The 144,179-nt window shown below is 34.8% G+C and overlaps 3 protein-coding genes across 5 annotated transcripts; all 3 read right to left on the minus strand.

The window, feature by feature from the left end:
• Positions 1 to 10,275: 10,275 nt before the first annotated feature.
• On the minus strand, positions 10,276 to 18,221 carry KERA (keratocan). The gene is made up of 3 exons (XM_003906941.4): positions 17,508 to 18,221; positions 15,172 to 16,065; positions 10,276 to 11,302 (listed from the first exon to the last, which is right to left on the minus strand). Exons 2-3 carry the CDS (start codon positions 16,055 to 16,057, stop codon positions 11,130 to 11,132), a joined length of 1,059 nt encoding a protein of 352 aa, XP_003906990.1. The 5' UTR covers positions 16,058 to 16,065; positions 17,508 to 18,221; the 3' UTR covers positions 10,276 to 11,129.
• Positions 18,222 to 53,239: 35,018 nt separating this feature from the next.
• LUM (lumican) lies at positions 53,240 to 61,623 on the minus strand. Its single transcript, XM_003906942.3, has 3 exons — positions 61,195 to 61,623; positions 57,909 to 58,791; positions 53,240 to 54,016 (listed from the first exon to the last, which is right to left on the minus strand). Exons 2-3 carry the CDS (start codon positions 58,768 to 58,770, stop codon positions 53,862 to 53,864), a joined length of 1,017 nt encoding a protein of 338 aa, XP_003906991.1. The 5' UTR covers positions 58,771 to 58,791; positions 61,195 to 61,623; the 3' UTR covers positions 53,240 to 53,861.
• A 33,596-nt stretch (positions 61,624 to 95,219) lies between these two features.
• DCN (decorin) lies at positions 95,220 to 132,922 on the minus strand. Of its 3 annotated transcripts, XM_017946101.2 has the most exons (9): positions 132,452 to 132,859; positions 129,161 to 129,486; positions 128,132 to 128,375; positions 114,130 to 114,242; positions 108,184 to 108,397; positions 106,960 to 107,073; positions 102,744 to 102,837; positions 101,312 to 101,450; positions 95,220 to 95,944 (listed from the first exon to the last, which is right to left on the minus strand). In XM_017946101.2, exons 3-9 carry the CDS (start codon positions 128,340 to 128,342, stop codon positions 95,750 to 95,752), a joined length of 1,080 nt encoding a protein of 359 aa, XP_017801590.2. In that variant the 5' UTR covers positions 128,343 to 128,375; positions 129,161 to 129,486; positions 132,452 to 132,859; the 3' UTR covers positions 95,220 to 95,749. The 3 variants fall into 3 exon arrangements, with proteins under 3 accessions (XP_017801590.2, XP_021778443.1, XP_021778444.1); XM_021922751.1 differs by lacking the exon at positions 129,161 to 129,486 and having other exon boundaries at positions 132,452 to 132,922; XM_021922752.1 differs by lacking the exons at positions 129,161 to 129,486; positions 132,452 to 132,859 and adding an exon at positions 132,371 to 132,444.
• Positions 132,923 to 144,179: the final 11,257 nt, after the last annotated feature.

Consider the following 144,179-nt stretch of genomic DNA (forward strand, 5'->3'; position numbering starts at 1 on the left):
TTTGGACTTATTCCTTGGGGCCAAAATATTCTGTCAGATAACTTAGAAATCATTGAAAAATCTTGATCATTAGTGTTGTTGAAAATTTACACTGATCATTCTTTTAAAAGTTTGCTTAGATTGTGAGGGTAAAAAGCTTCAATTTTCATAAGCAATGGATTGGTTTTACTCACTTCATTAATTAGTTTTATTTCTATCAGAAATTATGTATGCCTATATTTAAAGTTTGACATATTTTGTAGGGTTGATAACTGAGGTTGAATCTAGAAGTGCCTGATGTGTATTCCTTTTTCTGGGATGTCTTGCCTTTAATCTTTTGAACAAAACAAAACAATTGTATCAATCTTAAAACTACAGTAACTTAATGTTGTCTGATTGTCCTGTAAGTACTAAAACTTCTAGCATGAATTCTTGTGTATAGTAGTGAGTAGTAATAATTGATCTGCCAAAATATGGGTAATACACACACGTAATCTATCTTTGTGTACCTTTGTTAGTTACTCAAAATGCTTACATTAGTAAGTAAAGGAAATGTAACATTTTCGAATGCTGTCTTAGTCCTTCTGAGCTGTTAAAACAATACTTGCGAGTGGGTAATTTATAAAGAACAGAAACTCATTTCTCGCAGTTCTGAAGGCTGGGAGTCCAAGATTAAGGTATCAGCCACTGAAGGCCTGGTCTTTCCACTTCCAAGATGGCTTCCTGTTGCGGCATTCTCCAGAGAGGGGAACGTTGTGTCCTCACATGTTGAAAGTCAGAAGAGCAAGAGATCAAACACTGCTCGATGTTCCTTTTATAAGGATATTAATACCAATCACAAAGGAGGAGCTCTCATGGCTTAATTGCCTCATAAAGGTCTTTAGAGTGGGTCCAGTTTGACTCTTGTGCTTACAAGCAGAGGAAATTTGAACATGCTGAGAACCCCCAAGGATGTGCACATACAGAAAAAAGACCCTATGAGACAGAAAGGAAAGACAACCATTTGCAATTCAAGGAGGGAGGACTCAGGAGAAATCAAACTTGATCCTAAATTTTCTAACCTCCAGAACTGTGAAAAAATACATTTCTATTATTTAAGTCACCATATCTGTGATATTTTGTTATGGCCACCCTAGAAAACTAATACACCTACCATATCAAAAAAATCTATGAATTCTAGTGTTCTGAGAAGAAAGAAGCACATTAAACAATATATTTGGAAAGTAGTTGTTTGGAGCTCCATAGATCTGAAGGAAAAATAGAAAGCAACTCAAAGTCGTTTCAATATTTAACTGAAAAAACAATCTCACAATTAGAGGAGAGAAGAATCTTATTACTATTAGGCATTAGAGAGTGAAAGTGTAGGGAAAGGAGGTGTGGAGGTGGTTGTTGGATTATCAGTGGGACGTTTGAGCAAAGTTTCTTATGTATACCAAGTGGAGCAATAAGACATTTCTAAAAGCATAAAAATAATATTCACTGAAAAGTACTTACCTCTCAGAAGTGAAATTAATATCTACCTCTACATATGCAAGTCCAAATGTAGTCAGAATTCATTTAGGTTTAGTTAGCTCAGTTAAGTGACCCATGGTAACATACATAATCCCTTTCCCTTCTCTCTGTTGCTCTCTTTTGATGCTTTACTCCATGCACCTTTACCTTTAACTCCCTACTTTTAACACTTTCGCAAACACTTCTTCCTTTTCCCAGGACTTATGAAGATATTTCAAGTGGGAGGTTTCGAACACCTGCATCGCATTAAGTCTTTAATCAAGGTAATAAAACACAGAGAAGATGCTGTCTAAACATATTTGCCTCATATTCCTCCTGGAATCCCACCGAAGTCATTGTGCAGAATTTTTATAAGGAATAAATCCATTACTGCAAAGAAAATTGAAGGGGAGGTCAACTGTGGATGACAGATTTCAACATCTCTTTGGATGATAATGGAAACAGGGTGGAAATGTGTTAATTGGTTAATTAGAGAGGACAAGGCTTCACTTTAATGTCTGCTAAGCGACAAGCACAGAAAAGGGATTCAATCTCCTATTGGAACCCAGGGAAAAAAGAACAATATTTAGATACTCATACTGTGACTGTCCTTTTTTTAATCTTTCACATTTTAGAATCAGTTTATAGGAAATACATTGCAAGCCTAGTTTATGCTTTAAGACAGTATACATTTGAACAACTTTGACCATGAAAAATAAAGGTATATCTGACAAAAAATGATGACAAAGTAGACAGGATGGTTAGAAAATTAACTCCTCTCACAAAGAGAACAATTGAGATGGCCTTGTAGAGTTGTTGCAACTGGAAATAGAAGTATAAGAGTTTTTTTCCTCCCAAAGTTTATTAACTAAGTTAAGAAATTCAAGTATTAACACAGCTATCAAAATATATGAAGAAGGGAGTATATAAGTATACGAGTGCTAAATGATCTTCCGTAACAGAATCAACACAGGCTGCTTAAAGCTGCCAAATCAAGAAAGACAAGAACATATTATTAGCAGTATGTAGATAACTTCACAAAAACAGTAAATACTAAAAACTGTTATTTCTAGGAAGTAAGACTGGGTTAGAAAAGATGGGGCAGTAAATTACTGTTCTCACTAGAAGCTTAGCTATTTGACTTTTACAAAGCTCATGCATCATTTAGAGACAAATTTAACCTTAAATTGGAAATGCTGTACTAATTTCATAGCATTAGGTTGTCAGAATTTATCAATTCCTGTCACTAAAAAGATATGCAAAATATGAATGAATTATTCATGGTAGACTGTTACGATGTAAGGACATATACTACAAAATTAACTGGCTTAATACCCCCTCTCCAACAAAAGTTAATTTCTCTCATGTGGTATGCGTTCTTGTATCAGTCAGCAGAGCAGGTCTGCCTTATGTAATCTCTCAGGCAGCCAGACGAATAGAATGGCAGACCTTCTGCCATCTGTCACCTGAAACGTGCAGACTTTCCCTCTCTCCACAGCAGTGGAAAGGAAAAGAGAGTTGCACCTGAGCAATGCAATTCTTTGACCCGGAAGTAATATCTGTCACTCCTAGTTACTGCACAGTGACCAGAAATATTCTTATGATTTCTTTGTTTTCTTTCAAGGAGATGGGAAAGTTTAATTCCACTTTGTGTCCTGAAAGAGAGAAAAATGGTCTGTGTAAACACTGGACAGCTTCATTAAAATAAGGAATTTTGCATTTAAAGATTTTAGGTAAGTACAGTATCATGATCAGTATTTTGAAACCTGTACAAACCACTAGTATATTATAAGGGAAAATAACTAATACATTATCAAGTCTTTTTCTCCCTCTCTGTATATTTTTTTGGCCAAACTTTTATTATAAAACCTTTCAGGCAACAAACTTGAAAGAATTTTGCAATGAATACCTATATACCAAGCACCTAGACTCTAATATTAGCATTTGACTATTCTAACTCTGTCACATATTGTTCCAGGTATATTGCCATCTAAAATCTCTTTGGTGCATCTTTGTTTAAGAAATTCAAATGATAATAATACCAATAACACTAATGATAATAATCTTGTTTATCAGCACGTAGTATATTTAGGTATCTTAACTACACTATTACTCTAAGAGGACTCTCAGACAAAGCATATTATTCTTTGCCTACTATAATTAAATAACCAATGTTGCAAGCGTTTAAGTAACTTGCTCAGTTCCTTTAGCAGGTAGAGAATTCAAACTCATTTGTATCTGAGTCAGCAGTCTCTATGCTCTTCCTAAGATACCTCACCATCCTTGCTTTTTGATACACTGGCGTACTAAGTAACTCAAAACATTTTGTCTTTTTCCTCCTAACTATATAAAGACCTTATATATGATCTTACTATGCAGAAGTAGCTTATCTTGTGTAGAAATCTTGTTTGTTCCATGTCTGTTTCCATTTCTCTGAAGGCAGAGTCTCTACCTTTGAGCCTGAATCATATGCTTGGTTTATACTCCCATTAACCAACAGCTTTGTTATGTCATTTTTAATGCAAGTGAGAGGCCAGAAAATTGAATATATGGCAGAACTCTCGCCCTATTGGAAACAAATCCTGGCACCATAATATACACAATGGATAGCTTTTCAGATGACTTTTGCAAAGCATAGTTCTGCTAGTCGTTTTACGGTTCTGATCTTTTTCCAGGACAACTTTAACCTGTCTTAAGAAACCGTTAAGAACTCGAGACAATGAATCTTTTACTACACTTGAATTTTGTTTGCTCAGCTGAATGTCACAAAGAAAGTAATATTTTTGAGAGGTATAAAAATAAATACAAATTTAAAGATAATAATTCTGTGATTTGCCAAATCATGTTATATTTGCTTCACAGTTTTTTCTACAGTGTGCTCATATATTATTTGCTTTTTTTCCCAGTATAGAAATATTCTTGGCAAAATGTCCTGAGATCTGTCACAGCTGCATAAAGAACATAAATTTCTTAGAGTTTTTGGTAAATATGACATTTCACTGTTTTTGCTAAGTCATAAATCATGTACATTATGTGCAGTGCTGCAGACGCTGTGCAAACTATCATTCAATGGGACAAATAATTTTTAAACAAGTGTTTTAATAATCAATTTCTATGTATTTATATGTATTATTCTATAATAATCCTTTAACTTTTTTTTCAGTTATAATGACATATTTTATCATTAGAATTAGTATAACACAGTGGTCAAAAGCAGGGCCTCTGAAGCCAGACTGCTTAGGTATGAAATCCAGTATCTGCCTTTCAGCAGCTATGTGACACTGAACAAGACGTTCAAACTATTTGTTTTCAATAGTTCAAAATTTTCATCATTTTGTTCTCTCTTCTTTCCTGGGTTCTAAAGTAAATCATGATCACTTGCAGCAGAGATTTCTACCAAATCTGAATTCCTTGATCTTTTGACTTGGTGACTTACTTCCTCTTAATTTTGGGAATTCCATCCCCTGACCACACCCAGAATCTTTTCATCTGTCAACATTGAGCCTCTTAAGATATCTTAAGCTGTAGGCTCCCAGGCTCAGGTTACTCTCTTTCTTCCAGCTTATATATGACCTAATGCCTCTCATACCTGTACTTCAACCTACTGAGCCTTCAGTATTTTTCTCCCAATTGTCTGTCCCTTCCTGATCTTATTATTTTTTTCACTATCCAACTTCAACTTCATAGTTCACTAACCCCATTCAATCACCCTCAACTTCACTTGACTGTTACCCATGCATTGCTTGAAAATTTAAAGCCTTTGACGTGGATGAGTTTACCATTTATTTTTCTCAGTTTTTTATTCATAAAATGGTCTGATCTGGTGGAGAAAGTGTGTGCAATTGTATGTATCAGAGTCTCTCCTAATAATAAAATTCCAACCTATCATTTATTGGGTATTTTCTATGTGTCAGATGAAAAAAAAGTTTTATATCTGTTCTCTCTTAATTCTCACAGTAACTGTGTAAGATAGATGATATTGTTCCTTATTTTACAGATGAGGATCCAATGCTTAGAAATTTTAAGACATTTATCAAAAATCGAAGAGTTAGTAACAGTACAGGGTGAATTTGAAACTTGATCTTTTCTCTCCATAGCACAAGTTCTTAACCACTGTACATGTAATTACCAATATATGTAGGTTGAAATGTACAGTTTTACAATGTGCTTTCTACTTTTTTTTTAACTTTCTCTTCTTCCCTTCTTTTGGATTCCATAAGTAACTTTTCACTCTTTTTTTCCCATTGTATTAGTTTGACAGTTATACATTTTCTACCTACATACTGTGGTTAACTTTGAACAAAAAATGCATCCATCCTTTATAACATATAACCTAACCATAACCAATAAACTTTACACTCCTCCTAGGCAATGCACCATTCTTAGAGCACTGTAAATTTTAAGTATCTTTATCTACCCATCAATCTATCAAATACCCATATTATGATAAGAAATATTAGTGCATGTATGTGTATATGTTTATGTGTTTGTGCATATATATACATATACACACATATATACACACATGCACACACACACAATCACAATAATGAATAACATTTAGTACTAACCATGTGTCAGGTGCTGTTCAAGGCATTGCATATTCCAATTCATTTTATATACACACACACACACATACACACACACACACACACATATATATATATAGAGAGAGAGAGATATTAATGTTATTAATGTCATGGCCCTTGGTTTCCAGATACAGAACTTCTAAAACTCTTGTAGATGGGAGCACTAGGCTAATCTTTTGTTCTAATATTTGGTTTTTGATCCCAGTTATTGACACAGCTCTCAAGACTCTGTAATTTTCTTTTGTCTTTCTTTTTTTTTTTTTTGTTTGAGATGGAGTCTCTCTCTGTCACCCATGCTGGAGTGCAGTGGCCCAACCTCGGCTCACTGCAAGCTCTGCCTCCCAGATACAGGCCATCCTCCTGCCTCAGCCTCCTGAGTAGCTGGGACTACAGCGCCTGCCACCGTGCCCAGCTAATTTTTTGTATTTTTAGTAGAGACGGGGTTTCACCATGTTAGCCAGGATGGTCTTGATCTCCTGACCTCGTGATCCCCCCTTCTCGGCCTCCCAAAGTGCTGGGATTGCAGGCATGAGCCACCGCACCCGGTCTGTAATTTTCTGAATGGTACGAACACCTGATACAGAGCTCCTAAATCCTTTGATATATCCTGGGTGATTGAAGCATCTTTTGTTCTAATGAGGCAACTCCTTGGTAGCCTCTGGATGGAGGCTAGTTGCCCAGGAAACAACTGGTTTGCAAGAGTTTAAACTTTCATCTGCCATGACCATTGGTGAGGAAAGAGAGGCTTAAGGTTGAGTTGACCACTAATGGCCAGTGATGCAATCAATTATGCCAACATAATGAAGACACCATAAAAACCCTTAAGCACGCAGTCCCAGAGCTTCCAGTTTGCTGAGCACCTGGAGGTGTCATGAGGCTCCATGCCCCTTTTTATATACTTATCCTATGCATCTCTCCCATCTGGCTATTCATCTGTATCCTTTGTAATATCTTTTATAATAAATCTATAAAAGTAAGTAAAGTGTTTCCCTTACTCTGTGAGCTACCCTAGCAAATTAATCAAACCTGATGAGGGGCTTGTGGAAACTCCAATTTATAGCTGGTTGGTCAGACGTGTAGGTGAAAATCTATTTGCCTTTGACATCTGAAGTTGGGAACTGGGGCAGTTTTGTGGGACTAAACCTTTAACCTGTGAGATCTGACACTGTCTCCAGGTAGGTAGTTCCGAAGTTGAATTGAATTATGGAACACCTAGTTTCTGTCTTCTAGAGAATTAGTTTTTGGTGGGTGGGGAGAAATTCCCTCACATTTTGGTGACCAGAGGTAAAGTGTTCTTTTGAGTGTGTGAGAGTAGGAGAAACACTTATTTCTTCCCACCTCTTACACACACACACACACACACACACACACATACACACACACACATTTTATGCTCAATTATTTTGATGATTTACTGAATTCTTTGACACCAGTCTTATCAAAGATGTCATCTGGAATTTTTTTCCACCATACCATTTGTCCTATCTAGGTTTTTCTTAAGGGTATTTGGAGAAGTTAAATAAAATAATTCTGTTGCAATACTTTTACCACCAAAAATCTATCTTAATTTTTTAAAATATCTTTTGCAAATAAATTGCTCAGTCTATCCTTGTATATTTCTTTTCTTCTATCTGTGCCCTTTTTGCTTGCTTATGAATTAAATTTATGATATTTACATGGAAAGATTATAGATAATATTTTGTTTTGTTTTGTTTTGTATTTTAAGTAGGTCCATTAAATGATGGATTGAACATTTATAAGAGCCATAATTTACAAAATGGCTCCAACTTAGCTCCTAGTTATTACTCCTGAGTTTTAAGAATGATAGTCACATTGTATGTAACATCAAGAAAGAGAACAGCATATCATTTGAAAGCTTCAGGGAAACTATAGTAGCTTTGTACATATGTCAAAAAAATTGTATGAAGAAAGTGATTCCATTACCCTTAACTTCACTTGTCAATACTCAGAATGATGTCTGTATTCTCCTAATCTGTTCCCTGTCCCTTACCAGTCTTACCTCATGGGAGTATTAATGTTTAAGTGCAACATTCTTCCAAATTATTGAATAGATTAACAAAATCTAGAAAATTGTATCTACATGTTTATATATTCATCCAGATCTCATTCAAGAACTTATATGACATCTTCTTCTGGATGAATCTAAATTCTTTCTAAATGTGTTTCTACTAGAAAGTACACTGCCATCTATTCTGTCATGCAAGCCAGAAACTTTAATACCCTCGTTCCTCTCACTTCCCTTTGTACAATCTGCCACCAAGTCTTGACAATTTTACCTCCTAATACTCTCACATTTGTCCACTTCTCTCTAATTCCACCAGAACCTTGTAATCCAAACTTCCTTTTTATATTTTTCTAGCTTGTACTCTAAGACTGAAATTCTAACCAATCTCTGAACATTTAGTTTCGGTTCCCTCCAAACTGTTCTACTCACAGTGCCAAGGAGAAACATACACATGCACACAACAATAATAATAAATAACACTTACTTAGTATTTACCATGGGTCAAGTGCTGTTCAAGGGACTTTACATCTTCCAACTCATTTAATCCTCACCATATGGTAGGTGCCATTACCTGTCTCCATTTTACGGATAAGGGAACACTGAAGCATACATAATTTATAGGTTCTGTCCAGGATATGAAGCCAGTAAGTGGCAAAGCTGGGATTTGAACTCAGCAACTTTAGCTTCAGTGTTAGTGTTCTTTACTACAGCATGATGTTACTCTACAATGAAAATAATCCCTTATGATTTAAAACTCTTCAGTGACTTTCAAATTGTTCTTAAGGACTAGAATCTTTAAATTCTGTGTGAAATATTCTTCCCTTCTACCTTGTGCTGCTAAATACTTTTAATCTTTTATATGTTTCCTTAATCATTATTTCTTTAGGGAATCGTTCTCTCACATCACTATTATTAATTCCTTTGTAGCATGCAGCTCTCTGTTAATAATATTTATCACATATGAAATTGTATATATTTTTTGTGATTTTCAGTTAATTTGTGTCTCACCGTAGAATAAACCATAAGCAGTATTATTTCATCTGTATGTAGTACAGTCATATATATGGTACTCAATAAATACTTAAGTTTAAAGAAGGAGGGAATGTAGTAAATTCTTAAGAGTTGAAAAGTTCTTGGAGAAATATTTCATGACAATGTTGCTTCCACATTAGGATTCTATTTTATACTCTTCCTCTTGAATTATCACTTATTCACTGTTTGAAGAATTCCAGAGATGGGTAACTCTACCTCAAGAAAAGTTAATTCCATTGCCGGGTGACTTGGAACAACTATTAGAAAATTATTTCTTAACTAGAGCCAAAATATGGCTTCTTATCAATTTTACTCCTATGTTCTACTCTTCATTTTGGGACTTCTTGGCATATGTTCTCGGCCCTTTTCAAATGGCATATTTGCAAATATTTAAAGTTATGTTCCCCTTTACGTATTTTTTTCTCAGTCTAATGATATCTGCTTACTTCTATTTTATGACATAATTTTTATAATTTTATTTTTGTGCTTTGAGGTCATTTAAAACATTTTTCTTTTTGTTAATGTCCATTGAATTGATTTATTACTTTCAGCCAGCATTTTAAAAACTATGTTCAAAGTTTGTTCATTGGTTCTCCTTCCTCACTCTCAAATAAGTTTTGGTGTAAAAATAAGTAATAAGTTTGGTATAAGTTTATAGCAAGGATTGGTTCTTCCTCACCCTCAAATAAGTTTGGTATAAAAACATAGTTGCATATTATATTATTTTCTTGGAAATTTACATTATAAAAGAGCATATTAAGTTTCTGAGAGGCTTTGAAGTAAACTATTGGACATCTTTAACCTAGTGTTTTACAAATATATATAATCATTTTTCTGTGGAAACATGCCAGATTTGTAGAATTTTTAAGAATATTGTTAGAAAAAGATATATAAAGGCATACATTTGTCTTTATATACAGATTGCTTATAGCATATGCTTGCAAAGTCAGAAGGCTAATGTAAAGAACATGGCACTTTGTTGCTTCATGAAATTCTGTCTTTTTTTTTTTTTTACTTCACAAAAATCGAAATATTATGTCAAGTGATTAGAATAACTTTTTTGTGTGTTTTCTGGAAGAAAAAGAAAATGAAGGTGGGAGTAAACATTTTTGCATATATTTATGCCAGAAAGTGAAAATAATTTTTTACTATAACACATTTTTATTAAAACATGTTCTTCAGTTAAGCTTGCTGTCTTTGAAATATTCTGTTTTGTTAGAAAGCACTCAATATTTTTATTTAGAAAATCCAAAAACCACAATGAAATATGAAGAACAATTTGCAATTTAAATGGATTTCAAATGTTAAAACACTAAGATTCCACAAGAAATGCATTTTAATAAACATAGAATTTAGAACTTATAAGAATACAGTGGACTATATCTAAAAATAACAGCTACAAGAAATGGTAATGAACTAGAAATGACTACTGTTTCATTATTTGATATTAAATAACAAGAATTATTTAGTGATTAAGTATTTTATTCATTCCATACCCATCCTCAAGCTAAATATCAAACTTGTGCTGCCGAAAGTTACTGAGCAATCTGCAATTATTTTATTATGATTACAATTAAGAAATATCTTATTTTCTCATTTTCTTCAGGTCATTCTCCTCCTGTTTGATTATTAATTTATACTGTAAATTATGGTATCTGCATAAGTAATTTTAAAGATACACAAATATGTCCTTTTTATTATATAAGAATATAATTGTGTTATTTAGTGTTAATAAGCTATGGAAGAGACCAAAATACAACTATCTTTGAGTTGATAAGCTATCTTAACTCTGTGTCTGTTTTATTAATTAAAAGAAAAGCAAATTAATGCAGACTGTGCTGCATGTAACTGGCAAAAGCATCTTTGAATAGAAAAAAATACACTGCACAAATGAAAATGGTGGCCGAGAGCAATGGGGAATATGACTGTGTCCTAAGCCTACTAATGGTAACCACATTTCATGTCAGAAACATTAGCTCATTAAACTAATTTTAGATTTGGTGAGAATGTGTTTAAATAATGACAGCCTGCAGAAGTCTGAAGCAGGTCATTAAAGCCATTGGGACTGGTGGTTTGATTTCATTTCCATCCAGACGGAGGTAGCGAAGATGAGGTCCGTAACTGAAGGAATCTCGTTCTGCAGGCAGTGTGGATGGGCTGGGACATATTACAGAGACATTCACACCTACAGAGACAAAGAGCATAGATGAATGAATTGGAACACAAGAGAAACTAACAGTGGGAAGACCAAAAAACTAATGCCATGGTCCTATGGAGGACTTAGTGGCCTAATACTGGAAAATGGTGGTTATACAAAACATTTGCATCAGTGAGAGATTGTGCCTATCTGCTTCATAAAAGTAACCCCAAACAAATATTCAGCAAACTTACAGTCATCTCAGTCCATGTTCTGCTACTTAGTACAGAGCACTAGTAAGGAAATACTGTTAAGATCTGTGATAGAAACAAAGGGGTATAAGACATCATTTGTTTTCTAAACTTGCAGGTAAGATAAAGCACATTTAGATTGCTGTAGGTAGGATTGAGGGCATCAGAGGTGGAGACAACAATTCAGATTTGGGACTGAAAGAATGGGTAAGTACAAAAGTGGATGGATGGATCCTGGATGGGTAAGTAGAAAATCAATCTAATATAAAAGAAAATGCTTGAAAATTACCTTAAAAGATGCAAAATAGTGTACATAACATGATTTTAAAAGTACAATTAACATAACGTTACATAAGCAATACAGAAAACAAACTTGAATCTTCATCTTCAAGTTTACTTAATTGGAAACAAAAATTTTGCCAAGAATTGAATTGACAAAGAACTCAAGCCAGAAAATATCCCAGCAGCCTTTTCACATGGTTAGGATGGGAGTAATTGTGCACCTGCCTTGGAACAAAGCCCTTGGCACCAATGACTAGGCTGAGAGTTAGGAACATCCAGGAGAGAAGGCCAGTTAAACTAGCAAAATTCAGGGAAGTCTGTAAAAGCTGATTTCAACCATGAATCCATATATTGCCTTTAAATTCCTTTTCAAAACCATTCCAAACAAGAGATCTTCCCTGATTAGACCCACTGAACTTGGGCAATGCCCCTCCTCTATGGTCTATTGTTTTATACAGACTCATATTGTAGTGAAAAATTTTATGTTTCCAGCAAGGTTGCTTTGCTTTGAATTTATGCCATTTTGTAAAATGAATTTAATAAAAATAATGACTCATTTGAATAGCAGTTTAGTTGTTAAAAAGTCAGGTTCTCTTTTTTTACATAAATTCACGTATCACCTGATCATCTCACAGGCTTTATCAGGCAATAGTATCATTCTCCCTACCTGGGCATTTGTGGAAATTCTGGTTCAGAGAAATAAGGAAATGTACACAATGTACTTCAGCAAATAAGTGGCAGAGCTGAGACCTGGCCTATTCTTTCTATTTCTACAATGGGTCTCTTGCCCAAGAGAATATGTCCCTTTCAATGTGCAATCCCCTTATCCTCATCAAGCTCATGTCCCATAATCAGTGTATGTCTGAACAAATGAATATAAAAAAGAAGTATTCTAAATTTAATTACATTTTCATAAATTACTCTGTTTCTCAGGGAACACCAGAAAAAAATGTAGTTGAGTAAATAACATTTTTACCTAATCTTAAATCCCTGAAAGTTTTCAGAAGAATAAATATTTCCATCATATTGCTTGAGACAAGTTCACTGTCTTGTAAATTTTGATGACTTTTCATAGAAGAGGTATGGTTTCTTGGAGAATACTTTGTTACAGCCAGAGTAGATTATGTGGCAAGAAGAAGCAAGTACTTAAACAGTTTTGACACAGTGTGATTTTATTATGTCAATAATTCCCTCCAGGAAAACTCTTACATTTATATTCTTAAATATTGAAATTAAAAAATTTGATATCTACATTAAAAAGTAAATAACTAGATTTCTCTTTGTTGCTGTTCTACTGATAGAATTTTCTTAAATTTTGCATTCCTGACACTGAAGGAAAGTATTGTTATTATACTGTATGAGTGAAAACAAAAAAACACTTTAGGCTCAAGTTTTGGCTATTGCATTTACCCTTTGTCCTTGGGCAAATATCCTCCCCTAGCTAATGTTCAGTTTCTCTTTCTTCAGAAATTCCTATTAATATCACACAAGTTTCTTGCAAGGATTAAATAGTAGTTCTCAAATCGTGAGCCAGCAACATGAATACTATTAATAACTGGGGACTAAACTGTTAGGCTCAATCTCTGACCTAGCAAATCAGAAATTCTGGGGGTGGGAAACAGCAGCCTGAGTTTACAAGATCTCCAGGTGATTCTGATGCACACTAAGATTTGAGAATGATAGAAATATATGATAAAACACTTTGATAAAACTCTAAAAGGTGGGTCTATACTATAGACATAACACTCTATAAACTAAAGTCTTATACTTCTCAACTGTGTTTTAAATGTTGCTACCTCACTCTTAAACACCCTAATTCACAAATTCTCAGGATGAAATGCCTAATTCGTAAGCAAGGGCTCTATGTGGAGTCACTTGAAGATTACTTCCCACATCAATTGTACGTGGGGCTTTTAAGGAACGTACCTGTAATATACCTGTAGAAGCACAGAACACTCGTCAGGAAAAATTATGTATTTAGGATAATATTGTTGTTTTTCTGATTCAGTTAAACAGATTTGTCTCTTAACATTTTTTTTCTGTTGCATCTTTTGTTTTTGACTACAGGATTAAACAATACATTTCATCACCATGGAAAAATAACCGCTGTGGTGGCAAGCTGCCATTTAATTCCTGGATTGTAGGCTCAAGTACACTGTTATTTAACTCCCCCCACCAAATAAAAAAAAAAAGTATTAAATAACTGAGCAGTACCCAGTGGAAAAATAGTCTGTTCCTATAAATTGTATGTTTATGTGATTATTTGCTTAAAAAGCTTTAGTGAGTAATACCCAGGCAGCACAACCTTTTGACAAATTATCTTTGTTATTCTCTTACAAACTATCCTGACTGAACCTCACTTTTGGAATGCATTTTCTTAGGTAGTCCTGGAGAAATCTCCCCAAAGTTATTTTTAAAGGGTCTACTCTGAAGTTGAAGATGCATAGATAAATGTCAGGCTATCGTACCCCTGTGGCTGGACCCGTTTTTACACCAAATCCAGCCTGGTCTCATGCATAATTGTGAAGAAGCCAAGTTTGTCTCTAATGTGTCCAACATCTGCTTTCTATAATCACTTCTTCTCTTGATGATGCCTCTGCCTCCAAAAACTTTGCATTCATCTGTCACTCTCTTATGAAAAATTCTTTCCAGGAAAGAAGAGAGTATTCTACCTGTCTAATGCCTCTAAGTCCTAAGGAGTTGCCAGCTACCAGGGAAATTTCTTTCCATTTTAATTAACAAAGCCTTAAACCATAGTAGTAGTTCTCAATGTGTAGTTCCCAGAATATCAACTGGAAGGCTGTTAGAGATGAAAATTCTCAAGTCTCACTCTACGTCTACTGAATCAGAAATCCTGGGGGTGGAGTCACCAGCCTTCACACACTTTTTCGAGACTCCCAATGTAATTAGAGGAGTTTAAGTAGAGATTCCAATTAGGAGAGTTTCAGGCATCAGCTGTCATATAGTGTTCAGGACAGAGATGCCTTCCTAATGCCTCTTAAGTCATATTTTCTTTATTACTAGTTGTGAGGTTGTTTGTGCCTGATATGGTTTCTTAAATAAACCTACCCAATGGGGCAGAAATATTGGAATCTCCTGGAGTAAAAGAAGATAGAGGCATTTGGTTTCTCTAATGGATAAGAGTCCTCTGTAGATGACTCAAGTCCACTTTTTAGTCTTCAGTTTGAAGATTTGGGCTTCTTGGTTCATTAAGACTCTCTGTGTATAGACAAAAATTTAATACTGAAAATTGAAAACACACTAAAAATCTAAAGGAACATTAGTGGAGGAGGGGGCAACACACTTGCTCTTTTTAATGAAGATAAAGATACATTTAATGACCATGAGCCCTTTAGTCAAAGACATACCCTGCAGGTTACTTACTTTTAATTTTGTTATGATCAAGGTGAAGGTGCTGCAGATGAGCACTGATTCGGGGAACCTTTGTGAGTTGATTGTGTGACAGTTGAAGATCTAGAATTGATGATACATCAAATCCTCTTGATGGGAGACCCTCATCTGATAATTTGTTGTGATTTAGTCTCAAAAAGGCCACTTTAGGAATCACATTAAAATAATTTTCTGGTATTCCTTCAATGGAATTGTTGTCTAAAAACAATTGCATTGTATTGGCTGGTAATCTTGGAGGCATATTCCTCAGGGCATTCTTGGCCATGTTTAGCTGCATGAGGTTCTTGAGTCCTTTAAAAGTGTCTCTTTGAAAGGCATTGTCCACTAATTTATTGTTCTGTAGGTCAAGAAGGGTCAGGTTCTCCAGATTGCTAAAAGTCCCTTGAGGAATTCTGGACACCTTATTTCTAGCTAATTGTAATTGTTCTAAACTTCTTGGCAATGGAGAAGGTACCTCCTCTAGCTCATTATCTTCCAGAAATAAGAAGAGCAACTTCTTCAGCTGGCTTAGGGCTCCTTTTTCAATTCCATAGTTGGTTATTTTGTTCTTGTTTAGATTTATCCATCTTAACTGGGTGGCATTCTCAAATGGCTTTTCAGGAATGGTTTCTATCAGGTTGTTTTGAAGATAAAGATACCAAATTCTTGAAGGAATAGCAGGAATTTCTTTGAGCCCTCTATTTTCACAATACAAAGCAGTAGGAAAACTGGGTGGGCAGAAACATTCCACGGGACACTCGAAGTCATGAATAGTCCAATCATCTGAATCGTGTACTTCATAGACCTGCCTCACACTTCTAGTCCACACAGTGTCTGTTATGAATAACACCCACAAGATGAAACAGATTGTGCCTGCCATTATAGCACCTACAGAAAAAGGAACAAAACCGTTAGATATTTGACGATCTTGACCCTTAGATAATTTTATACATCAAAATGATCAGGAAACATTGCTTCTTCAGGGAAGAGGTGAAAATACGTCAATATTTCATACACAGATCTTAATTAATATATATTAATTAGCAGGCACCATATGCAAAGCATTTTGCAAACATTGAGAATAATTCACCAACTTGTAGCTTTCTGGTTGTAACCCAATCACAATAAAAGCTGAGAAATGGAAAGAAAATTTTAGCAGCTCTAAGTGTTTTTCCATTTCAAGCTATTTAATTTAAAGAACTGAACTGAAACCAGTAGTTGAATACGAGAGTACAAAAAAGTGATCTTTTTAAAACTCAAACTGGGAATCCGTGTTGTTCCTGAGAGGAAGGCATATGCTTTTACTTTTACTCCTAAATGAGGAGAACATCTGGATGAGATTCCCTAGGCCTTTTGGCCCTTGAACCAAAGAAATGAAGAGATCAAAGAACATTTTAGCACTTTATGGTGAAGGAAGGTTCTAGGATCTGAATAAAAGTGTGATTAATCTGTTATTCTGTAGCTCAACTTCTTAGGTAAGTTTTTTGAGGGGGGGGAAGATGTCTGTAATTTTAAGCACACAATTAAGCTGTTCAGCCAAGCTACCAAATTATCAATTCTCTCTCTCTCTCCACTCACTCTCAGAGAATATATATATTCTGTCTCTACATATGTGTATATATGTATATATAGAGATAGAGTTTATTATATAGAGTTGAATACATTGTGATGTATAGCACAAGTACTTGAGTATTGTATTCAACTATGGCATTATTATGGTTGATAAGAAACAAAAACAACCAAAAAACGTATTTAGGATATGGGTAGAGAATTTCTTTATATTCACATTATCAGTGTGGATAATAGAAAGTAGGTTAGCATTTACTAATATTTGGTACGTTTAAAACACATAAACCCTCCCCACTGATCATCAAAGATTATTGGTACAAATAATTATTCTAACAGGAAATATACATATATAATATATTTTAACCATTTATTTATAGCATAAATATGTTACATATATATATTTATATATATATCAGTAACATTCTGACCAATGTACATTTATTGAACTGATTGATAATAGGACAAAATAAATTTTACTGATTCCTTAGGAAAAGATAAAGTCAACTTCATTTATGAAATGCTGATCATTCAATTTTGCCATTAAATTGCACAAAACAAGTGCAGAGCTGCTTCTGCAAGCTGTCAAATTTTCTAGGATTGCAGAACGCTGCTCTGGCCATGTTCCAACAAAGAAACATTATTTTTTTTTCTTTTTCAGAATAGGGTTTTGGTTTAGTTATTGAAGTTGTAACCCTGCATCTGTTGAATAAGTACTTTGCATGCTTAACTTTAAGAGTTTTTAAAAGTGCAAAATAGTTTACCTTGCCTTCCAGGAATACACCGTTGAGTCCTGTGTCTGAGTCTGAAGTTTGCTAAAAATCACTTAAGAGAAAAAAAAAATCTTTGACGAAAATAATTTGTTTTTACTTTAAGCTGTCAAGCCTGCTATGAGAAACAGTGAAACCTACTCGTACCATTCACCATGAACACCTTTGATCTATTGTTTCCACTTTGACAGGGCTTCAGAAGACTGCTTACCTCAGCCTTCTTGGATCTTCTTCTTCCTTTTCTATTGGTTACTGCTTGTACATGGTAATGGATTGACCCAGGCTCCACTGTCGTGTTTTTATGAATCCTCTGTAATATATATGCACTAGTATATCCAAATTTAACCCCTCCAACAACCACAGAATCCCAGTGCCTACACAAGCCTGCAAAGGAAATTCTTACTTTAATCCTAAGAATCCATAAAAAAAATTCTAGACAATTTTCATTCCTAATTCACAGTTCAGTTCATCAGCACATGTTGTTATGTACTGATATCCAGACCTTATTTACCAACAGGCAGCTGAAGGCAGTTTTAATTTCAAGTATAACAAAAAGATATTTTAAAAGATTTTAAAACATTTTCCCTAGATGATCATTTCTTAAAAATTGAATACAAATAATTAAAAGCCAATGTCTTCTGTTTATATGGACATATTTTATCTGTTTCTGATATAAAATAGATGCTGTAAAGTGTTTGATTAAGGGAAAAATAAATAAATATTTGTATTTGAAAAATTTAAACGTGGTATCTGGAAAGTGCTACCTGATTTTGTTGCTAATCTTGGTATTATGCTTTGTTTCAGAGAAATAATTTTTGTATCCCTAATTGTTAAAAGAAATAACAATTTATTCCAAGTACCTGCTAAGATGGGATAATTTTTTTATTCATTATAATATAACAGATATTTTGCATATAGTCCCTTATGAGACATTCTGTTACACTGCTACTTTTTTCTTTAACACATATCTAAACTAGTGTGTCCTCCACTTCTGATATTTGATGAAAAAAAAAATTATGCTTCTTGAGAAAAGATGCAAACAAAAAAATATCTCATTTAGGTGTTATTCTGTAGATTGATTGTTACACTTTTGTTTTTCAAAATCTGTCTGTATTTTAGCTTCAGTGAATGCTATATGACTCATTTAACAGCTCACATGAGTATTGTCAAAGAGCACGGTGAAGAGGAGTAAGCATTGGATTCAGAAGACCTTTTGTGAACCACCTCTTTCCTCTCTCCTAACCATACAAGGGTCAATTAGAGTTCAGTTTTGTCATCTATAAAACAGTAATGGATTGCTTCACAGGGTTAGGTCTAGTTTGTTATAAACGATTACAGAAATAATCACCTTACTTTGGAATTAGCCCTACACTCTCAACTGGAAAATGCCTTCATATTTAAGGGCTTTTGTAGATTAAGATCTTATTTTGACATGATTTCTTACTACTCCTATAGGTATGTAGGTGTACTCACATCACATTTTAAGAAGACAACCAAGTGTTATTTACTTTCTCATAACAATTGTCTCCTCTCTCTGTTGCATTTCTTCTCCCTCTCTTTTCTTTTCCTAAATCCTCGCGATTTAAACAACAGATGATCTTCAAATCTGCATAGCCCTCTTCCAGCTATTGTCTTACTGTTAATTTTTTTAGCCAAACTGATTTTAGTCATTTTATAATTTTCTTACACAAATGTTGCTACATGTTCATTGTGGGAAAATTAGAGTAATATACTGGCTGCCTCTAATCTGTTTCCTCTTCACCATTCCACTCATGATCTGCCAACCAAAATATGACTTCTAATACTGCTTCCCTAAAATGGTTCTGACAAAAAATCAGCAATGATCTTCACATTTACTAATCTGTTGAAGTCTTTTAGTGTTAAGCACACTTGGCCTTGGACCATACTGACCCATCCCCTTTTATTAAATGTTTGTCTTAGTTGTTCTGACATCACTCTTTCCTAGTTTTTCCTCCCATTTTCTGGTGACTTCTCTCTGTCTACATTCCAAAGCTCTAGTTCCTCTTTGTAACATTATTTAAGATTGTTTCTAGCATTTGGAAGCCTTTGAGATTCTGTCCTCTGCTTTACGCTTTTCTTGCTTTATACACATTTCCTGCATGATTTTATGGTTCCAACCATCTCCTCCATCATGATAACTCCTGAGTCTGTATCTGCAACCCAGCCACTAGAATAAGACCTGCTTTCCAATGTGTGTGCATATCTGCTTTCTAGATATCTCCTGTTGCATGTCTCAAGGGCATATATGTAAAATGAAATTCTCTGTCTCCTTTTACTTCTAACTGCTCTTGTCATTTTCTACTTTTGAGACTTCTGTCATATTCAGTCTCCCAAACCACAAATCTGGAAACCATTCTTAAGTCTTCTCTTTCATTCTGTGCACATATGATAACAATCACATTTTAAATACTTTGGGAGACATGATACAAATAAAAATGATCATCTACAATGCTTGCCGAGTTTGAACATCATTGTCTCCAGACTAAAAACATAGAATTGTTTCCACTGTCAGGATAATCACTATCTGTGTCTTGATTTTTTCTATAACATTCTAATCTACTTTTCTTTGATTATTGATTCCTGAAGAGTGGATACTTTAGCTCTTCTCCTGAACTGTTTAAGTTTAATAAATTTCAGAAGTTAGTAAGAATGTCTGAGTCATATGAACTGATATAAAAATTAATAAAAGACTCTGGCTAGTCCTATCTGATATTGCGAAAAGGTAGAAAGGAATCTTAAAGTTTAATAATGTGGCTATGGCACTATCTAGTGACAGTTTGATATTTTTAAAGTCTATGAGGCTTTGCACATGGCAAGTAGTCAACAAATGTTTACTGAAGGAATAAATAAGCAAATAAACATATAAGACACTTGCATCACTTTTATAGTCATGAGTTTTTGATCAGCATAATTGTGTAAGTAGGAACATAATGGAAAGCCTTAGATATTTGGGTTTTTTTAAAATGTGAGTTTGAATTTTCCTTTTGTAACTTAGTAGTTGCTTGGCCTTGCATAGGCCATTTCACTGTCATGAGCCTAAGTCTCCCCATGATATACTTGTCCTGAGAAGTGCTCGAGGTCATCTGAAGAGCAAATGAGATAATGAAGGTGAACATGTTGGATAAGTATAGACAACTTTCATAGTGAAAAAATTCAAAGCTCCCGGGATCTTACAAATCATTTCTTCAAACTCTTTCCTTTCACATATGAGGAAATGATGCTAGAAATTTATTTCAGAAGAGAATGTGCCTTGCAGAGATAAATCCTTCCAGAAATCGGAGAGGAAATAAAGCTGCTGTTCTTGTATTTTTTGTAACTTCCTTTCTTTCTTTCTTTTTTTTTTTTTTTTTAGCATTTTTTGTTTCAAATTTACTTATGTTGCTTCTACTTCTTCCTACTAAAAAGGAAGACACTTTGCTAAACTGTCTCTCACTAAGGAATTAAGCTTGTCACGTTCTTGAAGATTATTGACATTTAAAAGAGAAGATAATGCATGAGGGGATAAAAGACATGAAATTTCAAATTTGCTGGCACTTGTGTCTGACACATCTGTTTTTGGCGATGGTTGGATGGACTCCTTAGGTGCTCCTGGGAGCTTTGTTTCTTTAGAATTGATTGAACTTATGCTAAGAAAAATAATTTTCTCTTAATAATCAATTGCAGCTTTGTTTGACTAAACTTTGTTATATAATTTTTTAATATAAAAGGAATCCACTAAAATATATATCTAACACACTTATACACACATATATATAAAATCTTAAAAGGTCAAAGTAAGACATTTAAAATGCTGTAGTGATACATTTAAAAAGTCAAGACTACCATAATACTCATAATGAAGATAACAATTACCAACCCCATTGACTTTAGTGTAAGTCCAGCTCCCAAGAGGTCATTATTTTTTCCTTTATTCTGAAGTTTTTTTTAGTATTTGTTTAACATTCTGGCATATTATTTTTTAATTGATCAATGTAACCTTTTTAATTAAATTAACATTTAACACGCTTGCTCAGTCCCATATATGCATATCACAAAATTTTATTAAATATTTAGTGCATACTTTTTTATACAATATAAACATTGTCTACCAATAAAACATTGCAAAAGTACTATAGTTTCTTTATTGTAGCACATTCATTTGCTTTCTCTCTGTATATGTAACTGTACATAATACATTACATATACAAATATTTCATTCACATTTTCCAAAATCTCAAACAGAATTGTAAAATTACTTGAAAAATTTGTTTCCACTCAATGAACAGAGGCAAATGGCATGGTGGTTAAAGTCAGACCTGCTTGAGTTTGAATACATCTCTGCCATTTAGTAGCTGTGAGACCTTAGACAATTATATTTCTAATTTTTTTCTGCCTTAGTCTCCTCATCTTTAAATTAACAATAATAATAATAATGATACTAATATGTAACTCAGAAAGTTGTGGTGAAGATTAAATGAGTCAATATTTCGAAACGACTTAGAACATTTTACAAGTGTTGATGTTAAAAAACAGACATATTAGATTCATTTTTTTTTCCTGGGAGATAGCATTTCTCCTGGGATGTTCTAACTTCTTACTTCAATGTGATTTCCTTGCTGTTGCAAAGTAACCTAAGCTAATTTGATACATCACAGTCATTAGGTTCTTTATGTGACATTTCAGTTGCCTTATAGTTATCAAAGCCTATAAGAATCCTCTCTTACAACCTACGTGGAGGTGCTTTGATAAAAGTAAGTGCAACTCAATTGTATGTCATGTAATAGACATATACTTGCAGCAGGCATTAAAATAATTCATGTAGTAGGTCTTCATTATAAGGTTTCTTCCAATGTTAAGTAAGTTTCCCTAAGGTATAAATTAAAATTCACACAAAAATAAATCACACTGTTTCTCTTGAATTACTGCCTTTTAAAGTGAATGTATGGATATTACAAACCTCACTCTCTGGGTCTGTCGGGGACGGTTATGGTCTTGGGTTTCCCTTCACCCAGCTCCTGTGTTGGATTCCTTGTTGCTTCCACCATGTTGTGTTTTCTTGGTTAACTCCACAATATTGGCACATTCCATCCTCTAATCGCTTCACTTCCTGTTACCTAGGATATGTTTTTGCTTTCTTTTTTTTTTTTTTTTTTTTGATAATTCACGTTTTAAAATGTATTTATTCAGCCTACCCTCCTACTTGGTATTTTAACTAAACAGAATTTTAATTTAAAATAGTGTTCCTTCAAAAGTTTGACAACATTCAAAGAAGCGATTGTCTTGGAACTTTTGGAGTTGAGATTGAAAACGTTGATAAAATGATGACCTGAGTCTTCGGAATGTGACTCCTTTCCCTCTCTGAAAACCCTTAGGATTTTTTTTTTTTAATCTTCACTTTCTGTAATTTTATAATAGTGTGCTGTGAGAGGGTGTATTTTACTCACTAATGGGGTATTCAAAGAATTCTTCCAACCTGGAAGTTCATGTTCATATAGTCGATCAATATTTTTCTATTTTCTTTTTTCTAAGGCCTAAAGTAAACCTGGTTAGATTGTCTAATTCTAGTGAGTCTTTTCTAATTCCCTTCTCAAAATTGTTTATGATTTCTGACAGATTTCATCTTCTGATTTTTAAAATTTTCTATATCCTATATTGTACATTTACTCTTAGGATACATCATCTTGTTTTCTGATTTTTTTTTACTAAAGCATTCTCTTGTTTCATGTACTTACTATCTCTATTATCTCACTTAGGGTTTTAATTAAAGAGTTTTGGTGGCAGTGTGAGGTTTTTCATCTTCCTGCAATAATTTTGTTTTCTTTGACTTTTTTCTTGGTTTTACTTAACCTCTAGAGATCTTTTATATTAGAGTTTTTCCTCATATGTCTGTTAGTGCTTTGCTGAACATAGATTCATATTTAAAAAGAAAGTCCTTATTAAAATATCTGTGAGAATTGATAGCACCTATCAGCTTTACTCTAGAATGAGTAGGTATGGACTTTGCTATTTTATTGGGGCGAACCAGTCCCCAACTCAATATCTATATACCTTTTTTTTGTGACTATTCAATTTCTCTAGAAAAATGTTCTTCTCTTCCGCTACACACACACACACACACACACAATGTATATACATGCTTATATACATACATACACATGTATATTGTGCAATCGTACACACATATATGCATGTGGGGGTCTGCATATACTGAATATAAATTGACAAAGAAATGTCAATACTTTGCCTTTCAGTGCACTTTCTATCACTATGATTTTTTATTAATACTGATAATAAGAAATTTTTCTGTCATTATGAATAGATAGTAAATAACCTTCTGTTTACAGCTTAGTCTTTGTGTCTAAACCATCCTGAGGCTATGCTGATTCAAAAACTATTATTAAACTAGTTATAAACTCTGCCACTTCTAAGCTAGTTATATTTTGATTCAACTTGTATATTTACAACTCTCTTGTGCCTTTCAGCAGATATTACCACAGGAGGCTAGCAGCTTAGATGCCAATCAGTTTAAATCTCATCTCTAAAGCATCTCAGATGAGCTCTCTTACGGGACACAATGTCTTCAGAATGCTGAAAAACATATACTATTAGATTCATATCTCCAATAATGCTGAGGAGATTTCACTGAATCCCAGATGCATTCTTGTATATCCTTATCCTTGTTATGTTAACATCTTAACATCTTACAAAACTGCCCTTCCATCCAAAATCAGAGCTATATTTTTACAATCGGTTCCTGCATATTATATCTTATCAACTATCATCTGATGGTATTTATACTCTTTTAAGTAGTAGAGAAAGCCTCTATAAGGTCATAAGTGTGATTTATCAGAAAGGCAGCAGAACCATAGGACTAGAATCCATTTGGTTTCATTCCCATTTATATCATGTACTTGCTGCATCAGCACTGCTGGGCAATTCAGATCGGGCTAGATAGACCAGACAATACTGAGTTTATGGGCAGTTAACATCAAATTATTGTTCAGTCTCTCCTAAGGTCCAGTTTCTCAAAAGGATAATAATTACTTACTAAAGATAGCATGTTTTTATTTTGGAAAGCTGGAGGCTGAATCCTCCTATTAAGGCTTACCACTGGCTGCATCTAGCTGCCATATACTCTTCGAATATCGTTTAATCAGATGGGTGATAACCAGTAGGATCACTGTGACCTCATCTCTCTGGAGAACTACTTATTGTCATGGGACAAACTGAAAGCTTATACTTTCTCAGTAGTGGACTGGCATGTGGTTATATGTGGCCTCCACAATTCAAAGAGACTCTCCGTGTTTCTAGTGGTGATGGATGTAGGGTTCAACAAAATGTCTCCACTGTGAAGAGATATCTCAACTTGCCCTAGACCCTAAGCCTCTATAATAAATCAATGACTTGGCCACTTATAGCCTTCTATTTTATTTATCTCCAATGTTTCTGACATTCAAGTGTCTTACCAAAGTATCTAGCTAGTACAGTTTATCCGGTTGATTGTGTCACGTGATGGCCTGTAAGACAGTATTTCTGTAGACTAAAATATGGCACAAAGTCAAGGAATTAACATAATCCAGAAATAGTATAGCAGAATTATATTGCTGTTCTTGTCTGGTAAAAGAAAGCATACTGCTTCTGGTCATTTTGTTTATTGGAATAGAAGAAACAGACATTACTCAGATCATTTGCTTCATACAAGGCACTAAGAGCTGTAGTGATTTAGACCACATATGGCACAGAAGTTGCAACAGGAGTTGCCATGTAATTAAACTTTGGAAAATTCATTTTTATGCTCTAAGACTATTTGTCTGCTGTACTGCCAGGCACTAGTTTAAATGGAAATCTGCTGGGAATCATTAATTCTGCATTTTTAAGTCTTTGAAGGTGGCACTGATATGTCTACTTTTTTACAGACATGATCTTGCTGACAAGAAACCACTGTCTATAAATAAGAAAGAAGCTCCTGCCTGGCACTAAATCTGTCAGCACCTTAACTTTGGACTTTTCAGCCTCCCGAGCTACACAAAAATAAATATTGACATAATCCAATATTTTTATAGAAGTGGGGAGCTCTGACATATTTGACTTTTTTTTCAATCAGAATGGTCCTTCATTTATGGCTAACAGAGTCAGTATGAGAAATCTATCAATTTCAAAGCTCGTTTATTTTAATTATACATATGACGACTTGGGAAATATAAATATGAAAAGGGTATAAGCTAGAACAAAATAAATTATTAACTTGTCCCATCTTAACACCAAACAACCCTTATAAAGTGACTGAAGACCCCAGGAATTAGTTTTGCCTCAAAGCCATAATTTTCTCTTCAGGAACTAGGTTTTAAAATATATATAGTAGCAAACACCTGTGATATTACAAAATACATATTTAAGACAAAATGCTCTATCCTTAATTCTGGCATTTCTAGGTCCATGATTTGACTGAGGTTTAAAAATTCAATGAAGGGCAGAAAGTCTGCCTCATATATTATAATGACTCAATTCAGGGCTTTGATGAGCGGTTCTGGAGTTTTACAAATCAAATAGCATGATGGCAAATTTCACTTCTCCTTCATTGCTAGAAATCTAATTTCCAATTGGCCATTATTAAGTTTTCTTTGTGACAGGTGATTCTAATTTCATGCTGATCCTAATACCTATAAGTAAAAAAATACTTATTTTGCTCATTGCCAGTCACGTGACACTACTTGGTCTTTTCCACGTCTGGTTTGCTCCTTCTTCACCGAAATAAGGGGACCAATTTTCACGGCTCTGCCTTCTAGCTGCACTATGGTCTGAATTTTTGTGTCCCTTGGAAATTTATATGTTGAAATCTTAACCCCTAAACTGATGGTACTATGAGGTGGGGCCTTTGGGAGGTAATTAGGGCATGACAACAGATAAATTGGATTAGACCCTTACAAAAGAGGCCTGAAAGATTCCCCCATCTCTTCCGCCTCGTGAGGACACGGCAAGAAACCACCATCTATAAATAAGAAAGAAGCTCCTCGCTGGCACTAAATCTGTCAGCACCTTAACTTTGTGCTTTTCAGCCTCCAGAGCTACAAAAAAAAAAAAAAAAAAAAAAAAAAAAAGAATTTCTATGGTTTATAAGTCACCCTGTGTAGAACACTTTGTCATGGCATCTCAAATGAACTGAGACAACCAGCAACCCATGGACATCACTAAAGTCTTTTAAAAGATGCTGGTACTCCCGTCTCTAATATCTGTGTCAATGCTTGGTGAAGGTATAATAAATCTACAAAATTTCATTTTGAGAAAGTTCTGATTTTGCGCCTTTATAATCTACCAAAGGATCAACTTCACTTAATGTATGATTCCATTGAGTTCCATTTTGGATAAGTGGTGCACAAAACTATCAGACTCCCATCTACTTAAACTAATGTAATAAATCCAGAACCTATAATATAATAAATCCGGAACCAGAACCTATAAGTATGCTCTTTTAACAAAAGCTAATCTGCTCTATTTTTATTACTCTCCCTCCTTGGTTGAGTATCCTAAAGATATATAGATCTTTCCTAATGTGTAGCTAGTATAGGTTAGAAAATTCTTATAGTTCATTTAGAATAATGTTTTCATCCCTAGATTTTCCTTTTTAATTGATACCGTCTCATACTGGGTTTTATTAATTGCTACCTCTCATACTGAAGATTAAGGAGATGGGGCATTAAAAGAATTATGTTTCCCCTAAAGCGAACGCGTGCCTGAGTTGAGGAAACAGTGTCTGAACAAGTAGAAGTTGCTTTACAACTCAAGAAGAGTGGGGCTTTCCAGCAAGCAAAGGAGTCTCAGTGAGGACTGGGGAATCCTTGGCACACCATTGTATCTGAATCTTATTGTATAATCCCTGTTCCTTTTCTTGGGAGGGAGGCTGTGTTTCCAGATCAATGCTCTAACTTTTTATAAAGAGAGCAGTCGATTAGTGCATTCATTGCAATTCAGAATAGGCTTTTTGATTTTAGCTCTCTCATCCTGCAATGGCTGAAAATAAAGCCTTTACAGTTTAAAAATAATTTTATAACCTCCTAGATTTATAAAATCCTTAGATAAAGCTCTTCCAGGACTTCCTCTCTACCATTATTTACAAATTCACTGCTACAACCTTATAAAGCATTTTGCAATTTTCTGAACTTGAGCTGAGAACATAGGTATCTGAGTTTACCATTCTCTTTTTTTCCAGCTGTTCCATGGGCCTTTAAGCAACTTCTCTACCTATTAATTATTTCATGCCCTTCATCTTTTTCTGTGACTATAGATATATTGTTCCTCAAAGCCTTACCTTTAGGAGTTGTGTCTTTCGTGTAACTACAGGCTATATGTTCCAATTTTATGAATCACTGTCTTCCAGACTTTCATTCCTGAGTAATTTCAGGGTTTTAACCATCTTTTACACAAGCTATGCAGATAACCAATGTTGAAGTCCCTACATTGGCCAACAATCTGATGTATTAGACTATTCTTGTATTGCCATAAATAAATACCTGCAATGGGATAATTTATAAGTGGTTTAATTGGCTCATTGTTCTGAAGGTGGAAGGTGAATCAGAATCTTGCACATCACATGGCAAAAGAAGGAACAAGAGAGAGAGGTGGTGGGAAGAGGCGCTGTGCCACACACTTAAAACAACCAGATCTCACAAGAAATCACTATCATAAACACAGAACTAAGTCATGAGGGATCCTCCCCTATGACCTAATCACCTCCCACCAGGCCCCACCTTCAACGTTGGAGAATACAATTCAACCTGAGGTTTCCTGGGGACACAGATTCAAATCATATCAGACGTCAATAACCAATTTCTGTTAATGATATCCTTGTTAAACAGGCTTCTAGAACATAAACACCAGAGGGTAACTCAATGTTTTCATCTAAAAATGAATTTCTTTGAAGGAGATTAGTGGAATTGAATAAGTGAAAGCCTTTCCCAATACAGTCTTTCCAGATACAGTCTTTCGGTCCAAATGAAAGTCTTTCCAAATACAGTCTTCCGGGTGGAAGACTGTATTTGGAAAGCAGGCAGGTGACAAAGAGACTTTTGACAAAGAGAGATAATCTGACCAGGCAGTCAGTCATCACTGCTAAACATCACTGAGACTAGAAGCTCCCACTGACACAGTCTTCACTGGGGGCCACTTCAGATGAATCCTAAATCAAAAACAAGCATCTGCCGCAAGGTTTCACCCTGGATTTACAGGGATCAAGACAGGAGAAATACTTGTGGGCTACTGAGTCCCAATAAGACTGCAAGCAAGGTCGGTTCAGTATGCATAGAAAGAGTCTGAAGCTGAGACAGGTAAAGAAGTGATGGTCTTCTACCCAGAAATATATAAAGACCCGATTAAAAAATAATCATAATAAACAAGACTTCTTTTTTTGTGTGTACAGGAATCTTCTCCTTGTTGGCCCCTCCAGGGCTCTTTCCTGCCCACAACTACAGGTCTCCTGCTGCAACCTTATCAAATGTTTTGCAGTTTTCTGAATTTACTGGTATGTCCTCGGTCCCAAGCCTTGGCTGCAATGAAAGTTCTGCCAGAAATTCTCTTACCACCCATCTGTCCACAAAACACATATTTGATATAGCAATACTTTTGCCATGAAGGTTTCCAATATTTTCTGTCCTCCACTTATAGAAATAAGCACATACTCCTTTCAAAAAATACTGTAGACTAAACTAATTCCAACTAAAACAATTTGCAGTTCTTTCCACATATGTCTCCTAGATTGCAAGCTCCTTAAAGTCAGGCTTTATTTTTTAACTTTTTTTTTTCTTTCAATGACTAGCACTGTGCTGCCCTGTCATAGATGCTTATGTAATGAGGAAGAAGAATTAAATTTGGCAATAACACATAGCCCTGGTCAACCTTTACATTCCCCCAACAAAATAACTAAGTTGTCTGTCCTCTTGAATTTTAAGTATCTAGTTTCTAAGTCTTTCCTGTATTGTGAGAATTGGATGTAAAAAATAAAATTATTTAATACTATTAATATTTAGCATACTTATTCTTTATTCCAATAGGAATTTGCAGTTCCACCGATTACAACTACTCTTTGAAGCTGAATATTCTAATTAATTTATTCTCTATAATTAGGTTTTCTTTCTTTCTTTGGGCTAAGTATATCTATTTCTTCTTTCTTAAAAATTTTAACACAGATCTCACCTCTGAATAGCGACTTTTTGTATTTTCCTCAATAATTTAAAATATATTTGGGCAAATTTGTTTTAAATAAAAATATTTATGTACTAGTTTCTTCACTCATGGATAAGATAATTAATTTTTTTTAAAGACAAGTAGCTAAAGATATTCTACAATTGAATAGTTAACACTTACTTCAGCTATACACAGAATTTCAGCGGGGGCTGAAGTCTAAAAGTTAAAGCAGGTATCCAGAATCAGATGGGTAATAAGCTTGTGACCTTGGATAATTCACCTAATCTTCTTCGTTAGTAAAATAAGGACAATGATGACACTTACCTCATTGGATCATTTTTAAGATTAGGTATAATTCAACATTTAACATGTTTAGAACATAGGCCATCATCAAGGTTAGCTTTTATTATTGCTACTCTCAGAAGGAATAAGCGAGCAGATTGCTAGGGAAAGTGAAACTTCTAACTGGAGCTGTGATGAGAATTTGTCTCAAGATACATCCCCTAAAACATACCTTAATGAAAGCTGTTTTTCACGTTCGTTTATCTAGACATAACTCAGGCATAGATGATTGTGATAATTTTCCATACAAAGCTCCTCTTTTGTTTTAATGATGCTTTGCATTTTTAAACATTCTTTTTTTTTTTTATTTTATGCCTCTCCTCTCCTCATGCACAATACTTTAAGTATATTTAAATACATCTTTTTGTTTATGTAGGTTCCTGTAAAACATTTATTTTAAAAAATATATATGTAAATTTTTATATTTTAAATTAATATAAATATTGTTGTTTATTTCTCATTGGTTTTGCTTTCAACCAGAATTTATTTTTATGTTTGAGCCTTGCAATGTGTCCATCTGGTCCATTACCTCTAATTGAGAACCTGAATTTTCATGGAAGTATCTTTGAGAAATAGCTACAATATTGCATAGTAATTTTCTTTTCAGTTTCTTGTTGGAATAGTCATTCATATTGCTGGCTAAAGATCACACCCATATTTTCCATATTCATAATTTTGGATAAGACGTGATTTTTTTTTCTATTAAAGGGATACCCTTCTTAATTGAGGCATTAAGAAAGATGTCATCTAAAAAACTACAAAGAAAAAATGTTTGGTGCTGTTGTATTACCATAGTAACTAAAGATGCTGAAGAAGTATATAACACAAATCTGCTTTTCTTGTATGTAATTCTTGAATAGAACCAAGCAAAGTATGTGTTTGTTATTCTGTGTTTGGTGCCAGTGGATAGTAATGGAAATTCCAGAAACCACTGTGAATTTCATTTGTTGAATCTGAAGAAATAAACTGCACTGATGGTAACACAGCCAAGTGTTTCTTCACTCTCTATCTCCTAAATTAGAGAAGCAGAAGTAAAGTGATTACAATTATATTGTAAACACCTGAATCTGATGCCTGTTGTTCTGTATACAATTTTTTAAAAAGGCATTTGATAGTAGAATGAAGGAAAAGTTATCAGCTACTTTTTTGTTCACTTAAATTATCTCATTACTAATATTTACTTCTCTTAGGATGAAACTAATTTCTATAATCTTATATATAGTGTAATTTTTTTCTGTTGAAAATACAAACAAATTAGTATATAAATGAATAAAAGAATAAAATCAGGACAAAAAACTGTGCGATTCAGGGATTCAAGAAGAAAATAATTTTCAGTATAGGCACCTATCTGTGTTTAACACTTCAGAAAATTCAAGGAGAATAACAACCTTGAAATAGTTGTTGTCATTGGTCATTTACTTTGCTCATAAGTAATTTATCACTTGATGGTAAGTGATGGACTTAAAATTGTTATTTAGCAAAGAAAAACAATGTGAAGGATTACGGTAAATTAAATAGCAAGAAATTTGCGGGGATTATGTGGATAACTGAAACATGTTTGTAAGAAGGCAAATTTGACAGTATTTTCATTCTAGATCAATATGAACTTAAGTCAATGATCACTTACAAAAAGCTATTATATACCTTTGTAAGTGCTGTAAAAGGTGGTCATATAGAAGAGATGGCCTACTATAGAGTTCATAAAAATTCAATTAGGTGTCAAATTACTCCTCCATCCATTTGTCAATTGATTTGATCTCTCGAAAAATAATTTGTTGTAATACACTCACTCAAATCTCTGTGTCGTAATTTGCATTTAAGGCTATGATAAAATAGTTACATGCATTAGTACAAACGGTGTGCTGGTATATTAGATGAACTTGGAATAAATCTTATGTGAGCTTATTCTTACATTTTATAACCTCGAAATGTCACACAATCAAAACTTCCCCCAAATGTAGTTCAAACATTGGGATTTTTTAATATTTAATTTTTATACTATGAAGATTCCATGGAATTTTATCTATTACATTGTTTTAACTGTGTCTATCGGTTCTGAAGATCTTATTTCTAGAATCCTTAACATTGCAGTTTTTGTGTGTATATGCTATTGCTATTACTAAAAATAGGTTTCTCTTACTGAACAAGAAGGAAAAAACCAATATCAAATTAAAATTTTATGCAAGTTTACATTGTAATTCTGTCTAGGGAAACATGATCCACTAGGCCCCTGAGATTGCACAGTATCAAATGACCACCTGAAGCTCTTTGAAATATGCTTTGCACAATGAAATCAACCACAACACCTTAACTAAAGGACCACTAGAGAGGGTTTTTAAAAGATATGTTTTCTTGCTTCCAAAAACCACAAAATACTTTCTTCATATCAGTTGAAATTTTGTAGTGAGCTCAAACATTTTATTTATAGAGATCTGTATCCAAAATGACACAACCTTTATTTTCACCTTGTGTATTTTCTATTATAATTGAAGTTATTGTTATATCTGCTTAAAATTTGACTAAAGATTATTAAGTTTTAGAAGGAAAAAAGGAGGGAGGGAAATTGAACAAGAATGCACATTTTATAGAAAAGAATTCTTGTAAAGTAAAGCTGTTGGATTCTAAAGTGACTTGGCCAGGAATATGCACCACTAAGCACTTTTTTCCCTCATGTAGAAAACTGCAGATTTTATTTCAAGTATTTGAAAGCTAGAAAGAATTGGCCACATAATCTGCTATACATTTTACAAATTTCTCCAAAGCCAGCGACTTAATTCTAAACATTGTTTTCAGCCAAAGGGCAATAAATTTCTTCACTGTTAAATTTATTTTCAACCACTGAAAATGGCCTTAACCTGTTGGCTTCATAAGTTGAAAACTCACTCTCTACACTCATTTCTAGGATTTCTGCTCAGCTCTATAAACTTTATGCAAGACTATTTGAGTTATTTGACTTTTTAAGTCATTTAATAGCCCACTAATTGCATTACCTTTAACATATTCACTCTCTTAATGTTGAACAGTGCCCCAAAGTAATTTTCACCATATTCTTTACCCTTTTCTGAATCCTTAGAAGACAAGAACAATAATCTAAACCCAGATTTCAAAAACAATGTCTTCTATTAGTAATCCCCACAACAAAAAGAAGCCAATTTTTAAATTAGGGTTCCTTCTAGAATATTTTAATATCCTTTCACTGCCCTTATCTAAGGATTTCTTAAAATTTAGAATCATTCTGACAGCTTGTCAAAATTTCATGTTGCTGAGTCCTAATTTCAGAGGTTCTGACTTAGCAGGCTTGAGAGGGAGCCCAGAAATCTACACTTTTATCATGGCTCCAGGGGGTTGCAGATTCAAATTGGCCAAGCATAACACTCTGAGCAAATCTGCTCTACATTTTTCACTAAATTATGATTTCTGATCTCAACTCTTTTTCCCACTGCTTCTTGGGAGAGCGGATCCTAGGGCAGAAGTATTCAAAGCTGTTCTTTCTGCTATGTTATGATATGTTAGGAAGGAGTTACTTGAGCTTGAAGTGGAGGGCAGGGAATAGAATTTCACTCTGTCACCTCTGAAATACAGCCTTGTTGTCTTTTAAAATTTAGAACTTTCCATAGTCTATGAGATGGGAGAGAAAAAAATAAAGAAACTCCAAATTTACTCTGCTGCCAATTGGCTGCTATGCCAATGTGAGGACGGTGATGAAAAACCCGTGTTGTTTTCTTGCCATTTTCACCAGATGGACTCCATCGTAACAATCCATTTTTTTAGAAAAGCCCCTAAGGGTGGGTGGGGTGAGTCGTAGACAAACTGTCAGCTCCAGTGTTGACAGGATCCTTATTTGTGCGAGTTGCATTTCTTTGTTGGAAAACTTATAACCACTGTTGCAAAAGCTATTAATTAACCTTTACTATTAATTCGTTACCCTCATTTATTTGTTAACATGAGCTTATTCCCAGGGCATAGAGAAAGGAAACTTTACTCTTCTCCCATCTGGTCTAAGGTAACAGATGCCTTAGCACATTTAGCAGACTTGAATTGCAGGTAGAAAACCACTTTGTGTCCCCCAGACCTAGCACACTTTTGGCAAAAGTCTTCTCCTCGGTGATCATTTGAATAAATGGGAGATAAACACCACTTCCATAAAACTCATATTCTAAATGGGTGAATAAGAGATGTGTAAACAAACTTAACATAAGGTACAAAGGGAAATGTGGCATGAAGCAGGGGTAAATATAGAGTTCAGATAAAAGAAAAGAAGAAAGAGAGAGAGGAGAGAGAGGGCAGGAAAAGGGAGGGAAGGGAAGGGAAAGGAAAAGAAGGGGATGAAAAGGGAAGAGAAGAAATTCAGGACAAGGGAAGGTCATTTGATTTCATAATGGGAGACAATAACGACTTCATGGAAAAAGTGGCGTGGAAAGCGATCCTAACGTGTAGGTACAAGGGCCTGGGAAAGTGGGAAATATTAAAAGTGATGAATGGTCAGACTGGGTCTTTAAAGGAATATAGTTAGAATTATTGCTAATAAACACCTCACCAGATCCTGTATTTGGTTAATCTGTATTTAGTCAAGTAGAGGTTCTCTAGGGCATGGAAATGGCTTTATTGGGCTGAAGGGAGCCAGAGAGTATTTAAAACAAAACAAGTTTGCACCAAGCACCTTGAGAGTTTGTTATAAAAGATAAACTTCTCTTATTTCACCTACCTAATCATTTAAGAGACCGAGTGAAAAGTTTACTTTCTACTCAGAAGCACAAAAAGCAGGCCAAGGTCATCTCTAAAAAACAAATCATAGGTTTTTTTAAAAAGTCTTGCAAGTATTACATTTTCCCTCTCTTCTAGGTGTGTTTCAGCTTTTAGGAAAAGAATACATACCTTGGTAAAATTATCTTAACTATCACAACTTATTGATACTATTGTAGCTCCTGTAAGAAGAAAAAAATTGCATAGGTTCTCCCCAAACAAACACAAAGTTTTATGTCATTTTCTAGAATTTGTACACATTTAATTTATGCACAAATAAATTTTATTTATTGTATTTATTTTTATTTTACTTTATTTCCTTTGCTAGACCTTCCTTGCATGCTTTTTCAATAATGCAAGAAAACACGTGGAAGAAGGAATCTGGCCTCTATCAAATTATTTCTGTTTATTGTAGATTTTTAACATTTGCTTTTCCTTTTAAGTTTTCAATTTCCTGTATCCAAGGAGAAAAAGATATTGAATGATGGCCACAACCAAGGGATCATCCTGTCTTTATTCTGTCCTGCATTCCACTCCTCTTCTTCACTCCAGGAATTTGGAGAATAAATGCACAGAAGTCAAGAGCATACAAATACACATTTTTGAGACTCTTTTTTCCCCCCAATGTTCCTCAGTACCAATGTTGACCTACAAAGAAGGCACCCTTTTCCTAGGTTATAGGCAGGCATCAGAGGCCAATAACCCTAAAGGCAGCCTTAACTTTTCCCAAAGACCACACCTAAATGTTACTTTTCTATTTTATATTATTATAAAAGTGAAAATGGTGAGCCCTAGACAAAGGTCTGGAAGGGAAAATTTCAACCTGTGCCATCCCACTGAGTTGTCAACTTATAAGAAGGCAAACTAGCAAGCAAATGTAGCTTTTGTGAGAAAGAGAAAGAGAGAGACAGGAGACAGAGAAGATAGACGATGAGGAGAGAAGAGGAAGGAAGGGAAGTGCAGGGGAGAAGAGGAGGTGAAGGAGAAGGGAGGGAAAAGGAGGAGAAAGGAAGAGGAGGATGAGAGAGGAGGAGAGAGGAGGAGGCAGGAAAGGGAGGATGAGGGGACAGGAGAGGAGAGGAGAAAGAGTTCCTTAAGAGATTAGAAATCTTGAGAGATATAAATCATATCTCAGTACCTTTAGTACCATAAATGTCTGCAAATCTAACAAATAACTCCTAAGTGAGTGACAGAAACTATTCTAGACCCTGAATATATAGCATTGAGAATAACAGACTAAAATTTCTGCTTCCATAGAACTTATATTCTATTAGGAGTAATGCAATAATAAGAGAATGTAAGTAAATAAAATGTTTATGTTAGATGGTGACAAGTGCAGGGCAGTGAAACAGAGTGTGAAGGGTTTAAAATTTAGTTAAAGAAGTCCAATTAGGGTGACATTTTGTAATTATACGAATGAGGCAAATCACCGAGTCAATTTAAGTTTTGAGGGGATACTACCAAAATCAACTCTAAACACAGAGGGAGGTTTATTAGGAAGATACTGAGGTCACTTGCATAAGTAAGGAAGATAAATTTAAAAAGCAAACATGTAAGACACAAACAAAAATTAAACAATTAAACAAAAAATGTTCACAGTTTAGAAGAAACCACCAAAGAGACATCTGCAGACTTCTACCCCGAGACTTGCTGGACTCAGTTTGCTGCTTTGGAATGGCTTTCATCTCTGTGTCTCCTATGGAGTTTTATATTTTTAGAAGCGAGAATATTACCGACTCATTTCAGGTCATAAGAAAATCAGTTACAACCAAGAGAGACCTAGAAAGTCTTTTATTGGGGTGAAGAGGTTCTGCAGGGATGAGGTCACTGAAAAAGGGTAAGTAATGTGCACTAGGCCGCTGACATAAGGAAGGATAGAAACCAATTTGTACCTGCAACACTGAGTTATGTGTTTCTTTTTCAAAAGACGGAGAGGGGAGAAGAGGGTTATTGTCTGCCTAGGGTGTCTTTCTTGGATCTCTAAGCAGCCTTCAGGTAGGAAGGATAAACTTAACTAGAGTTTGAGCAGACAAGTCTGGAAGCTATAGAGAGAGACAGTAAAAGGGGACACGCCCCATGACACGTAAAAAGGAAGTCAGGAGTCTGGCACTGTTCTGCAATTGCCTGGGTTACCTCTGTCTCTGTTTCCTGCTTATCAATGGAGAAAGACAATCAAGATATCTGGTGATCTCAATATCTATCTCTGTAGCCTCGAATACACTAAAGAGCACGGAATCTTAGAGCCCAAAGGAATGTAGGATCTAGTTCAATCTTTTTAACTTATGGATGCGGAAACCAAAGTTCACATAGGTAATCAGTCATGAACATAGTGGTAAAACTGTGACTATAATCCAGTTCTCTTTATTCCTTCCTTCATCTTTCTGCCACTCTGAAACCTTACCTGCTAAGCCAGGAAACCCTGCTTCATTTTATTTTGTTTCAGAAAATGTGTACTAATGTCTGTGGAACAGTTCATAGTCTTTTGGATGAGATTGAGCTGGGTTTAAGTCTCAGCTGCAAAACTTACCATCTGTGTGGAATATGACTGATTTAACTCTTCTGAGCCTCAAAATTCTGGTTTGTAAAGTGAAGATGAGATCTATCTCATAAAACTTGTGTGATTATTTAAGGAAATAATCATATGAAGGTTTTGAGGAAAAGTGTTAATGGTTGAGAAAAAATCTTCTTTGGGTTGTTTGGTATAAACTGAATTATTTGTTTTGTCAATATTGTTTATGTTTATTGTCATATCTAATATAGTCCTTGATAAAGTTGAAGGCAAAGATGAAGATGAAGAAAAAGGAGAGGAAGAAAAGGAGGAGGAGGAGAAGAAGGGAGAGAAGAAGGAAGAAAAGGAGCAAGAGGAGGAGAATAAGAATAAGAATATAATGAAGAAGCAGCCATCATCATCAAAGCTGACACTTTAGATAAACAATTAAACCTTTAAGCTTTGTCCTCACTCTAAACTTGAGATGGAAAAGGTATGAATGAAATAGCATTTTTCTATCTTAAGCTAAACATTTTCATCTTCTCAGGAGGGAGACCTGGACTTAGGGAACTGGAATTTGCTTATCAGCTCAGCAGGTGCTAAATGGGTTTACTTGGGAAACAAAGAAAGCATTTAACTTCTACAGTAAAAGAATTATTTGGAACCTGACAGACTGCTGCCTGATATTTCATCTCTGAAGTAAGAATTAGATACAGTTTAGGAAAAAAAAATTCAAAAATGAAAGACTTCTCGAGAGCCAAATGTAGAAGAATCTATCATGGTTACAAATAGCACTGAAGTGTATCTCCAATAGCTTTTTCAAGGTCTCAGTGAAATCTAATTCCACTTGTTTCTTATTTCTGGGGAAAGATAAAGAGACTAGAGATAAAGGCAAACTCAAAATGGTTGTCTTGTTTGAAATTGAGAATATTTCAAAATATATCTATTGCATAAAGGTAAGCTAATGCTCTCAACTTATTTTCTGGCATGTGTTAGTCTTATTTTTAGGTACTTTTTAATGTGATTACCTTTTAGCTTAATAACCCAAATAATGAAATGAGGTTAGTAGAAAAAAACACAGTAAATGTGCTTTTTGATGTGTTTTATTTTGTCTTTTTGGAGGGAAAATACAACCAAGAAATAGCTAAGAAGGCTAGCAATACTTCAGAAATATCTGGCCTTACATAAAAATAATATAATGGACTTTGGGCACTGGGTGAGGCAAGAGGAGGAGGGGGAAGAATGGGAGGGGGCTGAGGGATAAAAGACTACACATTCAAAAAGAATTTAGAAAAAGAATAAATATTAGGTACCTAGGAATATATCTAATAAAAAGTATGTAAGACATTTACATAGACAAGTATAAAATATTACATAGACAAGTATAAAATAATGAAATGTTTAAAAGTCTAAATAAAAAGAGGAATATACCATGAGAAAATAAAAAATAAAAGTCTGGCCTTAGCAAGAGCTGAACCATCAATGAAAATGGTGTTGTATTGGGAGAAAGAGGTAATTTTCAAGAATGTAGTCTTTGAGAAACTCTCCTGCAAGACTCTTTTAAGATATATATCTGGAAAATATTTCAAATGGGTATATAAGTTTCTGAGACTGTAGCAATTTATTTGTACCTATGACAGTCTTTCTTGTTAAATTTAAAATGTGTATTTACTGGGCAATGTCCCTCACTCATATGATCTGATTTATGGCATCTAAGCCATGACTAGTAAGTCTAGCAAATGGCATTCGATTTCCTGTGTGTGTGTGTGTGTGTTTTTTTTTTTAAATTAAAAAAAAATCCTTTTTAAGCAAGTCTTGGCCAAGAATTTAGGCAACACGTTGACATTTCAAGAATGGGCATCTGAACTCCGCTTCATACATCCCAATAGCCATGAAGTCATAGTTTTTCTGGTTTCCACCTTTGACAAATAAAGTCATTGTTTTCTCAGCACAACAGAGGTTTAATAATAAACTTAGTATTAAGAGGTTTTTACTCAGAATTCCAAGCCATTAAAAAAATATGAAATAAAATTTTTATCCCAGATTTTTTCTGGGAAACTGCCAAGGAATAAAAGTGGGATGACATATGGAATTTTTGTTTGTATTTGTTTTATGCCAATGAGTTGATAAATCTGAAAAGTAACTGCAAATCTTGGAAAACTTCAGTCTGACCTAATCTAGGAGAAAATAAGACATGTTCCTATCAACAAAATGCTCAGGTTGCATAAGAATGGTCCAGGTTTTCTGTCTGTGTACTTGTCTGCAAGAGTAAAACTACTCAATAGAATAATACTGATCAAATGTAACCAGCGAAACAAATGATCTCTTCAGTCCTCCCAATCATCTTCTTACAGCAATATGTAAGACCAAACTGATGTAGAGTAGGAATCTACATGACACCTAAAGGAGAGTGAAATACCTCATGATCTGGTCATTTCAAGCCAGGGCTCTGTTGGTGTATGAGGGACTTTAGAAGGAAAGGTTCCTTGGGTAGTGCCCAACCCAAATATGCCAGTATTGCTAAGCATTGGTCCATGAAATAAAACAACTCACCCAAGATCTTGTTAAGGAACAGAACTAACTCTGGGAAACTGATAGGGACAGTGTACAAGTGGTCGAGAATATAGGTGCTGAATCCTGTCATTACAGAGACCTCCAAATAAAGTCGTTATGAGGTTCTGGAACTCAGGACTTCAACACGTGAATATATGAGGACATAATTCAACTCATCATATGGATGAAGAGAAGAAGCAAAGAGACTTCAAAAACGTTGAGGTCATTCATGTGAGATTAACTGAAGGTTGCATTGGAAAGGTGCATTAGCCTATTCTCACACTGTTATAAATAACTGCTTGAGACGGGGTAATTTATAAAGAAAAGAGATTTAATTGACTCAAGTTCTGCATGGTTGGGGAGGCCATGGCAGAAGGGGAAGCAGGCATGTCTTATATGTGTGATGGAAGTGAAGGGGGAAAAGCCCCTTATAAAACCATCAGATCTCCTGAGATCTCACTCAATATCACGAGAACAAGATGGAGGAAACCACCCCCATAATCGAATCACTTTCCACCAGGTCTCTCTCTCAACACCTGGGGATTACAATTCAAGATGAGATTTGGGTGGGGACACAAAACCAAACCACATCAGGAGGTAACAATGGAGATGGGGAGAAATAAATAGACAAACTTGGGATCTATTTTGGTGACACATTCATTAGAAATTGCTAATGAAATGGATGTGAGGTATGAGAGAAAGAGAAGAATCAAGGATGCCTGCTAGTTATTTGTTTTCAGCAACTATTGAATGCCATGTATTAGCTGCACAACTCTAGACAAGTTACCTCATCTCTTTGTTCCTCAAATCATCATTTGTAACTTGCTGATAACAGCATATATAATGCACGGGGATGTTGTGAGAATTAAATCTGCTAATGTATGTATAAAGTGGTAAAATATGTATTTGTATTAGATATTATTTTCTATTGATTTATGATGCATAATATAAATTCATTATTTTTAAAAATATAATAGCACTCATGGGTTCAACATTCAATTCCAGAAACAGAACGTTGCAAGTAACTTCCATCTGCCTATTTCCATCTCCTTATGGCATCGTTCTGCTGTCCATTCTCATTATGAAAATATTACCTTAATTTAGTGTTTGTTGTGGTTTTGGTTTTGTTTTCATAATTGCATCCTTAGTAAAGGAAATAAAATTTCTTTCTTTCTCGTTTTAGGTTCATGAAAGGGACCTCTATAGTAAAAGAGAGATTAACAAGAGAAAAGCTTACAAATGTATTTAATATAAATTTTACACGACAAGGGAGCCTTCATAAGGAAATGAAGACCTTAAGAAACAGATAAACTTGTGTATTTTTGTGTGTGTGCTAGGTTTGAAGAAAAGGAGAAAGTACTGGAGATATATTATTAGAGAATGAAAGTGTAGGATCTAATCGTAACAAACTGGGGAAACTTATGAAGTCCTATTTGTTCAGGTTCCTCATGGCATCTATATGTCTTTAGCTCTTTTCTTTCAGGTGTAGGGAGAGCATCTCTTGAATAACTGTCTTATGGCTTACTTCAGGTGAAGATCAGAAAATTCTTCCTGGATTTTATGACCTGCTTCAGGGAAGAAGGGTGACCTTCCTGCTTGTGCTGTTTTCTCAAATGCCAAGGTGCCAAGGTGTCAAGGTGCTATATTGTCCTGAACCTCATCACACCTATACTTATGCATAAATAAATACGTCTTAATTTGTTTAATGCTGAACTTTGCAAAAAGTGTATATCTTCTTTTATCTTTCAATTTTCTTGTAGTGTCTTCCCTGACATATACCTGCTGACAAAGGCATCGAGGAATAATAGTTTGCAAAGTTCCATGTCCAACGTCACAGAATATAAAGATACAGATTTTAATCTGAGGTTCTATAGATAAGTAAATGGCACTTTCATTTATTATTTCTAATACTGCTTTCATAGAGTCTATTGTGTTGTTTATGTAGACTATCATAAAATTGTCAACATTTGCAATAATTCTTTTCTTTTAATTCTTTATTTTATTTATTTACTTATTTATTTTTATTATACTTTAAGTTCTAGGGTACACGTGCACAACGTGCAGGTTTGTTACATAAGTATACATGTGCCATGTTGGTGTGCTGCATCCATTAACTCGTCATTTACAATAGGTATCTTACTTAATGCCATCCCTCCCCGTTCCCCCCACCCCACGACAGGCCCCAGTGTATGATGTTCCCCACAGTGTATCCAAGTGTTCTCATTCAATTCCCACCTATGAGTGACAATATGCAGTGTTTGGTTGATGCAGTCCATTTACAGTCATTCACCATAATATCAACAGCAGACTGTATAGAAGCTTAATAAATAGCACTTGATATTAACATTGCAGATCAGTAGGAAAGTAGGGAAAATGACTGATATTCAGTAATGATACTGAGACATTTGGTTTACCATTTGAAAGAATATATATTATATACATATAAATAAAAATATATAACATCTAGGTTAATGTAAGTACACTCTATGATGTTCACAAAACAATAAAGTTGTCTAATGACGTTTCTCAAAACATATTCCTATCTAAGCAATGCATGAATGAATTTTTCTTTTCAAATTGTGTTGCCAAATTCCACCAATAAACCATTGAATAGAAGTGGTGATAGTGAGTATCTTTTCTTTATTTTATTTTATTTTTATAATACTTCAAGTTCTAGGGTACATGTGCAGAACAACCTCACCAGCATCTGTTGTTTTTTGACTTTTTAATAATAGCAATTCTGACTGATGTGAGATGACACCTCACTGTGGTTTTGATTTGTAGTTTTCTAATGATTATTGATGTTGAGCTTTTCTTCCATAGGTATGTTGGCCACATGTATGTCTTCTCTCAAGAAGTTTGTGTTCATGTCCTTTGCCCACTTTTTAATGGGGTTGTTATTACAAAGTACAGGTTCGTTACATGTGTATACATGTGCCATGTTGGTGTACTGCACCCATTAACTCATCATTTACATTAGATATATCTCCTAATGCTATCCCTCCTCCCTCCCCCCACCCCACAACAGGCCCCGGTGTGTGATGTTCCCCTTCCTGTGTCCAAGTGAACTCATTGTTCAGTTCCCACCTATGAGTGAGAACATGTGGTATTTGATTTTAGTAGATAAATTTACTGTCATTTTAAATGATTTTTTGTAAGTAGTTTTTTCCTGGATTAATAAATTTATATTTTTACCAACTGTGAAAAATTGCTATATCTTTAGATATTTCCTCTTCTGCATTATTTCATTTATTTCTTTATAGTTCTTCACTTAGAGCTATATCAAAAATACTTGGTCTAGTTTTCTATGTCTTAATCCTTTTTTGTTTTTGTCTCCTTATCTCGTTTAGCAGAGCGCTGCATAACATTTCTGTTTAAATATCTTGTAAGTCATTAATTTTCTTTCTAACTGTAGTTAATAAGCTCTTAATATATAGAGTCATTTTAAGTCATATTATTAGTGAACAGAGATAATTTGACTTCCTCTTTTCTAATTTGTTTGTCTTTTATTTCTTTCTCTTGTGTGATTGCACTGGCTAGGACTTCCAGTATTATATTGAATAGACGTGGTAAAAGTGGGCATCATTGTCTTGTTTCAGTTATTAGAAGGATTGCCTTCACCTTTTCCCCCATTTAGTAAGATGTTGGCTATGGATTTGTAGTACATGGTTGATGAACATAGATGCAAAAATCGTCACCAAAATACTATCAAACTAAATACAACAGCACATCAAAAAGGAAATATGCCATAATCAAATGGATTTTATTCCAGGGATGTGAGGATGGTTCAACATATGCAATAAATATGATTCATCACATACACAGAATTAAGGAAAAAACACATGATGTTCTTAATAGATGCAGAAAAGGCATTTGATAAAATTTAGTATCACTTCTTAAAAAACAAAACTCAAAAAATTAGACAGAGAAGGAACATAATTCCAAATATTCAATCTATTTTAAATCCCCAAGTATTAGTAGCAAGTGCACTGCTTTTATTTAGAAACCCTAACAACAAAAGAGTTAAGAGTGGGCTTCATTTCTGCATCTCAGTGGTTATATCATGTTAGCAGATTATTTTCTCTCCTCAGTTTCAATTTTAAAGTTGTGATGATTCATACTGGATCGTCAAAGATGAAATGAACACATATAGGTGAAACTATTCCACAAAGTATAAAGTGCCACATAAATCAAAGATTAATCTTTTATCCAACAAAATGTTTTGAGACCCTACTGTATGCAGGCATACTTCTGAGCACTCTGGATTGATCTTGTGGGGAGGAAAAGCATTTGCTTTACTTGTGTGGAATTTTCTTTGGATTGTGACAATATGAATAATATACACACAAACACACTGTACACAAAACAATGTCAGATCCTAATGAATACTACAACAAACAAAGAAACAAAACTAAAGCAGGGTAAAGGGTAGAGATCAACATGGGGTACTTTTTTATATGAAGTGATTAGCGAAGAACTCTAATTATTTTGAAGAGAGATCATAATTAAGTGAGGAAATGAACTATATCACTAACTGGGGAACAGGCAGAGATAAATGCACAAAAACCTGGAACAAGGATATATATTTGGAATTTTCAAGAAACCAGGAGACCAGTGTGATTGGAGAGGAGTGGGCAAGAAGTGTGATAAGGGAACATGACCTTGGAAGTTATGATAAAGGCTTTTAAGTTTGATGAGAAGACATTTCAGGTATTTAAGATGAGACAGAGCATGAACTGATTTATATTTTTCAAGACTCACCCTGAGTTTTGTTTGAAAATTAACTGTAAGATTCCATGCTTGAATATTTTCTGAAATCAATTTGGAGGCTACTATATTAGTACAGAATAGAGGTAATAGTAGACTGGACCAATAGTGGTGAGTAGTAAGATTTGTGATATGTTTTTAAGATACAGCCCAAAAATTTGTTGATGAATGCTATGGTTTGCATGTGTCTCTCAGAGTTCTTGCATTGAAAATTTGATCTCAAATGTGAAGGTGTTAATAAACAGGGCCCAGTAGGATGTGTGTGGGTCATGAGGTCATCACCCTCTTGAAAGAATTAATGCTGTTGTTTCCGGAGTGGTTTCCTTATAAAAGAATGAGTTTGGTCTCCTTTTGTCTCTCTCTCCCTCTGTTTCCCCATCTACTATGTGATGATACAAAACAAACAAACAAAAAAGGTCCTTAAAAAATGCCAGCCCCTAAATCTTGGAAGTCACAGCTTCCAGAACTGTGAGCCAATAAAGGTCTGCTTATTATAATTACCTAGTCTCTGGTATTCTGTTAGAGCAGCACAAAATTGGGCTGAGACAATAGATTAGATATGAGTAAATCAATTCATATGAATTAATATGTCTCTATTCAGTATCCCAAGCTATGAGGGTAGACAATATTCTCTGAAAAAAAGATAGAATGCTAACATCACAGTTAATGGTTAAAAGCTGAAAGCTTTCCTTCGAAGATAACAGACAAGATAAGTATGCCCATTCTCACCAGTTCTGTTCAATGTAGTACTGGAAATCCTAACCAGAGCAATTAGACAAGAAAAATAGATAAAAGGCATCCAAACTGGGCAAAAGGAAGTAACATTGTCTCTGTTTACAGATGGTGTTTTATACAGAAAACCCTAAACATTCCACTAAACTAAGTGTTAGAATTAATAAACAAATTCAATAAAGTTGCAGGATACAAAATCAACACACAAAAATTAGTAGCACTTCTATACACTAAAAATGAATGATCCAAAAAAAAGGTATCAAGAAAACAATACCATCTATAATAGCTTCAAAAATACTTAGCAATTGACTGGGAACGGTGGCTCATGCCTATAATCCCAGCACTTTGGGAGGCCAAGGCTGGCAGATCACGAGGTCAGGAGATCAAGACCATCCTGGCCAAAATGGTGAAACCCCATCTCTACTAAAAATCCAAAAATTTAGCTGGGCATGGTGGTGCACATCTGTAGTCCCAGCTACTTGGGAGGCTGAGGCAGGAGAATCACTTGAACCCAGGAGACAGGTTTCAGTGAACCAAGATTGCACCATGGCACTCCACCCTGGCAATAGGGCAAGACTCCATCTCAAACAAAACAAAACAAAACAAACAAACAAAAAACAAACAAACAAAAAAAAAACTTAGCAATTAATTTAGCCAAAGAAGAGAAAGGTCTGTACATTGAAAACTGTAAAACATTAGTGAAACAAAATTAAGACACAAATATATTAACAGATATCCTGCATTCATAGGGAAAAAAATTAATGTTGTTACAATGTCTGTACCACCTATTTTAGTCTTGTTTTGTGCTGCTATAACAAAATACTTGAAACTGTATAATTATAAAAATTTATATATATTTATTTATGTATTTTATATATTTATAAATTTTATTTGTAATAAATTATTTATTGCCACAAATGAATAAATTTATAAAAATGTAATTATAAATTAAAATAAGTATGTCAATTTTATTTCTTACAGTCCTGAAGACTGGAAAGTTTAAAGTCAAGGAGCTCACATCTATTGAGGGCCTTCTTGCTGTGTTATCTCATGTTGGAAGGGCGGGAGAACACATGCACACGTGCAAGATAAGCCAAATTCACCTTTATAACAAAACTATTTCTTCCAGTAATGGCATTAATTCATTAATTTGGGCCGAGCCCTCATGACCGAATCACCTGTTATTAGGTCCCATCTCCCAACATTATTGGATTGAGGGTTAAGTTTTCAACATATGAAATTTGGGGGATGCACTTAAACCATAGTACTACCCAAAAACAATACAACACAATCCATATGAAAATTACAATAACATTTTTTACAGAAATAGAAAATAATTTCTAAAATTTGCATAGAACTAATCAAGATCCCAAATAGTCAAAGCAATGTCGAGCAAAAAGTTAGAGGTCTCACACTATTTGACTTCAAAACTACAGTAACCAAAAGAAAGTGGTACTGGCGTAAAAATATACACATAGGGCAAGAAAGCTGAATAGAGAGCCCCAAAGTAAATCCATGATTTTATGGTCAATTAATTTTCAACAAAGTTGCCATGAACACACAATGGGGAAAGAAGACTCTTCTCAACAAATAGTGTTGAGGAAACTGGATATTCACATATAGAAGAACGAGATTAGATCCTTAGTTCATACCATATACAAAAATCAACTCAGAAGTGGATTGAAGATTTAAACATAAAACCTGAAATTATAAATCTACTAGAAGCACACACAGGAGAAAAATTCCTTGACATTGGTCTTCGCGAATATTTTTTGGATATGAACTTAAAAGCACTGGCAATAAAAGCAAAAACAGGCAATAGACATTACATCAAATTAAAAACTTTCAGTCCAACAAAGGAAACAATCAACAGAGACAACTTATGAAATGGGAGAAAATATGTCCAAACCATACATCTTAAAAGGACTTATCCAAAATATAATGTATAATACAATAGCAAGGAAACACATAACCCAATTAAAAAATGGGCAACGAGTCTGAACAGACATTTCTGAAACAAAGACATACAAATGACCAGCAGATGTATTAAAAAATGCTTAATATCACTAATTATCAGAGGATTGCAAAGTAAAACTACAATGAGATATTGCCTCGTGCCTGTTACAATGGCTATTATTGAAAAGTTGAAAGATAAGTGTTTGCAAAGATGTGGAGAAAGGGGAACTCTTATACACTGTTGGTGAGAATGTAAGCTACCACAGTCATGACAGAAAACAGTAAGAGGCTCCCAAAAAATTAAAAGTAGAGCTACCATATGATCTAGCAATACCACTTCTGGGTATATACCAAAGGAATTGAAATTAGTATGTCACAGAGTTATCTGCACTCCCCTGTTCATTGCAGCATCATTCAAAATAGCCAAGATATGGAATCAATGTAAGTGTTCATTCATGTATAAATGGATACAAAATGTGGTATATATACAGATGGTCCTCAACTTAGAATAGTTCAGTTAATGATTTTTTGAGTTTATGATGGTGCAAAAGTGATGTACATTCAGTAGAAACTATATTTTGAGTATACGTTCAACCACTCAATTTTTAACTTTCAGTACAGTATTCAATAAATTACATGAGGTATTCAATACTTTATTATAAAATAGGCTTTGTGTTAGATGATTTTGTCTATCTGTAGCTAATGTGAGTGCTCTGAGCATATTTAAGATAAGTTGTGCTAGATACGATGTTCCATAGGTTAGGTGTATTCAATGCATTTTTGACATATGATATTTTCAACTCACGACAAGTTAACTGGGACGTAACACCATCATACATCAGGGAACATCTGCATATACACAATGGGGAATACAGTAGAACACTATTCAACCATAAAAAGAAAGAGGTCCTATTTTGGGAATAACAGATGAAACTGGAGAATATTCTGTTAAGTGAAATAAACCAAGCACAAAAAGAAATATACTGCATGATGTCACTTATATGTGGAATCTAAAACAAGTTAAACTCATAGAAGCAGAAAGAGTAGAATGGTGGTTGCTAGGGGCTGAGGGTGAGGGCTTGGTAATTGGGAAAATGTTGGTTAAAGGGTACAATGTTTCAATTAGGCAGGATAAATAAGCATGGGAGATCTATAGTATATGGCAACTACAATTAATAATAGTGTATTGTATACTTGAATGTTGCTAATAAAAGCAGATCTTAAATGTCCTCACAATAGAAAATTATAGGAATGAGGGGTAATGTGCTTGTTAATTAGCTTTATTTAACCATTTCACAATGGATACACATATCAAAGCATCATGTTGTCTACTGTAAATATATACAATTTTTTTTGTCAAGTGCTCTTTAATGAAAAAATATATTTAATAGATAGATGTTGGTAGATAATCCCATGAATTAAAGTAAATTGCAATATTTTGTGTGATGTTAAAGGGAGTAAAGCAGAAGCAATTGTACTGGAGCTCACCAAGAGAGACCCGCCTCAAGACTGACCTTTGTAACTTGTTCCTTCCGACCACAGCTTCATTCCATTAATGCTACTCAGCAACCATGTCTGGAAAACTTACTGCTAGTCCCTGAGTTTTGTCAGGGCTAAGATGAGGAAATTTACAAACACACATGTGAACACATCTCAGCCCTGCTTAATGCCATGGAGCTTACTGAGTTATACACTCTGAGAACAGAGATCTGGTCTCAAATGAGAGTTACAACACTTCAATTCATGTCTGATCCTACATCCCGGTTTTTCTCCCTGTCTTAGTAGGAATGTACCTTATACCTATTATTTGAGCTAAAATAATACATAAAGAACATTCCTTGAATAATCTAATGTATCATAACATTTACATTAATGTCCAAATATATATTATAATTACAATTAGGTCTGCTTCCCCAAAATTTTTCCTTATCACCCAAAAAAATCACCACTCCCTCCATTTCTTCATAGTCTTTCAGGTCATTTATTTCTTCATAGCACTTATTGCTACTGCTGCCATTTCATAGACTGTGTGTTTATCTGCTGATTGAATCCCCTATAAATGTCAACTTTGTTAGGATAAGGATTTGTCGGTCTTGTTCACTACTGTGTCTCCAGCACCTAAGCCATTTCTGGAGTATAGTAGAAGCTTGATTTTAAAAAACAGTTGAATGAATTAATGGAAAAGGTACAGATGGATGCACAATGAAAGGGAGTTGTTAAAAAACACACACACACTTTGAAAAATGATTTTTATTTTTTAGTAGATGTTCTTTTTATAATACAGGATATTAATTCTATATGAGAAAGTTCAGAGGAGATATTCTGCTGAAGGGTTAGAGTAGCTTAAGGCGGGTCTAAAGAGATGTTTATGTGTTTCCAAGTGAAAGGGGCATGAGGGGATTCCAGGAAGAAAGGCGTTTTCATAGACACCAGAGCAAATGAAGCTGCAAATTAGTAAGTATGGTTGAAACAATTCAAGCAATTTAATGTAGTGCATGATGAGGTCTGACAAAACCTGGTAACAGATGAGTCTAGAGAAGTAACTAAGGACCAAATCGCAAAGGACCCTTGGTGTCCTGGAATGCCTTTTGTGCTGCTCTGAGGAGCCTGGATCACATCCTGAAAGCAATGGTGCATCACTGAACAGTTTTAAACAGAGAAATAATATGGGACCAGGTATATATGTCAGAAAACTTTCTATAATAATACACTTGATTATTAAGTTAGGCAAAACATGAGAATTTTCAGAAATCTAAGTGAAAATTCAGGAAGTCTTGAGATAAAGACTTGACAGTGAGGCTAGAGAGGGGCTTATTTGAAATGCAATCCATAGGGTAAGGTTACTACTAAGGCTCTTGAATATTTTTAGAACATACTTTTTAAAAAATAGAACATCAGGTGCATTGTAATGGGACAAGACAAAAATACAGATGATTCTCTTTGGGCCAATCAAAATTTTAAACCTACTAGTAGAAGTGACATTTTAGAGCTCTCAAAGTGAGATTAGGATGAATGCATGAGACCTCACTTATTTATGTTGCTTACATTTCTATTTTTTTCATGTGTTGTAGTGCAATTTTTTATATCTTATCTGGAAACAAAATCTATTGAATATATGAGTAAAAACTAAATATAATTTGCTAGATATTTTTTAATGCATTTCGATTCATTTCATGTATTTACAAGTCTGTTTTATAACATTGTCATATATATATGTGTGTGTGTATATATATGTGTGTATATATGTATGTATACTTCTGGTAGTAAAATTACTTTGCAGTTCCCTTTAAATAAAATGAGAACTTCCTTTTACTTGTGAGTAAATGTTAAGTATGTATGATGGTTGCAAAATCCAACCAAAGAAAAGTCTAAGGCTATCATTATGATAAAATTACAACTATAGAAAAACCGGAATCCAAACTTAAAAGATCACAAGGAAAAAAAAACTCATAGTCTTTTTGAAAACCAACCTTTTAAACTCTTCAGAATTTCAAAAAACATAGCTATTATGAGTTGGAGAACTTTTAACTGAGAAATCAACATTCCTCTTGCTCATTTAGTGGTCTATTATTCATCTGTATTTTTTGTACTTATTAGGGCATGATAATTCCTCACAAACCTCAAAGCCTGAGTACATTATAGCTCTCCTTCCCCATAAAGGCACCAGCTAGCCCTAATTTTTAAATGGAGGTCTTGAGAACAAAAAGGAACTTTCCTTATTTTTCCATTTTTTTTTTTCCCACGATAAGGGATTACAGTTAAGGTTCTAATGCATCAGTCTTGGGAAAGAAAGAATTGATATGCATTATTTCTTTAATCCACTCATGGAGGACTTTATCCAAAAAGAGATAAAATCAGGATCACTGTTGTTAGTGAGACAGTTGAGATAATTCCTGTTTTAAATTCAACCTGCTGTTGACATTCCCCATGGGTACCTTCTTAAAAATTTCATTGAAGTGAACCCTTAGCCATTTCTCTTGATAGAATACCAGTTGGACAACTCTGAAGGGAAAAGAAACTTAGGCGGGTAAGAAGTGTTATAAAGCCAACTCTCAAGCAAGTTTCATGGAAGAAGTGTCTCATGCTATCTTAATGAAAGCAGCATCTGCATTCCTTGCTTATGGATGAAGAAACAGAGGGCTGGAGAGCTTAAATTAGTTAGAATATGGAAAACATAATATTTATTATCATATATATAGATAGATATGCTGTGAAAAGCAGACTACTTTCTATTCTGCCTCCCTAGAAAAGAGTACTTTTCTGCTTTTCAATTATTTGTGATTTCAGTAACTTAATCAGAGTATCACACTAAGTCGGTGTTTTTAAAAATATGCAACACTGGGCACTGGTATAGGAATCACCCGTGGATGCACTTTAAAAATGCAAAATCCTGTGTTGCCCAGTTCATCAGGTCTGTATATCTGGGGCATGTCTGGTAACCTGGTTGTAGAAATACACCCTAACATGCTGGTTTTATATTTACAATTTTGAAAAACACTACCCTAAATAGGGTGGGGATGGAGAGAGGAGGAGAAAGCTGATAAAAGTTTTGCCAGATTTTCTTGCCTCGACACCTCACTAGGACTGCCTAGTGAGTGAAGGAGCAGGTGGGAATCTTCTGTTCTCCAGCTTTGCCCTGAAAAGATGAAGTCTTCTCTCTGAAAAGAGGGGTTTGTCCCTAAACAGGATATATTCCTTTCCCAGATGCTTCCACAACAAAGTGTCACTATGTTCTTAACTTGGTCTTTGTCACCCAACATTAACTACAAAGGGAACTGCTGTTTTAAAAATCATAGTTTTGCTTTTTAGGCATGAGAATAACATAAGACTTGGATAGAGAGAAATCAAAGGCTTTTAAAGATGCAGACAGACTGTCAGCTGAGATCTTTTCTCTAAGTAGTATAGAGACAAAGCTCATTTAATTCCATCACATTCTTTCAAAAAGAGAATTTATGGCACATTATCTACCCTCAACTTGAGAATAGGTTTCCAAGGCTTGATAGTGACTTTTGTAAACAGGGAAGAGAAAATTCATTTTCAATTCATCTACATTATAGTTTTATCGAGAAAAAAGTAGATTTTAAGTTTATACCAACAAATAAACTGAGGCTGCTATCACACTCTAAGGAATTTACCTTAATGTAGAAAACTCATGAAAATCAAAAATACACATTGTACCTAATGTAATATCCATCACACACATCTGCCAGTCAACTCAGTCTCAATGATGATCCTTTGATGAAAGGCCACTGTACCATAAGATAGAGTTCACTAAAAGTGGTGTGTTAAAACAATTCATGCTAAGCTTAGAGATACAATTCCTTTATATTAGACACATATTTGACTACATATGCACTGGTATGGGATGAATAGACCTTTGTCTGCATAACATTTGGCTCCAAACATAGGCTTTATTGTTAGCTAGGTAAAACAGAAGTTATTTTTGTAAATTATATGCATAGTATTTATCATTGTATAGAATTGTATATACTCATAGAAAACTGAAAGCTGTTATTACTGGATTATAAACTCAAAACCTATGATCCAGACATACTGGCTTCAAGCCAAAATGATTTTTTAAATATCATTTTCAGAAAATTTTATGTTCATTCAGCATCTTTAATCCTGTGAGTTATCCACCATTTCTCGACAACCAAGGAGTGAGTGCTGAGATCACATAGCAGCTTCTTATCTAATAGAATACCATTGTATATGAATCAGTAAAAACACCAGGAATGGGAATAATGACAAATATCTAAGTAAGTTGTGAAATCTCACTACCTATTATAGGTATTTTTAAGAACTCTTTGTAAACGGATGCTAGAAGTAGACAAATTATTTAGTGGAAAATCCTATGTTCACATCAGTAAAATATTGCAGGCTACAGATATCTTTTGATTTCTAATCTACTGTTTTATGTATTTTATATACAAAATATATAAATTCCACAATAAATCAAACACAGTGATGCCATTTGCTATGTTTTATTTTGCTAGTAGCTTATTAAACATAACATGCAAATAACCAAAGAGAAACATACATGACTTAGAGTGAAAAATAATTCTAGAAAAGTTTCACTAGGTAAGTATGCAAATTCTTAATACTAAGAATACTTCTTTAAGTGCATGAGGCTTCATGTATTTAGCAAAATTCTTAGCCTCAAAATCTACCACCTATTTTTTAACCAGACAAATTTGAATGTATCAAGATAATTTGGTTCAAGACAGTAAACATCCAGATGTATTTAATCCAGGCTTTGGGGCACATTAAGATTTAAGGATTATAAAACTTGGCTGATTTCCATGCCACCAGTAAAAGGCTTTGCACATCATTTGACAGTAGAAATAAAAAAAAACACTGAATTTACAAATAAAGCATTGAGTTTTATGTCTATTCGTGTATATGTGTGTGTTCTTGTGATGAAATAGGCCTGCATTTCATCTTTTCTTTAAAAAAAAATAAATGTTTACAAAACATTTCTATCAGATTTTAAAATTCATGGAAGTAATAAACAGTAATAAAATATGGATACTATGAAAACTGACACACAGGAAAACATAACCATAAAATATTGTTCCAGGATACAGATATTAATTAAGAGTGATTTCATTTGCAACACGTAGACATTCATACATATCCGGTGGAAGGCTAGTTTCTGAGATGCGATTACCATCCAAACGCAAATGCTTGATCTTGGAGTAGGATAATGGCCCCAGGATCTTGCAGAAGCTCTTTACGTCAAACTCTAAAATTTAAAGAATAGAAAACATTAATCACTTTTCGGTACACTGGCTCAAAACAATAAAAAATTTATGTTTAAAATAGTATAAAATAGGACCTCTTCCCTTTTAGAAAAGTCATAATATAGTTAATATTTGAATTTGAAACCATTAAAGGCATATTTCAGGCTACCAAAATGGCACAGCAACATTTAGTAAAGAGTAATCATGGTAGATCAAGATATTCAGTGTAATATTTTAAAGAACAGAACTTATTTATTATTAGAAGTTGTTTTTAAAACCGCATTCAGTAAGCGTGTCATATTATCTAACAACTTTTTTTAAATAGTCTAACCCGAAGAAATATAAATGGATCCTGTTGCTGTATGAACAATCTCAATATAAGTACTCTTTGGTTTTGCATCTAAAAATAAGAGGGGTTAACTAGATGATCTATAAAGAATTTTCTAGCAACCACACACCATGACCATGATAAACTTCCAAGGCAAAAACCAAATCATTCCAGCAATCACACACCATAACAATGATCAAAATTCTAAGGCAAAAACCTAATCATGGCATGTCCACCATCTGAACCCATGTTTTTTGTTTGTTTGTTTGTGTATTTTTGTCCATGATCAAAAAGCTGCCACAAGTGAAACACTGATTTACTTTGTAATAGAAACCAAGAGTGTTACTGAATTGGCTGACCTGTGTATACACAGAAACTATGTTTGCCTATGTCTATTTTAGATTAACATTTTCAAGTCCTTTATCTTGTTTTCGTTTTCAAACGCTAGTTAACAAAGACTTCAGCGGAACCCCAAACACACATGCTTTTTAAAATAACTCATCAGTCAATTCCAGGGATTTTTCTATGGTACCAACATGTGAGAAAGTGAGGAAAAATGGAAAGAAGATGTGAATAATCCCATCTTGGAATTCTGCCTCTGCCACTTACCCACGTGGGAAACACTGGAACACTTACCTGATCTTCTTGTTAGAAATACATCTATCTTACCTTGTTGCATGAAGATTAGATTAAGGTGTGTAGAGCACTTCACACAATACTAGTACATAGTATGTCCTAAATAATGACTAATATCCTTTTAATTTTGCTGTCTTTCCAAATTACTCTACATTAGGAAGATCTCTGATTAGGCTAATGCTTAGAGTTGCAAATTTGAAATAGAAAACAGTTTATTTTCGCTATCTATTCCCTAATATTAGAAAAAAATTAAGGGGAACTTTCTGTATTAAGTAAATGTGAAATGTTGATATAGATGATTATTATCTGGCAAAATAACCTAAACTGAGGTGATGAATGAAACTGAGGTGATGCAATGAGAATACCAAACCAAATGTAGAAAGATAAGGAAGAAAGAAAGGAAACTATTATGTTACCTTTTCAAATGACCACCATGTACTGGGCACTGTGGTTTCTATCTCAGCTTGGCACTGACAGGCTATTGACCTTTCTCCCATAGATCTATCTTCCCATCTTCCACACCAGCTCTTCCATCCTTTACTAATACAATGTATACCTTCAAATGTGCCTGTATCTGTATCCTTCTTTGTTTCAGAGAAAGAAGTAGCCCTGCTCTTGCGAATAATTTCTACCCACCAAATCTAATGTATTCCATCATCCCTCAAACATCATAAATTCCTTTAGCATTTTGGTCTGTCAGAGAGTATCCTTCCTCCTGACCTCACATGTTTAAAATGAGGAATCATATATTGCCACATAGTGAATTTTCCACTGGAAACAACAAGAGTGGTTTAGCTGTGTTAGCCTGACTGTGTATTGTGTGACGGTCAAACAGCACCAACCCTTACCTTGGCTGCTTTTCAGAAAAAACAAAGAGCATGTGGAGCTTCAGGGTTGGCAAGCATGGTCTTCTTTATGAGAACGTTTAACCCTACTAGGGGTTATATGAAACTGGCAGAATTAACAAATGTCATATGTATAAAGTATATTGTAATATTTTCTGACAGCAATACCTTTATTCAGTATGGCCAGAAAACCAATTTTCATCATGTAGAGATGTTCAAATTCAATAGGCTCGTTTGCAGACATTATTACTTTATATGTGAATCAGTGTTTCCTGCTTGATTTTTCATTTAGAGAGTCTTATCTGTGAATCATGGTCTTTCTCTTCTGCCAAGCTCTGCCAAAGATTAATAGCAGAGTTATCCTGGTGGGAAATGGTGGATTTCAATTTCCCATTGGAATCTATACTGCTTAAGTTGAGGAATGTCCCTGAAGACCAGATAAATGCATAAACAATCCAAACGCATCAGATCAAACTTCATCCAGAAGATAAATGAAAAATAAAGAGAGGGGAAAGAGAAAGTTTGGAAATATCAAATGAGTTGCAGGATTGTACCTAAGAAAATAAAAGCTCTGTAATACAATTTTTTTTTCCTAAGGGGGGGGAAAAAAAAGATGTTAGACTCTCCCATCATATTTCTTTTTCTCTTTTTCTCTTTAATCTTCTTCACAGTCTCCCAGAGCACTGTGATGGCCACACACCACAACAGAGATAACAGGGGCAGATGATGATCATGACAGCAGAGTAACATGTTGAGTCTCAACTAGTTGATGTCAGGGAAGACCATGAGACAATATGGGACCAGGCACAATGGCTCACACCTGTAATCCCAGTACTTAGGGAGGCCAAGGCGGATGGATCAATTAAAGTCGGGAGGTCGAGAAAGCCTGGTTAACATGATGAAACCGCCATCTCTACTAAAAACACAAAAATTAGTCTGGTGGTGGTGGTGGCCTGAGGCGGGAGAATCGCCTGAGCCTGGGAGGTGGAGGTTGCCATGAGCCGAGATTGCACCACCGCATTCCAGTCTGGGCGACAGAGTAAGACCCTGTCACAAAAAGAAGGAAGGAAAGAAGAAAGGAAGGAAGGAAGGGAGGAAGGAAGGAAGGAAGGAAGGAAGGGAGGGAGGGAGGGAAGGAAGGAGGGAGGGAGGGAAGATGAAGGAAGGGAGGGAGGGAGGAAGGAAGGAAGGAAGGAGGAAAGGGAGGGAGGGAGAGAAGGAGGGAGGGAGGGAGGGAGGGAGGAAGGAAGGAAGGAAGGAAGGAAGGAAGGAAGGAAGGAAGGAAGGAAGGAAGGAAGGAAGGGACTATATGGGCTTCTTTTTTTTTTTTTTTTTTTTGAGACGGAGTCTCGCTCTGTCTATATGGGCTTCTTTGTGGCTATGGAGTTTACCAACTGTGCCACTTTTGAACTCATTTCTTCCTCCTTCATTTAGATCTTGTCAAAAAATAACTGTAGGACACAAATCTAAGCCATAAAGGAGAAAAATAATAAGAGATATATATGAGGAGGTAACACAGTAGGATAAATTGGTCTGGAATTTTTAATTTGAAGACTTATGTATTGAATTCTGTGACCTCAATTGTTCCTTATCTGGATACACCAAAGAAAGGCTGGATATTGGATATATGATTGAGCTAGAATGATTCTTTGTTTGAAGTAGAGGGACATTTTGTTGCCTTTTTTTTTTTTTTTTCTTTCCCCAAGACAGCCTTGCTCTGTCGTCCAGGCTGGAGTGCAGTAGCACGATCTCTGCTCACTGCAACCTCCATCTCCCGGGTTCAAGCAATTCTCCTGGCTCAGCCTCCCGAGTAGCTGGGATTACAGGAGTGCGCCACCAGACCTGGCTAATTTTTGTATTTTTAGTAGAGATGGGGTTTCATCATGTTGGCCTGGCTGGTCTCAACTCCTGACCTGGTGATCGGCCCACTTCGGCCTCCCAAAATTCTGGGATTACAGGCGAGACCCCCCGCACCCAGCCGACATTTTATTTTTTTAATGGAGCCAGATGCAATATTTGTGTTGCGCAGCTCAGGTATTTAAACACTTGAGGAAACATCAAACACAGGAACAGCTTTTTACTTACTCTCAAGTTGATTGACCTCCAGGTAATAGTTTTCAAGGTTTTCATTGACGGTTGGTATGTTTTTAAGCTTGTTATAGGACAGATCCAGCTCAACCAGGGATGACACATTGAAAGAATTTCCAGGTATTCCACTATCAGCCAGTTCATTGTGGGACAAACGCAGATACTGCAATGCATTAAAACGCTTGAAATACTCATCAGGGATGTTGCTGATCTTATTGTTGTCTAAGTAGAGAGTTAGAAGAGAGACAGGGAGACCAGAAGGCAGTTTGGCTATCTGATTGAAGCTCAAGTCAAGGTATTCGAGTGATTTAAGACCTCTTAAAGCAGCTGAAACAGCATCCTCTTTCAGCCGATTGTGTTGGAGATGGATGAAGGTCAGGTTTACCAGTCCTTCAAAAGAGCCCAGCTTTGTGATCTTGTTATGAGTAAGCTGCAGATCCTCCAGAGATTTGGGAAGTGGGCCCACAGACTCTGTCAGGTTGTTGTAGTTTATATGCAGCTTCTTCAGTTGTTTCAATTTAGAGAAAACTCTCCCTTTTATCTTGGAGTTTTCTAGAAGGTTGTGATCTAGAATGAGCCACTGCAGATCAGTTACATTCTCAAAGGCCTTTTCATCAATATGGTCAATCTGGTTATTCCTAAGGTAAAGATACTTGATTCCAGGAGGCACCATTGGTACACTTTTCAATTTCAGCTCATCACAGTACATGGCACTTGGGTAGCTTTCAGGGCAGTTACATTCTGGTGCACAGTTTGGTGATGATTGCCCATAAATTGATAGGGGAAAATCATAATCATAGTACTGGCCACCGGTACCACCAATCAATGCCAGGAAGAGAGTAAATGCACTTAGACTCATTTTTGGCAAATGGTTTGAATCCTAAATAAAGTTGAAACATTTATTAATAAAAAATATATACTTTCAAGAAAAGGATATTCAACTTACAACATTAAATGCATTATAAAATGTGCATTTTGTTATTCTTATAGCTATTTTTAGTGCATCTAACGGCGTCTCTTCCATTTTTATTTAGGTATGAGGACAAAGGTGTATGTTTACAACTGTGTGGTGAGCAGGTTTCAGGTTAGATTGCGTACACGTGCGCCCCCTTCTGGGAGAGCCAGGCCTAATTGTTCCAGTCAATCTCTTTAGGCTCTTCCTTAATGAAATGCCTGCCTGTAAGAGGTTTCTGGGTGGTGTTCATTGACCACCGAATTAGACTACTGCTTCAGATCATCTCTCAGAAAACGAGAATGAGAAGACAGTTGTTAACTGTATACTCTACTCTACCATTCGACATCATTAAAATGACTCATGAAGAAGATCCTTACGGGAATATGGGCAACCTGAGGTTTTGCTTGTATGTGGGAGGGAAATGGAAGGCACATTCCTTTAAAAGTATCCGGTTATTGTTGGTTCTGAGGAAGGAGAACAGAATTCTTGGTGCTGGTGTGCGTGCACACTAGTGCACGTTGTGCTTGACATTCCACACTTTTTAAAGCACACTGCAAAACTGTGTTCTGAAACTAATATTTCATAAATTAGCTATTTACTAAATTAAATATTAGTAATATTTAAGAATTACTAATGTTTATCAGGAAAATGTCACACATTCTAAGGGTTTCTCTATCTGGAAAGAGATTCAACAGGTAGAGAAAGATAGTATTTTCCGAGTTTTCAATTAGAGTTATAGTCTGTCTCAATTACTCACAAGTTCTCTACTTTCTTCATGCCAAAATCAAAGATGCCATGGTTTGCTTATATGGCTTTTAATGACCTCACAGAATGGAGGTGGGAGAGAGGTGGGACGTTTTTAAAGTTTGGTTTTAATACTGGTATTAGAACTATCTAGTAAATTATTCAATTGAGAATATGAATTTAAAATAATGTGTAACAGTTATCTTCTCATAGGAACATGTTTCTAAGGTGAGGTTCAAAAAAGTCCATTTCAGTGTCTTAAGGAGGTGCAGCAATTTAGGTATGGGAAAATTAGAATATAAGAGTTAGACTTTTATAGAGTGAAGAGTTGTGGCTGAGGCAAAGTTGGTAGCCCTGGGAGATAAATCATTAATGTGAAGAAAGATCTACATTCTAATAGATAACTGAGAATATTGTATCTTCCTATGAAAGTATGATTACAAGCTTTTGGATCAAGGTAGTTTGGGATAAGCAGGATCTCTGGGGTAAGAAACTGAAAACGTCTTTTATTTGTTTTAATTTGAAATTATAAGGCACTTTGTTTCAGATCAGATGGAACGTTATAAAACAGTGGTCAGAAATACTTTGCTGACATAATGTAACATGTAGCCAGATTCTCAGTAAATTACTCTCTAAGATTGTAATGGGGGGCATTTAATATTGTTGACAGAACTTGCCATAATAATAATTGCATAGCACTAAAAAGAACATGATGACATATTCGCAGAGTTATTTATAAGTTACAGAATGCAAATACTGTAAAGATTTGTCTTGCTTTATTAATAAGCTATTTTAAATTTAGTATATACGAAAATATTTATGGTAACTATAAGGTGAGTATTAAATAGTAATGAAAAATGCTTCCACATTTTTTGGCAAAGTAAAAACAAGGATGCTGAACTGAAAGAGAGTTTGTGACCATATAATGACTCCACTATGAGACAAAATCACACTGTACCTCCCTCAGTTTTCTCAAATACCTGTGGCTATAGAGAAAATGCTGTTTCCAAAAACTAAATCATTTCCCAGAATTTCTTTAAAAACTCATTCCTTAAGGCGTATATCCAAGAAACAATTTTTTAAATTAACAAAACAGAAATAAATAATCCATAAGAGTCTCTAAATCTTTTAGCTCATGTTTTATAACATAGAATGTTTATCGTAAATTATAACAAATTGCCACAATATACTTATTAAAAGATATTTTGAATGCTGATTAAAATGACTTTTCCTTACTCCAGTATTAGAGTCCAATACTAACGTATATAACTAATTAGCATATATAACAAACATTTTAATTTCTATATTTTTTCACTGTGTCTACTTTAACTATTTTCTCATTCTAACCTTGAAACTTTTTATAACTTCCCTTGCCAAGCAATACAGCATATACTGTATAAAATCTCAAATCTATAAATCATGGAAAACATATTAAACAAAATGTGAAACGAACTGCTCAAAACTGTGGATTTGCTGTTGAATAGCAATTGGCAAAATTGCTCTGGAATTTTTCCTGTTCCTGTTACAAAAAACACTGTCCCAAACAGTTACCATCCCCAGTGCGATAGTTAAAACAGCACTTACCTTACTGTCTTGACACTGCTTTCGTTAATTCTTAAAGCAGATGCACTATGGACAAGAATCCACCAATATATGCTGTAAACTCTGTCAGGACGGAACTGGCTGCCAGATTCTGAGTGATACAAGAGCTGAAGGGGGGTGGGGAGACCCAGCCCAGTCACGCCAGTCTCTGAATGGAGTTATGTCATTGTGGGGATCTTGTGGTGTGGCATGTGAACACTGCTCTCTAACGAAGTGCAGGTGAATGTGGGGAGGAAGGACAACCCAGCTCATTCCCTATGGAATGGGAGAGAGATACGTGTTTAACTAGCTCAAATACCATAGCTTTTAACCAAGGATTGAGTCCTGCTTCAAATAAGGAAGCTCACTGTGAGAACATTTTTCTTACAAACCTCTTTACATCTGTGGCTGTGGCAACAATTAAGTGCAATGCACTCAGCCAACTATCATGTTTATCTAAAGATCTCATAAATCATAAGCAGGGCAAATAATTTCAGGAAAACACAAATGAACAGACTCAGAGGAATTGAATCCCTTTGTCTATCACTTTTGAAATCAATATAGATTTACTTGGACTAACTTAATTTTTTGGTCATGAGGGTAACTTACATTAGTTTTGAAAATGTGAAATATGCTTCATATACTCTTGGATACACATGATAAATATCAGCATTTCGAGTTTACTTCTAATGCTAAGGAGACTCATTTTATGTTACTCAGGTCTGGAACCAATCAGCAAAGTCTTGTCTGTTTCTTATTTTGTGGATTTTGTTTAGGAATTCACCCAAAACCTTACTTGGGGATAGCATTCTATAGCTTAATGCCAAAAAACATAAAAGAACAGAGAAAAAAATAAATTTATACTAAAAGTATCACAAGGCAATAATCTTTCATTCTCTCATTGCATGCTATAATTTTTTTTCAAAGTTAAAAGTTATTCAAAGTTATAATCTCCCAAAGACCTGGCTGGATACATCTTTCATTATCAGCTCCTGATGCATGGTTTCAGCAAATGAGAGATGTACTTAAATCCTTGTCTATTTCATTTTGTGATTTTATCAGTTATATTTATGTGATTTTTTTCTAAAATGTTTCATTTCCTCATATTTATAAGAACTTTTACAACAAGATATTTTAGTATAAATTGTCACATTGTATTTTTGTCTTTAAAAATAACTATATTACATTTTAGCAGTGAGACTTGTGGAAGATTAACTCCATGACTAATACTGCATTTGCCCGACAAAAGACTATTAGAATAAATGCCTTATTTTTGTAATAGAACTGTTCAAAAACAAAAAGTAATCTTCTTGAAAGTAACTAATGGAATTGTAAGATGATTCATAAGCATACAATTTTTACTAATATTATTTTAAGAAAATTATTGATAGGCATCAGTTTCAACAAAGTAACTGAACAAATTTATAAGGAATTAAGAAAAAAAGACCACTCAAATATAATTAAGTGATCTTGTTATAAGAGTATTCTTAAAACAATGCTAAGTATTAATTTTGAGTGTATCAAATTCTATAATCTGAGCTCTTGTTACAACAATTCCACCTATCCATTCCTTAAGTTTTTTCTGTATAAAGTGATACATGTGTTATGGTATTTGTAACAGACCTCAAATGCATTACATTGGATTTAGCTCATTGTAAAGTCTTGTCAACATATACTTTTTAATAAAATCAGTTCTGTGAAACCAGTAATTGAATAATTTTGTGCATTTCAGAGCATATTTTCAGGGTCCATTAGAAAGAAATGAAATGAACATTTATAGTGGATCTAGTATATTCCATGATTTATACTCAGAGTTTTCACATTTCTTACTTTAAATTTCATACATTAAAATTCCTATGGTATGATTTACTACTCTATTTTCAGGAGTATAAATGGAGAGTCAGAAAGTCGAATTCATTTGCTAAAAGTCACCTAACATGTAAATCTAAGAATAAAACCATGAACTTCATTCATTGGGAAGAGGGTGAACAGGAGGGAACTGAGACAATGTAGTTCACTAAATCAACTTAAAACACTTTATAGACAATGTTATTATCAGTTGGGAAAAAGCAGAAATATTAAATGGGCAATAGTTGTTTAAAAAGCCAAATGTTAATTAGGCAATAATTTCTTTCCTTTTACCTTACACACTAACACACACATGCCTAGTCACATCCACACCTCAGAACTTTTGGGTAAGGTATAAACATTCCATCCTGACAAATGGTGATTCACATCATTGGTGGTAACGTGCATTGAAGGCTGAATGTGTTTCATCATAATACAGGTTAAAATGATGGGAGTTCTCATTGTTCACCTCCCACTTATGAGTGAGAACGTGGGGAAGAGTACACACTGGGGCCTGTCGGGGGTTGGTGGGCAAGGGGAGGGAGAGCATTAGGAAAGATATTTAATGCATGCAGGGCTTGAAACCCAGATTGATGGGTCAATAGGGGCAGCAAACCACGATGGCAAATGTATAACTGTGCAACAAACCTGCACATTCTGCACATATATCCTGGAACCTAAAGTAAAATTAAAAAGAAAAAAATGATGGAGTTGCCCTCTTCAGCCCAGGGACTGGATTTCCTGTTACCTGAGACTAGCAAGGATGATAAAGTATGTTATGACTATTTCACCCACTGTGTTCTGAACCCAGCCCTGGACTTACAGGGGAAAAGAATAAATTAAGTATTTCCTCCCAGAGATAACTATCTTTTGGTATATCTTCTTAATGTGTGTGTATAAACACAAACACACAGGCAATTTGGTTTTCACATATATCATAACATTATGCTTGTAGTGCCAGACCCATTTTAATATAACAGTAAATCACTGATGTTTTTCTATATCATTAAATGTCATTCTCTACTGTCATTTTTATTTGCTACATGAAATTCTGTTATATGGATATACCATAATGTAGTTGTTAGTTTTTAATATTTAACAGTTGATTTCTCTTAAAATTTGCAAAGCACTATCACATAAAATGGAATTTTAATCTTTAAATTGGTTGTACCTGCTTTGTCTACTCTGCTTATCTCAAAAGATACATTTTAAATGACAACATATTTTGAGTAAATGGTTTATGCTTTCAAATCATACAATAGAGTGCTTTTGAATGTTTTATCTTCTCATAACAATCTAATTCCCATTCTTAATTTTAGCACCCTACAAGTCATGAAACTATCTTTTATTTACATAGTCGTTATACTCATAGCTGTATGTATTTTTAACCTTACTCTACAGTTGCTTTTATTTTTCTTAGTATCTTACATGACAAGTACATTTTTGGAATTATCAATGATACGATTTATTATGTTTTCATTAATAAGTGTGTGTTATAAGAGTAATATGTATACCTTGGAACACTATACCAAAACATTAACCAGCATAGCAATATATAAGGTTAAATGTGAAATAATCCCTGGCTTAACTAACTCTCCAATTTCACTTTCTGTAAGTAATTGTTGTTTAGACTTTATTAATTCAGATGTTTCATACATATCTTATATACACAATAGAATTGTATTTCTTTTTCCTCTTTTGTGGCAGCATATGAGATAACTCAGACAGTTCAGAACTCAGATAACTTCTTCACTTAGGTAAGTGCACAATCATAAATTTGCTTTTGGGAGAAATTACTCTTTTCTCATGATAAGCAATGCTGTATTGAGCTAGTTTTGTGCAAGATAGCTTAAGGAAAATCTCAAAAGTAACCGGGCTTTCTGGAGAACACAAATTTGTACACATATTTTAAAATTTTGTAATTATTACCTAATTACCTCCAAAATGTTGTTCTGCTTATCACTTCCATAAATGGTAGATGAGAATACAGTTTCGCCAGTCATTCATGAAATTTGAATATGATCAAGCTAAAATATCTATGATCCAGTTGTTAAAGTTTTATTTCCTAAATAATATCTGGTAGTGCCAGTCTCCCTTCTTTATTCCTTAAATGTAGGCTTATCAAACCTTAAAGCACCTGACCATGGCTAAACTCCCTGATGCCATTTTCTTTCCTTCTTCTGTGTTACATTCTTGCCATTTTGACCTTCACTCAGGACCTGATATAGGAGAAGTCTGTTCCTACTCCAGGTCCTTTACCAGCTGTTCTCTTTGACTGAAATGCTCTTCCCCCAGACTAGCGGTTGTCAAACATTTTGCTGACAGGACTCTATATACTTAAAGTTGGTTGATGTTTTGAGGGCCCCAAAGATGTATGTGGAGTCCATCTACCAGTATATGTCACATTCAAAATTAAAACTGAGAAATATTTTAAAGTGAGTAATTTATTACGATAAAAAATAACAAGTCCATGCCATTTTAATGTAAATAACATTTTAATGAAAATACTAACATGGTCCAGAAAAAAAAAATGAGAAAAATTGTATTGCCTTATATATTTGCACACCTATTTCAGGTATGTCTGCGTGGAAGTTAGCTGGATTTTCATATCTGCTCCGTTGTTCAATCTGTTGAGATATGTTGCTTTGATTGATGTATATAATGAAAAACTCACCCTACATAAATATTTAATTGAGAAAACAAGCATTATTAGTAGCCTTTTTAGGTAACTTCAAATCAATTTAATTCCATTTAAACTTCAACTCAATTTAATTATCTCAGAAGTAAGCATTGAATTTTACCAAAAGCCATGGGACATGTGACCATGACATTGTTCTGATGGCTAGTAGAATATCTGCTTGTGTGTTCTGATTTTTTCTAGAATTTTCTATAGTCATGATTTTAGAATATAAATGTGTTTTCAATGACTCAGTTTGTTCTTAGTAACACTACTGTAATCCTATATATCTTTGTCTATGTCTGCTATTATTTCGGCAACCTAGTTATTGTCCTATAAATCACTATTTTGTAAACTTTATAACCTTGTTTTGGAATACTATTTTTATTTTCTTTCAACTACTCTTCTTTTTGAAGAACAATCAGAACTCAACAAATGGTAGTTTCTCAAAGGTTAGTTGCAATGTGGTATTTAAAACTACATCAAGGAAGGTTTTCTACTATTTCCAAATTCTAATTTTTGCTCGAAAGTTTAAATTTTGCCAACTACTGTCAGCTGCTTTCCTTGAAACGAAAAATGCACTTTATTTTTTGAGAGTATATTTACCAAATACTCTAATCTGACAAACCACACTTCTAATTAAAAATGGGTTCCAGAAAAAAAGTGGCTAGTTCAACCGAGTCAGCTGTAGATTTGTGCGTTTGTAAGGCAAAAGTACAATCCACAGATATGGTATTAATTCAGTCTTCATGTCTTGAGTAAATCTTTATTTTGATTAATTACTGTATCATTGGAAAGTAGCTTGCTGTGATTTATTTTGCTCACTTTTTGTTCAGCAGACATTCAGCAATGATTTTGTAGTCTTCAGCATTTGTGCGTACTTCTCAGACCATGCAGTTTGCTTTATCTAGTAAAATGGTCCATGGTTTTGCAATTTCCAGTTTGAAAGCTGTAACAAATACTTTTTGGCTTTTAGAGTCCATTACATCTACAGTTAACTAGTTAGCTCATTTTTCTTTAAAATCTGAACGACTGGTCTCAAAATGTTGCTACAATTCAGTTGCTACCTTAAAAATATTTAAAATGCTTTGTTATATAAGATACAATAAATCAAATTATTAATATATACAATTTAAAGGTAAATATTATTTTATTATTTATTACTAATATTTATTAATATTATTTATTGGTTTTCATTATATTTCTGTTGCTTATTTAAATTTTCACTTACTTTCTTTGCAGAAGGGTGCTCTTTTCCCATAATTCAGATAACTCCTTCATATATGAATTTTGTGAAGTGTAGCTATGGGTTAAGAAAAAAGTCTTCTATCTCCCTTTTGGAAAACAATGAATTTTCTTTTTTTTTTTTTTTTTTTTGAGACGGAGTCTCGCTGTGTCATCCAGGCTGGAGTGCAGTGACGCAATCTCTGCTCACTGCAGCCTCAGCCTCCTGGGTTCAAGCCAATTTTCCTGCCTCAACCTGCTGAGTAGCTGGGACTACAGGTGCCTACTACCACACCTAACTAGACACATATTTTTAGTAGAAACAGATTTCGCCATGTTGGACAGGCTGTTCTTGAACTCCTGACCTCAGGTGATCTGCCTGCCTCAGCCTCCCAAATTGCTGGGATTACAGGCATGAGTCACTGTGCCTGGCCTCATTTTTTAAATATAAGAAGAATTTATTATAATTTTTATATTATCATTGAATATAACGTTAAATTCAAAATAAAAATTTTAAATAAACTTTGAACAAATAAAAATATTATAAAACAAGCCTGCAAAGATTACAACAGAATGATTTACTGGATAATAACTAGAGTGCATAAATAATAGTAGAGATAAACAAAGATAAATAGGAATATATAGTGTTACGGACAACAAACTGAGTTAACCACTGAAAGCACATTTATATTCCAAAATCAGGACTACAGAAAATTCTAGAAAAAATAAGAATACATAAGCAGATATTCTACCAACCATCAGAACAATAACATCGTTACATGTCACGTGGCTTCTGGAGAACGCTATTGTTCACTTCTGAGATAATTAAAATGAAAAATACAAATAACATCTTAATATTATCAGAAAAATAATTTTTTCATTGTGGACTTCCTGAAAGAGTCCCAAGGTTCATGATACACACTTAGCGAATGGTTGCCCTAGACTGTGTTATCATTGGCTGCTTCTCCCTTAGGTCTCTGTGTCCTCGGAAAGGCTTTTGAACCACAAAATCTGAAGTAGTCTTAGAGCCTGCTTCAGTTATTCTCTACCATTTTAATATATTATAATTTCTTATCATTTACCACTCTTGGAAATTATATTAATATTTAGTATATTTATGAGTCATTTATTTTTTAACTTTGGTCCTCATAGTATGTCACTTCCAGGAAGATAAGGACTTGATCTGTCCCTCAGGCTTGACACAAGGTAGGCTCTCCATACATATTTGTTGAAGGAAAATAGTCTGGAATATTTTTCCAGAATATTGCTTGTGATTCTTCATTTGTCTATTTTTTCGGATGAATTTTCATATAAATTTTGTTATAGCAAAAACAATATAATTGTATTTGAATGTAATCACATTGATTTTGTAGGTTACCTTGGAGAAGTCGACAACTTTATTATATTGTGTTTTGACACCCAAGGGTAGATTGTCTTTGCATTAATCTGTGTATTTGTGAACATCTGGCTTTTAATTGCATCTGAATAATAAATTAATTAACTTTTGAAAACTCCATGCTATGCCAGAATCATAATGAAATATGGATACCACTTTAAGGATTAAATAATTTAAAATGGTATTTTTTAATCTTTTCTTCAGGTTCCGATTATTTTATTTTAATCAATGAGCTAACCAAACGTGGAAGATATAATCCTATGATGGCTGATGCTGATAAAGGTTTCAATTTTGTTGTACAGGATAAGCAAGAAAAAATTAGACTTCTTTTTATTTCACATAAAAGCAAGTAAAGAGCAAGAAATATGCCCATAACGGTTACAGTCTTCAAACTTCAAACCCAGGTGTTTCAAGCTCTCATAGCAGATAAACATCACCGTATGTGAAGCGTGTCTGCCAGATGTTAAGGTCTGATATGCTTTGATTATCATATGCATAATAAATACACATAGCCTGAGATTTAATTCAAATTAAAGAGGAAGATGTGTAATATATTATTTCAAATATGAGAATAAAAAGTACATACAAATTGCACTATATGATGACATCAGACATTCTGCCTTCTTCTGTCTCCGAAGAAGTAATCAGCGAGTGTGTGTGTAATTAGTGAATACATTCTAGCAGTTAAGATTTCTTTACAACATACGTACTGTGTGATCTTAGGCAATCCACTTAGCCTTAGTTTGTTTATCACTAAAACAAGAATTATCATGTTCCTACCTCATAAAGCTTTCTTTGTGAGCTTAAATGAGTTACTGGATGTGAAATCCTTGAATAATTAGTTGCATAAGGTAAGCATTCAACAAACGTTAGTTGTTATTACTGTTATAGAGATTCCATCATTTTCAGCATGTATGAAAGAGAATAATAAGGATGGTGTTGCATAGTATAGGACCAACGAATTCCTCGAGATCAGAATCTTTGCTTCTGTGCCTTTCATTGTCTGCTCTGCAGCTATCGCTCTCCATGTATATAAACTCTTTAAACCTCATCTTCCACTTTCAGAAAATAGAATTAATTACCTTTATCATGTGAGTGTTGAATATTTAATGAGTTGATACATTAAGCACTTAAAGCTTTGTAAGCATGTAGTTATTTTATGTAAGCTGAAACATACAAATTACGTATACATAAATTACATTTAATAACATTAATATTTATAAATACATGCTTGATATTTATACTAATATTTACACTTTAAAAGGTATAAAACCAAATAAAAATGACAACTTATCATAAATGTTATAAATAAAGCAATGAGGAGGCAGTGAGAAAGAATAAAAGGTTGAGAAAGCAGAGAAGGCCTCCCTCTAGGATAAACTAATATTTAAACTGGATACAGATAGGTGAAAAAGTAGAAGAAAAACTGTTCAATGTAGAGGTTTCAGGATTTTGAATGGGGGCCAGATGGTAAAAGCTTGGTGGTTGAGAGGCATGAAAATTGTTGTTAGACATGTAATGATAATGAGTTGATGGAAGTCATTCAGGGCATACTATAGCTATAGATTTTGGATTTTTGTTTAAGTGTTTTAGGATGCTAGTGATTATAAGCAGTAGAGTCACAAGAGGAAGCAGTAAGTCAAAATGGGACACAGCAGTATTAGTCCAGGCAAGAAATGAGGATAATGGCTTGGACTAGAAAGGTGACATTAAAGGTGTGTATAACTTAGAATATGCAATTGCATTGTAATCAGGTGTAGGAAAAAATAGGCAAAGCTTCTACTCCACCCTCTGAAGTTTGCTGAAAATGAATTAACAATAGGCAGATTAATAGGGGAAAAAGATATACAAACTTGTTAATGTGCATGGTGGAAAATCACAGGAAAGTGATTCCCAGTAACTCAATGAGGTCCAGTTGCTTATACACCCTTCTTCATAAGTAAAGGAGATGAGAGAAATGTGGCAATTTTGAGAAATGCTGAATTATTTTTAGGGAGAATTAATGGACCCAGTAGGCAGACATTTTCTTGTAAATGAATCCCTTAAGAAACTTAATGGGACTGACAAGTTACAGGAAGGTCAGGAGCATAACTGCACTATGAACCAAGATTGTCTTAGTACATAGATAGTCTTCCAGGTAATCTTTCAGTAATGCCCTCTGAAGAACAGATAAAAAGTTAATCTGGGCCTGGTGACCCCTGACTTTAGTTTTTTCTCTTCCCTGGTGGTTAATCTTTCCTAGTTATTTGATGAGATTTCCAGGGGTGGCAAGTGTCTTAACATACTAACATTTATTTTTGAAAGATGATTCCTCAGTCAGATAAGGAAATTCCAGAGAGTCCCTCCCTGTGCTTGTAGGGGGAGGTCAGACAGAACTTGAGGCTGTTTCTTAGTTCAGCATGTCAAGACATCATATTTTAGGATATTGCTTTCTAAGCCCCAACACAACGAACAAGATAAAAACAAAAATATTCCCTTATAAGTTCTCTGTCTTTGTGTGTGTCCTTCTGAGTTTCGTGTTTACTGTAGATTGATTTTTTTTTTTTTTTTTTTTTTACTTTAAGTTCTGGGATAAATATGCAGAATGTGCAGATCTGCTACACAGATATACATGTGCCACGATGGTTTGCTGCACCTATCAACCCATCATCTAGGTTTTAATCCCCGCATGCATTAGGTATCTGTCCTAATGCTCTCTTTTCCCTTGCCCCTCAACCTCCGACACATGGATTCAGAGAAGGGATCATCACACACAGGGGCCTGTTGATTGATTGTACTTTTAAAACATATTAACTTTTTTGTCTGGGTGCGCGTGTGTGTGTGTGTATTCACATGTGTATGTTTGGGGTTTTTTTTCCTTTAACTGGCAAGCCATCTTGAGTGGTCATGGATCACTGCTTTTCCCTTTTATGAATTTTTGCTAATTTTTATTAATTCTATTTTTTCATTAAATAAACTTGACTTTCTTTTCTGTAATTCAGGTTTTCCCTTACTTTTTTGTACTATTTTAAAGTTAGTGTCTTTTGATATGTGTAAGTTTTATTATAAAATTTGTACTATGTTTTCAATACATATTTTATTTTCCATTTTTCTATGTATTATTTTATTCTAAAATCAGCTACTTTGTGGAGATATGAGTTCCAGAAAGTAAAGGTGACATCAGAAAAATTATCAAAACCTTTTTAAAGTAGCTCTAAGATGATCTTTCTTTCCCACTAATTAAGGGCCTAATTAAGAATGTTAAAGATCCTATGCACGGAATTAGTAAATAAGTAACAGTGCAACTCGAATTAAAATCAGTACAAACCTATAAAATTAGTGTAAGACAGCTTAAAATTTTTGATTTGCTCCTTGAAAAAAAAACAAGCATTTATTCATTTGTTCATACATGAATATCCATGAAGACTTAGGTACCATTTTTCACTAGAAAACAACCCCTGACCTCAAGAAGCACAAACTCTAGTTGGAAAAGATGCGAACAAACATACAGTTATGATAACATGGAGTAATGCAGCTTGGATGTTTTCTCAAAATCTCATATTGAATTGCAATCCCCAGAATTAAAGGTGGGGTCTGGTGGGAGATGTTTGGGTCATGCGGGAGGAACCCTTGTCTTGGTGCTGTCCAGGACACAGTGAGTGAATTCTCAGGAGATCTAGTTGCCTATAAAATGTGTGGCACCTGTCCACCACTTGCTCTCTGACTGCTACTCCCACCATATGAACTGCTGTTCCCCCTTCTCCTTCCACTGTAAGTAAAAGCTCCCTGAAGGCTTCCCAGAAATGAAACCAATGCCAGCACCATGATTCCTGTATAACCTGAAGAACTATGAGCCAATTAAACCTCTTTTATTTGTGAATTACCCATATTCAATTTTTTCTTAAGAGCAACACAAGGAAGGCCTAAAACAAGGAAAGTGAAAAAAAAAAAAAAACAACGTTGAGATCATAAAGCAGCAGACTCAGACACAACCCTGTGTTATTGGAGGTTTCAAAAAAGGAGATGAAGACCAAGATGAAGATTTAGAGTAAAGAATGCGCTGATGTTAGCCAGGGGAAAAATTCCAAACAATTCCAGGCAGATGGAGAGTTTTTAAAGGCCCAAGTAAATGGAGGAGCCTAGGCTTTGGGAAATTGACAGGTTCTCTGTGACAGAGTTCATGAATAGAAGGTCTGTAGAGGAATTCAAAGTTAGAAGTAAACTCCTTTTTCTTTGAATTAACTTTATAATGGCTCAGAACACACCATTTTTCAAGGAGCTAAATTAATCAAAGGTTTATCTATGTGTAAGTAACATGTAAGATTTAAAAAAAAAAACAACTTTTTTTTTTTTGAGATGGAATTTTGCTCTTGTTGCCCAGGCTGGAGTGCCGTGGCACGATCTTGGCTCACTGTAAACTCTGCCTCCCGGGGTTTCAAGCAATTCTCCTGCCTCAGCCTCCTGAGTAGCTAGGATTACAGGAGCCTGCCACCACGCCCAGATGATTTTTTGTATTTTTAGAAGAGATGGAGTTTCACTATGTTGGTCAATCTGGTCTCTAATTCCTGACCTCAAACTATCCACCCACCTTGGGCTCCCAAAGTGCTGGAATTACATGCGTGAGCCACCACGCCCAGATGATTAAAAATATTTTTAACTTAACGTATTAACAAATGAATACTTTCCTAAGAGTCCAATAGGCATATCCTCATAAAAATGTTGTTTTAAAGACTTAAGTAATCCTAATGTGTGTTTTTTAGTACCAATGTCCTGTGGCGTGTTTTGAAAGTGACATAATGTTGACTCATTAGAAAATAGATTCTATTAAAAACAAATAGGCCTCTAACAGCAAAGATATAAGTACTCCTTATTTTAGTGTTGAAAGTTTGATTCTGAAATTTAATATGTACCTGTCATTCCGAATATCCTTCCTCCGTTATATTTGCAAGGAAATAGGTGAGCTTTAGGATTAAGTAGTTCATAAACTTGTAGATGATACACATTTTCCAGGGTTATATGGTTTCACCCAAGCTTCAGAAAGGAATTTCAGAAAATAGCGCTGGGGTTTTAAAATGCAAGTTGTAGTTGAGTTATTCATAAACCACAAAGAAATTTTCATGATAATTATTTCAATATTGAAGACTCTAGTATGCTTCTAAGCTTCTCTTCTGCAGAATAAATATTTTTGGATACTAACCGAAGCCTATTATATTCCAACCCAGGCTGAATTTCTTCTTTTCCACAACAATGGAATTACCTTGATGTCAATAAAAGTCCTAAATTTTGCAAGAACAAAAATAGGTGATACATTATACTAATTTTGACAACAATTCGTTGGTTGAAATATTTCTATTTTTTTAAAGCTATACTTTTTGGTTTCTCTAGTTAGAGTTGGCTATAATTCAGATTCTGAAAGAAGTCAGTGATTTCCAAAGTTGTTTGTTGATCAAAATCATCCAAATAACTCTAAAAAATATAGATACCCAGGAGATTTTCCTTGGAGATCATGATTACATATGCATTACCAAGGAATCTACATTTTTGACAAGCATTCAAAGTGGCTAGAATAACCAAGTAGTGTAGGTAAGTTATCTTCATCCTTCCATTTCTATCTCTCTGTGTAGTAGAAGATTCTGTTACCCTAAGTTTGGAGGTCTAAGGCCAATAAGGAACAAAGAACTTCCAACTTCACACTATTGAAGCAATCTTCTCTTGAGGGCCTTAGATTCCACATCTTTGATTTCTTATGATTTTCGACACCAATTAAAGAGCCCCCCCTCATAACTTCTGTGCATTTTCAGTTGTCTTTTGGAGACAGTGTCTTTGCCTTATTATTGTTTTTTTTTTTTTTTTAATAAAAACAAAATGTGTGACTACAATGGATGAAATTCAGAGTTAAACAGAAAATTCTCACAGGGGTTGCAGAGATGAATTCAGTGTGGGTTGACTCTTGTTTACCTATTCTTTCCATATATAATAAAAATATAAGAAAAGAAGATGTCAAAAGATTCAGGATCCTCAACAATATTTATGTTGTTCAGACATGGTCTCAGAAAAGACTGAAAGCTGGCTACCCACAGAGTATTGGGTTGGTGCAAAAGTAATTGCATTTTTTATCATTTCAATGGAGGTTTTTTGTCATTTCAATGACAAAAACCACAGTTACTTTTGCATCAACCCAATAATTATTCATTTTATGTTGGTTGAAGATTAATAAACTATATTCAGGCATACAAAGAAAATTAGCATATTTATGTTTCATGTTTTATTTGTTCTCTCTTCTTTCAACACTGGATGGTAGGAAAGTTGAACTTATAATTGGCATTTTGTTCATTTTTAATTAAACAGTCCCTTTAATTTATAAAGTCACTTTAATCTTTTGGGTTTTAACAACTTCATCATGATCTTCTATGAGATGGAATCTGTGTGTGGGGAAGTTTAGCTTATCCTCCCGGTATAGAGGGCTAGGGTAAGAAGTGGCTACAGGGAACTGCGTGGTAGTTCTTTTGTTCCTCTTTTGTCATTATTGATTGACTCCTGCATCTGCAGATTGCAACTCATGAGCTTGCACCCTCGTGTTTTAGATCAATCATGAACCCATCAATGTGGTTCCATGACTCCCATCTGACCCCTGTCATGGCTCTGTGTCCCCACCCAAATCATTTTGAGTTATAATTTCCATAATCCCCATAATCCCCATGTGTCAAGGGAGAGACCAGGTGGAGGTATTGGATCACGGGGGCAGTTTCACCCTTGCTGTCCTCATCATAGTGAGTGAGTTCTCACGAGATCTGATGGTTATGTAAGGGCTCTTCCCCCTTTGCTCGGCAGTTCTCCTTCCTGCTGTCTTGTGAAGAAGGTACCTTACTTCCCCTTCACCTTCTGCCATAATTGTAAGTTGCCTGAGGCCTCCCCAACCATGCTGAACCATGAGTCAATTAAACCTCTTTCCTTTATAAGTTACCCAATCTTGGCCAGTTCTTTATAGCAGTATAAAAACAGACTAAGACACCCTGCTTGGGTGGTTGACTCTGCAGTAACAGAACCAAGGACAGAGTGCAGAGAGCATAGTGAGGGAAGGAGACAACGGACCCAGGTGAGTTCCTGTATTAGTTTATATTGTTCCTACAATAAATTGCCAAAAATGTAATGACTTAAAACAACACAAATTTATTATCTTACAATTCTTTAGTTTAGAAGCCCAAAATGAGTTTCACTGGGTTAAAATCAAAGTGTCAGCAGGACTGCAGTATTTCTGGAGTAGCTAAGAGAGAGTCCATTTTGTTGCCTTTTCTGGATTCTAAAGGCCACCAATACTTTGGCTCTTAAATTCACCTTCTTCAAAGACAGCAATGGCCACTTGAGTCTTCCTTGCATCATATCACTCTGACATTTCCTCTTCTGTCTCCTTCTTCTATGTTTAAAGCTGCTCTGATTACATTAGACCCACTCAGATGATGCAGAACTATCTCCTTATCTTAAGGTCAGATGAGTAGAACCCTTAATTTTTCAGCTACCTAAATCCCTTATTGCCATATAATGTAACATATTCACAAGTTCTGACAATTAAAATGTGGCCACCTTTGAGAAGCCATTACTCTACTTAGGAGAGTATCCAAAACATTTTGTGAAATTACAGGTTCACTTAAATAAAATCTGTAAAATCATTTCATTAGAAGAAACTCTGTTATTTAGATCTCTGACTTCTAATATATTTGATAACTTAAAAAAATAAATTATAGCCACACTGCATGGGATCTCCTAATACATACTCTAACATTAGAGAATTTGACTTTCTGTTTTTATGTTTTTTCATATCCAATTAGGAAGGTGACTTGAGATGTGACCTTCAATGAAGTAATTGAGCTGTTAGATCTCCATATTGTTAATGTAGTATTCTTTTGGAAGCCAGGGGAAATAAAATTATAGTGGACTTATTTTGGGTCTGGTTAACATCCTTTCTGGGAATAGACTTTGGATTAACCTAAAAAATACACTGGGAATTTTGCTTGTGGGTATGTGGATTGTTTTTCCCAGAAGTGACGCTGCACACTAGACTGGGCAAACAGAAGAGGGAGGGCGTGAGTGCTGGCAAGTCTGGATTTGGTTCTGTGATCATGACTCAGAGTGGAACCTCAAAATAAATTATAATCTTATTTTGCCACTTTGGAAAAAGGAAAAAGACAAGTACCTGAGTAGAAAAACACACTGCAGTTGTGCTGGATCATGGATCACCACCATTGAAAACACTTTCCCAAATTTCTAATATCACTTTGGCCATGAATGGTATTGGGATTCATATTTATCTTATCTCCCTCCTTTCTGTGCCTTCTTATCAATCCTATTTCCCTTCATTGTTCCTGTGATCACTTGTGGCACCTGCCATTGTACTATGAATGTATATGTGTTCAGTACGTTTGCTCTCCCCACAAACAGGGACTGAACAGAACAAGAAAGTACAAAAGCAGAGGGTGTCTCATGATTTTTAGATTCACTACCTCATACTTTATAATCCTTTATATATAATTGTTTCTGACATCCACTGTGGCCTAAACTATATGGTTAGAGTATACATTTTGAACATTAATTAGAAAAAGTTTAAAAGGAAGTAATATATGTATTCTTAAATATAGTTAATACATGGCTTAACTTGAATACCTTTCCTCCCTTCCTCAATTCCAAATATTACTTTATTTTAAAGAATATTTTAAAGTGTTGAAAGGAAAAAAATAACACTGGGAAAGAGATAAGTTAATGAATAAATTTTAATTCCAATATCTCCCTCTCCCACCAAATCAAAAGTCTTTCTGAATGAGGTGGTGAAAGATGTCCATGATATTACCTTTTTAAATAGGCGATGACTCTAAAGTGCCAAGTGATTCATGACATAGAACATTCTTGTATGTATATTGTTTTACTTGATCCTTATTAAAACCCAGAGAAATACAAATTAGTCTATATTAAAGATTAGGAAAGTCAGGCCTCAGGCACAGGAATTGTAGCCTCCAAGATTCTGTGACTTTTCAGTTCTATCAGCCTTGAAATAGATAATATTTTCTATGCCCTCGAGTGGTGGTTTTCCCACCAGCCTTTTCCAACCCACCCTGCCCCGAACTCAACTCAGAGTCTTCCCTCATGCTTCGTTCACATAAACCCTTGGACTCTGCACTTAGTATGCTGCCTACCAGTTTCAGTTACTTTTTTGTTTCTGTCATAGCCCCTATCACAATTTACCTTTTATTTACTTTTTTGATTACTTTCCTTACGTATATGTATGTGTGTGCATGTATGCCTCATTAGAATGGGCCCATGCTTGTTATTTATTATGTTGTCACTATGGTACTTTTAGTATCTAACACAACATTCTGCACAGGGTAGGAATTCCAATATTTGTTAAATGAGTCAATGCACAAATGAAGATCCTGGTTTAATCTAGTCATGGTTCAAACTTTTATACACACCAAAGGATTCTGAGTTCTATTAAGTGCCTCTTGAATATTCTGTAAGAATTACACCAAAATGGGGGTAGCGCAGAGATAAACAGTATCTTTGAAGAAACTGGGAGACACCAGGATTTCCCCCACATTTTTCAAGCCATATCACACAAGCATTTGAGTGTGATTCTTTTATATCACAGTAGGCTCTTAAAACTCCTCTTTCTCAACCAATTTTTGTTTCAAAAATATTCACATTCTGGATCCCAAAGATTTAACAGCCTGTCTTTGCCAATTTAACATGTATTATTAACACTAAAGTTGAGTGTAAATGATAACAATATAGGACTTGAGGGCAAGCAGTAGTATTGGTTCTTTCACTAACTTGGTATTTTTTTCTTTCTTTTTCTGGGGGGTCATTTAACCTCTTTCATCTTTACAATCTTGAACATTTTTAGAAAGTTAATGAAGTATAATTATGTAAAAAATAAACACAAAAATAATAGCAAGCATATAAAATGACATTAAAATACCACTGTGTGTCTGGGATCATCCTGTGTTCTGGGAACACAACTAGAAAGGAAGGGTCTCTACTTTTAAGGAGCTTATGTACTTGGGAGAAGAAAGGTAATAAAAAAGTAAATAATATAATTAAATGTAATTGAACCTATAAAAATAAAAAGATCAAATAAGTGTACTTTATTTTCTTATACTGCTAATTTAAGAAATATTTTGAATTAGCCATATGTAGCAAAATGTTCATATGCTTTGATCCAGCAATCCCACTATATAGATAAAATATTAAGTGATTTAAAACCAGGACGATATATGTTTCAACACTATATAATAACAGAAACAAAAAAAATTCTAAAATAGAGGATGAATAACAGAGATAAGTGACCATATAGTTAACTCAAACAGTAAAATATACATTATTAAAATTATATGGTATTATATAATAAGTGGAAACAATACTATTCAAGGAATATAAATCAGCAAACATGTAATACAAAATTTCATAATTTCTATCTGCAGTGATATAACAATGTACACTTGGATTGCAATACACACCAAACAATGAAGCAAAATAAATTTTAATTAAATCTTGGAATTAATTATCTCCCTGAGCTAATGACTTCCTTTAGCTTTTATTTAGTATTATAGTTTTGCACAACTCTATAAATAAATAATTCCTGATGCAGATATGGGATTTGTTCTTTTATGTGCCCCTTTTTAAAATTATGATTTAATTCTCTCATCTCATTAATGTATTCTTACTCCAACCAAAAATAACATAAAATATTTACCTGTTAAACTTATCTGGGCATTTTTGATGAAACCTTGAAATCTTTTCATTTAATCTTTACACTGGTAGTTATGGTAATTTTCTTAGATGAAATTATACTTTCTGATTTGCGAAAAGAAAAATTATAAATCAAAATTACACATTCTATGAATGCCATCACATTTTTATATAGTATGATAAACATTACGATTTATTTTGTCAAGTACTTCTCTCCTCATCCATATACTTATGTTTATTTTAAAGAACATTTTCTGATTACTTGGAAATCATTACCTCACTTAAAAACAACACTATTTTAAAACAAATACACAGTCCAATGGCCAAAGACGACTTCAGACATTATACCTAGGGTAAACATAAGTAAACCTCAAACAAGACATGGCCCAGTTTGCAAAAAGAAATCTTTGAGGTGACTGTTTTTAAACTTCATTGACTCTAAATTTCCATTTCACCAGTAATGACACTTCATACTTCCTAAGAACCATTCCCTAAGGACTCTGCCTAGCTCACCAAGACACACAACCTAGTAACTGTGGAGTGACTCTCCTTCATTTCGCTAGCTGAAAACAATGTGGTGTTCTACCACAACTGTAGTTTTTTGGGTCCAGAACCGAACCAGAGAATTTCATTTGGTTTTCTAATTTGGTCCAGCTGTTGAAATAGATCTCTCTCTTTTCTTTCTTTTCTTTTTACTTTTCTTTTCTTTTCCTTTCTTTTCTTCCTTCCTTCCTTCCTCCCTCCCCCCCTCCCTCCCTCCCTCCCTTTCTTCCTTCCTTCCTTTTTTCCTTGCCTCCTTCCTCCCTTCCTTCTTCCCTCCCTCCCTTCTTTCCTTCCTCCCTCCCTCCTTCCTTCCCTTCTTTCCTTCCTTCCTTCCTTCCATCCATCCATCCTTCCTTCCTTCCTTCCTTCCTTCCTTCCTTCCTTCCTTCCTTCCCTCCCTCCTTCCTTCCTTCCTTCCCTACTTCCTTCCTTCCTTCCTTCCCTACCTTTCCTTCCTTCTACCTCCTCACCCCTGTTTTTTTCTTTCTCTTTCCTGGAAACATTCTTTGGACGCTCATAGCAAAATGGAAGTAATCTTATTGAAAACGTAAGTTTTCATTATCAAAATTGCTAGTAGCACAGCGGTTTCATAGTGCAGATATCTGTGGATACTTACAAGAAGTCATGACAACTATACTAAATGTGGTAGTGCTGTGTCTCCTTGAGCTTTCCCTGCTCCCCTCTAGTATCCAAGTTACTCCTTCAGGTTCCTCTTGCACTCTGGCAGAACTCAGGTAACAAAACATCCCTTTTAATTTAACCTTCCCTGACCCCCGCCACCATCACTCCAAATTAGGGAAAAGGAGGTAAATAAAAGCAAACATAAAATAAAAGCATAGTTTTGAATAATGGTTTCATACCTTTTGAATAATTATTTTGAAAGTGATAGACTAATCAAATAGTCTCTTTTGTTTAATCATTCATTTATTCAGTTAGCTCATTCAGTCAATACAGAATGCCCAACTGTGTGTCTGGAATCATCCTGTGTTCTGGGAACACAACTAGAAAGGAAGGGTCTCTGCTTTTAAGGAGCTTATGTACTTGGGAGAAGAAAGGTAATACAAAAGTAAATAATATACTTTCTTAAAATAATATGTGTTATGAAAAATAAATAGGATAAGAGATTGAAAGTGATTAGAGTATATGTTGTTTTATATTAGTATAAATGGGAGCCAGGGAAGTGACATGTGACCCCAGATCTGGAAGTATCTCAGGCAGAGAGAAGAGCTAATATAAATATCCTGAAGTAGGTAAGGCTTGTCATGTCAGTGGTAAAAGTGAAGCGCAGAGAGTTGGGCAAAGAAGTAATCCCGTACAGCCTCACTGTTTGTGGTGTTGTCCAAATATAATGGGAAGTTCTTGAATGGTTTAATCATGGAGTGATATGATTCAATCTAAGTTTTATAAAGGAACTGACACTGCTGAGTGAAGCAGTTGGGTAGAGAGAGAGAGAGAGAGTAGAATGGAAGCAGAAAAATCCCTCTGAATATTTCCCAGCCCAGGGGAGCAAGTGCAGTGTTGAATTGGGTGGTAGCAGGAGAGATGATCAAAAAACAATATTGAGGACATGTTTTGGATGGTACACTGATAGTACTTGTTGATGGATTATTAAAATACTTCCTAGATTTTCAATGAATAAATAAATGCTGCTATATTATATAGGTAAGTAAGAACCTGTTCATTTTTACAGCCCGGAAGTCGTAAAAATCATATGTTCTCCTGAAAGAAAAAGGTAAGCATAATAATGCCAACTAGCAGCAAACACATTTGGAATCCAGGTACACTACTAGTATTTAAAAATTGGTAAGAAAAAAATTCTACCTCTTGTTTAACATTCAGGGTGTCCACAATCAGTACATTAAGCTGTTCCCTGGTGACTTGAAAAGATGTTCTCCACTCACATTTTTATTATTCCTTTTTTTCACTCATTTAACAAATATTTATTCACTGCCTACTATGATCCAAGTCCCACGGAAGTAACATAAAGAAGCACGTAGGCAGAGTTACATTTTTTTCTGTTAAAATTCTGACAATATTGCTTCATTTTCTTTTGAGGTTTAGTTCTGTGGAGAAGTCTGAAGTAACTATCATTGTTTTGTTTTTCATTTGTACAGAGTATGTTTCATTCATATTTGTCCCCATTTATATTTGTGTGATTTTTTAAATTGATATTTATGTTCATTTTTGAAATTCAAATGCTTTACCAGGTTTTACTAATTTTTTAATGCTTCACTTGCCCACTTTTAGCCTGAACATTCAAACTTTCAAATCAGAAAATGTTTTCTTTCCCTGCTTTGTCTTTGATTACCCTTCTGCGCTATTTAGTTTCTTTTTAAAGATCACCAATTAGCCATAAGGTAGACTTCTCTTTTCACATTTTCTTGTCATCACATTAGATTCTTTCGTTTTTTGTGTCTTTTCTTTGGCCTCCTAGGAGATAACTAATATCAGAAATGTTGCCCATTTGAATTTCTGTAGTGTTTATTCAGCTCTGTACTGTTTCTGAAGCTATACATTTTTTGTTCTCATCTCATATTTCATTTATTTTAACTCTACCTACCATCCAATTTTCTATTTTTTCTATCTCAATATCTTTTATTTCATGCATACAATTTATTTGGCATTAACTTAGAGTAGAAGATAGAGCTGTCAACATTTGTTTCCTAAAAAATGATCTTCAAAAGAGGTCTTTCCACAACTTCAGTGTTTCTCTTTATGTTACATAATCTTTTCATAAGGTTGTAACTATTTTGAAAATGTTTTCTCATCCTGGAGTGATTTCTATCCAGTCTGGCATTTTGCCCATAAACAAAAGTTTCAGGTTCTATTTGACATCCTTTTCTTTCTTCCAGCTTTTAAAGAATAATCCTTTTAGATATTAAGTTGGAAAATGAAGTGGTGAGCAACATTTTGTATTTTTACAAGGGTTTTCTTTTGAATGTGAATCCACTGAGCTAACAGGAAGTTTCTGATTTCATTACCTGGTCATCTTATCTTGCCAGACACATTAAAAAATGAAATTTAACAAATAAGTTAGAGACTCAAGAGTCTATCTGGCACTTTCAGGAAACATGAAAACAAAAGCCTATGTAAGATATTCTTAAAATGAATTGCCTCTCTATTTCCAACTTCATATTGTTAAATAAGAATACTATCTTCTATGCAATTTTGCATGAACTTCTTGAAGTTCTGATCCCAAAATTAGTGTCAAAAGTAGTTTAATAGAGGCACAATTTAGGGATTTTAAAAGCTTTTGTTACCCTAGAAATTAACTTTAGATAAGTAGTGTTCTTGGTCTCCTCATTTTGGCCAGCATAGGATCAGTATTTGAGCAGTAAGATAATACAGTGGGAAGTATGCATGGAAGACTCTTTAATTCTATTCCACGACTCCCCCATTTCATGAAAATTATTTTATGACATCCCCAATTCTTTTTTATACCTGAGTTTGGTTAAGGGAATTCTTCCTGGAGTCTGACAGGACATTATTCAATAATGTAGTTCATTGTGTTGCTGAAAACATGCAACTTCTGGTAAATAACACACCAAAAGTTTTCTCTGGAGAGCAGCTCCTCATCAGGGATTTCATTTTCTAGCCCTGACTATCACAAAAGGAGGTGCCATGATTAATACTCACTAGTGTAATGTAAGTGGAAGTGATGGCTGGTATTTCTAGATGGAGGTGTATGTGAGATGGGGTTTCATTTTTCACACTCCCATCTGCCATTTGCCAGCTGAATGCCAGGATGCCAAGCATCTCAGGGAAGGTGTAGCCACAAGACAGGGAGTCTAGACCCTAGCATCAGCACAGGAAGGCAAGTTGCATATCAATGAATATCCATATTGGACTGTTTATGAGCAAGAAATTCGCTTTTATTGTATTAAATCGCCAGGGGGTAGATTTTTTTCCCCTAAAACATCTACTGTCATCTTATAACTAGAACTAGTTTGTGTTTAGTTTCTTATTAAGAAGGTGGAAAAAATCAAATCAGTTGTTTCTAACTTTCCAATGTTTCTCAAAAATAATTCAAAATGAGATGCCATAGGTAATTAGATGTCCTTCAGTTTCCCCACCATTTTGAGTTGCCTTTTCCTTCAACACACAAGAAACATAAATTGAGTATCTCATCCTGCGTGATGGGGAAATTATTGGGGAATTTCCTATGTGTTTATAAAAAACCACATGAGATGGAATTTCAAGAAATACTTCATGTTTCCTGCACCTCACACCCTGAACTTCTTCGTAAATCTCTTTTGGTCTTTTTGTAATAATGAGTCAATACCAAAGGATGAATTTCTTAGGGCCATCCCACACTTTACATTCACCCTTCTCTTCAGTCCACAAAGCACAGACACTATTTGAATTTAGATATTAGAGAAACCATAACATGTAATAGGAAAATTTACCACAGATGCCATGTATCACGACTTATACAGCCCACTAGATATGTCCCTTCACAGCTGTTCCCTCCTGGCTGTCTCTATCTTTACAACCTCTACTTTTGCTATGTTGCCCATGTTGCTGGAGACAGATCTCATACGCTGCATAATATTTCCCGTGTCTTGTCTTTTCTTATTTAAATCAATATACCATAACCTGAATACATGCAATGAGTTATGACAGATGTATATACTTGTGAAACTAATACTTTGTATAGAACCTTACCATCATCACCTAAACTTTTTACTTTCCCCTTTGCAGTTCATATCTCCCCTCGCCCTCCTTTTTTACTAAGTACTATTCCATTTTATGAATAAACTACTTTATAAAATAATTTTTTTTCATCTGTGAATGGACACTTGAGTTGTTTCTAGTTTTTGGTTATTGCAAATAAAACTGTTATGAAGATTTATGTCCAAGTCGTCTTAGTATGGACATGTGTTGTCTATGAAAAATACTTTTAAATGGAATAGTTGGGTCATATGGTAGGTGTATGTTTAACTTATAGTAATTATCAAAAATAATGTTTTAAGTGCTTATAATGTTATACCTTGTCATCAGCAATATATGAGAGTTCCAGTTCCTCCACATTATTTTCAAGGCTTGGTATTAGGAGTTTTAAATTTTAGCTATTTTCATAGGTACAGAGTAATATCTTATGATGGTTTTAATTAACATTTCCCTGATGACTATTGGTATTGATTTTATGTGCTTTTTGAATACTTATTGTTTATATATTTTCTTTTTTAAGTTTTATTTATAATTTTTGTAGGTATATAGTAGGTGTATATATTTATGGGATATGTGAGATGTTTTGATATAGTCATCCCTGTGAAATAAACACCTCATGAAGAATGGGGTATCCATCCCCACAAGCATTTATCCATGAAGTTACAAACAATTTTATTATACTCTGTAAGTTATTTTAAAATTTGCAGTTGTTGTTGACTATAGTCACCCTGTTGTGCTATCACATAGTAGTGTTTATTCATTCTTGCTATTTGGTTTTAACCGTTCCTACCTGCTTCCCAGGCCCCCACTGACCTTCCCAGCCTCTCATAATCATCCTTGTACTCTCTATGTCCATGAGTTCAATTGTTTTGATTTTTAGATCCCACATGTAAGTGAGAACATGCAATGTTTGTCTTTCTGTGCCTGGTTTATTTCACTTAGCATAATGATCTCCAGTTCCATCTATGTTGTTGCAAATGACTGGATCTCATTATTTTTTGTGGCTGAATAGTACTCCATTGTGTATATATACCACATTTTCTTTATCCATTGATCTGTTGATAGACATCTAGGTTGCTTCTAAATCTCAACTACTGTAAGCAGTGCTGCAACAAACGTAGGAGTGAAGAACTCTCCTTGATATACTGAGTGTAAACCCAGCAGTGGGATTGCTGAATCATGTGGTAGCTAAATTGAAAATTTATATATTCTCTTTCATGAAGTGGATATTCAATAATTTGCTCATTTTCTGAAAGCTGTTTGCTTGATCTTATTAAAGTCTGAAATTGTGGAGAGACATACACACACACATAAATACATACACATAGACACTCTGGATAGAAATCCTTTGTTAAGTACATGTAGTGTAAACATTTTCTCTCAGTCTGTAACTCTCTTTGTTCTTGAGATGTCTTTTGAAGAGCAAAGATTTTTAATTTGATATGGTTTAATTTATTACTTTTTTCTATGATAGTTCATGCTTTTCATATGTTATCTAAAAAAAACTCTGCCTATCTTAATCTTGCAAAGATTTTCTCCATTGTTTTCTTCTAGAATTTTTTTTTTAATTTTAGCTTTTAATTATACATATGCATTTTGGGTTAATTTGTAGATATAATATTAATATAAGGTAATAGTCAATGTGGATATCCCATACCAATATCCACTTGTGTCAACACCACTTGCTGAAGAGATTTCGTTTCCTAATTGAATTGACTTGTCATTTTGTTGAAAGTCATTTGATTGTTTTTGGGTTGACTCATTTCAGAACTGTTTTCCGTTCAACTGATCTTTATGTCTGTCATTTTGCCAATATCACTGTATCTTCAGAGAAAGACTTAAAAGTGAAAGTCCTCAACTTTTCCTCTTCATAAAGGGCATTGTATCCATTAGATTATTTGCATTTTCATAGAAACTTTAGAATCAGCTTATCAATTTCTATATAAAGGCTAATTAACATTATGATTAGAACTGTGATAAATCTATATGTCAGTTATCAATACTGAATCTTTAAATGATGTATATGGTATATGTCTCAATTTTTCAAGTCTTCTTTCATTTCCATTAGGAATGTTTTATATATTTTAATGTATATATCACACATATCTCCTGTTAAGTTTATTCATGTGTCATTTTTTTGAATTTAAGATAATTTTTTTAAATTACTTTCCAGTTCTTTGCTATTAATAAATAAAAATTGAACTGATTGCTATATATTAACACTGCACCCTATGACTTTGCTAAATTCATTTATTAGTTTTAGTGGGTATTTTTTATTCATGTCTTAGTATTTTTGATGAACACGTACATATCATTTTCAAGTGAACATCATTTTATGTTTTCCTTTCCAATTTTCATGCTTTCTATTTATTACTTTTTCCTACTGTACTACCTAGAACTTTCTATTCAAAGTTTAATAGAAATGGTGACCACAACCATTCTTGCTCTTTCCTGATCTTAGGGGGGAAAGCATTCTGTCTTTCACTATTTACATACAGTGTCTCAGTTAATGGCCCTAAATAACTTGAGTGGTAGGCACCTTATTATCGTTTCTCATTTTGATATGCTTAATGTCTCACAGCTTATGAACACCAAAACAAAGACTACCCTAGGTCAGGTTGACCATAGGCTTTTATTCTCTCTCTTTTTTTAATCGTTATTTTTATAGATTTAGGAAGTCACATGGATACATGGCATAATGGTGAGGTCTGGGCTTCTAGTATGCCTGTAACCTGTAGAGTGAACATTATACTCAATAGGTAATTTTTAAAACTTCACCCCTCTCTCATTCTCGCCACTTTTGGAGTCTGTACTACCTATTATTTCACTTTGTGTGTCCATGTGTACTCATTGTTTAGCTCCCACTTCTGAGTGGGTACATGCATTATTTGATTTTCTGTTTCTAGGTTATTTTATTTAGAATAATGGCCTCCAGCTCTATCCATGTTGCTGAAAAATACATGATATTATTCTTTTTTATGGTTGCATAGTATTCTATGGTGTACATACACCATGTTTTATTTATCCAATTATCCATTATTGGACACTTAGGTCAATTCTATGTCTTTGCTATTGTGAATAGTCTACAATAAACATACAAGTGCAGGTATCTTTTTGATATAATAATGAAGACTGGTCCTTTTAATTAACCCAGATGAAAATAAAGAAAAAAATCAAATAAATGAACAAAGACTTCTGAAAATATGAGGTTAGGTGAAGCATCCACTCCTACAAGTTATAGGCATTCCTGGGGCAGAAGAAGAAAAAGTAAAAGTCTTGGAAAATGATTATGATGGAAAATTTCAGGAAAACATCCCTCATATAGCTATAGAATTAGGCATCCAGATGCAAGAAGCTCAAGAAAACACTTGGAAGATTCTCAGCAAGACAAATCTCATCAAAGTATATGGTCGTCAGACTACCCCAAGTCAATGTGAAGGAAAAAAAATAAAAGCGGTTAGAGAGAAGCATCTAATTATTTATAAAGAAAATCTCATCACACTAACAGCAAGCTTCTCAGCAGAAACCTTACAAACCAATAGAGATTGGGGGCCTATTCTTAGCTTTCATAAAGAAAAAATAATGTCAACCAAGAATTTTATATCCTGCCAAGCTGAGCTTCATAAGTGAAGAAGAATTAAAGTTTTTCCTAGGCAAGCTGCTAAGGGAATGTGTCACACCTAGACTGGTCTCAGAAGAAATGCTCAAAGAAGTTCTAAATATGGAAAGAAAGGGACAATGCTTTCCTTCATAAAAGCACATGAAAATATAGAACCTATAGATACTAAAAAGTGATTACACAATTGAGACTACAAAGCAACTAGGTAACACTAAGACAGGAGCAAAACCTTGCTGGCTTATATTCTTAATGCCTGCTCCGCACTGCCTCAAGAGAAGCTGGATCAGAGTCTGCCGCTAAATTTCAGGCCGCCCCCCAGGCTGCTTGCACCAGGCTTAGACCCCCAGGTACATTCTCTCTAAGCTTTGAGACCAGGTCTGTGCTAGACAACAGTTGAAGTCCATTCCAGAAATCTCCTTTCCTGAGCCAGAGCTGTTTTTTATGACCCATTCATTTGGTAAGGGTATGACTCTCTGTGCATGGTTGGGGATGGAAGGCATAAATGGGAAGGAGAGGGAGTAAGGGAGTGCAGCGATAGAGGGCATGCCACAAAGAACACTGAGCCATTAAAAGAAATCTTTTTCTTCCCTAACTCTGTTAGTTCCTCAACTCTGTTTCCCCTGGCTAATGGATTAAGTCTATATCTAATCTCATAGCAGTAGTCACTTATTAATCAAATACTTCTTAAATTATTTATTCCTTGTCTCTTTTTCTTATCATAATATAACCCTATTGCACTGTTGATTGTGAAATAGCAATGAGATTATATCAGTGAATACGCTTGTAAACCAAAAGCTGCCATATAAGTGCAAAGTAACATTGCCATTGTTGTTACTATTGGTACTGAAAGAAACTCAGAGAATGCACACAAAAGTGAAATAAGTTTGCTATTTCTGAGAGTCACAAAGGACCAAGATTAAGGTGCCCTCGAAACCTATGAAAAGATTGCTTTTACATTTTATTACCTGATTTTCATTTTTTGCCAACTACGCCTAAGACATTCTTTCCGGGAAAGGAATTTAAAAGTGGATGTTAGTATCTGGGAAAAAATGTAGGCTCTGTGAATATGACAGTAATTTTTAAACCTGGACTAAATTGTACAGTCGTTCATGAGTAGTTTGAGTTTTTGCACTAACTTTCCCTTTCAAAAAACTATTAACTCTAGTACTACTAGCATTTATCTTAGGTAGATATATCTCTAGTATTCTTGTCAATAGGAGTCACTGAAGCTAGGAAGGAATGATTTTTTAAATCTATCAATCCAGATGGTGTGAAATGAAGAATCATCTTAATCAAAATAACAGCATCCAGAAACATCTGGTCCCATAAGCTTTGTTTATCATTTCCTGAACCTCAGTAAAAGCTTTGTCTGTGATTTGTAGGTGGCCTGGTATTTCTTACAATTTTCCAGATGTTTTTCCTGAAGTCAGGACAGCCACAGGAAATTTGTTTAACATTATAATTTTTAATCATGAATGAGTATGTAATACTTTTGACTTTCATTTCCTTTCAGAACCTTCTCAGATATTGTCTTTTTGTTCAGTTTTGAAGTTTATTGAAATACCTCACTTTCACATTCCAAAGTCATCTACTAGAGGGAAGAAAATATACATTTTTTGTTTCTATTTTCTCTAGACCTAGCATAGTTTCTGTCATAGTCTAAGTCCTCAATAAATATGTGAACTAGTGGAGTAAATGAATTAAAAGTGAAATTGAAATTTTATTTTCTCTCATATAAACATGTTAAGATGTTAACACACACACATACTTGGTTTTGTGGAAAGAGGAGGAAAAATAAATTATTTCAAGACTTTTTTTATGTTGTTCACATATCATTGTCAGACCAAGTGGCAATATGGGTGCTTTATAGTCATCAATATAAACATTTACAGAAGTAGATGAAGTCATTTCATGCTGCAATTCCATGTTAAAAATTGCCTTAGCTATAGAAGTTGTATGTGTTTTCATAATTTTCTAGTTAAACATGCTGGTATAATGTCTGAGGCTCACTGAGACCTCCTGCAGTTTCAGGAATATGCTTTCTTTACATTATAAGACTGTTTGTTTATAACTGTCAAACCACCAGCAAGTTATCAACTCACATTCAATACAGGCACCAAGCCACACTTTTGTTAATGTGAATTCTTGAAGAGAACAGAAACTAGACTGTTTTTATAAGTTTTAAACTCATAAGTCAAAACACAGCGATTTAAAAAAAAAAAAAAACAATGATTTCTTTCTCAAAAGGTTTTTTTCTTTCCTGGGTGGTGTTCAAGCAAGAACTGTTTTGGAAATGCTGACAGGATCATAGCAAAGGCATCCAGAGGGAAACATATAATATGTTTATTTATCTTAGAAACCACAGAACATTGCAAAAGGCCAAATTGGCCCTGTAAAATGTGTTGCTAACATGTACAGTACGATAGCTTAGTTTGGATAAAGTCAAGTCATTTCTGTGCTGATAAAGAAGGATCATAATCTATATTCTGGCATCTCTAGAATTTATGTCTACAGCTCAACCCTTTCCCTTGAACTCCAAAATTCTAGATCTAAATCCTTCTTGACACATCCATATGGAAGTTGAATATGCATCTCAAAAAGAACAGATCCAAACCAGATATTTGATTCTCAGTTCTTCCAACTCAACCTCCCAGTCATTCCCATCTCAGTAAATGGTGACTTCATCCTTCCAGTGGCCCATGCCAAAATTCCTGAAGTCATCTCTGTCTCTTCTCTTTCTTTTTCATGCCCCATCTGATCATTCAGCCATCCCTGGCCTCTCTACCATAAAAACAAACCCATATTTTGATCCCTTCTCAACAGTTTTTCTACTATTATCCAGGTCAAAGTCTTCCTCATCTCTCACCTGATTGTTGGACTAGTATCCGAAATACTCTCTCTTGGCCTATTCCTGTTACCTTACAGTCTATACACGCAAAGGGATCCTCTCAAGACAGTTGAATCAGGTCACTCCTCTGCTGAGATCCCTCTAATAGCTCCCTGTCTTACTCAGAGTAAAAACTCATCTTTACAATGGCCTAAAGAGTCCTACAGGATGCAGTTGTCATTACCTTTCTGACCTTGTATCATATATTATCTCTCCTTGTTCACTTTACTCTTCTCACATTTGTCCTCTCTGGTCTTGTTGGAAACTGTCATGTATGTTTTCCAAATTCAGGGCCCATTTTTTTTTTGCTTGCTCCCTTCAGTTCTTCATCTCTCTACTCAAACGTTACTCCTGATAAGGTCTTTTTCTGACCATCCTATATAAAATAGCAAGTCTTACCCCCTTCACATCCCTTATTCCCCAGTTCTGCTTGACATTCCTCCACTTTAATTGTCATGTCCTGGAATGTCTCCTCCTGCTGCAATATCTGCTGCAGAGAGCAGGGCATTATGCACTGCTGTGTCTCTGCCACTAGAACAGTGTCAAGCACACAGTAGGTTATTAATAAATATTGGCTGAATAAATGAAGTAATATGTGCTAGTAGATATGTCTGATCAAGACAAAAAAGTTGGATTGTTTTGACATTTTTGAGTGTATTTTAAAATTGATTTGTGTTTTTGTGCTTGTTCCTGATAGCCTGGAAGCATTCTTTCAGCCCTCACAGACCCTACAGAATGTGTGGCCTGGGAAGAGTCTCCTGATCTCCAATGCCTAAGTGATTGATGGCGGTCATAATACTCAGGAGGCAACTCACCCAGTCCTTGTCTGGTTATCTTATACTGGGGTAGGGTGTGCATATGGCCTTCCTCTTGGTTCAAAATTGTTCAACTTCATTGAAGGTTGTTTTGCTTTCCTGAATGTTTGTGCTTGTATATGGTTTTAACAAGTTTAGTGTTCTCCCTTTCTTGATTTTACTTTGTTTTCCACTATTATATTTTGTAGTGTGAAATTGACAGTCTGTCACAGACCTGTGATTTGAAGTAATTGTGACAGATGGTGTGCTTGAATACATAAGCAGATCCACTAGAAGGAATGTTTTAGCAATAAGTGTGGGAATTTAAAATTGAGCCACAAAATCAAGAGTGAAACGACTGCAATGTCGACTCAGCAACCTCGACTGTCTGTGCTGCAGGAGAGTCTGAAGGACAATGAAGTCTTGTGAAGAGTTGTTGTGTGTGTGAAGGGGCAGTCTTGGACCAGGACTGCCTGGAACATTGGATGAATGAGAAATGACTTTATACAACATTTTTAGTTTACTTGAGGGATTAGGCATTTCTTCCTTTGTATAAAGATAAGATTATGACATCCTGCAGCTGCTTCTGCAATAAAATTGTGGAATAAAATGGTTTCTTGGAAGAGCGTTATGGAGAAGGGTAAAGGAAAATAAAAAAGATAATAGTGATGATTCAGACAAATGAATGAGCAGAAGAAGAGGAGATCCAACTTACGTCTAATTTATGTCATGAGAATTACAGTAACATTTATTGCCAGATCAAAGTCTTTGATGAGAAATGCTTTAAAAGAACATGAATACTGTGTTCTGGAAAATCTGTGTCACTTGATAAACTAAGATGGCTGTCCTGAAGACAGAAAGTGGTATGGCCTAGGCTAGCATAAATGTACAACAGAGGCTTTTCCAACCAGGGGGGGTCAGAGACAAATTAATAAGTTTTCAACCTTTTATGTGAACCACACATAATCGAATAACAGTTTTATTAAAACAAAAAGATAATTAAACATTTAAGAAGGAAAAAAGAAAGTGGATATGAATGATTCAGTTGAACAAATATTCCTCCCAGAAGATATGTTCAAGATTGAACCCCCCAATACCTGTGAGTCTGACTTCATTTGGAAATAGAGTCTTTGCAGATATAATCAAGTTAAGATGTGTTCATACTAAATCAGGGTGAGCCTTAATCCAATATAACTCATGTTCATAGAAGAAGAAGAGAAAAGACACAAACACTTGAGCGAGAAGGCCATGTGAGGATGAAGATGGAGGCAGAAATTAGAGTCATGCTGCCATAAGGCAAAGAACAACTCGATCTAACCAGAAGCCTAGGAGGAGCAAGGAAAGGTCCTCTTCTAAAGGCTTTGGAAGGAACCTGACCCTGCTGACACCTTGATTTTGAATTTTTAGCCTCCAGAATTGTGAGAGAATAAGTTTCTGTTGTTTTAAGCCACCCAGTTTTTGGTACTTTATTATAGCAGCTGTGAGTTCCTCAAAGAGGCCACAAAGCAGGAGACAAAAGACAGACATGGTACAATAGGAAATGAGAGAACTCTCGGCTGACTTATTTCTCCAAGTGTGGACCAAGAAGCAGCAGCATTGCTGGAAGTTTGTTTGAAATGCAGAATCTCAGACCTCAATCCAGACCTGACACATAAGAATTTCCCTTGAGATTATTATAGCTCCAACTGTGTGCCTGTAATAACAATGGCAGTAGCAACAACCATAGTTGAGCCCTTTCCATTTACTCTACGTTTATCTAAAAGTTATACTCTACACTAGCTAACTGAATTTACATACCAATCCATAAGACATGTACAATTAATATTCCCATTTTATGGACAAGGAAATGAGTCACAGAAAGGTTAACTAACTTCCCTTAGTCATGCAAATAGTAAGTGTAGAAGTCAAAGAAATGAGCTATATTTATCTTTATTTCAAAGGAAATAAAGATACATATATATGTGTATATACAAAAAGATATATAAAGAGATATATATATGTGTGTATATATATATAAATATATATATATGGGGGGAAGTTGTGTTGACACTTAAGAGTACTGGAGAATCAGGACTGTCTCTCATTTTGATATTGAACCAAATTAAAAATAGCTTGACTACTGGAAAAGTGTGCTGAATCTGCCTTACAGATAAGTGTCCAAAATGGTCTTCCCGTCTTTAGATTTCTACTTATTTCTCACCACAGTTGTCAATTAAGCAGCAAGATAACTGCAGGCTTTTCCCCATAAGAGAAAGGCTGCAACATAAAGGGTGTACTGTTCAAGGCTATAACATGGAGTATGCATCATTGAAGGCTACAACATGAAGGGTGCATCACTCAAGGCTACACCATAATGGGTTAATCAGTCAAGGTTACAATAAGAATGGTGAATCGTTAAGGGCTATAACATGAAGGGTGCATTATTCACGGTTACAACAGAGAGAAGGATGCATCATTCAAGGTCCAGCTCTGAACAACAAAATGTCCACTGACGGACATGCACCTTGAATTCCTGAACGTGTTCCAGTAGAAACCACCTCTTCAACTGTAGTCATGACAGGAGGATTTCTTGGGAGATGAAAAAGAGAAGAAAAAGAGAGGTTTCCCCCCTCTTATTAAACATACTGGAAAATTCCAATTTTATGGTCCTGCAAGAATGTGGAAAGATGGAAAAGAGTAACTTTCCCTAATGTTAATATTAGCTCGAGATATATCAAATGTAAATGAAAATTATTGCTTCTGTTTCAGAAGAAGAAAAAGAGTTTGATTAAGCTTCCTTTATGCCAACCTGTCAGAGATGTATCCAGGCATAGCTCTTGGATTTGGAACTTAGTCCCTGTCTTGAATAGTGCCTCCCCATCCAATCTTGCTCTTGGACTATTATGCATCTACGGAAACCCACCTCAACTGTTATCTCCTCAAGCTGTTCGTGTTCCACTGCACTCATTCTGCTATTAGCGGAATTGATTACCCCTCATGTGAACCTCTACTGTAACTTGCATATATTTCTGTGATAAAATTTATTCCACCATATATCAATTATTTGCTGCATTTAATACATTATTTAAATTTATCCTGTAGTACTTCAATTATTTTTCCCATATGAAACTATGATTTATAGGGCCTTTAACCATCAAATATCCAACTTCATAGAAGACAAAAACTATTTCCACATATTTGCTTATTAATTGTTGATAGCACAAATGTACAATTTGATAAATGTCTACTCGAAGTAAATCATCCCTAGGCTTATTAAATTGTCTACATTGGTAGCTGTTTCTAAATTCTACAGAAAACATTTCTAACATTGGTGGTTTAACTAAAGAAAATACTTATGTCTAATACATCTAGTAATTGTAGAAATGTTCAGTCTGATTACATGAAGTCACATCATAGTTTTAATATCTATTTAGCAGAGGAGTAAATTGAAACATCAGTTTTCTAGACCAATCAGGAAATGTATGCTTTGTGCTTTATAAGCTTACATTGAACATAGATGACGTAAGTGACCATACTCAAATGTAAGACAGAGAGAGGTAGAAAAAATAGCTGAGAACTTGAAAAGATATACTGTTATTGTCAACAAAGCAATGTCTTCTCTCTTCATAAAATTGTGTTTAGGGAATATTAACAATTAAGCTTGTATACAATAGTAATTTTGAATGTATTTTTAAATTTATTTTTTCAAAATAATGACATTACCAAAAATTTTACATAGCCTGTATTGAATTCACACATTCAAATGAGGCTTACCAGTAATAATGGGGATTAATACAGAGCTAGTGTTTGGCATTTGACTTTATCTCAAAGGAGCTAACTGCTCAATGAATTACAGAAGACTCATACTCTTTTTATTTTTTTCTGGAAATTCAAAAAGAAAAGCTTTACTAAATATTGACATATATATTTACTCCAAATTTTACATTTAGTGAAATAAGAATATCTCTAATAGCTCAGTTAACATCAACAGAAAGCTTCAAAAGATGATCTGAAAATGGCAGGCAAAATTTCTTTTTATTGTAGGCAATTACTTAAACTGGAAATTTGGCTTTATGCATAATAAGTCATGTGGGTAAAACATCCACATTGCAGTTAGGTTTCCAGTATCTAGCTTTTATTTATTTTTTAGCAATGACATTAACAAGATTTTGCCAGGTTATAAAAATGAGGGCTTTCTTGAGAATTACTTATAGTTTCCGAGTTGAATGGCAGAGCGCACGTAGACACATCTGAAGGTGGATGGCTGTATCTCCCAGTACTGGACCGGGTTGCTGAAAAGACTCACACCCGAATAAGAAGCCTTTTTGGTATTGTGTCCAGGTGGGCAGAAGTCACTTGATCCAACTACAGAGATATTGTTGTTATGAAGGTAGACAACCTACAACATGAAACGACAGAAGATAATTATCATTCTCTAAATATGTTGAGGCCCTTCAGGTAAATATTTTATTCTTTTTATTATTTTTTAATCCTTCACTTTTTTTTTGAGATGGAGTCTTGCTTTGTCACCCAGGCTGGAGTGTAGTGGCGTGACCTCAGTGCCTTGCAGCCTCTGCCTCCCAGGTTGAAGCTATTCTCCTGCCTCAGTCTCCTGAGTGGCTGGGACTACAGGCACACACCACCATGACTGGCTAATTTTTGTTTTTAGTAGAGATGGGTTTTTACCATGTTGGCCAGGCTGGTCTCGAACTTCTGACTTCAAGTGATCCAGTCACCTCAGCCTCCCAAAGTGCTTGGATTACAGGCGTGAGCCACTGCAACTGGCCCCACTTTGAATAACTGACTACTTCTCAGATTAAACTTTTGATTTCTCCCTTCCTTTTGAAAATGTGTTTTTCCCTTCTTTGGTCTTGTCTTCCTCATCTTAGTAAATTGCATGCCAATCATTTCAGATGCTCAGGCTGTATACACTGTCATTATCCTTGAGCTCCAGTTCCCTTATGCTCTCTACATAATCAACAACAAATCTTGCTAGCTCAGCCTTCAAAATGTACACTTAATCTAGTTCTTCTCTCCATGTCTACTCCTACAGCCTTGTCCAAGTCACCATTGTTTCTTTCCAAATGATTGAAGTTGCCCTGATTATTCTTCCTGCTTCCCCTTTTGCCTTCCGAAATTTTATCCTTTTTTTTTAAGCTCTAAGAGCAATTGCTTTAAAAAGTAAACCAAATTATATGTTCTTTGCCTCAGAACTCCAGTGGTTTCCCATCTCATGCAGAATAATAAAATCTAAAGTTCTCAAAGGGGTCTACAAATCCTACATGGTCTGACATCCTTCTACTCTGACCTCCTCTTCTCTTACTGTACAAGTCAATCTAATGCACAAAGTATGATCTCTTCTTAAGTTGTCAACACCATTAACTCAACCTGGCATAATTTCTAAGGTGTCTGCAAGGCTTCCTGCCTCATGTAATTCACTTTTTCTTACCAGACAGACCTTCCCTGACCACCCCATTCTGTCATTCTCTGCGGCAGAATTACATTTCTGCATTTTTCTTCATAGCATTATCAATATATAGCACATTATGCTGATTTGCTATTGTTTGTTTCTCTCCTCTAGAGTAAAAGCTCCATGAGACAGGAATGGTTCTGCTCATTTATGGCTGTATCTCCAGTACTAGAACAGAGCAGGTGTTCAATAAATATGTGTTGAAGGAATAAATATTATTTCATATATCAGGTCTACATGACTATATTGGGTCTACATGAAATATTATGTTTTCAGGGCAAAAAAATATATAAACCTTTTAACAAAATTATATAGAACAAGAAAGTGCTGTGTAGTGAAAAAGAAAAAGAGAGCGTAAAGTACAGGAATTGAAATAAAGAATCAGGAATTCCAAGAAATTCTGAAATATTTAAATATCACAGCATTTAGAATAAATAGACCTAGGAAGTTTTAACAAACATGTATTCTACATAATACATTTTACTTGATGAATACAGTGCAATAAAATCAATCAGAGATTTTTTTCTGAATTATGTTTTACAATCATGTTTAAGATAATGGTAATTTGTCCATAGATTTTCTTAGGGTCACTAAATACCAGACATATACAAAGAATGTTAGAAATGAGTTTACACTTCACTTTGTGGATATAAGTTCTGTAGGTCAAGAAGCAACTTCTCTGAAATCATACAAGCGAGGTTAAAATATAACACTAAGACAACAAGGTCTTAATTGAGCTATGAAACCTATGAAGTACTCCCTTAAAAAAATAACTTGAAAGTCTAGGCGTGGTGGCTTATGTCTGTAATCTCAGCACTTTGGGAGGTTGAGGCGGGTGGATCACAAGGTCAGGAGTTCAAGACCTGCCTGACCAACATGGTGAAACCCCGTTTCTACTAAAAATACAAAAATTAGCCGGGCATGGCGGCGCATGCCTATAATCTCAGCTACTCGGGAGGCTGATGCAGGAGAATTGCTTGAACCTGAGAGGCGGAGGTTGCAGTGAGCTGAGATCGTGCCATTGCATGCAGTCCAGCCTAGGTGACAGAGCGAGACTCTGTCTCAAAAAAAAAAAAAAAAAATCTGAAATATTTGCTCTACCCACTAGGACATTCACATTCATGTACTGGTGAAAATGGCTTTGTTTCTGTAAGGGCTTAAAAGTAGATGTCATATAAAAACAGGAAAACAAGGAGTATTAAAGTGAAAGCAACACTTATATGCATGGTTTGTGATTCTCATCTTTTGGAAGTTTCTTGTTGTCATTTACCATCCTCTATATTCCAGTAGTGATTAACAACTAAAGGAAGGGGTGTTTGGTGAGCATTTATGGTTAATCTTGAAAGTGAGAGAAGAAAATATCAAGACATAAGTATTAGTCTGTGTAGGGCAAAATAGAAGTAGATTCCAAACTCATTCTATGGGGTCAATATTTTCTAAGACCAAAGCCACACAAAATTCATCATAAGAAAAAAAATGTAATCAAATCTCTCATGAATATGGACAAAAAATCTCTAACAAAATGTTAGGAAGCTACATTTCACAACATATAAAATGATTTTATCCTATGCGACCAAAAATGATTTATCTCAGGGTTGTAAAATTGGTTTAACATATGAAAATCAAAGTAATATCAATGTAATACACTATATCAAAAATATAAAGGCCAAAACTCGCATGATTATCTCAATAGACGCAGGAAAAACATGTAAGAAAAAAAAAAAAAAAACATTCATAATAAATGTTTTCAGTAAACTAGAAATAGAAGGGAACTTCCTCAACTTGATAAAGAGCATCTACAGAAGACCTGTGGCTAACATCGTAACTAATGGTAAAACGAATGCCCCCTCCTCCTAAACTAACAAATAGGGCAAAGATGTTTAATTTCATCACCTTTATGCAACATTGCGCTGGAGATTCCAGCCAATGCAATGGGTGGGTTGTAGGGGAGGGGGGACCTAAAAGAATCCAAATAAAATAACTAAAGCTGTGTATTTGCAAATAATATATCCTAAATATAGAATATCCAAAGGAACTCACAAAAATTACTGCAACTAAAAACAAATTTGGGATAGTACCAGGATAGCTCAATATATAAACATCAATTGTATTTTTATACATTAGCAGCAAACAAATAAAAACATTAACAATGCAAAACAGGCTGGGCGTGGTGGCTTATGCCTGTAATCCCAGCACTTTGGGAGGCCGAGACGGGCAGATCACGAGGTCAGGAAATCAAGACCATCCTGGCTAACACGGTGAAACCCCATTTCTACTAAAATACAAAAAAAAAAAATTAGCCGGGTGTGTTGGCAGGCGCCTGTAGTCCCAGCTACTCGGGAGGCTGAGGCAGGAGAATGGCGTGAACCCGGGAGGCGAAGCTTGCAGTGAGCGGAGATCGCGCCACTGCACTCCAGCCTGGGCGACAGAGCGAGACTCCATCTCAAAACAAAAAACAAACAAACAAACAAAAAGCAATTCAAAACAGCATCAAAAAGAATGAAAAAAATGAATGTAGTAAAAGAATTGCAAGACATGTATGCTAAAGATGACAAAAATTGTTGAGAAAAAGAAAAGAAGATGTAAACAACCCTTGTTTGTGACTTGGAAGACTCAATTATTATTAAGATAGTAATTCTTTCCAATGATCTGTAGATTCAAAACAATACCTTTCAAAGCTTTACAAGAATATTTTTCCAGAAATGAAAAAGTTGATCATAAAATTGATACGGAATGCAAAGGAACCAAAATAGCCAAAATAACTGAAAAAAAAAGAAAAAAGTTGGAGAACCTACATTTTCTAATTTCAAAACTTAATCAAAAGCTACAGTAATTGAAAGGTATAATACTGTCATGTGACTAGACATATAGATAAATGTAATAGAACTGAAAGTCCAGAAATAAACCCTTACATTTATGATCAAGTGATTTTCAACAGATAAGACAATTCATTGGAGAAAGAATATTATTTCCAGCAAATGACATTGAGACAATTGCTATCCACATACAGAAAATGAATTAGACTCATATCATATACTAGGATTATCTCAAAATTAGATTATAAAACCAAAGTTTTATAAAATTATAAAATTTATAGATGTTAAAGAATTCTCAGAATCTACACAAAACTGTGGTCTATGAAACAAACAAAAATGATAAAATAGATTAATGATTCCCTGTGGCTGGAGATGACATATTATCTCACACTAGTCAGTATGGTGATTATTAAAAAGGAAACAGTAGATGCTGATGAGGCTGTGGAGAAATAGGAATGCTTTTACATTGTTAGTGAGAGTGTAAATTAGTTCAACCATTGTGAAAGACAGTGTAGCAATACCTCAAGGATCTAGAACAAGAAATACCATTTGACCCAGCAATCCCGTTACTGAGTATATACCCAAAGGAATATACATCATTCTACTATAAAGACATATGCACACATATATTTATTGCAGCACTATTTACAATAGCAAAAACATGGAACCAATGCAAATGTCCATCAATGATAGACTGGATAAAGAAAATGTGGTACATATACACCATGGAATACTATGCAGTCATAAAAAGGAATGAGATCATGTCCTTTGCAGGGACATGAATGAAACTAAAAGCCATTATCCTCAGCAAACTAACACAGGAACAGAAAACTAAATATTGCATGTTCTCACTCATCAGTGGAAGTTGAACATTGAGAACACACGGACACAGAGGGTAACAAAACACACAATAGGGTGTAGGGGGTGATGGGGAGAACTTAGAGGACAGGTCAATAGGGGCAGCAAACCACCATGGCACATATATACCTGTATAACAAACTTGCACATTCTGTAAATGTATCTCTTTTTTTTAGAGGAAATAAAGAAAAATGATGAGGCCATGCCAAAAAGAGGCAGGAACTAGACCATAGAAGCTCTTCTCAGTCAATTCTTGAATAATTTGAAAACTAAAATTAATAATGATGGTGAAAAAAAAAATTTTGATTTTACTTGTGGCTTCAAACTCCCCCTACTCACTATGGCACCACCACCACCACCACCCCTACTGAAAAAAATCAGCATTACAAAAGACTCTAAGTTTCATGTCCATATTTTTAAATCAAAAACTTTATTGAAATCTAGCTAATGTAAGTTGTGCTTCTTGATTTAATTTTTTTATGGTATTTTGTCATAGAAATTCTAACTAAGACACTCTGAAAAAGAAATTCTAAGAAGAGCTTCCTGCCTCCTATCATCCTATAAGTGGGGTAGGAGTCTTGCTCTCTGGATATTCCTCACATAAGCAGTGGCTTTGCATTACCTGGATGTACTTATGCTCTGCCAGCCCACCAGGTACTCTGGTAAGCTTGTTGTTGTCCAAGTGAAGCTCCCTCAGATGAGGCGTGTTGGCCAGAGAGCCATTGTCGACAACAGAGATGCTGTTGAAACTCAATCCCAACCTGCAACAGAAAGCAGAAATGAAAGCAAACACCACACATGGATGCCTTTCTTACATGCATTGTGTAATTAATCAAGTCTATAGGAAAGGACATTTTTTGTTTCTGTACTTAACTGTTCCTAGTTCTTGGAGTGCTTTCTCCAACCTCTCTGAGCCTGGACAAAGCCCATGTATTGTTAAAGTCTCGGCTCGAAGTCACTCTCTTTGAGATTCATCTGACAGAACGTGATTGGACATAGTCTCCTATTCCTTACAATATCCTAAGTTATTAATATTATTAGAACATAATATTCCTAATAATTTATTTTTAAAAACCATTCACTTATTCAAATATTTATTTGTAAATATTTAATAAACAAATGTTCTTGAAAACTTATTATGTGCATGATATTATGTTAGGCACTGTGAGGGACAGAGGTCTCATGGACCAAAAACCACTTTTCCCATCAAAGAATATTTTACCTAGTAAAGGAGTTGATTATACACACACACACACACGCATATATATAAATATATATATTCAAAGATATATTTTATATTTATTTATCCACCATGAAATGTATATATAAAAACAGGAGTGAGTAAATCTGGCATGATACTGTGCCTCTGTAGGGACAGTCAGCAATATATACACATAAAAAATAACATAGTGTTCCTTGAAGACAAATGAAAACGTTTTCCAGATTGAAGTTATGTTTGAAACCAGGACAAGTACTAGTATCACTTATTTTTTTAAAAAATCATTAAGAAGGGCCAGCAAAAACAACAACAACAAAAGCTTTTCTTTTGTTGATCTACATTAAATGTCCAGAGATATTTTATTTTAAACTTTTCAGAGAAGAGAGGGTTAGAGAATCTCATAACTATTAAAATAGTAATTTGTGTGATGCTCAATATTTCTCTGTCTTGGTAGATTTCATTTTAATGTATTTTCAAATTCTGGAAACTGTGTTATAATTTACTTAACCTTCTGTTTGATGCAACGAAGTTAGAACATATTAAATGCAGCATACTGATTTAATCACACACTTTGTGTATAAAACATAACTAATCTATAAACAGTGTAGTATTAATAAAATGTGAAGCTGATTTTGGTGGTTTTAGTAAGTGTACTATTTCATGGGCTTCTTCTCAAGAAATCATTAGATATGCTGAAATTTGAGATTATTAGAAACCACAGCAGCAGCGAAAATATAGTACAGTCAAAAATCAGTCATCATGTTTGTAATTCTTATCATATAAGCACTAATATACCTAGCCATTGTTCTGATAGAATGTAATGAAAGATTATTACTTAGCCAAATTATTCAGTCCTTTCAGGCTAGCTGCATCAACTCTGCTGATTTTGTTGCCATCAAGATGTAATTCAGTAAGGGAAGGAGGAAGACCTGGAATGTGAAGTTGAAGATGTTAAATTAGCAGATAAACATTGTAAGTATGGAATATGGACAGACTTAAAGAAGACATATGCCATCAATTTTCTAAAAGATACACGGTTTCAAAGAATCAGTTTTACTTATCTTTTTTTTCCATCCCTTTTATAATAATGTGTGCTTTTGGAAGTAGTGGAAGCCCTTACTATTTTTCTCTTAGGTTGGCTTTAACAAAAACCTGGATTATTTTTATCACATAGTCGATTTTTGTTCTTGGAATAGAAGAACTGAAGTCAATGCTGAGTCTCATTATTCTCTTCCACCTTTGTTAATGGGCTAAAATTGACATTGATAAAAGATAGTAACTGTAAAGTGGGAAGGTCACTATTCGAACCATAATGAAGAGATTACGTATAAACCAAACCCATATACAAACTTAATTATCTATTTCATTAATGAGCATCATTAAAAATTAACACTGATATGCTGTGCTGGTCTTAGCCTTAAATGACTTTTCCATAAAAACATCAACTACCTCTGCAAAATGGCTGTGTAGAAACAGCTAACGTTTACTCATGCCTATTAAATCCAGAATGTTTATACAGGAGGAGTGGAGAGGTCTATAATCAAGTGATCTACCATATGTGGAACACTTGGGGGAATAATTTCAGATCCAAAGTACCCACTAAACCTCTAGATAGTACTTGCATGGCTGTAATTTCCAAAGATTGAGTATTTTAAATATAAAAGTTTAAATATTTTATTTTCATTTCCTCCTAGCATCTCAGGATATATTATATTTTATACAGCTTTTAAAATAGCATATTGTTCCACTTAATAGCAATAGATACAGAGAAAATAGCAAATTGATTACGTGTAGAAAGAGCATCTGATTGGCAGAAAGTCTTGGCTATTTGTCTATAAAGACGCAGAATTGAAAAACTGTAGGTTTCATTTTCTCTAAAATTTTTATCACATCACACTGAATTCTGTTAACATTGTCCATTTAATAGAATAGTTTAGTCCATATTTGACTTGAAAATGTTTCTTAGTTTCCTATGGTAGCATATTTTGTGTGGTAGCTGCTAGGAAAAGGAACATCTATTTATTGTATGTCTGTTACTCACCGAACATTGACCTTGGCACTTTCCCTACCTCAAATCCTTTAAGCCTCTCAAAATATAAACTATTGGTCACTCATCCCCTTTCACAGATAAAGAAATAAGACTCAAAGTTACAAATTTTGTAGATTATCTTTCTATTAGGTAGGGAATGTAATATGCTTATAGATGGCAAAAAAGAAGTTAAAATAGCATGTTCTTAACTGGAGGAAATGAAATAACAAGTACATTTTTCTTATAAATAAATATTAGGAAATCACAATCACTCTGGGAATGAGGGATTGCAACCACTTGATTCTCCTGAGAATAAACAAATATGCTTTTAAATACCCCCATAGTAGAGCAAGTGTGTATATAAAAGAGCAAGTTTAATACACACCCTTTCTTCTCTATCGCCATGAAGATATGTGTATTTTTTAATGCATTGCCTCTAGGACACCAATTGCTATAACATCCATCACCCTTACTTAGTTTCAAAGTGGCTCCCTTTTTGGGATGTCAGTTTCTCAAATGTAAAGTTATAGTTAGGAAGAAGTTTGACTATGGGAGAAAACTTTGCCAAGGTTTGAGATAGACAAATTTATAAAGTGCATCATTAGCTTCTGCCACTGTGGCATTGAGTTAAAGAACCCATACTCTAGTTCTTTTATTTATTTATTCATTTATTTTAAATTTTCTTTTTTCTTTTCCTTTTTTAAGATAAAATATATTGAGGTTTATATTGGGCCAAGTACTTGCGTGTACATTACAAGCCTTACTTCTACATAGTAATCCTCACAATAATCCTAGTAGATAGGTGTTATTAATAGCTCCATGTAACAGATAACAAACCTGAGGTTATAGAAATGCAGAAGAATTATCCTAAAGTCACAGTACAACTAAATGACTGAGTTAGGTCTCTCACCCAGGTTGGTCTAAGAGTATGATTTTTATAGTCTCTACACTACTTTCTACTGCCTTTCCATTTCCATGAGTGATGGGAGAAAATATCACCAGGAGGTTGCTGATATTCAGGCATAAGTATCCCAGCCTAAGTAAGGTGGAATCATGTATTAGATAGGCGTTAACGATGAATAGAATGGAGGACTTAATATGCTAACACAGAGAAATAGTTAAACACACGAGTTCTGACATCAGCACCACACAATTCCATCTCTGCCACTTCCTAACTCTAAGAACTTAATTATAATTGTCTTTACCTGTTTAAGCTTCATTTTCCACTTTTATGAAACAGGAATGATAACACTACTATATAGGGATGTTGTAAGAATCATATAAAAGACTCCATGACAAGCATTTGGCATGATACACGGAACTAAATACATGCTTAATAAATTGTAGTTACTTAACTTTTCTATTAAGTGGTGGTAAATAAAAGCAAGCTATAAATGATGAGGAAAGAATACCTGGGATAGATAGAAGACACAGCAAAGTAAAGGAAAAGAGATCATGAAATGATAAAAGGTATGAGTGAAGGATATTTTGGAGCATGCATTAAGAGGGACAGCAAAGTCTGAGGCTGTGCTAAATGTAAGTCATCTGGCTGCATGAAATAAATTTCAGCAAGAATTTTAGCAAGATCTATCTATCTAATCTCTCTCTCTCTCTCTAAATCCCCAATTTATATCTATCTGAGATATAAATATTTCATTCCTGCACTGGGGATAGCAAAAGATCACTTGTTACATGCAACAAATTGGAGATTCAACATGAAAGTGCTTTATAAATTATAAATCAGTCTTTATCATCTACGTATCTACCTATCCCAGTAGTTGCTACTAAAGAAGTCAAAAGCATGCTCTGTATTCAAAAGACTAGGGATAGGGCAAGGGGTGGTAAGAAAGCATCCTATGGAATATGTACTTTCAGGAGTCAAAATTTCTATAAAAGAACAATAAAGCACAACTGATGTTTTCTGTGGCCAAATGCCTACATTTTTGTAGGCACTCAAGAACAAGGCATCTAAGTTGAGAAAGGGACAGACTGAGGGTAAAACTAGAGAATATAGAGGGCTTTTGTGAGACTGAAAAACCAAGAGTAGGGATGATGTGCAAGTTAGAGGAATTTTTTTATTGGTGGTTTGATGCCTTTTCTAATTCACAAAGACTGGTTTTTGTGTCTCTCCTGGGAATCCCTTGGAACAATGAAATTACCCTTGTGGCTATGTGGTCATTGCTGTGTATTTGTCTGGCTTGGTTTTAGATAGTAAGCTCCTAAAGGCATGTAGCATATCCTATTCCCTGCCCTGTCTTAAGTGTGTGGTACATCGTCTACACATACTGATTGTTCAGAACATTTTTAATTCATAATAGAGAGTTATATTAATTCCCTACTTATCTATATCCCAAATATTTCTCTAATTATTTATTTAACTTTAAAACAACTTGATGAAGTGGAAAGCAGTATTATTTCCACTTGACAGATAAAGAGATAGAGGACAAATGAATAACTTTTTCAAAGTCTTTGAACAATTTGATGATAATTTAGGCTCCAGCAAACTGACTCCAAAATCTACACTCTTCACAACACACAACTACCACTATCATTCAGATATTAATAACTGGAAAAAAATTCCCTAAGGTATTGCAGACCCAAGGTGAAAACTGGATTAATTTCAGAGGTACTCCCATATATCTTTTTTTTTTTTTTTTTACAAACACCAAGGCATGTTAATTTTTTAAATAAGTATACTTTTTCTTTGTGATTTCACAATATTGTAAAATCACTGTGCATTAAGTTGTGTCTTAGAGTAGACATTAACAGGAGTCTACCCATCTCTACAGTGAGCCTGGATGGCCCAGTAGCCCCAGACTGAATCACTGGATGTAACACTAGCAGTAATAGAGAACTTGCTGGAAATGTAAACACTGGATGAAACACTAACAGTAATAGAGAATTTGTTGGAAATAAGGTTGGTCTCTTAAGTGACAATTCAAGTTTCCACAAGATTTTTTTTTTTTAAATTAAAGTCTTTGAATTTAAATTTTTCAAAATGTTTTGGAGAATCTTCTATCACCTTGAGGAATGCTGGTGATATTGGTATCAGCAATGCGGATGTAGGAGAGCTTCTTCATTCCCTGGAAAGCCCCATTTTCAATTCCTGAGCTCTTCAGCGGATTGGTGCCCAGTTCTACAAATGTAATAAGAGGAAGGTTTTTAGAGGAAATTCTAGGATATCACTAGTCACTGTAGGTCACTGTAGTATCTGTTTCAGCAAGCAATCTATAAAGAAATAGGGATTAATATCAACTTGACTAAAAAACAAAAGTGAAATTAAAGGGCATGCTCCTCAGGAGAATAGCAAAATGGGATAAAAATTTCCCTTATTAAAACAAACAAAAGCCAAACCAACAATGGCTTATGAAAAAGACTATCAGCGAAAGCAATAACAATAAAATTATTTAAGATGAATACACAAGTTTGCCCAGAAATCAACTAAAGCAAGTTTACAATTCCCATCTTATGTTATTACTTTCCCAAGGTATTTTAAAATTTTGTTAAAGAATTTCAATCTAGCATTTTATAAGTCAATAATAAAATTACAATTTTTACTATATGTTTAGTGAAACATTATAACTTTTGTTTTGTTTTGTTTCGTTTTGTTTTGAGACGTAGTTTTCTCTGTCACCCAGGCTGGAGTACAGTGGCGCGATCTCAGCTCACTGCAAGCTCCGCCTCCCGGGTTCACGCAATTCTGCCTCTGCCTCCCTAGTAGCTGGAACTACAGGCCCCAGCAACCACTAATTTTTTGTATTTGTAGTAGAGACGGGTTTTCACCGTGTTAGCCAGGATGGTCTCGATCTCCTGACCTCGTGATCCGCCTGCTCCAGCTTCCCAAAGTGCTGGGACTACAGGCGTGAGCCACCACACCCAGCCATAACATATTTTTAAAGCAAAAGATTTATGAGTGTTTAGAATACAACAGGTCCCCAAAATGAAAAGGTATCTAAAAATATCTCTAGTTAAGCATTTAAACTCATTTTTGCATATTGTGCTTGTGGTAGGGTAACTTCAGCCCTAGAGTTTTCTCCGTATTCTCAGATACTCAAGGACAGATATAAAAGCATCACTGTAAGGTCCAGATTCAAAATCCCAATTTCTCTTGTCCCTGCTCTTAAAAATCACATAGGCTCCAGGCGTGTAGGTCATAGCTGATTTACCTTACTGCACCTAAAACCCAGTTGAAATCTCTTAAAGTAAAACGTGAGTTTTGGTCTTAAAGTTATAAAAATGTCTGTACCTATGACAATCATCTGGTTCAGTCCATTGAAAGTAGTTTTTCGCACTTTGGTGATCTCATTCTCATGGGCACGCAGCTCCTGAAGAGTTTTGGGCATTTTTTCTGGCAATTCCTTCAGCTGATTCTTGGACAGATAAAGTCGTTCCAACTTCACCAAAGGTGTAAATGCTCCAGGGCTAATTTTGCTAATTTTATTGTTGACAAGAATCAATGCCTGTAGATAGTGAAGAAAAACATCTTAGATCCAAAACCTTCCACATACATGTAAAATGAGTGCATGTTTGTTCATTCCATTCATTAGGGATAGCAGAGAAATCTAAAAAATTGCAAGAAATCGGAGAAAAAATTAAGTAAGTATTAGTTCTTTACTTAAGAAGTGTATAGGCCAGATGTGGTGGCTCATGCCTGTAATCCCAGCACTTTGGGAGGCCAAGGTGGGCGGATCACTTGAGGCCAGGAGTTCGAGACAAGCCTGGCCAGCATGGCGAAACCCCATCTGTACCAAAAATACAAAAATTAGCTGGGCGTGGTGGTGTGTGCCTGTAGTCTCAGCTACTTGGGAGGCTGAGACAGGAGGATCGCTTGAGCCCGGGAGGCAGAGGTTGCAATGAGCCAAGATCGCACCACTGCCCTCCAGCCTTGGTGACAGGGAGAGACTATCTCAAAAAAAAAAAAAAAAAAAAGTATAATATCAGGACCTGAAAATCAGGAATGAAGAGGAGGGAAATGTAATAAGATGTATAATATGTCCATAAACATACATGTACCCTACACACACAGACACGTACGTATGTATATGTACATGTATATATGTATGTAATTTTTAAATAATAAATACTCCTAACAATTGAAATGACCCAAGATACCTGAAAATAATCAATGCCACAGACATCCATCCCGCAGTCAGGTTTTAAATCTAAAAGTCCATCTTCATTGATTGTGATCACGGATTCCGCAACAAAAGGATGATACCAATTTATGCTATCATCAGCAATGCAAGGAACTAAACTTCTTCTGCAGCCTTGCAATATTTGATATTATCTTTCTTAAGAGTATGACCAAAATAATATCATGCTGTAGTTCATTGCTTTTCTATTTCCTTGTCATTTAAAAAGGTTAAGCTATTTTTTTAATTTTCCTACCATTTATTGTATTTTTTGGAGAGAGGAGATTGCTTGATCAGAAATACTTCTCGTTTATTAAATTTTAATATATTTTAATATTTGATTTAGAGAATAAAGATATGGTCAATATGACACAGAGAGCCTTAACATATTTTTCTCCTGATTTTTTTTTTTTTGCCTTTTTTATGTGTAAAGATTTTATATGACAAATAAGTTAATATTTTGGGTAATCATTTATTTTTATTTCTGAGTTCTCCTTATATAAGAAATTACCTCTAATTTATTGTTACTATGCTTATAACAATTGTTAGGCCTATTTTTGGACTATTTTATTCTTTTTCAATTATCTGTATGTCTAAGAAAACCACTTATGATTCAAGCCACTTTGTTAACTAATTATGAGGAACTTAAAATAACTTATTAAGGTCGAAATTTACATTTTCAATTGTAGCATATGTTTTACATATATCAGAATGTGGAGGGGCAGAAGGGGACCTGTAACAGGAAAGCGAGTATTTTTAGTCTCAGAAATGCAAGAATGTTTTCTAAAGGTAATAGCTGATTAATTAATGTATGTATATCCTCATATAGTCCACATTACTCAATGAATTAAACATTCTTATTAAGTAATATAATCTTTTAACTAATCCTGAAAGATACACTGGTTGATTGATACAAAATCCTAACACGTTGCAATTAATAACCAAAAGTTCAAAAACCTGTGGGAGTTAAGGTCATAAAACAGTTGACATTAATAAACACAAATCAGGGAAAAGCCAGTGCAAGCTGAGTGGAGTGAGGTGACATATATCATTACAAGACATTCAAAATTGTGGATGCCTAATGAAAATCGCAAAGGAGATATTCAATTCTTATCCATGGAGGAAAATTTTGAAAGTGTGATGTAATTAAATGTATTAAACATGATCTGAAAAATCTGTATTATGTTAAATGTTTTTAAAACCTGACTTTTAATATCATTTTTTTTTCTCCAAAGTCATTTATGTAGGGATTACACTGTACCAAATATTGTTCTAAGGCCTTTTTTGGTGACTGTTATATTTATAGGCGATTATTAGTGCACATACTCAAGCCAGAATTCTGAGTTTAGAATCTCAAGCTCTGAGTCTTACTTGGCCTGTGACTATGAGCAAGTAACTTAACCTTTCTGTGCCCGTTTAAAGGACATATCAAGTGTGACTACCTCATAAGAATAGTTATAAGAATTAAATAAGTTAATGTATATAAGATACTAAGAACAGTGCCTAGTATATATAGTAACTGCTAAATAAGTGTTTGCTTTTGCTCAGTCTTTGACAATTTTTGTTGATTTTTAATTAAGAAAAGTTCCTTACTCAACTTATTAAGCTTCAATTCGAAGAAAATATAGTAAATGTTGGCGTTACCACACTTAATTTTCCATCATTTTATAGAACAATTATGTAGCTTTTCCTACTATATATAGGTATAAAATTACTCTTATGCAACATGTACCACTCATAATGAAGCACATACAGGGAACATGATTCTGTTAAATTCTTTCTGTTTTAATCCTTGCTAAATTTTCATTTCTCTCCTTCCTTAAGTGTGGCTTTGCTAGCTGAAATTATGATGTTTATTTGCAAAATAACAAGGACAGAAAGGATCATGAATGAAAGAGTAAGAGAAAAATAGCTGTTTAACATCCTCTGAATGGTTGAAGGCTCTAATGAACTCTCTTTATTCATCTGATGTATACTTTGAAGTAGAAAGAAAGAGATTGTCAAGATGATGGCTGCTTAAAAACAGAAGGAGACTTGGGAAAAGAAAGAACACATTATTACAAATGCCAGATTTAATAAGAATGTCACGGACACTGGATGTCACTTATTTAAGGATATAAAGGGGTTTTTTTAAATATTCAGATTATACTTAAATGTACAGGAAGTTGAGATGAGAGTAAGAATGTTTCATCCTTTAAAAAAGTAGCTAAATGGCAAACTTACGCAAATAAAAGTTTTAAAAATATTTTAGTAATCTAAATTTAGTAATATTCATTTTTTATGGTCTCCTTTTTAAACTTATGTCAACAGTAGCTTAAACAGTCATTGACAAACTTTGCTGGTTTCACCATCAGCTCATTCCCAGTGAAACCTTAAGGTGAAGGCAGGGAATTAGTGAATAAGTTTCTAATCGGCGGAGAGACCCAAAGGTCGCAACCTCCAGTTTATCCTTTTCCTCCATTGTTTCAGCTGTTTCTTTCACTCTAGCCAACTTGTATTTTTATTTATCTGCTTATTTTCTTCTGCCTTTGCTTTCTTCTTGTACAGAAAGTCCTTTTCTCTTTGCCTTTCAAACTTCTGCTGATCATCTAACATTCCTTCCTCGCATATTCTCTCAAAACTGTGTCTGGTAATTGGATAAATAATGATGCCTAATTTTTCCTTTTACTTTATGTCTTTAACACTCACTACTTATATCATATTGTGCTTATATTGTTGGACACATCAATAAATTGATCATGGCACTGTTTTATCTATCAATTTTTTTTTTTTTTTTTTTTTTTTTTCTGAGATGAAGTCTCACTCTGTCGTCCAGGCTGGAGTGCAGTGGCGCGATCTCAACTCACTGCAACCTCCGCCTCCCGGATTCAAGTGATTCTCCTGCCTAGGACTCCCGAGTAGCTTGGAATACAAGAGCGCGCCACCATGCCCAGCTAATTTTTTATTTTTAGTGGAGACGGGGTTTCACCAAGTTGGCCAGGATGGTCTTGATCTCTTGACCTTGTGATCCGCCCACCTTGGCCTCCCAAAGTGCTGGGATTACAGGTGTGAGCCACTGTGCCCAGCCTTTCTGCATTTTTTAAATGATTCCTTGTAGAGTCTTAAAATTTTAGAAACAAAAAATTTTCTTCCTTTAAAAAAATCTGGTATATTTTTTTCTAATGGCTAAATGTTAACTGCTTTTCCCATCTTGGTTGTTGGAAAGTTTGTACTAAATGGTATCTTCATTATACTAACTGTAATAATTATGAAAAGTTTATTCTATTTTATATTATGTTATTTCCCTTGTATCTATATTTTTTATGCTTATGTATATCAGATGATTTATATTTATACTTTACTAAGTAGTGCCTATTCTCATGATATATCCTCCTCAATTATCTTCTGTAATGACTAAAATAAATAAGTAGATATGAAATTACAGTTTGGTATGTCTATGTTCCCAACATTAAGAATGTATTCCTATGACATTCATTATATGAAGCTGTGAACTCTAATCTTCACAGGCAGGTAAAAAATCATTAGGTAAGTCTCTCTATTTTCTGAAAATTCTGATTCTTTAAATTCTATTTTTAATGTTGAATAAAAATCTGCTTCTCTAAAATTTCTGCTCACTAGGACGATTCTGTCATCTTGCAGTTGAAGCAAGTAAATACAATCATTTTTGTTCAACATGGCCCTTCAAATGTGCCATTAGTGACCCTCCACACTCAGTTTAGACATCCACCTCTTCATCCACTGTGCCTGTGAGACCTAATTTCTAGATTCTTTATCTCCATGGTCGTCCTTCTCTAGATGTTCTTTAATGCATTTCTTAAAATGCCAAGAACCAGACTCAGTACTTTAGAGTGGTCTACCAGAATGGAAGTAGACACGGTGAGATTTCTAGAGTATCTATTTTGGACATTGAGGTCTGGTTTAGTTATATTTCATGTGCCCTCATGTTTTGAGGGAAGACCATGTCACATTCATCCCACAGATAGAGAGCTCGGTGAGAAAATGCATTTTATAGTGATTCTGGTGTTCAATGTGAATAAACGATGCATTTACTCTTACAGAAGGTTGTCTTAGCAAGGCTTATCTCTATTTTATTGGGTTGGTCATTTCCCTTGTGTAGTATATCCTCTCCCAACTACCACTATATTCATTCTTTGCACTTTTTGGCCCTTCCTCATGTCCTGGGAAGCTGACCTCTGGGGAATGCATTAATCAAATGCCTTTGTCTTTTCGTCCCAAGTGGATTCAACTATAGGGGACACAGGCAGGAAATTAAGAAGTGAAACTATAGCTCCCCACCTCTCCCATGGCTCTGAGACCCTCAAATTCTTCTAGATCTTTGTGGGACTGGGTGCCTCACAGTGCCTTGTTGGGTTCCCACGCCCCTTTGCAAATAGAGGTTTCAATAACATCTCCTCCATGAAACCCCTTTGTGAGTGGCTTCTCTCTTCTAATGAAATCCTGACTGATAGACTGAATATTATGATAGGGTAGAGAGGTAAGAGAAAACTAAAATAAACATACAGATAAAGACACAGCATGCATAATCCTAACTATAAAGCAAGAAACATACATATGAAGACAGAATTATATTTTACTAAATAAAATATGAATAATTATCTTTTTTTCACTTGATTCCAATCTTTGAGATTTTAGAACATCATTCATACCTCTCTTAGAAAATGCATGGAAACAGACAAAAGAAACAAAGAAATAAAATAATACTAGGATCAATCCATTTTGTGTTTTGTTCCACTATTAAAATACAATTTAATTTGAAAGACAATTTTTATTCCCGAAAACGTGAGAGAGAATTAAGATCTAAAGTATTTTTATGAATAAAATACCTAAGATATATGGGGTATATGTATAAAAGGCTGGGTAAATTGTTAGTGGTTAATGAATATGATGCTTTGCTTCCCTACCACTGTTAAAAATGTGAGGTTAATAAACACTAATGTGCTTCTTTGTTGGTGCATAGTACTCTTGGCCTTATCTAGGTGGTGCTTTGAAAAATACCTTGAGTCCAATCTTATTGTGATTTAAAAATAAATAGTTCTTACGTGAAGGTTCTTCAGGTTCTTAAAGTCTCCGTCTTTGATTTCAGTTATTTTGTTGTTTTGCAGGTCTAGCAGAGTTGTGTCAGGGGGAAGATCCTTTGGCACTTTGTCCAGACCTGGCATAAGAGTAATAGGAGTGTGTGGTGAGTTGAAGGGACACACGGCTACAGAATCACACAGTATATATTTACCAAAAAATTAATGTTGTGATGATCATATTAACAACAACAATTCTTCTTCTAAGAATTGCATTTATTGTAGGGTAAAATTTTTGCTTTATCTTTTGCAACCAAGTCAAATGACTTTTTGTATTTAATAATAAACTCAACATGATATTTTCCTCACAGAATTACTCCTCTGCATTAGGGGAACATTTGTGTTTCATTAGGGTGTGGCTCGAATCTATATATTTTACCTCTTTCTTGCTGTACTGAAAAGTAGTTATTTTGATAAGTAGTCAGCATAAGTGATTTGTAAATCTATACATTTTTACATAAATAACGTGTCAATAATTACTGTAGCCAAATCATCAGTAATAAAGATCTTTTTGATAAACCTAACCCTGTCACAGATCTACAGTTAAAATTATATAAATGTATAATCAACTTGTGGCAGGATCTTGAAAATTTATCCAACATTTTGGGATAATGGTTCTTTTAGTTTTCATTAGAATGCCAAAATAATGTTAATTTCAGTTGATATTTTATGACCAATAGATATATGGCTACTTAGAATGAAATAAATTTGGTAGTATGACATATCTTAAATTAATTTTATGAAGCATTACTTTTGGACTTTAGATTTTGGTCTAACTGACTGAATTATTGTTTTTAGGTTGCAAATGTAAATTCATTGAATAATCAAATGGTCCATGGTATTAAGAAATATTTTAATAGTCATTCAGCTAGTCATATAAGGATGAACCAGAGTTATACAAAAGGCAATTATTTTGAATAAATCATTGTGAATCATAACGGAGAAAAATATTTTAAAAGGCCATTTGCTTTTCATTTTTCCATTGTTTCATATTGAAGTAGGACATTAAGTAAAAATTTGATGTTCTATTACCTCAAATTAATGTGATCATTTCTGTATTTTAAGACTGCATGACATAAATCAGAAATATTTTTTAACCTTTGGTAGAAGCAATCTCTCCATCATATCTGAAACTGGAAGTACTGAAGGTTATTTTTTCATCAATTCAACAAGCCTTTATCGAATACCTCCTGGGCAGCCTAAATTTATTAGATCCTGGGAATATAGCAAGACCAAAGCAGATATTGCCCATGACTTCATAAAAATATAATTCAGTTTACCATTTTCAAGTAAAATAAAATTACAACAGGGTATAATAACTGTTATGTTGAAAAAATCACTTTTCAATTTTGAGTTTTATGTAAACATACTTGTAAACCACCATGGTAGCCATATTTTGACTGTCTTCATTTCTTCCATGAAAATTACAGAAAACATACCTGAAGCTACCTATTTCTGAGTCTTTTCTAAATAATTTTCTCTTTACAATATCACTACTTCATCGATAGTTGGGGTTGCGGGTGGAATCGTGTTCTTAATTCAGTGACCACCTATCTTCATAAATTTAAGTATCAAAATACAGGTAATTCTGAACTTACGTAAATATGTTACATAAATGTATAACTTTTATAGACACAGTTCCCATCAAAATAACAAGAGTTAAGTGTTTTCAGTGATGAATAGTAAAATACCAGAACAGTTACCTTGTAGGAGGTTGTTTAATGACACTGTACAGTTGTAATCACTAGCATTTTCAGAAATGTTAATTTGCTAATTTCATGCAATTAGGAATAGTAGACTTCTGCCAAATCTTTGATAATTAGTGTTCTCCAACCCAGAAAAGACAAACTTCTTTTCATTTGGAAGGTAGTTACTACATTTTATCATTCCTTCTTGGGCACCTTCATCGAAGTCCTAATTTCCACTTATGCTTACTTTTATTCACTGGTGAACTTAAATTCTAGTGACTCTCAACATTTTGTCAATGCGAAACTGCAGATAAAATTTCAAATGTGTAGGGAAAGAATGATGTGTCTGGTGGCTGACACTTTTGATTACATTGTCATCGTAAAATTTTGTAACAATAGGAGCTACTTAAGGTAATTTATATACATCTTATTTCTAGAGATTCAGAAAAAAGGAATACCATCCTCAGGATTCTAATTCTTGTATTTTAGTTCTTGGAGAGCCATTTCAATGATTAAAATCATAGTTCCACAACCTGCTCTGAATTAGTAAATTTATGTTTATTTGGGGGATTTCACATATTAGTATTTTTTTATTAATAATTTAGTTTTAGAGTTTATTTTTTAAAATGAAAATATGTTATTATTTACCTTACAACAACCCGATGAGAGAGGTAAGGCAGTATGGTAATCTCATACTTTCAGACAATTCTTTTAAGAAGTTTCATAACATGAACAAATTTATCTAGTTAGGAATGACAAAATGTGGATTGGATGACAACTCTCCTGGCTTCCAGCATGACTTTTTTTTCTGGCATACCTATCTGTATCCCCTGAAATAATTGTTCTGACATCAGACCCCGTAATATGCTGTACCTGTAAGGGGTAGATAATGCATTGGAGTGTTAACTAGCTTGCTCAAAGACAAGAGGCAGAGTATAATGGAGAATTTATCCTAGTTATTATGAGTTCTCTGAATGTCATAAAAGGAAGGGCCCTTAAATATCAGCTAGTCTATGGTTCCCAAATGCTGATTAGGCAGACTCTGTGATGAAGTTTTTAGCAATCTATATCAAAATTTAAAAAAAATCAATAAGAGCAGTGTGGTTAGTTTAAATTATCTCACACACACACAGACACTCCATACACACCACACACACACACAATTTCTGAGACCATCTGAGACCAGTTCCTGCCTTCACTTCCATTTCTACTTTTAAATACACGTTCTTTAAAAAATGATTATGATAGCAGATGGCAGGCTCTTCTTTTGTTAGGTTTGGTATTGACCTTAATGAGAAATTAGCATGTTCAACATTCAAAAAAGTTTACTTATCCCAGAAATCAGAGAATTTCAAGCCAGTCTAATCTTCTCATTTCATAGGTAAAGAAACAGAAACCCAAAGAAATTAAATAGCTTATCTAAGGTGCCTCATGGCTAAAGTAGACCCAGAACCAGGATTGTCTGAGTCCTCACTCCAGAAGTATGTGGGGATTTTTGTTTTTTGGTTTTGTTTGTTTGTTTGTTTTTGTTGTTACTGTTTTGAGACAGTGTCTTGCTCTGTCGCTCAGACTAGAATGCAGTGGCGTCATCTCAGCTCACTGAAACCTCCACATCCTGGATTCAAGAGATTCTCCCGAATAGCTGGGACTACAGGCGCCCGCCACCAACGCCTGGCTAATTTTTTGTATTTTTAGTAGAGATGGGGTTTCACCGTGTTAGCCAGGATAGTCTTGATCTCCTGACCTCATGATCCGACAGCCTCGGCCTCCCAAAGTGCTGGGATTACAGGTGTGAGCCTCCGTGCCTGGCCGTGGTTTGCCATTTATTCATGCAATTGATCATTGTGCATATTTTCTAATGTTGATCTACAGCTATTCCTTGAGCATATTATACTCATTCCTAGCTACTCATTTTTGTTCATACAATGCATATTTTATGTAAACTCCACTTATTCATTTATTTCTATTTCCATTCTAACAATGCCTTGAAGCACATCCGTTATCTCCTCACCTCTGTAATATTCATCCTGACTACCCCTGTATAACAGTAATCTTGCACCGCTGAACTTCTTATAGGCTATAGATTTATAAGTTTAAACTCTACTGTCCTGTATTTCAGGGTCTTTGTTTGTTTTGTTAGTGTATTTATTTATTTTTTTCCTGGTAAGGAGGACTAATTATTGTTTCACATCAGCAATTTGCTCTGTCTGCTTTGAAAACAGGAAGAGCCTTTCTGATTAATTAATTTTCAAGTCTATCTGCCTTGCTGTCCCATGATGAAAAGTTTATGAGTATGGCTTTGAGATCATTTCTGCTGTGTTCTGTTGTAACCATCTCCCTATAACCTGCTATCATAGGAATTTTTATTTTTCCTCAGAAGTATTAGGATACAACTGGTTATAATGATTACATATTTTTTCCCGATTCTCAGTTGGCCAGGAACATTTTATAAATGAATGCTACTTACTGTCAAATATGTCATTCCCATTATCTGCACCTGAAAATTGCTCTCACTTTCTTCAGTGTCTTTGCCATATTTGTGAAGCACCTTTTGTCACATAAATATCTAAAGAAGACTGATTTTTCTGTCTTACAGGGTGACTACTCCAGCAGTAAGAGTTCCTCTACATGGCATATATTTCTCCTGGGAAAGGATCAATTAGAAGCTTCTAAATGAAGAAACAAATCCCCATTCATAGGTTTGTATTGTCAAAAACAATTAATCCCGAATCTGATTAATCCTCTAAATTCCAAAAGAAAATGAAGAAATTGTGAGTCTGTAGTTTAAAGGAGAGTTAAGAGACGTTTCAGCTGGGTGCTGTGTCTCTTGCCTCTAATTCTAGAAATTTGGGAAGCTCAGGCAAGTGGATTGCTTGAGCCTCTGAGTTCAACACCAGCCTGGGCAACATGGCAAGACCCCATCTTTACAAAAAATTAGCTGGGCATGGTGGCACAAGCCTGTAGTCCCAGCTGCTCGGGAGGGAGGAGAGGTTGAGGCTACAGTGAGCTGTGATCGTACCACGCACTCCAGCCTAGGCAACAGAGTGAGATCCTGTCTCAAAAACAAAAACAAAATTTTAAAAAGCTATTTTTTAAAAAGCAATGTATGTACTTCATCTGGATCCTGATTCATATAAATAAACTATAAAATATAGCTATTTTATTTGAGAGCTTTATTTTTCAGAGAAACATACTGACATGTATTGATAGATAAAATCATATATCTGGAATTTGCTTTAAAATGATATGGAAGTGTGTGGAGAGAGAAAAATAGTGGCATTAGTTGACATTGATTGAAGCTCTGTTGTGGGTACACAATGAGGTCATTTTATTCTGTAGAATTTTCTTTTTTTTTTTTTTGAGACAGAGTCTCGCTCTGTCGCCCAGGCTGGAGTGCAGTGGCCAGATCTCAGCTCACTGCAAGCTCCGCCTCCCGGGTTCACGCCATTCTCCTGCCTCAGCCTCCCGAGTAGCTGGGACTACAGGCGCCCGCCACCTCGCCCGGCTAGTTTTTTGTATTTTTTAGTAGAGACGGGGTTTCACCGTGTTAGCCAGGATGGTCTCGATCTCCTGACCTCGTGATCCGCCCGTCTCGGCCTCCCAAAGTGCTGGGATTACAGGCTTGAGCCACCGCGCCCGGCCTAGAATTTTCATATTTAAACATGCTCCTATAATAACAATTTTTTATAAGACTGTTATGTGAATTTCAATTCTGGTTCCTCTTCTTGATCTTTAAGATTAGAAGACATATTGAGGTCGGGCATGGTGGCTCACGCCTGTAATCCCAGCACTTTGGGAGGCTGAGACGGGCGGATTACGAGGTCAGGAGATCGAGACCATCCTGGCTAACATGGTGAAACCCTGTCTCTACTGAAAATACAACAAAATTAGCCGGGCGTGGTGGCGGGAGCCTGTAGTCCCAGCTACCGGGGAGGCTGAGGCAGGAGAATGGCGTGAACCTGGGAGGCAGAGCTTGCAGTGAGCCAAGAACGTGCCACTGCTCTCCAGCGGAGGCGACAGAGACAGACACTGTCTCAAAAAAAAAAAAAAAAAAAAAAGTTAGAAGACATATTCTTTAAACCCTCTGTCCTCAGTTTTCTTAAGTCTTTCACAGAATTTTTGTGAAAATTCAATAAGCTATGCTACAAAATAATCTCCTACCATAGTGCATAGCAGCGTCTCAAGTATTGCTACCTATGATTATTATAATAAGCAAAATAGAGGGTGTTGCTCTCATTATCTTTCTGAATAATCTTTCTGATTATTCATCTGTAACTCCTTTTTTTCTGTACAATCACCATGCATATCATCCTAGAGACTGAAATCTGTTTTTCAGGTATGTCAAACACGAGGTGTTCATCTAAGGATCTTGGTCCTGAAATGTTTTTTTCTTTACAGTTATTTCCTGCATTCATCATTGTTCCCATGAAGTTCAGGGCCTTTGGGGTGCTTGTCGTCCTATCTCTGCCTTTGGATAAGCCTTCAGTTTAGGAAGCACATGATCCGATCCCCACTGAATAATTAGACCCCTCAAAAACTGCTCCTTGTCAATTTAACCCTATTTTAATGGTGGCAAATGCTACACTCTTGCAAATCTATAAAATATTACTCTTTGTTTGTACATCATTAGAGTCAGAATGGCTTGGGTTAAAATCAACTCGGCTATTAAGGAGAGATGACCGGAATCTCTAAGTTAGCATTCCTCAGGCTCCATTTCCTCATCTGAAAACACCAAGCCTGAAGTAAATTGTGGTAGAAATACACTAGGACTAAAGATTATTTTTGATGATGAAAAATGCTTATTTGAAGTAAACCTAATCTTCAAAAAATATAAAAACCGATAGTATTCTATGAAACAGTTATCCTACCTTAATTTTTTAAACTTTTAAATAAATTTAAATTCTGCCTTTAAGCATATCTGATTGTATTAATTGCATGTGATTTTTAACTAAATAATTCCTATTGATAGTGATGAATTTTATGGTTATTCAGAAAATAATATAGAAAGTAAAATGTTGGCATTTTAAATTATATGTATCATTTAGCCAGGTTCAATTTACGTCCAAAAAATGTTCCATAATGAAAACAAAGTAATCAGGATATGACTTAATACTTTTCTTACAATCTTAAGTAGAAGAATTAAGTAACTATGAAGTTAATTTATAAATTAATTTAGTTATAATTATTTAACATCTTAATGTAGTTTGTAATTATTAAATAATGACCTTCATGGGGGACATGTAATATCTGTGAGCTTTCTCTACATAATATATAACTATGCTCAAACTTCTCATTAGAAATATATATAAATCTAAGTGTATATGCAGATGATTATATTTTCCAAAGATGCCATACATTAAATTTTTTATCCTACATCCTCTTCTACAATAAGCATTTGTCCCATTACCATTAGAAGGTAGCATCTAATTCCTCTCTCTTCCCTTTGAATGTAGGATGGTCTTTTGATGCCTCTAGGAATCAATAGACTGAAACACCATGACATTTGAGACAAGGTCAGAAAAGATTGTATAGCTGCTACCCACTTCTTCTGGGATGCTTGCTCTGGGACAGCCAGGGGCCATAGAAAAAAAGAGAAGCCACCTGAGGCAATCCAGAGGATAGAACAGTCAAGCTTGTGGGTGATAGTGGCAGCAACTGTCAGTTATGACAGTGAACTGTCTCAGGTGTCCAGCCCAGGCTAGCCTTCTTATGACTATAATCTCGGATAACATTTGACTACAAGTGCAAGAGTGACCCCAAGTGAGAACAGCCCTTCAGAGCCCTTGCCAAATTTTCCATACCTCAAGTCATGAACAAATTAAATTATTTTTAAGCCACTATGTTTTGGGGTAAAATTCATTCAGCTGTAGTAACAGGAGCATAGTGGTTTCCTACATTTATTTTTCATTGAGCAGCCTTTATTTAACATAATTCTAAATTTTCCATTAAAACACCCTATTTTCAAGGTAGCCTGGATTAGATATTTGCTCTCCCAGTTTTTTATAAGGAGTTTTGTCTTCTTTAAAATCTAGTTATTTATTAAAGCAAATAAGATACTACTTAAGATATTACCAAAAAATCATTTCTGAATAAAGACTAGTAAGAAATAGACTTCTTTTTTTTTTTTTTTTTTTTCTTCCCTTCTTTTGGTTGTCCCAGTGATGAATAGCATTGTTCTGTTAGCAAATGTCAGCGATCTGGTAAACATCATGTTGGACAAAGGCCAGGTCGTCTTAAAACATCATGCTTTTTTTGCCATGTGGCAGGAGTCCAAATTCTAAAATTTGTTCTTACTGACTTTCAACAATTTTTTTTATAATTCTGCATTCAATTTCATAATTGGGACATTGGTGGTGTACTTCAGTTTTTGGGCAAATGACCAAAATAATATTTAGAAGCTCAAGCTCCAGCCCCAGCAAAAAAACTTTTCTGCTCAAGGCAGACATGTTTCCCTCTTTCCATCTTAAAAATGGCAATCTGACTGTATTATCAGTTAGACCAGGCTTCAGACATAAACAATTCTTCTCTTTAATTCTATTCTCTTTCTAGTCAAACTCAAGGAATTTCTAAGCTTCCTGGTTTTACAGTTATCCTTAAAGGGAAGGAGCAAGGATGCACTAAGAAATCACTTCTGTTTCTCAATCAGACATGTTCCCTTCTCTTTGCAGCTTGCTAGAGTGAGGAATATTGTAGAATATTCATCCAAGCATTAATTCAAGAACCAAGCCACGCATATGTTCGTGTATTCATTCATCAATCATTGATTGATATTTAAAGAGTCTAGAAAGTATAAGGCAATTTATTGTGTAGAGGTTGTACAAAGATAAATTATTGCAATACTTCTTTTCTAGTGAAGAAAACAATAAAATAGATATATAAAAAGATAATTAAAAGATATTGTATAATCATAGATACGTATATATAATTGATTAGTATAGAATAATCAAAGCAAATGTAGATTACAGTAAAAAGGCAGAAGTAGGCAAGCTACAAAAGTTAAAGCAGTCCACAGACTAAGTCAAGAGTAACTGAGTCTTGAGTGTTACAGTATATATGCTAAAGGCTTTCTCTTTTTATTAAGACTGAATTGCAAACTCTTTTTTTTTTTTTTTATTTCTGAGGAACTATGTAATCTTTTTCCACTCTTTTGAAGGAGAAAAGTTAAGATTAGAGGTCTCATAGTTTTCCTCTTTTACCCGGGGAATTGATATTTTAGCTAACCAATTCCCACCATATCCCCTGGAGCTAGGGATGTTCTTCCAAAGGAAAATGAATCACAGCTGCAGTCTCACAAAATGCCTTGATCCCACACAGCTGCCTCTCTCTCCCTCCTGGGGACTGAGAAGGAAACCAGGGCTATGTTAGTTGTCAGTCAGGTTAAGGAGACAGACGCTTCCTTTGGCCTTCTTGACTCCCTCTCTTCCTTCTCTCCATCTTTTAACCCCTCGATTCGGGAGACTTTGGGTCACATTGAGCATTACTCTTGCTTCATCTGAAGCATACTCCACTCCTACCCAATGTCAATTTAGGCAATCCAGTGGGCATACTCTGTGCACAGCCTCCTTCCCATATCATGTTTTGGAAACACCCTTTTGGTGCATTAGAAACCCTGAATGAGGAACACCTCACACCCCTGCTGCTGCAGAGCCAGACATAAATGATAAAGGCAACTGAGCATCTAGCATTCTGTCTGCCCCTCTACAAAACTGTCCTAATTTATTTTTCTGGGTTGATTTCATGGGAGAAGTGTAATGGTTCATTTATCTCTTGTATAAGGTCTGCTTCTGGAAAACCAGTTTCCTCAGCCAAGCGAGAAGCTGTAGTACAATACGTCCCAAGTGGTAACCTCTGACAAAATTTTTCACTAGTTCAAGAAAAATGAGTATGAATAAGAAGCAACTATATAATTTAAAAAGTTGTACTTTTTCTGAGTTTTTTAAAAATTAAAACATTATTTGCATTATAACGTACATTATTAGAAACCAGTAGTTATTTGTAATGCTTCCATATGGCAAAATTAAATGTGTTTCATCTTCTGGCACCATTTCTAGAGGGCTAAGTGTGTGGGGGTGTGAATCATTTATGATTATAAAATAGTCAAATCCTTCATTGTTCTCAAATCAAACAAACTCATTTTGTTCAAAGGAATATTGGTTTGGAGAACATTGAATTGCTTAGTAAATGCACATTTTTTTTATTCTTGTCTGTTTACACTTGGAGATGATGTGGTCCTCTTTAGAGAGGTGGAGAGAGATGGTACTATTTTGTCTCTAGCTTGACAACCCATATACTTATTAGAGACTCTTAATAAGTCTCTAATAAGTGTATGGCTTATTTTCAATTAGTATAATATGATATAATTTGAATTGAGGATAATAAGTATAAGTCATTGACAGGCTCTAATAAGTATATGGCCTATATCTATTATTCTCAAAGATAAATAAAAATGAAAGGAAATACCAGAAACAGCCTCATGTTCTTAGCCAACTTTGCCTGAAATGGTAAGTGAAATGTACCAGTTACTATAATAAGCATTTGTACATATATTTTTTTATTCCTACCCAGTGAAATAAGATATATTTCCATTCGTCAAATGAGGAAACAAAGTTTTGAAAGTTTCAAGGTTACAGGTAGTAAACAGCAAAGCAGAATTTGAGATCAGAGGTGTTTAACTGTACAGCCCAAGTTCTTTCCACTACTAAATAGTTTTAAGAGACATTTCAACTCTTGAAATTTGTTTATAAGAAATATATCAAGAATTATAATTTTAATTTCGGAGACTAGTCAAAAGACAATACTTGTTCTTATTTGACTTGTCAAGACTGATTTGCATTTCAGTAATGAGGTGTTAGTCCATACCAAATTATACTACCTGATGACTCTTGATCCAAAGATGAATGGCTGAGTCAGAGTACCTAAGTAAGGGAAGCTGTCTTCCTACAGGATGCCAAACATATAAAATAGAAAATCCAATCAAAATCAGAACATTTAAAATTTTTTTGATTTTTAAAAGACTAAGTTACCTTGTGGATTTATTATTTTAAGTAACTGAAAGACTTCTGAATTTGCTTACTCTACATTTATTTATAATATTAGTTTTTGAAATAAATGCTGTAATTAAGAGGGAACTGATTTATGTCTTAATAGACATAAAAGAAGACAAGATATGGGTCTCATAAAATTGTGGTTCCAATTACAAGGTAAGTTGCAACAAATTCAACGAAACAACTTGGCCAATATCTATGGGGAATTCATGTTTACTGTCTCAATCCCTTATCCTCTAAAAAAAAAAAAAAAAGAAGAAGAAGAAAGAGAAAGAAAAAAAACACATTTTAATACTACTCTGATAAATTAGAATTAGGGACTAAAACAGTCCATGCATTTTCCAGAGGCCTCAAATTACCCTACAGAGTAATTACATAATTTAAATTTCACAGTTTTTGACTTCTTAGCTTTGAAAGAATTGTTTAAAATTTTGATATTTAATTTTGCCAAGAATATTTCTTAGTGGGAAAAAGTAGTCAAACATTTTAATTTAAAAAATTTATTTGTATTAAACATTATTTAGATAATAAGATGACAAAGGACTTTTGTCCTTCAACACTGTAGCTTCTCTCTGCTCATTAAATGTCTGCCGAGGATAATCCATCAAGGATAATCCTGAAGACAACATTAGTCTTTGATACAGATAAGCATTAACATTTTCACCTCCACCTGCACTGCATTTATTTTCTTTTTTATAATAATTCAACCTTCATGCTTAGATCACTAGAGGACATAAAACAAATAAAAAATCAACTATATTGCATTTACGGTGAATTAGGTGGTCCATTTCTCCCTGCTTGCTTTCTTTCTTCTTAATCTGTTACTGCATGTAATCATATTATTTTAAAACTGCTTGAAGCTGCTACTATGACATAGGTACCTCATACAATCAATAGGATTTCTAAGACTGTGATTTTTCTACCAATGAAGATGTCAAGGCTCTCAACAGCTTGCCAGCATCATAAAGTAAGAAAGAATTAGATAATAGTTAAAAATATGAAATGAGTTCATTTGGTTTTATTTAAAGTCAAGCGAATTTCATTTCCCTTTAAGAAATGTATTTTCTTAGAGATATCTGATTTTAAAATTTATAATATATTTAAATATTCACCTTTAAATTTTAAGATATTGAAAATACATCGCATGAGACCACTGCTCATTGGAACTTAGTTCTCTTAGTTAAATATGGTTTTAAAGACAAATTATTTTTATAATTGTAGCTACTTCCTTAGTATATGAGTCAGTAAACCTAGCCATAATAAAGGGATGATGTACACTTTGAGCTCCTAGAAAAGAGATAACATGTAGAAAACTTTCTCATCTAAAAACAAAACAAAATAAACAAAACAATATCAACAGCAACAACAAAATGATCACAAAGGTCCCAAGTCAGTGAATTTGCTGCTTCCTAAGACTACATTTTGTTGTTGTTGTTTCGCTTTGAACAATAGACTTATGCCCAGTGCTTTCATCAGGGTCAAGCTTTATGAACTATTTTTCATGGAAGCAAAGGCAAACTATATTTATGAAAAAATAAAACTTCACTAAAGTGACTGGCCAACTCTGCTTTCCTTAAAAACATCAGCCCTTCATTTTTGATAATATATGTAGTGAAAGTAATAGTACACTCTTTTAACTTGTTCTCAGAGGCAAAGTGAAATTTAACTCGCATCACATTTTTGGGGAACTTCGCCATTTTAGTAACTTCAGAAAAGATTATCCTGTGTATATCCGTCAACTGGTGATTTCTTTGTCCAGATTTTTTTCAACCCTGTTATTTTCCTGCCCAAGACAATAATGCAGGTCATCTCTAGATACTTATAAAGTTTCTGAAGAGTAATCCAATCTCCCCTGTGGTGAATACACAATTCAAAAAGTAATAGTCACCACCACTAGAATATAAGATCCACAGGAACTAGGGCCATATTTGTCTTCCTCATCCTTTCCTCCCCATGCCTAGAGCAGAGTTCATCCATGATGGGTTCCCAGTATAGTTTCTGAATGAGTGAACCAATCAATCCACTGGAATTATTCTGTGGCCTTTTGAAAGCCTTTACATAACATTTGTATTTGGGTTGTAAATGGCTATACAATATATGTGTTGAAGAAGCTATTTCGAGTGTTTTTCAGTTGTTACTGCTGAATATACTTTATGTTTTTCCAGGTTCCTAGAGGTAGTTTATTCCAATTGTAGAAGCTAGTGGCACTTTTCTTCTGCAGACTGCTGCTAGAGAGCGTGTTCTGAGTAAATATAGGACTTCTGAAAGAAGTGCCTGATCATAATATGGGATTTCCTCTAGAAGGAAGTACACATGGCAGAATCATGATATAAAGATTTTTTTTTTCTTTTCATCTCCAATAAGAAAATACACCCCTTCCAAATGAGGAATGTGAATCAGCTGCCATGTAAACTGAGTTCATTCCCCTTTGGCCCATCCACTGAGCTTCAATCTTTCTGGAGATTTATCTTCTAAGTGTAATGCTCTTGGAATTTCCAGACCAAATTTTTCTGAAAAGATGATAAATCAAACTGTCTTTAGGGTGTTAGGCTAAAGATATATGTAACATGATTATATTGAATATTTACACCATACCTTAGTGATAAATATTTCCTTTGAAACTTTCTAAAGAATATAAGCAGCTGGATTACAAAATGTCAAAAGTAAAGAGAAAACTAAGGCTCAGAGATGAAGGGAGTATTTTGATAATTGAAAGATAAGATTTTGTCATAAAATTTGACAAGTTTTGCTTTTGATAACTGCATATTTTACAATTTAGTAATGTTGAAACTCTGTTGTCTGGGCTAAGTGAAGAGTAGAGAGACTGACCTGATTTTCTTAATATCTAATATTTTATAAAACCACGTTATAGAATTAAGATTAAACCATCACTCTGAAATTTTAGAACATAAGACACTGTTTTCTTCAAAATTTTATTTTGTAGAAGAAGGGATATGAAGCTCAGAAATATTTTTTAAAGTGATTTTCCCAAGATTGCAAAGTAATGGAGGACAAAAGGAAGAGGGACGGGTGGGGGCGGGGAGAGAGAGAGAGAGAGAGAGAGAGAACCACAACGCCACTTTTCTTTCTATCCTGTTCTGCTTCCTTTATTCCTCATTAGGTGGCACTGTGTCTCACATTTGGAGAGATTAAAACTGAAAATGCTAAACTCTCAGAGTTGCCATTCCCAAGAACAAAACAAATAAGGTAGGTAAAGAGAAACTGCATCCCACTCACCCAAGTCAGAACACTGGACCACTCGAAGATGGCATTGACAGCGGAAGGGGCACACTGGGCCTAGAGGGGGCTCATAGTCGCGGTCATCAGGAAGTTCTGGGCCTATCCCAGAAGCCTCATCTTCTAGCATAAAGTCAAATAAGCCTCTCTGTTGAAACGGTCCGGCCCAGGAAACTTGTGCAAGCAGAAGGAGGATGATAGTGACCTTCATGACTTATCTCATGTATTTTCACAACCAGGGAACCTAGGAAACAAATGAGAGTTTGAAGAAGAGTAGCACTGCCTAATCTGTGTGTTGTTTCTTATATAGTATGCCACAATAGAGTGAGCACAGAGAAAAGGTGCAATATAATATTTCATTTATTATCAGGAAGCAGTGCATTAAGAATGTATTGAAAGATGATCGGGTACATTATAGTATCATTTGCACAGCTATTTACTTAGGATGAGAAATCCAAATATTATTTAAATCTGCTTGTTTTGAATTTTCCGTACAAATTAAGATGTATACTATATATTCAAATTGTTGGCAAAATTGTCACGATAATAAATCATGTCGGACTTTTCAATGCTCACTTAACACAAGCCTTGCCATGGTCAAATAAAATTCTCTCTATACATATAGGAGATCTCCAATTTCTGCTTCAGAAATATCTCTGGAAGCCAGTCACATCTCTCCATCCTATCACATTTATTTTGGTCCAGGCCTTTCTCATCTCTCCCTAAACTACTACAAGAGCTTCCAATTCATCTCTGCCTTGCATATTTCCTCTATTTCAGCCCATCTCCCACTTTGCTGCCCGAATCATCCTCTAAAAATTCAATGTCATCTTATTAATTTCTACTACAAACCATTTATTAACTTCCTTTGACCTATCAATACTGCCCACAGTCCCTGTGCTATATGTCAGACCACTCACAAATTGGTATGAATTAATAGCTCTAGCCACATTCCTTTCATTGTCACACCATTCCCAGTCCTCACCTGAACCCTGACAATCAAAACTACTTGCCATGTAGAATACCGACCTTGCAAGAGTGTTGTAAAGATTAAATGCGATAGTGGGCTTGTCTTCTGTGTCCCCTGGCTCATGCAGGCAGGATACTGCTTTCTCCCTCTTCTCTGCTCCCAAAGCACGTTGCTCTTACCTCTTTTAAAGAACTTATCACATTATATTGCAATTTGTTTTGCGTGCTTGGTCTGTCCCTCCACTAGACGATGTACTCCTTCAGGGCGTGTCTTATTATTCCTTGTTCTGTACCCGGGCCTTGCACAATATTTTGCACACAAATGACTCAATTGACCATCACTTTATTGACAAGACGATTTACTCCATTTGTTCCAAGCAATCAGTCTGATTTTTTAAAACACAAAATTAGCTTTTTTTCAATATCGAATTTCTGATATAAAAAAGTTAGCAGATTGAAAATCTCAACTTGGTATAAGCAAGATCGGCTTTAAAAAAATAAATCAATTTCCTAGTTTCTCAAACATTATTTTTAATAAGCTAATAAACACATATGGAAAATTCTAACTGATTTTTATATGCTGTATATATGATCTCATTTTGCTAACAGGGCATTTTGTAAAAAACTAAGTATTCTTTTGATAAATGTATTCCATATTTATCCATTCATTCCACAAGCACGAATCTATGTTGTTAAATCAACTGAAGTGCACTAAATAAATCTGAGTGATAAAATCGTAATAAATCTGAATAACAAAAGGTACTTGATTATATAGAAACAAAGTCATTTGGGAGACAAAATATTTTTTAAATCGCATTGAAACTATTCTGATATCTCCAAAACATAGCAGATATTTAGCAGATATTTAGTCCCATCATAGTAGATAATTAGTCCCATCATCTCTACCTTGAATTATACACTTAGATGAATCCATATTAAAGCTGTACGTTTGTAAGTAGAGATTTTAAGGCTAATTTTTTGAGTCATTATCAGATTGGCAGCACTCATTTTTTAAAAGGAAAAGAAAAGAAAGAAAAGAAAGAAAGAAAAGAAAGAAGAAAGAAGAAAGAAAGAAAGAAAGAAAAGAAGGAAGGAAGGAAGGAAGGACGTGGGCGGGGCGGGCGGGGCGGGCGGGCGGATGGTGCTGCTGCTTGCGCTTGCTTGCTTGGCAACGGGCGGGCGGGCGTGGGCGGGCGGGCTGCCGCGCTGGCAGCAGCAGCAACGCGCTGGCAGCAACGCCGCTGCCGGAACGCATCCGGATCTCGGTCAGGAGATCGGATCGGCAAACCGGATCAATCGGATCTCACGTCCTGTGAAACTTTGGTTTAACAAAATATCATAAAGATTATTCTTCACACCGCCACTTTAAGTTCAACATTAAGCTTTTTCTAGGAGCCCACTCCCACTCAGTTACTGAGTTTCCCTTTAAGAGAAGACTCTTGTTTTGGCAGCTTGTTCCCTTGAATTGTATCTGAGGGAGTGGTTTTGTATCTGTTTCCCATTAAAAATGCAATGTTTATGGTTTACCACAGGCTTGCTAGCCTTGCATATTTAATGTCTTACAAGCTTAAAAGAAAAATGAAGCCAAGTAATTGCAGATTTAATAAATAGCAACGACAGTTAATGCAGATGTCGCTTTGTAATCTTTTCTCCAGAGCAGAACATGCCTGGTTTTTTCACTAACAACCCACAAAAAGAAAGTGTTGAGTATTAGCTGAGAGAAATAGTATTATAATTTATGTTTGTTTACTTCTGCTAAAATGGCACAAATTCTCCAAACAATATTCTTTTTGATTGAAGCTGAATATAGACAGGCAGCTTATAACTTCAATCACCGATTTTTATTTCACTTTCATTTGCTCATGTGTGTGTGTCTGCATGTGTGTGTGAGAGAGTGTGTGTGTGTGTGCATTTAACCCTGACTGTACTGTGAAAAAATAATAGCATGTCCAGAAACTTTGTGCAAAATCCTCCATAAAATCATCTGTTTTAAATTAGTGTCATGGTACTTGAAGACCCAACATCTTAAAACATTTCATGTGGGTGGTCAATACTGATAAATCCTTTAGTCATTTCCTTCTGTCCTTAATTAATCAGAAATATAAAGAGCAAAGAGCAGCTGTCCAAGTAGAAACCAAGGAGATTGTTATTGAGATGATATGCTGTTTAAATTTTATTGAAACTGTTTTAAGTAGTCTGAAAATGCATGACACTCTCCAAGATGCTAATTACTAATGTAATATCACTACTCCACTAAAGCTAGTTGCCATAGTTTACAAATGTTTTACCAAAAATAATAATTTCTGGTTCCTAAAACTACTTAAGCCCATTAAATGAACTATATCATTCAGATCAACATTTGCATTATGTCATCTATGCCTTTCGTGTCACTTTCAAAGACAAAATTTAACCCTCAAGAGGTAAGTGAAGCTGTAAATGCAAAAGCAAAATTAAAATCCTACAGCACTAGATGATTAAAAATTTCAATAATATATATATATATAAAATTTTAAAATAAAGAATAAAAGCAACATTTATCCACAAGCAAGGGTTACTATAGGGGGCATTTGGCTCTTTTTCTGGTTAGAAACAGCAACAGGAAAAAAAAAGCCACAGGTATTTACATCACTGGGAGCCCACTTAACCAGTGGTCACTGTGTTACCCTGTTTTAAAATTAGAAAATTAACCCACATCCTCATTTTATAGTGAATGTATCTTAAAATTTCACTTGCAGTGAAGATACTGATTGGGACATTTTACATTTAAGAAATTATACAGCTTCTTTAATATCTTAGGCATTTAAGAACATAAATATTTTCAATGTTTATTTTCACTTCTCTGGTGATAATTTCTATTGATTTCTGGGGTTGAAGAAATATACGTTAGGTATCTTCAGCTAATCACCAGAGTTCAGTTCTTCTGGGCTTTTGAAAGTTCTTAAAGCAGACAAAAATTCAGGAGAAAAATACATTTTTAAATATACAGCTCAATTACAAATGTGCTACTTTAGAACACTTTTCGGTTACCACCTCTTAAAGAGCTAAACATTCATTAATACAAACACAAAAACATTAATACAGAGAGTCATGGTGTTAGGTTACAGTTTTTTAAGAAGCATCTTTGCAAATACAGAAGAGAAAGAAATAAAACAATACATTCAATCATTTTATCAAATATTTAACTTCTGTTTTCAAATAATACTTGTTTAAAATGTTGCATAAAGACTATAAAAGTTTAAGTTTTTTTTTTTTTCCTTTTCTTTTTCTCACCAAATAATCCCTTCTGCTCTCAACTTGACCGAAGTTTTATTAGTCTGTAGCAGAGTTCAGGACAATTATTGAAAACCATACCTTTTAATCCGGGAATTTGCCACAGGAGCCCTCAAAGCTGAGATGTAATTACACTAAATATTCAGCTCAAGTAAAAGAGTTTGCAGGTGTGGAAAGGAGGAGGGGGTAGGTGCTGCTCTGTGACTGTCACTAGGTTGAAAACCTCCTGCTTCTACTCCATAGCACAGTTAAAAAATAAGGTTTCCCTCAATGAACACAATCCGGCTGACACCCACATTAGATCATATGGTAATGATATGTCTCTTGTATTGTAGCCAGAAACTTTATCGGCCTTTTTTTTCCCTCCTATTTGCTTTATTCTTTTTGCATCTGCTTAAAATTCTAAACTGCTTATGTAGTATAGTGGAACAACTTGATTTGAAATTTATCTTATTGTAGATTCATTTCCCTAAGATATTGTAACTAAAGGGTTTGCTTCCCCACCCCCATCCCATTTCACTCTCCACCCTTTCTAGCCTTGTTTACAAGTAGCATTTAATATACTTCCAAAATGGCATTTTTTTTCTTGCTTTCAGGATGTGTAAGTCCAGAAAAATGGAATGAAATTAATCTTGTAGTTGTTTTAAATGCGGACTGCAAAAATAAATGAGTAGCCTTATGTGAAACTACTCATTCGGATTCTTACTTGCCTTGGAGTGTTTGTGTAAATTCAAGCACTATGCTGTGGAGTTTCTCTGTGTATTTTGGACATATTTCTAAAGTGTCCTGAAAGAAAGCCATGGTTTTATACGAAAAGTATGTCATCTATCACTTTCATTAATCATAGTTTAAAATCTTTCTCATTGTCCACCAGTTTTTAAATGAAATACATAGAAAACTAGTAGTTGATCACAACATAGTTTCGTCATCTATATATGAAAAATTTGATTTTCATAGATTATACTTTTATGAAAACTAGAACTTTGAAAGGGCAATAGAATCTATGTGTCTTTCCAAATTTCAGTAATGAAAAAAAAAAAAAAACAAACTGCAACTACAAGGAAAGGTATTTATTTAGCCACTGGAAATATTTTTTGAGCTTTTATAATTCCGTTGCTGGATGCTGTTAGTTGTCTCTGTGTAGATCTCTGTGTTTTGACTTGTATCATTATGCTCTGGCCCTAGGCTCTTACCAGGTGGAAACTGGAAATCAACAGCTGTGAAACACAAGAGGATCCCCCTCCCATCCTCCAGCCTTCTTCCTTCCCTCCTCCAGCCATCAAAGTATATTCTTCCACAGTAAATATTCTTTTTCCTCAATAAAATTTAGAGAAATTAAATTCTTGAGTGGCTGTCTAAGGAGGGGGAGGGGTGTTACCACGTTATAGTTTGCCTTATTTCCGAAGCTTAGTCTCCCAGGTAAACAATTTACCCTACTCTCCATCTCTTTAATATTTAATAACCACATATCTAGTTATTCTGATAGTTTAGACAAAGGCAAGCACTACTGTCCCTGGACATTGGTGTGAAAGTTCATGATCCCGTTACCTGGAATTTATTAATTTCCTTTCTGAACTCTCCTTATATGGCATTTATCTCTTTTTGATGACATATAATCACTCCCGCCTCACATTGTAATTATTTATATACATGTCTTACTCCAAGGGAAGAATGACATTGTGTTCATGTTTGTAGAATCCCTGCGCCCAGAATAACCATAGTATATACTAAGTTACCAAGACACATTTACTAAATTAGTAAAGACAATCAAATGATTGGCTATGGACCATACCCGGACTGGTGTTTTGCCCCGATCCTGGTTTACTATTTATCAAAACTTAACTAAAGTGTATATCAAAACCCTACTAAAGTGTATATGACAAATTATGGCAATCATTATTACAAGACAGAGAAAGAGAGAAAAGAAGTATTAAAGAAAAGGTAGAAGAATAAGAAGGAGGAGGAGAAAAAAAAGACATAATGCCTTTTTATGTAGATAATTTTACTTTTATAAAAGCAGAACCATTATGGTTAAGATTTAGATCTTGTTCCTTCCCCCACCATAGTAAGCTGTATGAACTCAGGCAACTTACTTAACCTCTCTGAATTTCAGTTTCCGTATCTGAAAAATGGATAGAAGTTCTTACCTAACTCATAGTGCTGGAGTAGAGGTTAAATAAGGCCATATATATAAAACACTTTACTCAGAACTTAATCCTTATAAGTGAAAATCTCCATAAATGCTAGCTTTTATTATGTTCTGATATATTTCAAAACAATCCTTTGAGTTAGAAAAGATAAGTCATATTTACTATTTCTGTTTTACAAATGAGAAAATGGAAGCCCAATGGCTTGCCCAAGTTCACAGAGCTGGCAAGAAGCAAAGCAGAAACTAGTATCCAGGTCTTCTCACATATAATCCAGTTTTCATTACTAAACTGTAATATATCTTAAGAAAGAGCAAGCAAAGTCTTATTGTATAGAAAATTAATTATCAAAGTTTTGCGATAACATCTTTTCAGACTATTTTACAAACCATGACCAAGTTACACTGCTTTTAAAACTTTATTTAATTTGTTCAGGAACAAATAAAAATTTCCTTTTTGTTGTTGTTGTTTGGAAAGAAACTCACCTCCAAAATCTCAAGCATTTTACCAAACATCATCATATTTAAAAGCTGCATCTTTAATCACAAGTTACATCTATTGTCATACTAATTTTTCAGTAGAAGAAACTATGTCCCAACAAAGTCATATGCAGTTAAGTCACCAAGAGGTCGTGACACCATGACCAGAAACCAGGCCTCTTGCAATCCAACATGCAGTGGAACCATTTTAAGGTTAGAAACAGCACTGTGCACAGATTGCTTAAACTCATTCTGGCTTGGAATGTTTGGGGGAGGATTCCCTGAATCCCTAACTGTCATGTAGATATGTGAAATATTCCAATTCAGAGCACGTCCCACATCTACTGTTAGAACTACTTAAACTTTGATTTCTACTGTCAACCCACTAGCTAATAGGGTTAACTGTATTCTGCACATTGTCGAAATTCATTTCAGGACCATTCTCTCTCATTGACATCACATACAAAGTATTTAATTGTACTTGATCATTAAGGATATGAAGAATGCCAGAGCTTAGAAAGGTCTCCTTCTGACACCCCTTTCCTTTCTAAGAGGTCTGGAGGCAAGTGATTATCTTCACAATCTTGATGTGACTGATTTGTGTGTGGATTGATTCTTCAAAGTCAGATCTGGGTCTGGTGTGAATTGTCTGGCTTTATACTTGCCACTGTAGACAGAGTTCTTCCCTAGCTGAGAAAGATGGTTAGGGTGGAACTGAGGGCACTTTGAATACAGAATCGCTTTAAAGAAAATTTGGTGTAGAAAACTTTTAGCTTGGCTATCTTCCCATGCCTCTATTCCTCCATCCCTCACCATTGTGTTCTGTGTCCTGGTACCTTGTAGAAGTAACTTAACCTCTTTGTTCTCCAGGTTTTTAACCTATAAAATGTGAATAGCCACAGTGATATCTCCTTCATAGGTTTATAGTGAGGTTCAAAGAAGTTCAATACATAAAACATTTAGAACTGTGCCTGACACATCTCAAACAACACATGAGCATTTGTTGTTGCTTCTGCTGCTGCTTCTCTTGTGGTTTTTGTTATTACAAACCTTACCTTGGACACTCCAGTACAATAACTAGACTGCACGTCTCTTATAGTCCAATGGGTTTTCCGCCTAACAACACAAGAAATCAGTTAAGCTATGATATAGTTTGGAGTTAGATAAGCTTTGGTTTAAGCCTTGACTTTGTATTGTTAAATAACAGCCTGGCTTTCTTTATGCATAACATTTTATTGGGCTCCAAGTCCAGCTGAAATCCATTCATGGACTTCATAAGGAAACAGACTTCAGGTTAAGAATTTCTACTCTGAACAGTAAACTAGAAATGGGAATAGAGACAGGGACAGGATAAGTAATGAATTAAAATAGATTAAAAAGTATCAAGGAGATATTCAGTTCCTTAATTTGCTGACTCTTCTTGAATGCTCTGGGGCATCTCTTTTGTCAGTTGTAATCAATTAAAAGATTAATTATTATTTCCATAATATTGATTAGTTCGTACTTGGACAGTAAATCAACATTTATTGAATATCCATTAGTCTGCACAAGGTACATACCTCTCTGTTAAATACAAGGAAATTTACAATAACTCATCAATCAATTAATCAACAAATATAGACGGAGGAACCACTGTGGGAGGAAGTGTTAATACCAGGCCCCATGGAAGATACCAAGAAATACAAAGTACGAAGTGAAGGGCATAGCCTCAAGGGAAATAGGTTGCATAAGGAGATACGGCATAAACTATAGAATTCTATAATAATATTTTAGTTTCAGCATACCAGAAAACTTATAATGTATAATTCCTGGCCAAAGTAAAGTATGATGTAATTAAAATAATTGTCTTAGAAAGTCAGAGGAGGGCTTCAGGGAGGGATCACTTTACATTTGAGTGGTTAGGTAAGTGTTTATAATGAACAAGGTACAATTTGAGCTAAATCCCGAGGGATGAAAAGAATGTACATGGAGAGAAAAGAAAGAAATGTCTTTTTATGCTGGCAAAATGGCACTAACAAACCTTGGCAATGGGAAAGCAGAGGTCAATAAATAAATCAATGTGGCTTAAGCAGATACTTTCTTTCAAAGAAGCCGTGAGCTCCTTTATTTCTTTGAATATTCAGTAACTCTCATGGTATCTGACATGTCAAAGTCACACAATAAATGAATGTCCCATGTTTATGGAAATAACTAAAGGGAGATAATGAAATAAATGAAGGTAAGGTCTAACTGTGGAAGGACTTGAAATTCTCCCATGGAGCACTTTTCCATTTATTCATTCATTTGTTCATCAAATATTAATTTGGTGATGAATATGTGCCAATTATTATGCTTGAATCTTAACGTTATCAAAGGTAATTGAATGAAGTAATAACATGATCCAATTATTATTTTAGAAAATCAAATCTAGCAAGTACAGGTAGGGTGGTGAAACTAGAGTCAAGGAAACTAGTTAGAAGGTTATAGTTTTAGTTTCAGTATATTAATACCTTAGTAAGGGAAAGGAAGATAGATGAGCATGGCGAAAATAGAGCTACTTCTCAGGAAGATGACGTAATACATTAAAAAGAAAAGTCTGGAACACTCATTCTGCACCAGGCATCATGGTACATAGTCAATTTTAAAAGCACAAATAATGTGTGATGAGGCCACGCACTCTGAACACTGCCCTCTGCACCACTCTAACCAACACTTCTGCCATTGTAAGTGATAGCACGAGCAGTTGACTGCTTTGTTTGCATTTTCATCTCCAAAGAGAATATGCTTCCAATGTAGAGGAAGAACAAACAAAAATGATTACGTTAACTAAAGTTCTTGATGTATGTGAAAATTATAAGAAATTACTCATGCTATGTGAATTCAACTTTACTTTTAGGGTACTAAAATAATGTATCATCTTGAAAGGGACTCTAGTCTGAGCAATGTTGGAGAATCACACAATCTGAATTATAGAATGACAGAAAGAAGGAAAGATTCATGTGGAATTTTCCCCTGATTGGCTGGCTTTTCACATGGGAAAGGACCTTGTGTTTATTGAAAGCTTCTTGCACTGAGTGATGGCAAAAATTTTGACATTTTATAGATTAGATGATCTTTGGAACTGTGTGTACTGGGAGTGAGGGAAAACTACAAAAGAGAATGATAAAAGCCAGACATTACCTGGAAGACTCCTTCCCGGGCCCTGCTCCTGCTTTTTTGCATATTAGTTGAATATGCTGCTGAAACCAGGCCTGCTACCATATACCTGCCAAAATAGACCCTTTAACAATGCTCTACCTCCCTTTCCAACAAAGAAAAATGACCTGTGTGAAGTCAGAAGTTGAGGCCAAGCACAAGATACGATATAATAGAATAGTGTGGAATGCCTGACATATGGAAAACAACAAAGACCCTGTATTTGTTATTTCCTTCAACAAAGATCTCTTCTCTTCACTAGTTTTTCAGGAAAGTAGCATAATGCAGCAGTTCAGTATGCAGACCTGGGGCCAGATGGCTTATGTTTGATTCTCAACTCTGCCACTGGCTATCTGTGTGACCTTAGGGAACTTCTCCATGGATAGTACCTGCTTCAGATGAGAATAAGATGAGTCAGTGTATGCAAAGGTTTAGAACAGAACTGTCATATAAGACAAACTCTGTTAAGTTAATGACACATAAAGAAAATTTCAGAATGGATTGAAGATTTTAAGAGATTGTTTTCTTTTTCTACTTGACTTTTATTCACACTCTAACCTGAAAGTTATGTCCTGTTTAGTTTGGAGCATTCAAATGCAGGTCATGTCTGTGCAGCGTGTATTTACTGTAGAGCCCCTATTTGGTGTGTAAATATTCTCCTTGCAATTTACCCAGTATCCTAGGAAAAGTAAATGCTCCACCACAGGGTACAGCCTTGCAGAATTTAAGTAGGCAAATGAATGAAAAGTTTTATTCTAATGTTGGTACTATAAAATAATGACTTAGTTTAGCAACTTTTTCTGAGATAGTTTCAGCCCCTTGAGAACTATTTGATTTGATTCAAGTTGCTCCTTCAAAGGCAATAATTCATCCCTTGCAATTTGCCTTTTTGAGATTATTTCTTTAATAATTCATGACATGATTTTTGATGCAGATATATATTAACATGACAACAAAGTAAAACATGCTGTTTGAATCATGAGTGTTTTTATGTTTTGAAACAATCCTGTATCTTGTATAAATCCATTTCCACTACCTGCGAAAATAGACTGCTTGAAAATAATTTATGTGCCCATTCTTTATAGAATAATGTCTGAGCTTATCATTTATAAAAGCAGTAAATCACCAATATGCAAGCTTACTTTATAATTATGAGCCTGTGGGGGCAACAAGAGAAAACTGGGGCATGATCACATTTGGTGTTTCAGGTTTAAATCTCTTTGGAGCTTTCTTCATCAAAAGATTGGCTTCTTATGAAACATCTTCATTCCTGGAGGCCAGTTTCAATAACTTTTCTAGCATTACTCATCGTCCATGACAATTCAAATCCAACTAGAAACAGAGTATTTAATTCTTTCCATGGGCCAAGAACCATAGAAGTCTGTGCTATCAAAACACTCTCCAAATAGGTGATTTGTTAACCCTATGAATGATAAGAACATTATGTGCCTGTCACTGGAAAGTAAAACCACATAGGGAAAGCTGCTGAGAGATTACGGGAAATACTGTGAAGGTTTTTTGTTTTTATTCCATGTAGTTGCAAATCTTGACTGCTGCTAGCTGACAATTAAAACGTGGTAGTACCAATGTTACATTAACTCGTGTTTAATGATGCCATTGCAGATGCGGTGGTTTAAATGACTCCTTTGTGTATGTACGCTTTTCACTATGGTAAAAATATACATAACATGAACTTTACCATTTTATATTTAAGTGTTCATGTTAGTGGAATTAAGTATATTTACAACATCATGCAACCATCATCACTATATATTTCCAAAAGCTTCACTACGTCCCAAAGACTCTGCATCAATGAAACAATAACCTCAGATTTCCTTTGTCTCCACCTCCAACCACTTATACCCTCTATTCTACTTTCTGTCTTCATAAATTTGCCCATTTCAGGTACCCTATATGAGTAAAATCATACAAGTTTTCAATTTAGAAAAAAAAAATAAGCCTTCTATATTTGTTTCTTTGTTTTGTGCTAGATTTTTTTTTTTTTTTTTTTTTAATTTAAGTGGGAGGAGAGTGAAATGGGAAGAAACTATCAGAGGCAAAGGAGGAGACAGCACTATGAGGCTTCAAGGGAAAGATTTCTAGGAAGACAGGCATGGCTTTAGTCAATAAGCACTGGGAATTTGCTGTGATTCTTCAAAGGTGCAATTTGGAGAGGCTTAACATTTTTTTTAAAATTAAAATCAGTACCAAACAGAAACACAGCAATTAAAATGTACAACTTTTCTGTAAAAATAATTCATCAAAGAAGCTTTAATGTCACCAAATGTTTATTTACAAAATATCCACTGTGGACATAATTTGGAGAACAGCTAAGGTATTTGGAGGGATGATACTGACTCCCTATTAACAGGCCCTATTTTAAGTTCTCTAATCAGTATTGACAATAGGGCTTCAGTAACATACCTGTCTTGTCACAGTAGTTTTATGAAAAAAAGGAGATGATATATCTTGTGACTATAAAATACAGTTTAATTAACTTGTCATAATCAAATAAAAGCTTTAATCTTGGTCTTATGAGAAATATTTTCCGAAAAAAACAACTATTTTTATGGAACAACTTAATATCTTCCTAAAATAATAATATCTATTACTGTACAGTGTTGTTTTTATTTTTAAAATACTGAGTACTTTGAAATTAAAAACAAATGACTTAAATGTCTAAATTTAAGTAACAGAAATAATTTAAATATTATGTAAAGAGTTTTAGAAAAAAAAATCAGTACAAGACAAAAGTTGCCTAAGGTTACTTTCATTTGCAGTTTTAAAACCGTAATTTAGCTCACCCCACAGTTAAATCATGCTAAGGCATCCTAGATATGACTCCCAGAATGCAAACTCCATAAAAGCAAGGATATTGTCACTTTGGTTCACTTTTGTATTTTGCATGCCTAAAACAGGCATGGCACATTGTAAACCTAAATAAATAGCTGTTGATTATTAGCCCTGTAGGGGTCAAGATTCTTCAAACCCCAAGGCATATACATTCCATGTTTCCATGTTACATCCCATTAAGCAGCTAGAAGAATCTGCCTTTGCTGGCAAAAGCCTGTTGGCTTGGCATTGGTTCAAGTCCAAGCTCTACTCAAGCTGAATATCCCTTCAGAATGATAATTTTTGACATCTCAGTCCATCCAGTGCCCTGCCAGGTTCCAGAGTTGAGATTTCACCATCTCAACTGGCTCTGCTCAAAGTTTCACAAATGATCCCCCAGGCACCCACAAATTAAATTGCAAAACCCTACTTGTCTGTACTTCCTGTTGCCTCTCCACTTTTATTTCCGTATCTCAAGGCTTTTGCCAGAGGCAGGATTTCCCCATAACTGGGTAATCCTCAAAATGCAGTCAGTTGATTAACAACTTCGTAACCTTTTTCAAGTATTCTAAATGATGATAAAATCTGCAAAATCATATCATTATAAAGTAGTTATATTTTATGTGATATGTTAAAATACATGTGTAATTATTATGAAACTATTTATCCATGTATCATCTAAATTCATGTTGCCTACTACCAATTGTATAGATTTTACTTTTTTTGAAAAATATTTAACATCCTTTAACCTGATGCTTTTAAAACCAAATTCCAAGACATTGTATTTAACTTAACATTTGTAACAATTAATTCCTAAAAGACATCAGGCATATAGATATTTGGAAGATTTCTAACTGAAGACCCCTTTAGTTTGTTGGGATCATATCAGACACATATTCTTAGTTTGCCAACCTTGTGAGGTCGTTTAAACTTCTGTCTTTAATGTCACAAAACATTCCTAATAACAGTGATATAGTTTGGATATTTGTTCCCACCCAAATTTCATGTTAAAATGTAATCTCCGATCCTGGAGGTGGGGCTTGGTAGGAGCTGTTTGGATCACGGAAGTGAATCCCTCATGGCTTGGTTCTGTCTTTGCCATAGTGAATGAGTTCTCTTGAGATCTGCTCATTTATAAGCATGTGACATCTCCCCCGCCACCCGCATCTCTCACTCTTGCTCCTATTCCAGCCCTGCAAAGTGCTTGCTACCTCTTCACCTCCTACAGTGATTGTATGATTGTAAGCTTCCTGAGGCCTCCCCATGAGCCAAGAAGACTCCAGCATCATGCTTTGTGGAAAGCCTGCAGAACTGTAAGCCAATTAAACCTCTTTTCTTTATAAATTACCCAGTCTCAGGTATTTCTTTGAAGCAATGCAAGAATAGCCGAATACAAACAGTCATCTAAAGGTTTTACTAACCTTATGTCTTATGTGTTACTTCTACTACATATGGACCCCGAACATTCAAACTTCTCAAAATCGTATAGAGGTTTATCAAAAAACTAAAAATAGAACTACCATACAATCCAGCACTCCCACTTATGGGTATATATCCAAAGGAATTGAAATCAGTGTGTCAAAAAAATGTCTGTATTCTCGTGTTCATTACAACACTATAAGTATGGAAGATACAGAATCAATGTAAATTTTCATCAACAGATAAATAAATAAAATGGTATATATACACAAAGGAGTAATATTGAGCCTTAAAAAAGAAGAAAATCTTGTCATTCGTGACAACATGCATGAACATGGAAGACATTATGGTAAGTGAAATGCTCCAGAAACAGAAAGACAAATACTGCATAGTCTCATTTGTATGTGGAATAAAAAATGTTAAATTCGTAGAAGTAGAAAGTACAACTGTGGTCATCAGAGGCTGGGGGTGCAAGTTGTGGGGAGGAAGACAGGCATGGCTTTAGTCAATAAGCACTGGGAATTTGCTGTGATTCCCAGGAGGCATCACACGGAGGCAATGGAGGGATGTTGGTCAAATGGCACAAAATTTCAATTGAGGACTACGCTTTTGAGCTATATTGCACAGCAGTGTGACTATAGTCAATAATGTATTATATTTTTCAAAAATAGCTAAGAGAGTAAATTTCAGGTGTCTCCCCACAAAAGTGAGGTGATAGATATGTTAATTCACTTAATTCAATCATTCACATTTTATTCATAGTGAAAACATCACATCACACCACAAAATGTATGGAATTATAATCTATAAATTAAAATAATATAAATTAAAATAAAACAAAACGTCTAGCGCCCTCCCACCATCCCACTTCCCTCTGCATAACCTGGTCCATCCAGGTTGCAAAATGACAAATCTTCTGTACAAAGAGGAGCATCCCTTAGAGGAGCACTGCTCTGAGGGTGAGAAGATCCAAAGGAAATATTCAGAACTAGCAGGAGAAAAGCCTCCCAAAGCTCAGATGGGAAATCTGGACAAAAAGAAATACATGATGCTTTCTCATCTCACAGTTGGTCAGTTCTACCTTTTGATCTGGAAGTGAACTCATCTCAAATTGGAACTCATCTTATATTCAATATACTATCAAATTACATTGTATTGATAGTATATCGAAATAATAGACTTGGCTAACAGATTTATACATGAATGTTTATATATTTTTCATAGGATATAAATGCCAAATGGACTATATTATAGCGTTTTGTTATAAAGTATAATGAAGTGTGATATATTGTAGGGGTTTTTAAACATGCTACCCTTTGAGGGTTGAGTGAAAATGTAGCTGATACTTACCCAAACCTCCTACCACTAAGAAAGGTCTATAAAAATATAATAGTTCTCAACAGTCATTTTATAATATGCATATGAAGAAAGCATATATGAATTTCTCACATTTATAAACATCTCTAAAGGAAGGGATGCAATATAAAATATAATATATAAACAAAAATGTATAAAATTACATTTATCATGTCAATTTATTTTTATTTGACTCAGTTAAAGAAGCAATTTTTCTAGTTTCCTCAAGCAAAATTAAGGCTATTAAATTTAGATATTTCTTATTTTCTCATTAAGCATTTCATACTACAAATGTCCTTCTTAGCACCACTTTCACTGCATCCCACCGATTTTTATATGTTGTATTTTCATTCAGATTTCAATACTTCCAATATTTATTAAATTTTCTCTTTAGATATCTCC

The sequence above is a fragment of the Papio anubis genome, chromosome 9 (assembly GCF_008728515.1).
Source record: "Papio anubis isolate 15944 chromosome 9, Panubis1.0, whole genome shotgun sequence".
NCBI lineage: Eukaryota > Metazoa > Chordata > Mammalia > Primates > Cercopithecidae > Papio > Papio anubis.

Excerpts from the sequence above, each read along its gene's own strand:
- KERA (XM_003906941.4), bottom strand. The coding sequence starts at position 16,057 with ATGGCAGGCACAATCTGTTTCATCTTGTGGGTGTTATTCATAACAGAC. Across the intron at positions 11,303-15,171 it reads TGATCATAACAAAATTAAAA|GTGTGAATGTCTCTGTAATA; the intron begins GTAAGTAACCTG and ends TTGTCTCTGTAG.
- LUM (XM_003906942.3), bottom strand. The coding sequence starts at position 58,770 with ATGAGTCTAAGTGCATTTACTCTCTTCCTGGCATTGATTGGTGGTACC. Across the intron at positions 54,017-57,908 it reads GGAGGTCAATCAACTTGAGA|AGTTTGACGTAAAGAGCTTC; the intron begins GTAAGTAAAAAG and ends TTTAAATTTTAG.
- DCN (XM_021922751.1), bottom strand. The coding sequence starts at position 128,342 with ATGAAGGTCACTATCATCCTCCTTCTGCTTGCACAAGTTTCCTGGGCC. Across the intron at positions 107,074-108,183 it reads GAACCAGATGATTGTCATAG|AACTGGGCACCAATCCGCTG; the intron begins GTACAGACATTT and ends TTACATTTGTAG. Across the intron at positions 95,945-101,311 it reads CAGAGCATAAGTACATCCAG|GTTGTCTACCTTCATAACAA; the intron begins GTAATGCAAAGC and ends TTCATGTTGTAG.